This window comes from Camellia sinensis, chromosome 10, assembly GCF_055761805.1.
Source record: "Camellia sinensis isolate YWXY chromosome 10, ASM5576180v1, whole genome shotgun sequence".
NCBI classification, from domain to species: Eukaryota; Viridiplantae; Streptophyta; class Magnoliopsida; order Ericales; family Theaceae; genus Camellia; species Camellia sinensis.
The window spans coordinates 107,010,858-107,155,036 of record NC_138970.1 but is presented as its reverse complement, the minus strand read 5'-3'; the positions used below and the strand labels follow the sequence as shown (position 1 = coordinate 107,155,036).

General features: G+C 38.3%; 2 protein-coding genes across 9 annotated transcripts; both read right to left on the bottom strand.

Moving 5' to 3' along the window:
* Nucleotides 1-74,522: 74,522 nt before the first annotated feature.
* Nucleotides 74,523-139,510, bottom strand: LOC114317039 (protein TRANSPARENT TESTA 9). Of its 8 annotated transcripts, none has more exons than XM_028263730.2 (21): nucleotides 139,167-139,474; nucleotides 138,956-139,014; nucleotides 124,799-124,850; nucleotides 124,540-124,616; nucleotides 124,296-124,429; nucleotides 115,758-115,854; nucleotides 115,537-115,594; nucleotides 98,170-98,278; nucleotides 97,937-98,057; nucleotides 97,588-97,834; nucleotides 96,612-96,937; nucleotides 94,558-94,646; nucleotides 94,405-94,466; nucleotides 93,898-93,960; nucleotides 93,526-93,666; nucleotides 85,084-85,189; nucleotides 84,437-84,511; nucleotides 84,238-84,290; nucleotides 78,943-79,099; nucleotides 78,688-78,854; nucleotides 74,523-75,058 (listed from the first exon to the last, which is right to left on the bottom strand). In XM_028263730.2, exons 4-21 carry the CDS (start codon nucleotides 124,548-124,550, stop codon nucleotides 74,780-74,782), a joined length of 2,295 nt encoding a protein of 764 aa, XP_028119531.2. In that variant the 5' UTR covers nucleotides 124,551-124,616; nucleotides 124,799-124,850; nucleotides 138,956-139,014; nucleotides 139,167-139,474; the 3' UTR covers nucleotides 74,523-74,779. The 8 variants fall into 8 exon arrangements, with proteins under 8 accessions (XP_028119531.2, XP_082748176.1, XP_028119529.2 ...); XM_082892050.1 differs by lacking the exon at nucleotides 138,956-139,014 and adding an exon at nucleotides 106,268-106,372 and having other exon boundaries at nucleotides 97,648-97,834; nucleotides 139,167-139,342; XM_028263728.2 differs by lacking the exon at nucleotides 138,956-139,014 and having other exon boundaries at nucleotides 139,167-139,510.
* On the bottom strand, nucleotides 132,669-133,327 carry LOC114317036 (large ribosomal subunit protein uL16; the record flags this gene model as incomplete). Its single annotated transcript, XM_082892052.1, is given in 2 exon segments — nucleotides 132,669-133,029; nucleotides 133,031-133,327. Coding segments are annotated over 2 exon segments (513 nt in total), but the record flags the coding sequence as incomplete, so codon positions are not given.
* Nucleotides 139,511-144,179: the final 4,669 nt, after the last annotated feature.

Below are 144,179 nucleotides of genomic sequence, written 5' to 3'. Positions count from 1 at the left end.
ATATCTTCAAAAAAACACAATTGGTGGGCTCTCACCCAGAACAGTGTTTATCACCAGCACGGCCAGGCCCAAATGGCCATGGCCAGCTCTTAATGGGGCATAACCGGGCCCTAATATGCTACCCTATTCCCTTGTTTCAAACTCAATGTAAGGCGGCACAATGTTCAAAAATGAACCTCTGAGGTAAGAATAAGGCAAGTACAAAGGTTTTGGGATTATTTCGAGACTTGACCTTGGATTCCTTCGCCGAGAACTCGAATCATACAATGCAGTTTTCATCATTGAGTGCGCTGGACCAAGTGCCTAAGTCTTACGGGTGGTCAAAAATGGGGTGCCTACATACATGAATTCAACTAGTTATAGGCTTATCTATATGTAATTAAGAAAGATAAACTAGAGTTTCCATGAATTTTGAAAAAAATGAACAAATTATGTACATGCATGCATTATACATCTATTATAATTTTGAATTCCATGAAACCCTTTACATGTATGGAGTTGAATTCACTATTCTTGAAGAGTTTTTCATGGTTTCATGTTCTTCACAGCATTTGTTATGTTTTGGAAAAGAATAGAGTTTAATTCATCACATGCATGGGTTGAACATTGTTTGAGTTGAATTTGGCAATTGGTTCATGATTTTGAGCACTTGGTTCAAAGTGACTAAGTTTTCATGTTATATAATGTTTTTCCATGTTTTTGTACCAAACATGCAAGCTTTGAACTTTTGAATTCATATTTTGAGCTTCAAACTCAATTCTGGAAATTCCAGAATTTGTGCAGTTCACTCGAGCGGTGAACTTGTCGCTTGAGCACACTTCACAAGCATCCAGTAGTTTTGCAGATGATTACACGATGGCTTGAGTGACCGATCGTGCACTCGAGCGAACTCCATTTTACTCAGTACTTGGCTCAAGCAACCATCGAGTGCTAACCATTATAAACACTCCCTAGTTGGAGTAAACTTGGGCTTGAGTGGAGCCAAGCAAGTCAAAACCCCTTTTTTGATACGCTTATTTTGTAATTTTTTTTTTGTTTGTTATTTGGGGGTTATTTCAAATTTAACATTATGAATGTTTGGATATGTTTTATGAGCAAAGGATTTACTATGGTGTATGAATGTACATATGTAAGATGGGTTGCTTAGTTATTATATGAGGTTTTACATACATACATAACTCAATGGTTCGCCTTTATGTTTCATATTGCTTCCGTTAAACCTCGTAAATTAAATTGAGATTGATTTTGTTTATTGAGGCCGCAGGTAATCTCAGGATTACTGGCCGGTCATGATGCTAAACCTATAGGAGCGGGTTTGGGTTGTCACAGAGTGGTATCAGAGCACGAGTTACATCTCGCTCACTTGACCATTGAGCTATAAGGAGTCTAGAAAAGACTTAAGTATTTCATTCTTGTGCATTTAAATATTAGAGTGAGATAGCTTGTAAGAGTGAGATAACTTGCACATAATTGAGTATATGAATTTGTGTGTGAGTATATTGTGTTTGTTATAATACAAAGTTTCATAAAGAAAATGATGAGAACAAGAGTTGATAAGCTAGAGGAATCAACATCCTCAAGGTTGGACAAGATGGAAAGAATGATGCACAACATGGCCGCGGGCCTAAGGCAATAACAACAGTGGCAACAATAGCAATCGCCACCCCCACCGCCAATGCCTGTGCCACCTCCAGTACTGGGGTGTCAGACTGGTGATTGTACTATTGCATTGACTAAGGAATTCAAGAAGATGAAACCGCCCTTGTTTCATAGGGAATGGAACCACTTAAAGTTGAAGCTTGGGTACTCGAAATAGAAAAATTGTTTGAAGTGTTTCCTTGTACTGAGACTCAAAAAGTCTTGTTAGCTGCATTCACCTTAGAAGATGAAGCAAGACGTTGGTGGATGCTAGTGTGTGAAGAAAATAGAGATATCACATGGGCTCAATTCCTAGAAATTTTCTACGAGAAGTACTTTCCTCAATGCGTCAAAGACAGAAAAGTGTCGGAGTTCGAGCAGTTAAAGCAAGGAAAAAGTCAATTGCAGAGTATGAGGCCCAGTTTACAGAATTGGTTTGCTTTGCACCACACATGATAGACACCAACTACAAAAAGGCAAGGAAGTTTGAAGGAGGCCTATGTGATTCATTCCTGGAGAGAATTAATGTGCTTAAATTGCCAAAATATGTGGATGTACTAGATAGGGCATTGATGTCAAAAGAAAACATGGCCAACAGTAATCATAAGTTTGAATGGAGAGGCAAAAGGAAGAATTTTAATAAAGGAATAGCATCAACAAACAAGAAGTCAAAGTTTGGGGCTTCCAGTAATGCTGGGTCAAACCAAAGTGGCAATTCAATACCCACTTGCACCGTATGTGGAAAGAAGCACTAGGGTGTTTGCTATCGCACTACAGGGGCATGTTATCAGTGTGGAAAGGTTGGACACATGGCGAAAAATTGTACACTGCCACGTTAGGGTGGTAACCGAGGTGTTACTAGTTCTATCAGGTCAGTTCCAACAGCAAAACCAACCGTACCACCGTCCATGACAAGAATGATATGAGACAAGGAAGGGTTTTTGCTTTTGTACCAGGGAATACTCAGAACACGGAGGCAGTAGTGTTAGGTTCAAATTTTGTTTGTGATCAACCTGCTTATGTCTTAATTGATTCAGGGTCTACACATTCATTTGTTTCTATGGTACTGAAACTGTGAACAGACCTATGAAAGCATTGAGATATATATTCTGCTGCATCATCTACGAGGGGATCTATGTTATGTTCATCTATATATGTTACATGTGAATTACCACTCGAGAATGCTATTTTATATGCTGATTTAATACCTTTAGACATGAGACATTTTGATTTTATTTTGGGTATGGATTGGCTAGCTAAATACCATGCAACTATTGATTGTGCGATAAAACGAGTGATATTCCGACCTCCCAGACATAATGAATTTTATTTTGAAGGAAAGTGTGTAGTTCCACCACCATATTTGATATCTGCTATGAAAGCTCTAAAATTGATTAGTAAGGGTTGTCCAGGGTATTTGTGTAGTGTAATGATTGAACAAACCATGGAAATTATCCTAGACAATATACCATTGGTGAGGGACTTTCCTGATGTATTTCCGGATGCGTTACCCGGACAATTAGTCGATGGGGAGATTGAGTTTATAGTTGATGTAATATCGGGTACACAACCAATATCTAAAACTCCCTACCGCATGTCTACTACATAAATGAAAGAATTGAAAATTCAGTTGCAGGAACTACTTGATAAAGGGTTCATTAAACCAAGTACATAGCCGTGAGGTGCACCAGTTCTTTTTGTAAAGAAAAAAGATGGTACCCTCAGATTATGTATTGATTACCGGGAACTTAACATGGTAACAGTGAATAATAAATACCCATTGCCACGTATTAATGATTTGTTTGATCAGTTGTAGAAGGTTCAAACATTTGCAAAAATTGACTTGAGATCAGGATATCATCAGTTGAAGGTGAGGGATGAAGATATTGAAAAGACTTCCTTCCAAATCAGGTATGGAAACTACAAATTTTTAGTCATGCCTATCGAAGTCACAAATGCACCCGCAACATTCATGGATTTGATAAACATAATTTTTAAACCCTTTTTAGATGAATTTGTTGTTGTGTTTATTGATGACATCTTTATCTATTTGAAAAGTAGGAACGACCATGAAGATCACTTGAGAATGACCCTTCAAACACTAAGAGAAAAACAATTGTATGGGAAATTCAAAAAATGTGAATTCTGGTTAGATAAAATTGCATTTTTGGGACATGTCATTGATTAAAATGGTATTTCTATTGACCCTTATAAGATAAAAGCAATTATTGACTGGCCTACCCCGCCTAACGTGACCGAGGTCCATAGTTTTATGGGTCTGGTAGGTTATTATCATAGATTTGTTAAAGACTTCTCAAAAATTGCTATACCGTTAACCCAATTGACTCGAAAAGGGGAACCATTTGTGTGGACAGAATAGAGGGAATCAACTTTTCAGGAATTGAAAACAAGATTGACCACAGCCCCAATCCTTACTATACCCTCAGGTATTGAAGGATTTGTAATTTATATTGATGCATCTTATGAAGGTTTGGGTTATGTTTTAATGCAGAATGGCACAGTGATTGCATATGTCTCTCAACAGTTGAGATCACATGAGAAGAATTACCTAACGCATGACTTAGAATTGGCCGTGGTTGTGTTTGCACTAAAAATATGGCAACATTATCTAAATGTGAAATGCACATAGATCATAAAATCTTGAAGTACTTTTTCACATAGAAGGAATTAAACATGCGATAGAGGTGATGGCTTGAATTGATCAATGACTATGTTCTACAAATTCATTACCACCTGGGCAAGGCCAATACTAGTTTAGATGCACTTAGAAAAAAGAATGTGGGAGGTTTAGCCTGTTTGCTTACAGATCATAAAGATCTTCTATAAGAATTTGAAAAGCTTGAAATAGAAATGGTGCCTTTTGAACAAAATGATTTAATAGCCGCAATGTCCACATAACCGGCAATATTGAAGAGATCAAACAAAAGCAAATGAATGATGAGTTTCTGAAGAAGATTTGTGATGAGTTTGAAGCTAAATCTAAACCGCGATTCACAATTGAAGACTCAGTATTGAAATTTCAGGAGAGACCTTGTGTTCCTAATGACACAGAATTAAAAAAAACAATCCTAGAAGAAGCTTACAAGTCGATGTTTGCTATACACTTGGGGAATACCAAAATGTATCAAGATTTGAAGTTAGTGTATTGGTGGCCCAATATGAAAAGAGCGATTGTCGAATTCAACTCCAAATCCCTACAATGCCAACAAGTAAAAGCAGAGCATTAGAAACCAGCAGGCTTGCTTCAGTTCCTTCCTATTCCGAAATGGAAATGGGAACACATAACCATAGACTTCATCGTTGATCTATCTCGAACATCTAGAGGTATGAATGCTATTTGGGTTATAGTTGATAAATTGACAAAATTTGCTCATTTTCTTGCTGTGAAAACCTCATTTAATGCCTATAGACTTGCCACCATTTACATTGATGAGATTATTCGTTTACATGGGGTTCCAGTGTCTATTGTATCAGATAGGGATCCTAAATTTGTTTCTAAATTTTGGCATAGTCTACAAGATGCAATAGGAATAAAGTTAAGGTTCAACATAGCTTTTCATCAGCAATGTGAGACCCCTAACTTTTGTAAACCCTATTATATCCCTAAATTTTGATTTATTATAATAAAGCCCTTAGTTCTTTGCTTATTCATAAATTTAACTCTAGAATCAAAGAAGCATCACGAATGAACCCGTACAAACCCTAATCAGCTCCGATAGCTTCATAATCATTTCTACATGCTAATTAATTATTTAACTATGAGGCCGCTGACCTTTGTAATTTTATTTTGACCCTTACTTTTGAACTATTTCAATAGAGACTCTTGATTCCTTATTTGTTTTCAATTTTAGTTATAGAGTTGAACACGCACGCCAACTAAAAACTCGCAAATCTTGATTGAATCCAAGAACTCAGGAACCATTTCTAAAACCCTAATAATGATTAAATTAATTTTCTAAATATATTTTTTACACAGAAACCCTATGTTTCTGGTTCTCAGTACAATTCATCGTTTAATTCAAAACAAAGAAATTTTAACCGAATTAAATTCCCAAATTCTAAATAAATACTACACTTAGTTAAATATTCAAATTCATAATCTAAGGCTTTGGCCCTCATGTTTTTCTTGAATCACATTTTGACCCCAAATTGGTACTACTATATACATATATGCACCCTTAATCATATTCAATTCTTTTGTACACAAAATCTATAATAAATATATTCATTTGCACACAAAATATAAATAAAAATCCCCTCAAATCCTCCCCACGTGGCCGGCCACCCTAGAAGCTACATATATGTAATGTACTAAGTGGGATAAATTGCTAAAATCATGGGATATGTCTTTGACTTTGGTACCAATTTGTAGATATAAGATTTGTACTTGTAACTAGATTAAATTAAATTAGACCTAAGCCTAACTAGATCATATTTAAGTATATAATTAAGGTTCTAATCACCCCTCATTCCATTACATTGAAACTAAATCAAAGAACTATTCAATTGAATTGGAACCAAGGACAAAATAGGCTTTTTATCATTTTTCTCTTCTATAAATATACCACTCATCTCCAATTTTTGAACACACATACACACTCACACACTCAAACCACGGTGGAGAGAAGAAAAAGAAAGAAGGAGAGAGCTTGGTGGAGGATGAGAGGAAAGGAGAGGAAAAATTGTGCAATCAACCCTCTAAGCACCAAGTAAGCCACAACACAACTCTCTCTTTTATTTTCCTTTTTCAAATACATGTTATTAGAGGCTTAAATAATATTTTCAGATGTTTTGTAATGGTATTCATGTGTTCAAAGTTGATGAATTGGGCGTTAACCCTTCTTTTATTCGTATTTCCTCTTAATAGATGCAAAACTATCTTTTTATCCCATATCTCACATTATTTCCAAAGGCATACCATCACTCTAAAAATATGAGTTATTGATATATTATTTAGTATTTTTTATCACAAAAGAAGTGAAAATTTTCCCTTAGTTGGCCTCTTTTCTCACCAATCTTCTTATTTTGAGTATTGTGCATGAAAAATCTATTTTGCAACCAACTTTCAATAATACTAGAAAAATGTAGAAAAATCTTGTGGACTTCAATTTTATGTGAAAATTTTCCTTAAAGAGTTAGCTATCAATTAAATTTGGTTTCATCAAAAAAGAGCGAGCGGTTTATGAGAAAATTTGATTTTCATAACAGTCGACGAATCTGGACAAAACTGGAGTATTTCTTAAATAACTAAAAATCTAGAAAAGCTATCACATTTCTGAAACATGTTCTGAAAACTAGGTTAAATTATCGATGAACCATAGGAAGGCCGAGCTCAGAAAAATCTGAAATAGCCCTTTTGATTTCAATCTTTAAGTGGTACTGAATCTGGAAATTCTGTTTGGCATAGATATTTTATGCTCTTGTGTTCATGAATATACTTATTAATATATGATCATGTCTTGGTATGATATTACATATGTCATGGTTGTATACCTTTTATTTTAGTCTTCGATGATGCTCACATTTATGCAAATCTGTTCTTTTGTTACTTGCTTATACTAACTAACTTAAAACATTAACCTAAACGGAATTACAAGATTACTATAATGAGATAAATTTATTGTCAAATTGAGTTGATTAGCGGGATGTGTTTCCCTTGACAGTAAAGTCTTGCGCAAGTGGTTGTTTTGGAACCCTTGAACGGAGCAGTTGTATTCGGACCCTAGGTATTTTGGTGTAAGGAGGGATTTGGGCAAGGCTCATTATTACCATCTCTTTTGAGGCCCTGTGGTTGGCACTACGTGGTTGATAACGCTGGTAGGCATTTGAGGTAAGTTCTGCAACAAAGCAACAAAAGAGAGGGCATACCAAATAATCCGCGTCCGATTCTTGTGGTTGGAAGGATGAAACTTTCTGGGGGATTTCTAGTTTACTAACAACTAACCTTGTAACCCTTGTTATTTTCTTGAATATCATGTTTCTTTTCCTATTGTTGTAATTGCTATTGTGTATTGAATTGGGAAAAAAAGGGACAAGGTGTGTGTATGTTTACTGGGCATTCAAAACTCATGGCATTTCATGCCAGGTATCAAAGAAACATACGAGGCCGCCGAAGAGCAAGAGACATTTGAAGACTTGTGTCTGTTTTAGAGAAAGTTATAAGGCATTTTGCTTACGAGTATATTCGTGCTTTTATTTATTTATTTATTTTTGGATTGTAATAGTAATGGAACTTGTTTTGCAATTTAAGATTTGAAACACTAGAATTATTATTTCCTTTTGTAATCCTACGCCTATCTCGCGTTACTCATGAGACCTTGTGTTAATAACTCTTAAGATCAGTCAAAAAGATAGCTTGGTATCTAAGGTTGTTGAACTTAAAAGGGAGACTATATTGACTCCTTCGATCTTCTTGGGATCTTACTTGGCTATTGACTAAAGGACTCTTTAGTGACGTTACCCAAACCCTTAGAGTACAATTTGGGGCATCACAACTCGGTATCAGAGCCTAGGTTCAACCTTTAACCCACGTAACCTGATTAGCAACTCTAGTTACTTTTTTCCATACACTTGTGTATTGTTATAACACTATTATTTAAAATTAACTTAAAGGAAAACAAATAACTAATCCCCTTTCCTTGACATAGGATGGCCAGTGACCCATCAAATGTCTGGTACTATAACCACTGGAGCTATTACCGTTTCCAAGAAGAGCAATACATTAAACTCCTTGACCTACAAGTTTATGACCTATGGTATAAAAGGACAGGGAAGGAAAAATTGATCAAGGAAGTAAGGAAAGTGGAGGAAGCACATTGCTATCTCACCCCTAAACAAAATAGGGCCATAATTCGACGCCAACTCAAAAGTCAGTATCGAGCTCTCAAGCATGCACTTAAGCTTAAGAAGGATGGAGAAAAAATTCTAGAAGCAATTTTCGAGGCACTTCAGAATGGGCTTGGGTTTTTCTTACATTCCACAATTCGGGAGTGGAACTTTTTATCTAGAGTTAGTACTTAAACCAAAATCCCACCCAATTGGACCAACGGAGATCCCCCCGAGAGTCAAGAGCAGTAGGCGCGTCGGGGTCACCATTCCTCACACTAGGGGAAGAAGTTGGCTTATTCCAAGACCTAGGCCGATTTAGTAGCAACCAAGCTTGGAGTTGTAATTTGTAATCTCTAAGTGTTGTAAATGTATGTGTCAATATATGTGTAGTACGATCTAGTATAACTCTAAGAATAGTAGTAGGACGTGTGGCAGCCACACTTGAGCTATCAAGATGTTTTGTAATGAAGCCTACTACCTTTTGTAGTGGTACCTACTATTATATATGAAGTAGTATTGTGTTTTTCCCTAAATTTGTTATCTACTATTGATCTTATTGTTTCAAACGCCCTAGGATAATTCTAACTTAGATTAGTTGATTACCCTTTTGCATCTGTAATTAGACTCCAACTTATGCCTTACCACGGATAAACAGAGAAATGGTGGACTACACTCAAGCCCAATGCAATAGGAAAATGGTGCCGGGTACTCAAAATTCTAAGAATGGACTAATGCACACGATCGAAATTTCGCACCTCGTAGGTCAAATTTTAGAAGGATTAGGACACCTAAAAGGAAACAGACAGGACAGTAGGACTCACCTCTTTTTATAGTTTAGGAGATAAAAACCTCCAAAGTTTACAGGAGTATTAGATTCAATGATAGTAGAAAACTGGCTTTAGCAAATTGAGGAAATACAAGATACAATGGGAGTAACAGAGCATGCTGACAGAATTACTCTAGCTAAATATGAACTGGGAGGGGAAGCAGACCATTGGTGGACCTTTATCAAGGAATCTAGGGACATCACAATGATGACATGGGCGTAGTTTAGAAATCTATTCTTAAGAAAGTATCTCCTAGACATGATCAAACAAGAAAAGATCCAAGAATTTCAGAAGCTAGAGCAAGACAAGATAACCCAATATGTAGTAAATGCTGAGGAATATGAGCGAAGATTCGAGAGGGGCCTAGACCATGTAATTGGAGGAAGGGTCTTACCCTAACGACTCCAAACATATGCTGAAGTAGTAGACACTGTCTTAGAGAGAGAAGTAGCTGACGCAAGGAGGATTTGGAATAAGAGGAAAGAGAGTCAATCATTTGTAGGACCCCGGAGAAACCAAAAGGGAAATGCGGCACAAAAACCCTATTCCATGCCGCCACCACAACAACCACAACAACAAAATTTGAAGAAAAGTTTTCAGGAAAGACTAGTAGGGCCAATCCAGTGTTATCATTGTCAACAAATGGGACATAGGGGGTACTCCCTAGCAGGATAGAGATCAAGAAAAACACTTAAGACAACAACCATGGGTAATTATGCCAGAGATTGCTAAACAACGAAATTTCAAAGTGAAGGATATTAGGAACCAAGCCAAATTAGCGCTTTATGAGAAAGGAACACAACGACAACAAAGGCGTAGTGAAGAATGGAGGAATATAATGAGGAAATCTTACATGTGTGCCCAACCAAGACATTTTAAGAATAAGTGTCCTCGACTTGCTCAATCAGGATATCAGGTAAAAGGAACAGGAGCAAACACGCAAGGGATAAGCAGTCAAAAGCCATGGACAAATAGAACAAGCTAGTCGACTATATCAGTGGGAAGGAAACAACAGGAGGCCTAGACTCAACTGTAGTTAGAGGCCAATCGGCAGAGCATTCACACTACAAGCAGAAGAAGATCTCACTGCACCGCATCCAAAAGACAAGTAAGATGCCGCAAGTGACTTGAAGAACTGCAAAAAGAGCTTAGGAAAAATACAACCAGGATAATAGTTAGAACCCTCTTTGAAGGAATTTTTGTAATCCGAGCATAAGGTGTAAATTCTCTTTTATTAATCCAAGTCTTGGTACTTTTACATTCGTACATTACCAATCTTGAGTCCATGTTTTACATTCCTTCATAGTTGTTTTAGTTTCAGACCATTAAAACTTGTATGTGGACCCCTAGGAATACCCAACATTAACCGAAATAAATTCGTTACTTGTACATCAACTATTATCGATAGTTACTACTAGAAGGAGATGACTTATCCATCCAACAGAATGCCGTAAGGGGGATAGATTAGTTTCCATGATTCAACAAATCAACAAACACTACGGCATCAACAATTTACCAAAGGAAAGTGTAGAGCACCACATCAAGAATTTGGTAATACAAGCCCTCACACTGGATCAACAATGCCATTACCCATATGATGAACAGTTCAAAGCTTTCAAAGAACACGGAAGATTAACACATCTCCTGAGTCATTAATCGGGGAGGAATTTGATTCAAAAACACTACTATTAGAACAAGATTGAAGATAGAACGGAGAAAAACTTAAGCGGAGAAGATGATCTGAATGATTAAAAATACGATGGCGGCACTAGGATGCAGTTGCCCACAACATTTTGAGACATGAAGAATGGGAAAAATTTCGAGGATGAAAGGGGGATAGGTTGTGAGACCCCTAACTTTTGTAAACCCTATTAAGTCCCTAAATTTTGAGTTATTATAATAAAGCCCTTAGTCCTCTGTTTATTCACAAATTTAACCCTAGAATCGAAGAGGCATTGCGAATGAACCCGTACAAACCCTAATCGGCTCCGATAGCTTAGTAATAATTTCTACACACTAATATTAATTATTTAACTACGAAGCCCCTGACCTTTGTAATTTTATTTTGACCATTTTGAACTATTTCAATAGAGACACTTGATTCCTTATTTGTTTTCAATTTTAGCTATAGAGTCGAAAACGCGCACCAACTGAAACTTGCAAATCTTGATTCAATTTTAGCTATTTGTATTTCCTCTTAATAAATGCAAAACTATCTTTTTCTTTCCATATCTCACATTATTTCCAAAGGCATACCATCACTCTAAAAATCTGAGTTATTGATATATTATTTACCATTTTTTTTATCACAAAAGAAGTGAAATTTTTTCCTTAGTTAGCCTCTTTTCTCACCAATCTTCTTATTTTTAGCATTGTGCATGAAAAATCTATTTTACAGCCAACTTTCAAAACTTCGAGAAAAATGTAGAAAAATCTTATGGACTTCACTTTTATGTCAAAATCTTCCTTAAAGAGTTATCCTTCAAGTAAAATTGGTTTCATCGAAAAAAAAGCGAGCATTTTGTGAGAACATCTGATTTTCGTAACGGTCGATGAATCTGAACAACGCTGGAGTATTTCTTAAATAACTAAAAATCTAGAAAAGCTATCACATTTTTGAAACACATTCTAAAAATTAGGTTAAATTCTCTACAAACCATAGAAAGGCCGAGCTCGGGAAAAATCTGAAATAGCCCTTTTCATTTCAATCTTTAAGTGGTACTGAATCTGAAAATTCTGTTTGGCATAGATATTTTATGCTCTGGTGTTCATCAATATACTTATTAATATATGATTATAGATACCCCATTTTTGACAGCCTTAAGACTCAGACGTCGTCGATTGAGCGCTCGGTGATAGTGCATGTTGTGCTCGTTTCGAGCTTCGAAGTTTTGGCTGAGTGCCTTGCCTCCGAGTCTCCGAACTCGTTGTGGTTTGGCTCGGTTTGCGGACTGAACTTTGTTTCTATTCCTGGAGGGAGGGAGAGGTCTTGTAGACCACTTTTCGTGGTCGTAGACCACTTTTCCCGTTTGGAGATCAGTTTTCGATTTTCGGAGCCTTCGGTCGTGCGCCTTGTCTTGGGACCGCTTAACGTTCTCCGTTTGGCTTGGTTTTTGGACCACACCTTGTTTCCTCTGTCTAGAGGGACACTGTGGTCCGAGAGACCACTTTTGTGGTTGCATACCACTTTTGGTGCTCAACAGCCAGTTTTCGAGGCACCCGGCTGCGTGCATTGCCTCCCGAACTCTCGTTTTGCATCTGTGTTGGTTTGTTTTGGCACAAACCTTGTTTCCCTTGTTTGGAAGGTAGTACAAGGGTGGGAGACCAGTTTTTCTCCTTGGAGACCACTTTTCTTCCCGCCAGCCGGTTTTATGGTCGGGAAACTGGTTTTCTTGGTCTTTGGGCCACATTTGCGGGTCTCCCACCGCACCATTAGCTTGCTTTCAGTGTAGAGACTACCAATTCTCCCTGCCGACCACTTTTTTCCTGGGAGACCACTTGAAGTGGTCGGCTGACCACTGAAAGTAGCAGGCCGACCACTTTAATTTAAGTGGTCGGCAGCTTTCCCTCTGTTTTGTCAGACTGAATGGATGCCAGCTGTGCCAGCTGGAGGGCACAGACTGTATCCTCCATACACGTGTATGGAGGGATTGCATCCAAGTTTAGCTTCTCCAAGAAGCTTGAACCCTTTGTTTTTCTATAAGAGAGGCTCTCCCTCTCCATTCCAGAGGTTCTAAATTTTGCCTAAGGCACAAGTGTATATCTCCCTCTATATCTCTATATTTGGTGCCTAAAGTGTGTGTTGTTCTTCACCTTTACACCACAACTCTTAACCATACACCCCACCATTGAACTGAGGTATTTGGAGGACCTTTTTGGAGGTTGAAAAGCTGGTTTTGGGCTGAGAAACTTGCTGGTATTGCAGCGCTTCAAGGGTAATCTCTTTTCTCTCCTTTTAAGCTTTGTCTTGATCATTCTCTTAGCCATACTTGCATACTTATTTGAGCTTTGTTTTAAACTAAAAAAAGCTTCATTTTTGAGCACTTAACATGTTTGTTTAAGGCCTCTTGGGCGCTGAGGGTCTCCTACCCTTTTGCATGCCTTGTTTGGCCTTGTTTTGTGCCATGCTTTAGGGCCTTTGAGTTAATCCTTGCTTGGCCTTTTAGCCACTCAAATCCAGTAGATTTTCAGTGGTTGACATGTGGTTTTGAGGTCCTAAATCAGAGAGGGGTGACCCTCTCTCTTTTTGTCTTGTTTACTTGCATTTTGGCCTATCAAAGGAGCATACATTTTCATACTTTCAAGGCTTAGTTCAGGAACTTTTTGGTGACTTTTAGGGCCTGCCTAGACTCTGTCCATGGTTGGTTTGGTCACCCTTGGCATGCTTCTCATATGTGTAGTGTATTCCCATTTATGGCTTATCAAGGTAGCATGTCAATCTAGCATGTTTTAGCTCCATTTCAGTGTTTTTTTGGTCATCATTCGACATGTCATGGCTCTTTTTTTGGCTGGTTTGGTAACCTCTCACATGCTCCCTATGCTTGTAGTGTAAATCTTGTTTACTAGCTTGGTTCGCATGATGTTTTGGCTCTTTATTCTAGCACATTTTGGCTTTGCACCAACATGATTTTGTTCATATTTTGGGCTGCCTTAGCTTTGTTTTGAGGCCTCTTGGTCGAATGATACTTGCCATGCATGCTTGTTGTGTAGTAGCCTTGACTAGCTTTGAGTTTTGAGGTCTCTTGCATGCTTAACTCGAGATATTTGCATGTTTTGGCATCATTGGGAATGTTATTTCAGAGCATGTAGGGCTGCTATACTTCCATATTTTTCCACTCTTTAAGTGCTCTTTAGAGTTATGCTTTTATGCCCTATTTGTGAGCCATTGCGTGAGCCCCATTTTTATGCCTTTCAAAGCCATCATCCCAACTCATTTTGCTACTGTTTTTGGCCTGCATAGGGTCTGCTTGGGGTTGGTTTGGTCATTTGAACATCGCCTTGCATGTCTCTAGTGTAATGTGCTTCACTAGCTTTCGATACTTGAGCCTTTCAACATGCATTGCGTGAGTTGTTTGCATGATTCGAAGTCATTTTGTATGTCATTTCAGTGCTGGAACACATGCCATTGTACTCCATGTTTCATCTTTTCAATGCTCTTGGAGAGTTGTATTTTGTGCCTTAGGCTTGGACCATTGCATTATACATGTTTGTGTGTGTTTTGGTGCCTTGATTTCATCATCAATGGCCGCTGATTTGGACATGGCTGAGTCCTATTCATTTCGGTTAAAGTCCATTGCGCATTGAGTATGTCATGTAGTTCGTAGCATTGAGCATGCCATGTTGTTACATGATTGATCATTGCACTTGTGCATGCCATTTTCATTGCATTATGTATGTTGGTTACCACGTGCATTGTGTATGTTAGTGTCATGAGCGTTGTGTATGCCATATAGTTCATAGCATCGTGTATGCTAGTTTGCATGCTTGCATGATCATCCCTGGCATGCTTGCATGTCCAAGTTGTGTTGCATTAAGTTGCATGATTGGGTCGCATTGTGCATTCCATGTTTGTTGCGCTGTGTTTGGAATAGGCGTTAGTCCAAACACGGGAAACGAGGCACGTTTCATACTCGAAGTGATGAAATGTATCTCGATTCCCGGTCGCTGACACTCTTGACTATACATGACGGAGTTCTAGGCTTTAGGTGTTTGTATGTGCATTCATTCCATATTGAGTTGCGCAATTCGGCCCCTCGGCCATCATGCATTGAGATGCGTGATTGGTGGCCCAAGGGTCGAGACCTATACTCCCTTGAGCTTATGTAATGATAGGGAGGGTGGTCGTGTATACATGTGTTGCAAATACTTTGCCATGCCCCTTTTTTGCCCTCTGTTGTAGAAAATCAGAAACTAGCAGCAAAAACTGGTCGGCCGACCAGATAAAGTGGCTGGCCGACGACTTTTTCTGGTTTTCACCACAAAAAGTGGTCGGCAGGTGGTCTCTAAGGCCAATATCTGGTCAGCAGCATCCCTACAGATTCCCAAGGTGGAGTTTCATCTCTCTGGAGCTTGGTGCAAGTTTCTGAGATCAATTGCAAACAGAGGCAAATTGGGGCGTCGCGAGGGATTTCTGAACAAGGCGACTCGAGCATGTATGCATCCTTTGTCATCCGAAGTAGAGCTAGGGTAGCCTACATCATATAGTTTATATGCTTATTTAATTGCTAACTTAGTCAATTTGTTAATTAGTTAGAGTTGTGTAATAATTAGCTGTAGCTTGTTATTCATTCTGTTGTGTAATAACTACTTTAATTAGATTAGCTTAGATTAGCTAGTTGGTTCTGTATTATTCATTCGGACCCTTCGTCGAGAGGGCACAACTGTTGTAAATAAGTGTGCGTGTGTGTGATGCATGTCTTCCAACCCCCATTTCTTTCTCCTTTTTATTTACCAGCTTACGATGGTTAGTTTTTGGGCATGTTTCAATTAGCATCCTTATGCTCGCATGTTTGCATCCATTCATCTGTCTTGCATGCACCGGGCTCAGCGCATCATACTAACTGCATTGTATTTCAATTCCTGTTTGAATACATGTATCAAATTGCATTTCACATGACATTTTTAGAATAGCCGAGCCTATCTTAGTTGCATTTTGTATGTGTCGCATTAGGCATTCTTGACATAGCTAGGATCATACATTGATTTCTAACATAGCTTTTGTTTTGGCTCAGAGTATTCAGTAAGTGCTTACGCTTTAGCATCCTTGCATATGTGTGAGTGACTTCCATGATAGCATGCTTGCCATGAGGCTAACTGCTTATGTGATATAACTGTCTGAATGCATGTGGGTGAAGGTTGGATTACTTGAATTGGAACAATTCATTGATTGCGAGTTTTAAGCCCACTTGAAAGTGGCAAATCACCATGTTTTCTAAGCCCACTTGAAGGTGGCAAAATCAGCATTTTAGCCTATTTGCGAGTAGCAAACCGCTTTCAAAAACAAACATGAGATGTTTTGTTCCAACTTAGGCGATCCAGTCTATACTTGTATGCTATGGGCATCACATAGTAATTCTAGGTTAAATAACCGGAATAAGAGCACATGTGTTTTCAAAAACAAGATATCATGTTAGTAAAGGCCGATCTTTGATCGGGCGAGCGGGGATGCTCATTGCATGACCTTCCCCTCTTGTACCCAAGTTCCCGAGCCGAGGCAACTTTGGTGATGATGGACACGTGGTCTTAGGCATGAGTCAGGATTTCCTAAATTCCCCAAAATAAAATATTTAGGTGGCGACTCTGTATCTGGCAAAGCAGTCCATGTTTGGCACTTCTTTCTAAAAATTAGTTTTTCAAAACGATTTGCCGAATTTGGACTCTTTGGTGATTTATCAATCTCGCATTGCACTTTGCGAGATTAGATTCAAAACCGTGATATTTGAGTCCGAACTATAGTGAGCCCAAATGAACAAAACGGGATTCTCCCAGGACGTGTGGGCGCGTCTATAATTTCTGGCGACTCTGCTGGGAGTTAGAGAACTTGACTCGAACTCATGATATGTTGTTTTGATTGCACTTATGTGTTTCTTTGCATTGCATGTGCATTGGTGCGCCTAGGACACCGTGTTTGCCATCTGCTATTCCTGAATGGTCTGCCGGAGGCTCACTTTGAGAAGCGTGTCATAAGGCTGACCGGTTACGGGTTCTACCACGATGGAAACACAAACCCTGGTTTTTACCGGGGCACCCTTTTTGACCATTCGACCTAGTGTATATTCGAAATCCATAGTGACCATCCCAAACTAGGACAGGTTGCTTACCCGATTATAGGTTGTTTGAAACCACTGTGTGCGTAGTGAAACCCTAGTTCTTGACGAAACTAGGACAAGAAAACCCTACCCCTCTATAGGGGTGTTTTGGCTCTCACTTGTTTGCTATGTGCTTTTAGAGTGTGTCTCTACAGGTTGCATGTATCAGTTTGCAAGTCTGGGTATCAGGCCTGCGGGCATCAGTGTTTTAAGAATCAGTTATATCCACGGGTATCAGATTCAGATTTGGGGCAGTGATTTGGAAACAATGATCAGTAGTTGAGAATAGTATATTCAGCTTACAAATGCCAGCTGTGTGTTGTCATACCAACTATGTGTTGTGTTTATTTAAGCCGTTATGCTGCCCGTTTTTCTGGTTGTTTATTTCCTTATTATGCTTTATTTATCTTTTTGCTAGGTAGTTTAGCACAATTGCTTCCGACCAAGCAGATATTCCCCAAGTACTCTGGACTAGAGGTCGCAGACTCCATTGATCTGAGGATCTGATAGGCGGACAACCAGTGTTCCACTTTTTACCCCCGGTTGCCAGACGGAGGTCGGTAAGGCGCAGTGTATCGGTACCGCAGTTGCCAGATCAGTGGTCTTTGAGTAGTCAGGCTGAGATTTTTGAGTCTACTGCAGATATAGATATACCGGTAGTTCAGCTAGATCAGGGCAGTATGGCAGGAATGGAAGAGATGATGCGTCAGCTCCAAGAGAGTATGAAAACCATGCAGCAGGACGCTGCTCGTCAAGCAGAATTTGCCAAACAACAGGCCGAGATCATGGCCCAACAGGCGGAGTTAATTACCAGGCTACAACAGCAAACCAGAGCATCCGCTTCACACCATGCTCCTCTCCCGCCAAGAATGCCAATACTCGGAGAAACAGCTAATGTCCAGGAAGATACGAACATTCCAACAGGGCCGATTTCGCCCCCAATCCTACCCCAGCTATCCAAAGCAGAGACCAACCTACCGGATTCTCCCTTTGAGTTCGAGGTGGACCCCACGGCATTAAAAGTGAGCAAGCTTGAAAAGCTGTTCAAGAAATCTTAGGGTGTCAAGTCCATTCCAGATATTGAGGATGGGTACACCGACTCGGCCGTGACGTTGCCGGACCGGTTTAAGATGCCACACATTGACCGTTTTGATGGATCCGGCGATCCTATGGTGCATCTGCGATTATTTTCAGACATACTAAGGCCGATGGGCCTCACCAGACTACAGAAGCTTTCTCTGTTTGGCCGGACCCTGTCGGGTGTAGTGGCCATTTGGTATGTAAAATTGGAAGATTCCGTCAAGAAAAATTGGGAGGAGATGGCCGAGGCCTTCGTAGCTCAATACTCCTACAATACACAAATCGAGATTACAACTCGTGATCTCGAGACGACTAGATAGGAGCCGAAGGAGAGTTTCTCCGATTTTGTGACTCGCTGGAGGGCCAAGGCCTCGATGATGACCATTAGGCCGACTGACAAAGATCAAATACGGATGGTTGTGCGCAACCTCCAGGCCAAACTCATGCAAAAGATGATCGTCCTCCCTCTCACCATTTTTGGAGATCTACATGAGATTGGGGTGTAGATCGAGGACGCCTTGAAACAGGGTCTGATTGACAATGACAGAGAGCAGCCCAGGAGGACTTTCAACCGCAGTACGAATGCAGACACAAGCAGTGTTGCAGCTGCCAGAGCTTCAGATGTGAGCATGGTCACCACCACCACCCCAAGAACCCTTACAACTACACCATTCACCGGCGCGTCCGGAAGTAACTCACAAACAACCAAGTACCCACCTCGAGGCCAAAGAACCTTCACCCTACTATACATGTCTTTGTCTAAGGCTTTGGGGGTTTTGATCAGGAAAGGGCACTTGAAGCCCCTAGAGCCGCGGCTGTTGCCAAAAAAACTTCCCCCCTCCCACAACCCAGCTAAATATTGCGCGTTTCACCAACAACATGATCATGACACCGACCAGTGCTATAGATTGCGTCAAGAGATTCAGGATCTCATTGACAAAGGGTGATCGTGCCTCCGGAGAAACCGAATGTCACAACCAACGCTCTTCCACCACACAACCAAGCTCCACCTCCCAAACGCATCAACTCAATCCAAACTGGGGTTGTTTCATACGACCCTAGCATATACATCACCCCGTCTCACCTACCCAAGCCAGAGGTGTTCATTCCTGAAAACACTAACTTGTGCATGTTGGACATCTCCCAAACCCAACCTGAACCAATGGTGGTGACTATCGAAGATAGAACATGGATGACTTCGGAGGAAAGTGGGAGTAGTGATTCAGGGTCTGAGGAATTTGGGAGCTCTGCTGAGGAGGTATACAATCCGGGTGGCTACATTACGTTAGTGGGCCAGGTTAGGCCGAATGTGGAATTGCCAATTGGGGCAGAGATTTGCGTAGTACGGGAAGATGGACTTGATCAGAGGCTAGATGACTTAGCAGATCTGGAAGAGGACAGTGCTAACCTTCAGTTTTTCAACGAACAAGATCTAGGAGAGATGACAGTCAACTGGTTTGATTTTGATGGGTCAGCAGAGGTTACAGGGTGGCTTGATGACTAACCAGTTGTTGTTGAAGAATCTCAGCTAGAACAGGGCCAGTCAGGGACAAGGACATCAGTTGTGGCCGAAAGGACCGGAAATCAGAATGCATCGCCGGAGAGCGCCGGTGCCAAGAATTTTGCTCGGGATTTGGGTATTTTGAATACAAGAGATGTTGAACAGCAGGTTACACTGAAGTAGTTTGAACGGAAAGGGATCGAAGATTCTGAGAGAGCCAGAAAGGCCAAAGCCCCTGTGGGAACTGAACGTACTGTGTGCACAAGAACAGAGCCTGCTATGAGCACATGGACTGAAGGCAGTGTGAGTATAGGAATCGTTGTAACGGAGCCGGACAGTTGTTTGTCGGCTGCCGATGGCATGTGGTGGGAAGATGATGACCTATGTCTTGCCCACACCGATGAGGACTGGGGGAATAACCAGCCGGATGATACCTGGTATATTGGCAAAGTTGACCACATGACTAGGAGCTGGCGGTATTTCAAACCCCCACACCTAGATCAACCAAAGGCATCCGGAAAGGACAAGGAAGCGAAGAAGCAGAAAGAAAAGCTACTCGAAGAAGAGGCTGTGCTGAAACAGTTGAAAAAGATACAAGCAGACATCTCCATCTGGGGACTGCTTATGGCTTCACGAGTTCATAGACAAGCTGTCTTATCTACAATGGACAAGGCCAAACTCTCAATAGACACCACGCCTGAGCAGCTGGTAGGATTGGTTTTTCCAGGAGGGGCTTCCCTGATGTTGACCTTTTCCGACAAGGAACTACCGCCCGAAGGCGCAAACCATAACAAACCACTCTACATCTCTGGGAATGTAGAGACAAGTGGATACCGGTGGTTCTTGTCGACACAGGATCCGCTATTAACGTATGTCCGTCAAGGACAACATATGCAATTGGATTGAAGCCCGCGGACTTCGTACCTACTGCCTAGGTGATTCAGGCATATGACAACACTAGTAGAGAAGTGATGGGGACTGTGTAGATTCAAACTCAGGTTGGTCCAGGACAACACGATATTGACTTTCATGTCTTGGACGTTCCCACAACCTTTAATTTACTCCTAGGGCGGCCGTGGCTGCACCAGGTGAAGGCAGCCTCTTCCACCCTGCACCAGATGTTGAAATACCCCCACGGGAAGGGGGTGGCTATTGTTTTTGGAAATTCGTCAATCCATCCGCCGCCAGAAGTGTCTACACCGATTTTGGAAATCGAGCATGGCACAGAGGATGTGTTCCTATCGGGATTTACCCTAGCCGAGGCCTGAGTCGTACAGAACATCTTAGCTGTTGATGAGGGGTTGTACGTTAGCGCTAAGTCAGTATACCTCATGAACAAACTCCAGCACATCCTTGGGATGGGACTAGGAAGAAGTGGCCGGAAGGGCATTGCAGTATCGGCCGAAGTGCTGCACAACCCGCATACCTTTGGCTTAGGTTATCTACCTACCAAAGAGGACTGGATGAGGAAAGGCAAGGAGATGGCTGGGAGAGCCAGAGCAAAGAAGGCGGGGAAGCCTTATGAGTTAATGCTCCGACCCATCCAGGGTACCCTAAACGGACGCTTTGTTTGGGAGGGGGAGGATTTTCCATTCTGTGGCTTCCCAGAGCCATGGTTGAATGCAGAGAAGCGTCGCTTGCCAGGGTTTGAGATCTTCTTTGACCTGCAGTTATCCAGGGATGACGTTGCCGAGGAGCAGACAGACCCATTAGCTGAAGTTGAGCAGTATAAGGGAGTGGATTCCGAGAGCACCAAGATTGAAATGGGGGTAGCACTGGCTTGTCTACTTTCAGATCCTCCGATCGTACAGAAGTGCTTGGGGGATAACTTCTCGGTGTCCATGATTGGGAATGAAACGGCTGCGAGCCCACCTTCAAACATTTTGGATGCATCCATCGTACCCTCCCTCATCTGGCAGTACGAGGAGGGATTTTTATCAAGCAGCACCAGGTCAAGTAGTGAGCCGGAATCTGATTCCACCGAGTCTGTGGAGTCGGAATCAGGTTCCAGCTCGTCTGAGTCTGAGTCTGGTATTCCCGGGGGTAACAACCCGGATGCCACAGTCCTGTCTAGGTTGTCTTTTTCTTTCTCTTTTGAGTCTGTTGTAACAGAGGAATCAGACGATTTGAAAGTGATTAATGAGAATGGAATGGTTGTGGCTTCTGAGTTCTTTTCTGTGCCTTTGATTTATTGTATTAATCAGGACTTTCAAAATTTTGACGAAAACAATGAGGAAGAAATTCCTCTGATTTTACAACGTTTAATTGATCAAGAGCAGGAGAGATTTGTTAAACCTTTGGTTGATGAAATCACTACAGTTAATGTTGGTACTGAGAAGGACCCGCGACTGGTCCAGATCGGGTCCACGTTGCCTTCGGAGGAACGCGGGCGCTTAGTCGCTTTATTAAAAGATTTCAAAGATGTTTTCGCGTGGTCCTACGAAGACATGCCTGGAATCGATCATGAGATTGTACAGCACCAGATCCCTCTTGACCCAGAGGCCCGGCCCCGTTAAACAGAAACTCAGAAGGATCCGCCCGGACTGGACTCTCAAGATTAAAGAAGAAGTCACCAAGCAAATTGACGCAGGGTTCCTACTGGTATCTGAGTACCCAACTTGGCTAGCCAACATCGTTCCAGTGCCAAAGAAAGACGGCAGAATTCGGGTATGTGTGGACTTTAGGGATTTGAACAAAGCCAGTCCAAAGGACAACTTTCCTCTGTCGCATATCAACGAATTAGTGGACTTCACTGCTGGGCACGCATTGCTTTCATTCATGGATGGCTTGTCAGGCTACAATCAGATTGTGATGGCACCCGAAGATCGGGAGAAGACTGCTTTTACCACCCCGTGGGGGACCTACTGTTATAGGGTGATGTCGTTTGGGCTAAAGAATGTTGGAGCTACATATCAACAGGCCGTGACCACGATATTGCATGACATGATCCACAAAAAATTTGAGGTGTACGTGGACGACATGATTGTCAAGTCCAAAGAAAGAGAGGGCCACTACACTACCTTGCAAAAGTTCTTCCAAAGGATCAGAGAATTTCGGTTGCGATTGAATTCTCAGAAATGTACATTCGGTGTTACAGCAGGGAAACTGCTGGTGTTCTTGATTACACAGAGAGGTATCGAAGTCGACCCTTCCAAAATCAGGGCCATCTTAGAAATGCCACCACCGAGGACTAAAAAGGAGGTTCGAGGCTTTCTGGGTAAAGTGCAATTCATAAGACGGTTTATTGATAAATTAACCTTGACTTGTGAACCACTCTTTGGTCTCCTGAAGAAAGGAATGAAGTTCCAATGGGACGGCCGATGCCAAGCTGCTTTTGAACAGATCAAGCAATACTTACAGAACTCACCTGTGTTGTCACCACCTAAGCCGGGGAAACCGTTGATTTTGTACCTTTCAGTGATTGAAACTACAATAGGCTGCATTCTCGCATAGGAGTCCGACGACAAAGTGGAAAAAGCTATCTCTTACCTGAGCAAAAAGATGTTGGATTACGAGACCCGCTACACTCCACTCGAAAAGGCTTGTCTGGCCTTGGTATGGGCTACTAGGAAGCTGCGACCTTACCTGTTAGCTTACTCTGTAATGTTTGTTTCAAGATTAGATCCCATCAAATATCTCTTCGAGAAACCAGCACTTACGGGTATGCTAGCCCGTTGGTTGCTTCTGTTTTCTGAATTCGATCTGAAGTATGTGACTCGCAAGTCAATAAAGGGGAAAGCGGTAGCGGAGTTCCTAGCCGATCGCTCAGTTGAAGGGGATGAAGTAGTTGAGTACTTATTCCCAAACGAGGCTATTTTGCATATTGAAGACAAAACCTGGACGATGTACTTTGACGGAGCGTCAAACCAATACGAGTATGGGATAGGGGTGTTACTGATAGCACTTGACAATTTCCGTATCCCTCTAGCATTTAAACTCCGGTTCAAAGTCTCGAACAACAAAGCAGAGTATGAAGCATGCATTGCTAGTTTAGAAGCCGCCCTAGAACTAGGGGCAAAACGGTTGGACGTCATCGGGGACTCGAACTTGGTTGTATCTCAAGCTAAAGGAGACTGGAAAGTCAAAGAAGAAAAGATGAGAATCTACTATCAGACCTTGGACTTGTTGATTCCTCAGTTTGAGAAGCTGAACTTCGCTCATCTATTAAGAGAGAACAACAGGTTCACAGATTCACTAGCGATTCTATCTTCCATGATAGACATCCCTTTTGGAGTCCAGATGCGTCCGATCATCATTGACCAGAAATTTGTGCCGACTTACGAGCTGATTGCTGCCATAAATGAGGTTCAAGATGAGAATCCTTGGTATCACGATGTATGGAACTTCCTGGAGAAAGAAGCATATCCACCAGGGGCAAATGCCAAGGATAAAAGGGCAATCAGAAGAATGGCTGCTCAGTTCATCATCTGCGGAGGTAAACTGTGTAAGAGAGGTTATCTGGGAATGCATAAACTGTGTGTTGATGCTGAAGAATCGAAGTACCTGATGGAGGCCATCCATGGAGGAGAGTGCGGAGCGCACATGAACGGGGTGATGCTAGCCCGGAAGATCCTTAGACAAGGTTACTACTGCTCCACCATGGAGGAGGATTGTATCGGCTTTGTTCGGCGATGCCACAAATGTCAGATCCATGCAAACCACATGAACATCCCGCCGTCGAAACTGTACAATATGACTTCGCCATGGCCATTTTCAGTTTGGGGAATCGATGTGATCGGGGCTGTCACTCCGAAGGGGTCTAATGGGCATGAGTTCATTTTGGTCACGATAGACTATTTCACAAAGTGGGTTGAGGCCCAATCTTATGCGGTGTTGAAGGCTTCACATGTTGCGAAGTTTATCAGGAACAACATCATCTGTCGCTACGGGGTCCCGAACGAGATTATTTCAGATAACGGCTCCCACTTCAAGAAGGAAGTGATTGACTTGTTGGAAAAATACAACGCGTCTTTTCATAAGTCATCCACATATCGGCCACAGACCAACGGAGTAGTTGAGGCCGCCAACAAGAACATCAAACACATTTTGCAGAAGATGGTGGAAACCTATCAGGACTGGCCAGATAAGCTGCCATTTGCTCTGTGGGGCCACCGGACTTCAATTCAAACTTCTACTAGGGCGACTTAGTATTCTTTGGTTTATGGGATGGAGGTCGTTCTACCTATCGAAGTTGAGGTTCCATCATTACGGGTACTGGCTGAGTGTCAGATAGTTGAGGCAGATTGGCACCAGAGCAGGTTCGAAGAACTCATGCTGTTTGATGAAAGAAGGCTGAAAGCACTATACCATGTTCAAGGTTATCAACAAAGAATCACTAGGGCTTTCAACAAGAAGGTTAAGTCCATGAATTTGAAGGAAGGGGATCTAGTGCTCAAAGACAACCAAGCTCCCATTCACGACCCAAGGGGCAAGTTCAGACCCAATTGAACTAGTCCTTATATCATCAAGTCTATCTGGTCAGGTGGAGCTGTTGTTCTGATGGACCTAGATGGCCTAGAGTTCTCCCAACCGATCAACATGGACAAGTTGAAGAAATATTATCCCTGAGTGGCTCGCTTGGCCGAAAACCCGAAAAGGTGACCTAGGCAAAAGTTAGAGCACAGAAAATTTAAAATTATAAAAAATTGAGCTTGCAAGGTTGAAAACCCGCAAAGGGAAGCCTTGACAAAAGTTAGAGCGCAAAAGGAGAGTGTTAATACATGAGTGAACCCAAGCCGAACTACGTAAGGCTTGATTCCCATCTTTGGGATACGTAGGCAACTTCATCTTGAAGTCCAACCATAAACATTTGCCCAATCAACTTTGTCCATGTGATCATGTTTGGTCATCTTTGTCTGTTCTGCATTCAAGAGCTTCGGTTGTGATCTCTGGTACATCGCTATTCAGACTAGGGGCAACTTTCCAGTTGCCAGGATCCGGGGTTGTACATCCCAATAACAGATCTCAGGCTTGTCCAGTTCTGATCCATATTGAAAATGGTTTTGAAAAGTTTTAATAAAAGTTGATTTTGCTCAAATTAATCTTTTACAACTTAGACCATTTTTGGACCAAATAGGAAATATTCAGTACCCACAACTTTCAATTTTATTGATTTCAATACAGAGTTCTCCTGCTCTTGCATACAAATTGAAGTTCCTTTTTTATTACACTCATAAAGAAAACTTGAAAGTTCTGATTAAAGCAAATAAATCAGGGGCATAGTCAGGTGTTCCCGCGTCCCCTCCCAGAGCTGGTCAAAGCCTTTAATGCCAAGCTGGGCCCAATCTGTGCCTCTTCATTGAGCCAATCTATGCATTCATCAGAAAGGGTGTAACTGAAAGTGGGAGCGGGGGCCAGAAGCTCTCTCGTCCTCCATGCCGTGGCATACTGAGCTAGCTATGTGCCTCGGACCGGAAATACAACTGGGTACTTTATTCCCTCTACCAGGCAAACCTGATCATGGTCGAATTGGCGCTGGAACTGGAAAGGAAAGTAGAACACGTAGTGTGTCGGGCCAATCAACTAAATCCCGGTCTGCCGGGACATGCTGTAGCTCGTTGCCGGTGGATTGAGCCAAGGGCACCACCAAGCAATGCGGTCTGCGGACAAACTACACATCCAATCGAACCACCATCCCTCATCAAGGGCATCGATCAGATGTCCTCAGAAGAAATAGCCGCGAGCTGAATACGCTGGGCATGAGTCCATTACCTGCAACTTATCCATCAACCACACCTGGGGAGGGATGAAAAGTGATAGATTAAAGAATATAGAGATGTACGATGAGAGAAAAGTGAGAAAAGGGTTTTGAGAGAAAAATCGAGCCCGAGGGCCGAGTGATGTGAGCAATATATATGTGAGACAGGGTAGGAAACATTACCTACAGCAGTAGTGGACTCCTCGTAAATCTGGTCGTCTCCCGGCGATGGAAAGCGTCCAAGCACATCAATGTCTCGGCCAGTGTCATGGCAATGTAGCTCTTGCCCTCTTTTAAGCCTTGGGTAACTTCGATCAAACGAGTGCTAAACCCTCTCGAGCCTGGGGCAAGCAAGAAATGGAACAACATGCACAAGCAAAGAGCATGTCGCCGAAAGCCCTGCCAATGATGGTCACTACGGTCACCGGCATCGAAAAACTGATGAATCAAACTCGGAATGTCTAGCATTCCATCACAAATCAATGACCGAGCGTCATGCATAGTAAGCCCACACATTCGTCTTAAGGCTTGGATGTGGCCGAAGCGAAGCTGGGACAAGATTTCTTCGTTGCGCTCGGATTCCATCAAAACTTGGAAGTCTTCGAAGGTAGGACACATTTCTTGCCCGCCAAAGCTAAAGACATGTGTTACCGAATTCCAAAACCTTGCTGTGGCATGAATAAATGGAAAGTGCAGCGGGGTGCGACTCAACGTGAATAGTGCATTTATGCTGAAGCCCCGAAAGTTCAACTTTTCTGAGCCGTCTAAGGTGGCAATCCAAGTTGTGAGATTTTGGACGAGAAATGCCTTCATTTTGATGCAAAACTAAGATGGAATGAGAGAATCGCGAAGCTGGAACCTTTATGGAGGATAAGGCACTGTTGGGAGGACAAGTGTCAAAAATCTGGAGATCACCAAGCCAACTGGTCGGCCGACCACTTTTTCTGGTCGGCCAGCCATATAACTAGTTTGCAGAACAAAAACTGGTCGGCCAGCCACTTTTGGTGGTCGGCCATGGAGAAAAACTGGTTTTCAGCCTTTTCCTAGCCTCTAGAAGAGAGCTCCTAGCCTTTCCATATGTTGGAAGTGCTAAAGGTCCGAGTTTACCTCTGTTTAGGATGTGTTCCCTCGCTCCGCTTGTCCAAAATGCGTTTGTTTATCGAGTTATTGCTATTAGTTTATCGAGTTGTCGCTCTTTATTTATTGAGTTGTTAAGTTTTGCTTATCGAGTCGTTGAGTTTGCTTATCGAGTTGTTGCTCTCCGTTTATCATTTTTGTCAAGTTTTGCTTATCGAGTTGTAAACTTGCTGAGTTTTTGTTGTTTCTTAGTGAGTTAAGTTGTTTAGTTTGTTATGTTGGTTCACTACCTGACTTGGCAATACATGAATGATCAATTTCCATTCAATCTCATTTTTGTGCAAAATGATGCGATGCGATGCTAAGAGTACACAATACAACACTTTTTTGAGCAAAAAGCTGTTTCATTCCATCATAGCTTCTTTTTACAACATTTTACAACAGGGTACAAGTTTTAAAAAAAATAAAACTGCCTAACGCTGTACAATGTGCTACAACTACATGCAAAAAGGAAAATAAAGCAGGAACATCTGCATCAGTGCTGTCAAGCTCAAGATCGGGAGGCTCTCTTCATCCTCTTCGGCTGAGCAGCCTCTGCGCCACCCCCACCAGCACCACCATCCGAATCAGAGCTGCCGTCCTCGGAATCCTCCTCGGCATCACCTCCGCTCTCAGAACCGGAACCAGAGTCATCCTCTCTGCCTGCGGATGTCTCTGACTAAGGATGCGCAGACTCCTCCTCCTCGCTGGACTCCTCATCATCTTTGATAGGCGCTCTATGTCTGCCTCGGCTGCGAGTCGAGTCCCCTCTCCCAGCTTCTCGAGAAGGCCTGGATGGCCCAGTCCGCAGAGGCGGGACCTGAAAAGGACAGTTTGAATGCGTCAGCCAGTATGTATATCAGATACAGATACGAGAATGCTGCATAGAGTGTGTGCATGCAGATACATGATGTGAATGCGGTGCGTCAGATGTGCTCTACACATGCAGTCAATCAATGTAGTGAAATGTTCAATTTCAATATATCACTAGAAGTATGATAAATGCAAGGGAATTGAAAAGTACCCGAATGCCAGAGGCACAAAGCATCATCTCCCTCCGCAGAACCATGCCCTCAAGTGAGGCCACCACTCCAAGTAACCCCTCAGTATACTTCCTGGGAGGTTGCACACACAAGTTCAAGTCATCAGTGAATAAATGAATGTCTAAATATCTGAATGATAAATGAAAATTGTGAAGCATATCGGTGGTGAGTCAGGGTCACAGACGTATCGGTGATCCGGCCGCGGAGGCTCTAGCGGGATCTGGTATGGTGTCCCATACTCCCAACCTGTCAGCTCGGTCGGAAGATCTGGCCACCCAGCATACTGGTAAGTCGGGGGGATCTCTCTAGCCCCCACCCCTCGATGTGCCGGCTCTACTGGTCGAAAGAATGTCTCTAGCTCGAGCGCGACTCGATGACGGAACGTCAACAGCTCTCCTCGTAGGGGTACGGACACCTGTCAAAGGAGGCATCAAGTACGTAGGGCGGTAGGTCGTATAGTCCCCCTCCTCCAGCAACAGAACTACATCAGTACCTAACATAAGGACCTCGACCTCCTGGGAAGTAAGTCTCTTAGTGGACCGCATGTCCTCTGGAGGTGTTGAGAGGATATCCTGAACAGGGTTGCCCATCGTCTGACGCAAGAAGCGATCCTCCAGAAACTAGGCCTTGCCAGCTGGCCCCTCAAATAAAACCCTGTATCAAGAAGCGGCCCACGCCCTAGAGAACCGGAACCGAGCATCTCTTGACAAGGGTGCCCATGGCTGCCAAGTAACCTGCGGATGGCAAGTACATAAACGGATTAGATGTCATAAATATGCAAGATGAATCAAAGCTGAAAGCATGAAGAACTGAGAGTTCTTGATTACCTCTGTCGCCCGTATCGTGTCGAAGAACTGTCGGAGGTATAGCAGAGTCTCCCGAGGCCTGGGCCGGCATCGACCCTCAAGTCTGTGCGAGAAAGGGATCTCCAGAGGTACCTCAACCTCGAGCTCAGGGGCCAGAGTCGGGAAGTATGCATAAACCCATAGCTATGAAAGGCAAGACAGTGACTATCAAAACACAGAATATATTCAAAATACTGAATGCCGAGTGTAGAATGTGAATACAGAAAATACTGAATGCCGAGTGCAGAATGTGAATACAGAAAATATAGAATGCTGAGTGCAGAATGCAGAGTACAGAATGTAATGTGTGTCATGTGCAGTGTACAGGTAATGAAAAGTAGAAATGTAAATCAAAGAGGGCAGAACGTATCTCCCAGGCTCGCCAGTAGCCACCTACTATGTTCCTCCGCCCGCGGGAGGTCGTGCTCATGTAGCAATAAAGGGTAGCGAGGCTAGAGCCACCCCAATCATACTGGCTGACCTGTGATAGGTCCACCAAAGCACTGAGCAGATAAAGCCCAACTGTGTTCCCCTTGTCAGAGATCAGAGTGGTCCCAAGGAGGAACATCAAAAATCCCTGGGCATACTAATGTATGGCCTCAATGGTCTGGGGCGAAGTCCTCCTAAACCGCTCAGAGAACCAGGTGTACCTAACCCTACCTGATGATCTGTTGATCGGCGGGCGGGCTCCCAGCAGATAAATCCAAGCGGCCTCCCGCTCGCCCATATCTGCATCATAGGGGATTGATCGGCCTGCCACGTCAAGGCCTGTCAGCTTGGAGAAGTCATATGGGGTCATCGTCATGTCCCCAGTAACTGAAAAATGAAACGAGTTGGTGGTGTCCCACCATCTCTCCACAAGTGCCCCCATGAGGGTCCTACTCGCTGGATGACGCGATAAGCCCACATAGAAAGGTCCAAACCCTGCCTCATCCACGATATGGCGAATAGTATCTGGGAGCTCCATATACTACTCCCTAGCAATGATCGATCCATAGCCCCGTATGGAACGGGAAGATACCTGCATTCAGAATGAACAGATGTATTTAGTTTCAAAATAGAATGTATGAACTGTGTGCAAATGAAGTGAATGAGCTGTGTGTTCAGCAATGAAGATTTGTGAGCAGCGTGTTCAGAATAAGAACGAGCTGCGTGCAAATGAAAGTGTATGAACTGCGTGTTTAGAATTGAAATGTGTGAGCTGTGTGTTCAAAGTAGAATGTATGAGCTGCGTTCAAATGAAGTAAATAAGCTGTGTGTTCACAAATGAAAGTGTATGAGCTGTGTGTTCAGAATCAAAGAATGAGCTGTGTGCCCGAAAAGTGAGCTGCGTGCCCAAAGAACGAGCTGTGTGCCTGAAAAATGAGCTGTGTGCCCAAAGAATGAGCTGCGTGCCCAAAAAATGAGCTGCGTGCCCAAAGAATGAGCTGTGTGCCCGAAAATGTGCTGTGTGCCCGAGATAAACTGTGTGGTCAGGATGAACCATGTGTTCAGAGTGAGCTGTATGCCAAATTAACAGAATATTGTGCTGTGAGCTGTGTGCCAAGTCAGCATCATATCCTACATAAGCTGCGTTCCAAATCAATATTGTGCTATGTGCGAGCTGTATGCCAGAATAAGCAGAAGTACTGTGCATATGAATGTGTTCAGAACGAGCAGATAAAATACATTGCGAAGGCATGAAATGTGCAGGAAATGCAGAATACATTGCAGAGAATGTAAAAGGAAGTACATACCTCTCGCGCCTAGTGAGATAGATGAGACTCTGGCTCCTGTAGCAGTAGGTCCGCGGGTGCTCGCCGCGCGAAGTCGATAAAGTAATAGAAGGTGTTAGGAGGAAGAATATGCTCCTCCGGGTGGTATGCCGTAGGATCAAACGGTCGTATCCTCGGAGGCAATGACATAATGTCTGGCTCATCCTCAACATGTGAAGAACCTCCCTCGTGATGAAAATGATCCGCCATCCGAAGAAATCTGCAAAAATGAGCAAAATGAGCCAAAATCACAAAAAGTCAACAAAACTCAACTCTCGAGAAAGAAAAAAGTCAACAAAAGTCAATGCCTGAGAAAATGTGCCAAATTTCGAGACAAACATACCTCAAGTGGCGAAAATGGAGAAAGAAGCTCCGAAATCAAATTTTAATCAGTTCAAAACGAAGAGAACCGAAAGTTTTCGCGAAACAACTTTGCGTGGGGCGTTGGAAAACGCATATAAAGTGCAGATCTGAGAGAGAAAAGGGTCTAGGGAGCAAGAGAAGTTTTTTTCGGCCTTGGAGGTGTGAGCAAAAGTGATTTGGATGAGTGAACTTAAAGATCTGAACCTTAAAAGACAAAACTACCCCGAATTATGTAAACTGGTCGACCGACCACTTGGTGTTAAATAACTGGTCGGTGGCTGTTCTAGGTGGTCGGTGGCCCTCATGGGTGGTCTCCAAAGTCCTTTTGTTCTCCCTGTGTATTTTGGTGATGATTGGAGTCCTCGGTTCTCGAGAAAGTACAAGAAAAGTACACTTTCCGGCGCGAAATTGTCTCCGCGGGAACTTCAAATTCAACACTTCGATGCGTGGCTCATCGTTACTCGTCAAAAGAAAGGTGTATCCTTTTTGAATACGTTGTGACCCCTCCGGAAGGTAAATCAGAGGTTCCAATTAAATCGCTCGCGTTAAGGCTTGTATTTCCTTATTCGGCATTATGTTTCAAACATACTATTGAAGTTGCACTTCTCTCGCATTGTCATGCACCCTTTCCTCTCTGGCATATGTTATGCACACTTTAAGCATGTAGTTATGCACATCTCATTGCATTGTTATGCACACCACTCGTCGCACTGTTATGCATGTTTCTCTTGTATTGATAGACACACTTTGTTTGTGTTGTCACGCACATTGTCCCACATTGTTATGCGTCACACTTAGGTTGCATTGTTATGCATCCCTTCCCGCATTGTTATGCGTCACACTTAGGTTGCATTGTTATGCACCCCTTTTGCATTGTTATGCGTCACACTTAGGTTGCATTGTTATGCACCGCTTCCCGCATTGTTATGCGTCCCACTTAGGTTACATTGTTATGCACCCCTTCCCGCATTGTTATGCGTCACACTTAGGTTGCATTGTCATGCATCCCTTCCCGCATTATTATGCATCACACTTAGGTTGCATTGTCATACACCCCTTCTCGCATTGTTATGCGTCACACTTAGGTTGCATCGTCATGCATCCCTCCCGCATTGTTATGCGTCACACTTAGGTTACATCGTCATGCACCCACACTGTGCTTGCGTCGTCACGCACTTTTCATTTGCATTGCCATGCATATCTCTAACGATATTGTACCTGTTGAGTTTCTTTCTTTTGCAGGCACGATATTGTATGTACGGTTCATTTGAAGCTAGTGCGACCAGAAGAACCGAACGGTATTGTATTCTCCGTGTGAGACGTAGCGAGAATTGCGTAATTCTCTTACATTCTTTATGCATGTAATGTAGTTCGATTTGTTTTCGTTCACTTAAACTGTCGCATTTATTGTGTATAATTGCTTCATTACAGCACTCTTTGCATGATCATAAGTTATGTTCGGCCTCGTGCATGTCTTTTGCATTTTACCCCTGCATGTGGGCATGTCTCTTTGTTATCTCTCCTGTTTGTCTAAGTCTTCGGCTTTGTTAAAAATGGGTCGTCTTTGGGCTTTGACATTCACTCCCGTCACTTACGACTTTTGAGTTCTGTCAAAGAGGGACAACTGTAGACACCCCATTTTTGACAGCCTTAAGACTCAGACGTCATCGATTGAGCGCTCGGTGATAGTGCATGTTGTGCTCGTTTCGAGCTTCGGAGTTTTGGCTGAGAGCCTTGCCTCCAGATCTCCGAACTCGTTGTGCTTTGGCTCGGTTTGCGGAATGAACTTTGTTTCTCTTCCTGGAGGGAGGGAGAGGTCTCGTAGACCATCTCTTTGTGGTTGTAGACCACTCTTCACGATCGTAGACCGCTTTTCCCATTTGGAGATCAGTTTCTGGTTTTCGGAGCCTTCGGCCGTGTGCCTTGTCTCGGGACCACTTAACGTTCTCCGTTTGGCTTGGTTTTTGGATCACACCTTGTTTCCTCTGTCTAGAGGGACACTGTGGTCTAGGAGACCACTTTTGTGGTTGCATACCACTTTTGGTGCTTAACAGCTAGTTTTCGAGGCTCCCGGCTGCGTGCTTTGCCTCTCGAACTCTCGTTTTGCATCCGTGTTGGTTTGTTTTGGCACAAACCTTGTTTCCCTTGTTTGGAAGGTAGTACAAGGGTGGGAGACCAGTTTTTCTCCTTGGAGATCATTTTTCTTACCGCCAGTCAGTTTTATGGTCGAGAAACTGGTTTTCTTGGTCTTTGGGCCACATTTGCTGGTCTCCCACCACACCATTGGCTTGCTTTCAGTGTAGAGACTACCAATTCTCCCTGCCGACCACTTTTTTCCTGGGAGACCACTTAAAGTGGTTGGCTGACCACTGAAAGTAGCAGGCCAACCACTTTAATTTAAGTGGTCGGCAGCTTTTCCCCTATTTGGTTAGACTGAATGGATGCCAACTGTGCCAGCTGGAGGGCACAGGCTGTATCCTCCATACACGTGTATGGAGGGATTGCATCCAAGTTTAGCTTCTGCAAGAAGCTTGAACCCTTTGTTTTTCTATAAGAGATGCTCTCCCTCTCCATTCCAGAGGTTTTGAATTTGGCCTAAGGCACAAGTGTATATCTCCCTCTATATCTCTATATTTGGTGCCTAAAGTGTGTGTTGTTCTTCACCTTTACACCACAACTCTTAACCATACACCCCACCATTGAACTGAGGTTCTTGGAGGACCTTTTGGAGGTTGAAAAGCTGGTTTTTGGCTGAGAAACTTGCTGGTATTGTAGTGCTTCAAGGGTAACCTCTTTTCTCCCCTTTTAAGCTTTGTCTTGATCATTCTCTTAGCCATACTTGCATGCTTATTTGAGCTTTGTTTTCCACTAAAAAAAGCTTCATTTTTGAGCACTTAACATGTTTGTTTAAGGCCTCTTGGATGCTGAGGGTCTCCTACCCTCTTGCATGCCTTGTTTGGCCTTGTTTTGTGCCATGCCTTAGGGCCTTTGAGCTAATCCTTGCTTGGCCTTTTAGCCACTCAAATCCAGTGGATTTTCAGTGGTTGACATGTGGTTTTGAGGTCCTAAATCAGAGAGGGGTGATCCTCTCTCTTTTTGTCTTGTTTACTTGCATTTTGGCCTATCAAAGGAGCATACATTTTCATACTTTCAAGGTTGGTTCAGGCACTTTTTGGTGACTTTTAGGGCCTGTCTAGACTCTGTCCATGGTTGGTTTGGTCACCCTTGGCATGCTTCTAATATGTGTAGTGTATTCCCATTTATGGCTTATCAAGGTAGCATGTCAATCTAGCATGTTTTAGCTCCATTTCAGTGTTTTTTTGGTCATCATTCAACATGTCATGGCTCTGTTTTTGGCTGGTTTGGTAACCTCTCACATGCTCCATATGCTTGTAGTGTAAATCTTGTTTACTAGCTTGGCTCGCATGATGTTTTGGCTCTTTATTCTAGCACATTTTGGCTTTGCTCCAACATGATTTTGTTCATATTTTGGGCTGCCTTAGCTCTGTTTTGAGGCCTCTTGGTCGAATGATGCTTGTTGTGTAGTAGCCTTGACTAGCTTTGAGTTTTGAGGTCTCTTGCATGCTTAACCCGAGATATTTGCATGTTTTGGCATCATTGGGAATGTTATTTCAGAGCATGTAGGGCTGCTATACTTCCATATTTTCCCACTCTTTAAGTGCTCTTTAGAGTTATGTTTTTATGCCCTATTTGTGAGCCATTGCGTGAGCCCCATTTTTGTGCCTTTCAAAGCCATCATCCCAACTCATTTTGCTACTGTTTTGGCCTGTATAGGGTCTGTTTGGGGTTGGTTTGGTCATTTGAGCATCACCTTGCATGTCTCTAGTGTAATGTGCTTCAGTAGCTTTCGATACTTTAGCCTTTCAACATGCATTGCGTGAGTTGTTTGCATGATTCGAAGTCATTTTGTATGCCATTTCAGTGCTGGAACACATGTCATTGTACTGCATGTTTCATCTTTTCAATGCTCTTGGAGAGTTGTATTTTGTGCCTTAGGCTTGGACTATTGCATTATACATGTTTGTGTGTGTTTTGGTGCCTTGATTTCATCATCAATGGCCGCTGATTTGGACATGGCTGAGGCCTATTCATTTCAGTTTAAGTCCATTGCGCATTGAGTATGTCATGTAGTTCGTAGCATTGAGCATGCCATGTTGTTACATGATTAATCATTGCACTTGTGCATGCCATTTTCATTGCATTATGTATGTTGGTTACCACGTGCATTGTGTATATTAGTGTCATGAGCGTTGTGTATGCATAGCATCGTGTATGCTAGTTTGCATGCTTGCATGATCATGCATGTCCAAGTTGTGTTGCATTAAGTTGCATGATTGAGTCGCATTGTGCATGCCATGTTTGTTGCGTTGTGTTTGGAATAGGCGTTAGTCCAAACACGGGAAATGAGGCACGTTTCATACTCGAAGTGATGAAACGTACCTCGATTTTCGGTCGCCGACACTCTTGAGTTGCGCAATTTGGCCCCTCGACCATCATGCATCGAGATGCATGATTGGTGGCCCAAGGGTCGAGACCTACACTCCCTTGAGCTTATGTAATGATAGGGAGGGTGGTCGCGTACACTCCCTTGAGCTTATGTAATGATAGGGAGGGTGGTCGCGTATACATGTGGTGCAAATACTTTGCCATGCCCCTTTTTTGCCCTATGTTGTAGAAAATCAGAAACCAACAGCAAAAACTAGTCGGCTGACCAGATAAAGTGGCTGGCTAACCACTTTTTCTGGTTTTCACCACAAAACTGGTTTTCACCACAAAAAGTGGTCGGCAGGTGGTCTCTAAGGGCAATATCTAGTCGGCAGCATCCCTACAGATTCCCAAGGTGGAGTTTCATCTCTCTGGAGCATGGTGCAAGTTTCTGAGATCAATTGCTAACAGAGGCAAATTGGGGCGTCGCGAGGGATTTCCGAACAAGGTGACTCGAGCATGCATGCATCCTTTGTCATCCAAAGTAGAGCTGGGGTAGCCTACATCATATAGTTTATATGCTTATTTAATTGCTAACTAAGTTAATTTGTTAATTAGTTAGAGTTGTGTAATAATTAGCTGTAGCTTGTTATTCATTCTGTTGTGTAATAACTACTTTAATTAGATTAGCTTAGATTAGCTAGTTGGTTCTGTATTATTCATTCAGAGCCTCCGTCGAGAGGGCACAACTGTTGTAAATAAGTGTGCATGTGTGTGATGCATGTCTTCCAACCCCCATTTCTTTCTCCCTTTTATTTACCAGCTTACGATGGTTAGTTTTAAGGCATGTTTCAATTACGATCCTTATGCTCGCATGTTTGCATCCATTCATCTGTCTTGTATGCACCGGACTCAGCGCATCATGCTAACTACATTATATTTCAATTCCTGTTTGAATACATGTATCAAATTGCATTTCACATGACATTTTTAGAATAGCCGTGCCTATCTTAGTTGTATTTTGTATGTGTTGCATTAGGCATTCTTGACATAGCTAGGATCATACATTGATTTCTAACATAGCTTTTGTTTTGGCTCGGAGTATTCGGTAAGTGTTTATGCTTTAGCATCCTTGCATATGTGTGAGTGACTTCCATGATAGCATGCTTGCCATGAGGTTACTTATGTGATATAACTGCCTGAATGCCTGTGGGTGAAGGTTGGATTACTTGAATTGGAACAATTCATTGATTGCGAGTTTTAAGCCCACTTGAAAGTAGCAAATCACCATGTTTTCCAAACCCACTTGAAGGTGGCAAAATCCGCATTTTAGCCTACTTGCGAGTAGCAAACCGCTTTAAAAAACAAACATGAGATGTTTTGTTCTAACTTAGGCGATCCAGTCTATACTTATATGTTGTGCACATCACATAGTAATTCTAGGTTAAATAACCGGAATAAGAGCACATGTGTTTTCAAAAATAAGATATCATGTTAGTAATGGCCGATCTTTGATCGGGTGAGCGGGGGTGCTCATTGCATGACCTTCTCCCCTCGTACCCAAGTTCCCGAGCCGAGGCAACTTTGGTGATGACGGACACGTGGCCTTAGGCACGAGTCAAGATTTCCTAAATTCCCCAAAATAAAATATTTAGGTGGTAACTCTGTATCTGGTAAAGCAGTCCATGTTTAACACTTCTTTCTAAAAATCAGTTTTTCAAAACGATTTTCCAGATTTGGACTCTTTGGTGATTTATCAATCTCGCATTGCACTTTGTGAGATTAGATTTAGAACCGTGACATTTGAGTCCGAATGTAGTGAGCCCAAATGAACAAAACGGGATTCTCTCGGGACGTTCGGCGCGCGTCTACAATGATCATGTCTTAGTATAATATTACATATGTCATGGTTGTACCTTTTATTTTAATCCTTCGATGATGCCCACATTTATGCAAATTTGTTCTTTTGTTACTTGCTTTTACTAACTAATTTAAAACATTAATCTAAATAGAAAACTTAATGGGGTGGCTAATGGGGTTTCAATTACAAGAGTACTGTTATGATATAAAGTTATGTTTAAACTGAATTGATTAGTGGGACGTGTTTCTCTTGAAAGTAAAGTCTTGCGCAAACGATTGTTTCGAAACCCTTGAACGGGGCGGTTGTATTCGGACCCTAAGTTTTTTGGTGTAAGGAGGGATTTGGGCAAGGCCAATTATTACTGTCTCTTTTGAGGCCCTACGGTTGGTACTATGCGGTAGATAACCGTTGGTAGGCATCCGAGGTAAGTTCTATAACAAAGCAGCAAAAGAGGAGCATACTGAATAATCCGCGTTCAATTCTTGTGGTTGGGAGGATGAGATCTCTTTGGGGGATTTCTAGTTTACTAACAACTAACCTTATAACCCTTGTGTAAACACCCCATTTTGACCGCTTCTAAGACTTGGGCACCTCAATCCAAACACTCGATGATGAAAGTTACATTATGAAATGGTTCGAGTCTTCAGCAAAAGAATTCGGTTTCGAGCTTTAAACCCAAGCCTTCGATCTCATTAGGACCAAAACCCTTTTTTTAGCCTAACCACTCAGTGAGCAGCGGGGCCAATTAATGAGCAGTGGGACCAATTAAATTGGCAGGCCAGGTAATTAATGGGTAATTCATACAAAATATTGGTAGGCCGGCCATGTTCAGCGACAACAGATATTTTGAGATAGCCAGCTATCCCTATAACCATGCCTTGGACCAGCTGCCTCATTACAGATATTTCCGACATGAAGGTATTTTTCTATAAATACATGACCACCCCTCATGATTTCGGGTTAGAAATTTTTGCCAAGTGTCTATAGCTTGCCAAACACACTACATCTCTCTCTTGCAATATACATACATTATCCATACACTTCTGAAGCCAAAACTTGAGGCCTCTTGCTGAGATTCTTGAACACAAATTTCAGCTCTTGAGTGTTTTCAACTTGTGGTTTGTGAACTAGAAGATCATCCTCTCTTTAAATGGTAATCTTGAGATTTTGTACCCTTTTTTTCTATCTCTTTTCTTTGCTTTTACACACTAGTTTTCAGAGTGTTTTTAAGCTTCAAAATGTGATTTAAAGTCACAAAAAAGAGGAGGGTTTGCCACCCCTCCTTAGGCTTGTCCACCCCTCCTTAGGCTTGTTGGTTGTTTGAAACCCCTTGACTTTAGACCATTTTCCTCACTTTTTCCACCTAAAAAACTCAATTTTCAGCACTATTTTTTGTGTTGTTTCCGTGCTGTTTTATGTGTTAAATTATGCTTTCAATATTATAGATGTGTTGTTGTAAGTCCTCATGGATATAGCCTTCAATCCATTTGAGTTGATAGTCTTTTCTTGCACCTTTTTATAACTTTCATACATGTTCATACTATTGTAATCACCTTTGCATAATCATCTCTACAACCACCCTCCATTCTTTGTTTATTTTGATAAAGAGTTGAGTCAAACAAAATATTGTCGTTCAAAGCATAAGAAAGAGACCTTCCATACTTAATGGTTTAATCTATTTGGAGGTTCGTTTCCAAGACATTACATCTCTCTTATGCTATGCCCAATCTCATGTTCGATACTCTTTATCGCTTTTTGGACTTAGTGGACGTAATCTACACTTTTGGACAAAAATGAAGAAAAATAAGAAATGAAAAGGTAATATAAAAAGGGCTAATAAAATTGGAATAAAAGAGGAAAAAGAGGTAATAAAATTAGGTTGGGTTCAATCAAACGTTATATTGAACCTATTGCGTCTTGACTCATTACATACTCTTTAGTGATGTTCAATGATTCAACAAGCAATGTCCACCCCTCCCTTGAGGTAACTCCATGATTAGGAGAAGGTGTTGTTGGTCTTTCATTTCATTTTATTAAGCTTTTGTCCTATCGGTTCTAAGATCATCATGCAACAAACGTGTGAAAATTGATGATTTTTTAATCAAATCAATTCCTCCCTTAATCATCTTCATGATAAGAAAGGGTAGAAAGGATAAACATCTCCTGAAAACACTTTGTTTTTGCTCTGTTTCAACTCTGTGACAGCAGGGCATTTTTCAAAACAGTGGCCGGCCAGCCACCATTCTATACGGTCGACCACCTTTCAAGACTGGACAACCACCCATTTTTGTACAAGCAGTGGCATTTTTGTGGCAAAACAGAGCAGAACCTGAGGACAAAACAGAATAATTTTTTGACTGCGAACATAGAAGATTCTGGCAGCAAACAAAGAGGTTTCCAGGAGGATGTTCTCGGTTACGCGTATATGGCTCCTCGCCTCCTATTCTAGTCCGTTAAATTAATGCTTTAATATTAGTATGTTGTAATTAATTAGTTAGCTTCATTTGAATTTGTAATAGCTAGTTAATTTAGTTAATTAATTCAATTGTGTTGTAATAAGTAGTTAATTAGGACATTCATTCGGACCCTCTTGTGCGACAGCCGATCTGTAAGACTTGTAATATTTTGTATGTCTTCTAACCCCTATTTCTTTCTTCCTTTTATTTACTTGCTTACTATGGTTGCACGTAATATCATATTTTTGGTATCATATCATTACCATGACTTGCACCCATTTTTGCATACATTAGGATTTGGCTCATCATACTTGCTAAACGTCAATTATTTCTTGCTTGAATGCATGGGCTACCATATGCCTTGAATTAATCCATATGTCATATTAAGAAGTCAAATCCGATAGTTGCATTTTGTATGTGTTGCATTAGTCACTTTGCATATTAAAGCATGCATTTTTCTAATTATTTCTTTTTCTTTGGCTTACCTCGGAGTACTAGGTGAGCATTTTTTGCTTTAGCATATTCATGTGTGTGATTGTTGCCATACTTAGCATAATACAATGAGGCTATGTGCTTACTTGAAATAAATTGTTTGAATGCTTGTGGATAAAGGCTATTTCGCTTAAATTAGGATGACTTTGACAAATGTACATACGAGCTTACTTTTTTAGTAGCATGTATTCAAAACTCTTTTCAAACAAACATGAAATCAAAGCATTCCAAAGTGGGTGACTTAGTCTATACTTGTGTGCCTCACATAGTAAGTAGCATTAATAATCAGAACAAGAGCATATACTGTACATAAAAATCACATCATGATTAGTAGAGGTCGATATTTGATTGGGTGAGGGGGGGTGCTCAATTCATGACCTTCCCCTCTCATACCTAAGTTCCCGAGCCAAGACACTTTGGTTATGACGAACAAGTGGCCTTCGGCACGAGAGCATTCCAAAGTGGGTGACTTAGTCTAAACTTGTGTGTCTCACATAGTAAGTAGCATTAATAATTAGAATAAGAGCATATACTATACATAAAAATTGCATCATGATTAGTAAAGGCCGATCTTTAATCGGGTGAGGGAGGTGCTCAATTCATGACCTTCCCCTCTCATACCTAAGTTCCCGAGCCAAGACACTTTTGTTATGACGGACAAGTGGCCTTTGGCACGAGTCACGAGTTTCCTAAATTTTTCAAAAATATTTAGGTGGCGACTCTGAAATCTGGCAATACAGTCCACTTTTGGCATTTCTGATTGTAAATAGATTTTCCAAAGATTATTGGATTTGAACTTTCCTTTGTTTAATCTATTTCACATTGCACTTGTGAAATCAGATTCAGAACCACGGGAGTCCGAACTGTAGGGCTATCGTATTCGAGGAGACTAAACCCCTCTGAGGAGCACGAACAAGTAAGGTCTCTCTGACCTCAGCTTCGGAAAAGTAAGGTCTTTTTAACCTTGGCTAGGAGAGGCGACACTTGGCCTAGGTGTGACACATCTCGACCTAGGTTGTACAAGTCAAGGAACAAGATTGTTAGGTGTTGGTTAAGGTGCACAACAAGGTTGCAAGGTTCAAGAATCAAAGATCTTGGATGCCGAGATGATAAATATCTCAGCCTAGATGATACACATCTCGGCCTAGATGGTGTATATCTTGGCCAAGATGCTAGGGTAAAAGTGGAGGTCAACCAAGATGGTTCCAAGATGATCCTAGGTGTTGCTGCACAACAGCCTAGGTGTAAGAGGTTCAAAAGTGTGACCTAGGTGTGAGGTAGCAAGGATAGAGGCCTAGATTCAACACACAAAGCAAGGAACAAAACATGAATTTAACACTTAGGCAAAACACAATAGCGCAAAACATCACAGGAACCTTTACTTAGACAAAACGAATCAAAGTCTGCAAATGCAAGCTTAACAAGACAAAATCATGTAAATTCTCATGAATATGACTAAGGCAAAATCAGGGTTGTTATAGTTTACCCCCCTTAAAGAAGTTCGGTCCCCAAACTCAAGTTACTTTGCTCCAAAAACAACTCTGGATGTCGGATTTTCATCTCCTCTTCTATTTCCTATGTAGCATCCTTGCCATAATGCTTCTTCTATTCAATTTTCATCATCGGTATCGACTTATTCCTTAATTGTTTCACTTGCCTATCAATAATTCGTATCGGTTTCTCCTCGTAGCCTAAATCTCCATTAACCACAATCCCTAAATGATCAATCACATGCACTGGATCCCTAATATGCTTCCTCAACATTGAAACATGAAACACATTGTGTACTTGACTTAATTTCGGTGGCAAAGCAAGTCGGTAGGCTATGGGGTTAACTCCCTCAGGAATTTCAAATGGCCCAATGTATCGAGGCACTAACTTACCTTTCTTCCCAAACCTTGAAACTCCTTTCATTGGTGAAACTTTTAAAAATACATGATCCCCAACTTCAAACTTAACTCTCCTCTTCTCTAGTCGGCATAACTCTTTTATTGGCTCTGCACAGTTTTGATTCTTTGCTGAATAAGCTTAATCTTCTCGGTTGTCACTTGAACTATCTCGGGACCAATCAAAGCTTTATCTCTTACTTCAGTCCAACATATCGATGATCTACACTTTCTCCTATACAAAGCTTTATATGGCGCCATGCCAATGGTAGTTTGGAAACTATTGTTGTAAGCAAATTCTACTAATGGAAAATGTAATTTCCAACTTCCCTTGAAGTCCAATACACATAACTTGAGCATATCTTCAAGTATCAGAATCATTCTCTGCATTTTCCTATCGGTCTAAGGATGAAAAGATGTGTTAAATCTCAACTCAGTTCCCAAAGCTCTTTGTAAACTCTGCCAAAATCTAGAAACAAATTTCGGATCTCGATCTAAAACAATAGACATCAGCACCCGATGAAGTCTAACAATCTCATTCATATATAACAAAGCAAGTCGGTTGGCATTAAATGTAGTCTTAATTGGCAAAAAGTGTGCTGACTTAGTTAATCTATCAACAATAATCCAAATCGAATCCATACCTTTTTGTGTCCTCAGCAAACACACAATAAAATCCATGGAGATGTGTTTCCATTTCCACTCGGGAGTTGACAAAGGTTAAAGAAGTCCTACTGGCCTCTGATATTCTGCTTTCACTTGTTAACAATACAAACACTGTGATATAAACTCAACTATTTCTCTTTTCACATTCGGCCACCAAAAAGCTTGCTTCACATCTTGGTACATCTTGGTATTCCCTGGATGAACGACAAATCTAGAACTATGAGCTTCTTGCAAAATTCTTCTTTTCAACTCTGGAATGTCGGCCACGCACAATCTTCCCTCAAACTTTAATACTTGATTATCAATGGTATATCCTGATCTCAACTCCGTGATAATCTCATCAACTACCTTCTTGAAAAATTCATCCTCTATCTATCTTGTCTTTACTTCGTCAATAATAGTTGGCTCTACTGAAATCATTGCTAAAATCCCATCATATCGGCGAAGTACAACATCCATATCCAAGTCTTGCAAATCTTGAAGTATGCTCTTTTGCTCGGTGAGTAAACATGCCAAACTCCCAATGGATTTTCTGCTCAACGTGTTGGCCACTAAGGTAGCTTTACCTGGGTGATACTGAATTTGCATGTCGTAGTCTGTCAATAATTCAAGCCATTTTCTTTGTCTCATATTCAATTCTTTTTGGGTGAACAAATACTTCAAACTCTTGTGATCTGTGAAAACTTGACAAGAAGCTTCATATAAGTAATGATGCCAAATTTTCAAAGCAAATACCATAACTGCTAATTCTAAATCATGGGTAGGATAATTCTTTTCATGAGGTTTCAACTGACGAGATACATATGCTATGATTTTACCCCCTTGTATCAACACATAACCCGAACCCTTATGTGAAGCATCACTATAAGTCTAAAATTCCTTATTACCTAACGGTAGTACGAGAATTGGTGCTGAGACTAACCTCGTCTTTAGCTCCTGGAAAATGGATTCTCTATCCTCGGTCCATTCATATGCCATCCCCTTCTAAGTCAACTGTGATAATGGTATTGTAATCTTTGAGAAGTCCTTCACAAACTTTCTTTAGTAACCTGCCAAACCCAGAAAACTACGAACCTCAGACACATTAGTTGGTCTCGGCCAACTCACAACAACTTCAATTTTGCTAGGATCAACAAAAATACCCTCTTCATTAATCACAGGACCTAGAAATGAAATGCTTGAAAGCCAAAACTCACACTTGCTACGCTTAGCATACAATTTTCTATCTCTCAAAATTTGTAAGGCAAGCCTCAAATGATTTTCATGCTTAACTCTACTCTTGGAATAGATCAATATATCATCAATAAAAACAACTACAAACTCATCTAAGTATGGCTTAAAGACTCTGTTCATCAAATCCATAAATGCTACAGGAGCATTGGTTACTCCAAAAGGCATTACCAAAAATTCGTAATGGCCATACCTTGTACAAAAAGCATTCTTCTCAACATCCTCAGCTTTAACCTTGAGTTGATGGTAGCTCGACCTGAGATCAATTTTAGAAAAGACTTGTGCTCCCTGTAACTGATCAAACAAATCATCAATCCTCAGTAATAGATATTTATTCTTAATGGTTACCTTATTTAGTTCTCGGTAATCAATACAAAGATGAAGCGTGCCATCCTTTTTCTTAACAAATAAAACTGGCGCTCCCTAAAGTAAAATGCTTGGCCTAATAAAACCTTTATCCAACAACTCTTGTAATTGAACTTTTAGCTCCTTAAGCTCGGCTGGGGCTATCTTATAGGGTGTTTTGGAAATAGGTTGTGTTCCCAGTATAGCATCAACAGTAAATTCTATCTCCCTATCCACTAAATGGCCAGGCAAATCGTTTGAAAAGACGCCGGGGAATTCATTAACAACTAGAATATCATGCAATTCAACACTTCTATTCAGATTACCTAGAAAACTACACAAATAATCTTGACAACCTTTTCGGATCAACTTATAAGCTTTCATGAATGCAATCAAGTAAGGTGGGGATATTACTCATTTACCCTAAAATGTAACCTCGGCTTGGTGCGAGGGTTTAAAAGTGACACTTTTGGAAACACAACTAATGGATGCATGATTTGCCACTAACCAATCCATTCCCAATATAACATCGAAATGAGTTATGTTAAACGGCATCAAATCAACTAATAATTCAACATTTTCAATCACAACAACACATGCTTTATAAATGGATGCAACAGTCATAATTCTTCCAGATGGAGTAGACACAAATAGTAAATAACCAAGGGGTTCTAGTTCTCTATTTAACTTCTCGACAAATTTAGTAGATACAAATGAATGTATAGAACCCGAATCAATCAATATATATGCATCTTGAGCGCAAATAGGAAGTATACCTGACACTACTGTCTCAACGCTTTGGGTGTCTCCTGGCACTAATGCAAAGACTCTACCTTGCCTCATCTGTCCTTTCCTAACATTGCCTTTCTGTGTAAAACCTGAGGTACTCCCATTTTTCTTACCATCCTTAGCCTTTGCCTAGAGACAGTCCTTAACATGATGGCCCATCTCACCACATTCAAAACATGCTCCCAATGCCTGATGGCTAACTCCTTAATGTTTCTTTCCGTAACTTGTACATGTCGGCCTAGTACCACTTTCCTAATTTGAGTTGCTTGAACTGCCCACATTCACCTTCTTTTTGGCATCAAATGGTACTCGGCAATTGTCATAATTTTGCCTCTTTCTCTGATTCTCTCATGAACTCTGATATTTGTTCAAGTTAGCTTCCGTCAAGATGGTTTTGTCCAATACCCCGGCGTAAGTTGGCATGTTGACCATATTAACCCAGTCTTGTATTGGTCCACGACGCCCACTCTCAAACTTTCTAGCTTTTATGTATTCGGCATTGACAGTGTGAGGTGCATACCTAGCCAATTCGGTGAAAATATGATCATATTTAGTTATTGTTCTGCTACCCTGTGTCAAAGTCTGGAATTTTGTGGTCTTGCAATCTTTGACACTAAGGGGAAAATGTTTGTCATAAAATAACTCCAAAAATCTAGCCCAAGTTAAACCCAGATTACCTTCTCGGATCATCATCCACCACCTACGAGCGTCGTCATCCAGTGTGAATGCTGCCAATGACACCTTCTGGGTGTCGGTACTAGGAAAGATTTCAAATAACTTCTCCATTCAAGAACCCATGCTTCTGCCTTCAACGGTTCTATACCCCCATGGAATCTCGGCGAATTCATTTTCTTAAATTCTTTGATCAAAGTTAACGTGTCGTCCCCATATAAAGCTATTGTGGAGGGCATTTGCGGTACTGCAGGAGGTGGAGGTGGAACTGTATTTCGATTGTTTGTCTGCTCGGCCTGAGTAGAGGTGGTACGAGTGTTCTGTTACCTTGCTTGCCTCAACTCACAAGTCAAACCCTCTACCAACCTTTCTAATCTGTCCAACCTGTCCTCAGAATGATCTCATGTAATTGGAGGTCTTCCCCTTCTCATGATGCTAAGAGTATGCAAAATGTGACTTTAAAACAAGATGAACAAATAGGCAAGTAGACAAATAAAACATAAACATACCAAAATAATGTACACCTTGTCAAATAGCAAGCAATATGATGTAATCCTAACATCATTCTAAGGGAAATCCTATGCTCTTTATGACCAAGAGTGTGTGAATAAATGTACTATAAGGAACTTGTGCTCTGATACCAATCTGTCACGACCCCATTCTACCCCTAATAGAATGATGCCGTGATGGCCAGTAATCCGAGATTATCGAAGGCCAACTTACAAAGATTCACACAAACAGAGTATATATATGGGACATACATGTGCGGAAGCAACAAATTTAAATCTAATTAGTCTATAAGCGCTTTGCATATACAAAATGAAATGACATACATATTAACGTGATTTTATAACTTGGATACAAAATAAAATAAAATAAAGTTCATATTACATCTTGATCAAAAGGATTCTCATGCCAAAACATACAAAAGAAATGAACTACGAAGCTAAGAAGCATAATCTTCAAGATGAATACAAAAACATAAAGCAAAACACATCTTCCAACAAAGCTTAGGCAACACCGCCTTCTTGCTCATCACCTACATATATATAAAGGCGAGGGGTGAGATGATAGCTCAGTGAATGATATAAGCAATAAAGGTTTGAATGAATGATATCCGAGATTTTATCAAAACAATGCATATCATAGCTTGTAACAAAACAAAAGATGAACCGAGTTCATTAATCAAAGGCTTTCAAAGCTTCTTGGGATGTTTACTAACATCTACATAATACAAAGGATGACACTCATTGACAAAACAAAGGAATAACCGACCCAGAATCAATTATACACACCTATCCGTCGGTGGCAAATGAGATATCTCAAATAAAGGTACTAGTTGCATTAAAGCCCCCTAGCACTAAAGACCTTTCAAGAATGTCACCAAAATAAACATAATACTTAATACAAAAACTAAAGGATAACCATTCATGCTTGATCAAATACTTTTCCAAAATTTTTATCAAAACATTATAACATAACTTTATTAAAAATACCACTCACAATAGCTCTTCGGATGTAGGGATTAAGGCAAAGATCTAAGACCTATAATCACATAGCAAAGTCCACTAAATGCATTTTAAGAAGACAAGAAGAGATGCTCAAACATGGGTACGCAATGCACTCTCAAAACAAGCTTCAAATGAGTAAAATAGATTCCGACATTTCTTTCCAAAACCAAGTCAAGACAAAGCAAAACATGTATTGGGAGTTAAATCAATGTTTTTCTTCTTGGAAAAGCATGTTGGGTACAAACCAGGTCTCGAAATGGATGTATAGAGATGAGCTGGGCCAAAATGGCCTAACTAGGTGAACTCAGGAAGTCTTGGCCGAGGTGTGGTCTCCTTGGCCAAGATGTGGGATGCCCACCCGAGATGTAACAAGGTGTCGGCAATGGTGCATTGTGGTCGGCCTAGGTATGCAATGGTTGGCCTAGGTGTGCATGCAAGGTAGATTAGGGTGTAAGTGATCATCCAAGGTAGACCAAGGTGAGATACAATACTTGGTCTAGGTGTGAGGTCTGGACAAGAGTGGGTCTTGGTGACCACACTTACGGAAATAGTGAAGTCTAGAAATTTGGGTTTCCTCTTGAAGAACATGAACATGAATGCTAAAATCATAATTTCTTAATCAAAATGTGGGATTTCATTATATGAGTTCAAAAACATGGACCTGGGTACCCATACTTGAAGATTACTAGAAAACAAACACAAAAACATTGAACTTGATACAAACTTTTAGATCAAATCAAAGTTTTTCTTGAAGAACACAAGAACAACACTTTCTTTTTCTAAAACAAAACTTTAAATCAATGCATTACTCATGAATCATGCTAGATCATGCAATGTGATTAGATTAACATAAAGAACAATAAAAGTAGATCAAGAATCTAACCTCAAAACACAAATCCACGGTTCAAGGTACGAAAATCAAGCTTGAAAATCTAGTTCTCACTCTAAGAACTTCTTTTTCTTCTTCCTAGAGCTTCCCTCTCTTCTTAGACAAGGATATGGCAATTGATGTAGGTTTCTCAACAACTAACTGACTTAAACCCACTACTGGGACACATGGCATCACCGGATCAAATCTCCTAAAAAAGGAGCCAGAATGAAAATACAAGAGTAGGTCAAAGTGTGAATAACAAGTAAGGTGGCATGGGCACTCTGACAAGGCAATGATCCTAGGTCAAACATAGGCTTCGGGCAAGTAAGGTCTCTCTGACCTCGGCTAAGAGAGGTGACGCTTGGCCTAGGTGTGACACACCTCAGCCTAGGTTGTACAAGTCAAGGAACAAGATTGTTATGTGTTGGCTAAGGCGCATAACAAGGTTGCAAGGTTCAAGGATCAAAGATCTCGGATGCCTAGATGATACACATCTCGGCCTAGGTGATGTACATCTCGGCCAAGATGCCAGGGTGAAGGTGGAGGTCAACCAAGATGGTTCCAAGATGATCCTAGGTGTTGACACACAACGGCTTAAGTGTAAAAGGTTAAAAGGTGTGACCTAGGTGTGAGGTAGCAAGGATAGATGGCCTAGGTTCAAAACACATAGCAAGGAACAAAACATGAATTTAACACTTCGGCAAAACACAATAGCACAAAACAAGATAGGAACCTTTACTTAGACAAAACGAATCAAAGTCTGCAGATGCAAGTTTAACAAGACAAAATCATGTAAATTCTCATGAATATGACTAAGGCAAAATGAGGGTTGTTATATACATGCAATGAACTGAAACATATATGTTATATCTCACATCATACCATAATATTTACAAACATCATCTTATAGATATAAAGCCCGTGTTCAAAAACTTATAACATAATAACTGTACAAAACCAAAGCTTCTTGAGCTTGGCTAAAACAAAAACTAAGGCCTCAACGCGGAGGCATAACCTAGGTGGCTTCACAAAAGGCTAAGTCCAAAGCAGTCTGTAATGTGGAACTTCTTATTGCTCACCTACATACATATATATATATATATATATATAAACGGAGAGAGCTGGAAGCCTAATGTGTAATCTCAAGGTAAAGGGGTTAAATGAATGAGTTTCATAACTTATTAAAGCAATATCAAGTGCTTGCTGTAATTGAAGCTTTTTTCCGAAAACACACAATAACAAATACAATTTATCAAACCATTCCTGGTTTAATATATATTGAAGTGCCCTGAAGGTCTTATTTTACTTATCAAAATACCATATGAAACATTCATATTGAATAAGTTCATTCGGAACATCCATATTGGTGACTCATACGGAACGTCACATTTGATGACTTATATAGAACATCACATTAATGGCTCATACAGAACATCACATCTAATGGCTAATACAGAACATCACATCTGATGGCTTATACAGAATGGAGAACATCATACTTGATGGCGTATACAGAACATCACATTGATGACTTATACTTGATGAGCTCATACAGAACGTCTTATACGTATAGATTCCATATAGAATGATTACCATCAAAGTCATACAGAACAATCATCAAGATCGGCATCATACAGAACGTTTACAATGATTCATTAACTTTTACAGAACGCCATTTGTGGATCATAGACAAAATAGTGGTTACCGAATGGTTAAAACACATTTTCACTTCATCATTCAAAAGGAAACTCATTCATTCTTAGCAAATCGCATTTTCGGAAAACTTATCTCATTTTACACAACTCAGAGTTTCAAAGCATAGCTTAGTGTCTCAAAGTGCTTTTTCAAAAATCTTGAATTGTATCTCATTCTTATACAAAGTATAGGTTTCATATTTCACTGCATAATAAAACTACTTTCAAAGTAATTCATACTATAATAACGTTACAGAGATATTACTCACCTTGAGTAGGTTGATGTTCTTCCACAACATTCAAACCTACACATTACATATAAGCATACATATATGAACGCATTGTTTAAACTGAATGAATCTTTCTTCTCTTTTCTTATCATTTACTTATGTTGTTTCTTATCTTATTAATCCTTAATAGGTCATAATTCATGCCTAAGATTGTCCGGAAAGAGATGAGAACGAAGATATGAACTCAAAACATCTTTTGAAAACATGTTGAAAATGAGCTGATGGCTAGAGCCCACTTTTGGTCGTTAGAGCCATCTGAAGACAAAAACTGAGTTCGCTTGAGCCACCATTTGGTCGCTCAAGCCAACTTTTGCGGAGTGAAAAATACTGGGCGCTCGCAATGTTAACTCGAGCCATCCCTTGGTCGCTCGAGCGGTTTGTGAAATTCTAGGCACCAAGCTCAACAAAAACGGCTTCCAAACAACTTTTCAAAACTTGGGGTCTTGCATGGTTTGTTCAAATACATGAAATAGCTTTAGAAAATTCCAATGCAAGCCCCTTAAAAAATCTTTTATTCAAAACCTCATCAATTCTTGAAAGATTTAAACCAAAATCTATTTATGCAATATTTTCAACTTTTTTTTATGATTTCTTTAAAACATGCAAACGGTGGTTATGAACCCATGAATTTTGAAAACATTATGCAAGATATGAACTCACATGCATGCAAGGGCTTCAAAACTCAAACTCAAAATTGGGGAACCAAAGGTTAAACTCCAAGAATGTACATGCAAGTCATCTACAAGCTCAAAGACCTATTTCTCTTACTAATTTCATGAAATTAGGTCAAAGACATGTTGAAACCATGATGCACGGAAGGTTAGCTATAGAAAATCGGCTCAAGATTCTTACCTAGAGCTTTGATTCCAAGGAGATGAGATGATCCTCCCTAGCTTCTACAATCTCTCGTACAAAACGGGTCTCTCTCTCTAGAGCTAGCCTTCAACTGTCACCCTCTCTCTCTCTCTCTCTCTCTCTCTCTAGCAAGACTCTCAACTCAATGAAGAAAACAATGAGCCAAGTAATGGTGCCTACATTCCCTCATATCTAAGCAGAAAATACACAACACACACTCTTACATTTTAAATGAACAACATGTGCAAACACATGCACTACTCCGGCACACTCATAAGAATTTATCGTCTACACTCAATACCATCAAATGTTCTATCACACACTACACTTAATTAAGTCTTGAATCATGAGTAGGATTGATTAGGTACAAATTATGCATCATCTTAATCAAACACAAGTAGCCTTAACTAATCAAGGTTAGCACAAAACTCAATTAATCCAAAATAGTTCTAATTAAGGCTCAATTTAATTACATACGATTTTACTAAATTGAATTAATTTTTAACAAAACTTCTCAGATGGTTCCAAAAATTCTAATTAGTCTATCCATGTACTCAATTTCGGTTTCTGAAACCATTTAGGTAATCAATTTCAGATTCAAAGCAAAAATCATGACAAATAATTTCCAAATTAGACAGATATGCACAAATTAATCACAACGCACATATCACAATTAATAATAACACATAATTAAAATAATATAATTATGATATGCATGTTGGGGTTATTACACATCACGTGGGTGTGCTTTACATACAATTAAAATATTAAAAGATGTAAAACAAATTTGAATTCAGTACAACATGTATCAAAAAGATATAATACATTTTTATATTTTGTGTCAAATTGTTATAACATATGTATATTAAAAAATCACAATTAATTAAATAATATTTTAGACGTCATCAAAATTAAGCATCATGATTGAAAATATCCTAAGTTTCAAATCCAATTGGATTCACTCGATTTTCTTATCAAAAGAATTAGTTACAATTAATTATATCCAAACAAGTCATTTTTTGAAGCGTTTTAAAGAAATTAATGGTTCTCTTAGTATACACGAGCAATCAATGCAAGGCCAAAAATGTATGAAACTAGACTCATAACCGGTTCTATTGATGATGATTTGATAATTTTCAGATTTATACCCAAAGAGAACGGCACTTTCGAAGTTTCTATTTTGTACTAGTTTCCTAGGCAGATTTGAATGCATCAGTTTATATGGATTTTGACTCCCAAAAATTAGGTATGAAATTCAACATGTAATTAAGTTTATGTAAAAATTTAAGCTTAAAATTCATTCGTTTAATGTGGTTTCGTAATTTCTAAAGTTTGTGGTTTTGGGCAAAATTTTCGGACTAAGAATTACACCTATTATTTACACATGAATTTATCTCCTCATATTTTTAACAGTATATATATATACAAAATACATATACCTACAACCTCTCCATCAATGGATTAAATAATAATAAAATAAGGATAAAGAACAAAAGTAAAAGGAAGAAGAAAGCTAGAGATCTACCACACACCCAAAAATTCTTCCTTGGTTGCAACCTTTTTCTTTTTTTTTTTTTTGTCTCAGCCTCTCTCACGTTGTTGCTACTGCTATAATATTGTTAGGAACCCTAGGGTTGTTTTATATATCTAATCAAAACTCTAAATAATTATCCTTTGTTTTATATATAGAAAATTTATCTATAAATCCCATTTTGATGAATGGTGACCTGTTTAATCCCAATGATTTTTTTTTTTTTATAAACCAATTAGTCTCATTGATTTTCGAAAGGTAGATTTAATATATTATTTGGAAATTAAATTTATGGTTATACCCTTATTTTTATTATGTTTCCTTCTTCTTTTTTTCTTTTATGCTAGAAAGGTAAGATACACAATCTATGGGAACTAAATTTGGGATGAATTTTCATATAAGAATATTTTTTATTTTGAAAACATTTCAAAATGATTACAGAAACCCTTCAGTAAGTTTTAGACAAATGTATAATTTCAAACTATAATACTCTAATGTAACACTTCAAAAAAACCCCTTAGTATTTTTTTTTCCCAAACATAACACTCCAATATAACACACATACCAAAAAAAAAAACCTTCGTAATGCAACACTCCAATGTAACACACAAAAAAAATCCTTAGTATACTTTTTCTAAATGTAACACTCTAAAAAAATGATGTAAGATTCTTCAAATCATTCCAAAAGGAGTACAAAAATTCTTTAGTAAGTTTTGGGCAAATGTATAATTTTAAACTATGAGTGTTATGTTTGAAAAAATTACATTATGGAATTTTTTTAGTATTTTTGTGTGTTACATTAGAATATTACGTTTGTGATTATATTGATTGGAGTGTTATGTTTGAAAAAAAATACACTAAGCAATTTTGTGTGTGTGACATTGGAATGTTAAGTTTAAGAAAAGCACACTAATTTTTTTTTTTTGGAGTGTAACGTTATTACATTTAGAAAAAATACAATAATCCTGTGTTTGGTTGGAGAATTTGTGAAGGAATTTAGAAAAAGAAAGAGAAAATGTGTGTGAAACTAGGTGAAATATAGGTATATTTTATTCACATTTCACCTATCTTTTCCCTTTCACTTTCCAAATCTCTTCCCAAACTCCTCAATCAAACACAACGTAAGGAATTTTTTAGTGTGTTATATTATCGTGTTACGTTATTGGAGTGTTACATTGAAGTGTTACGTTTTTATTTGTAATGTGAGATTTGTTCTAGAATGAGGTAAAATGCAAAACCTTTATAGTGCAGATTGTCCAAATGTGTAATTTCACATTAGGAGAAACCCACTTTTATCCCTCAAAAATTAAACTCAAATGTGCAAGTGACTATCCTTTTGTGTAGTTTTTACTTTAATGGGACCTTTGAGTTCATAAAAAAAAAAAAAAAAAAAAAGAAAAAGGATTAAACAGTTCACAAGATCACATTTTAGGATTTGTTGGTGCTTCACTCTATTTTTTTTTCTCCCCATTAACTTAATATAATACAACTATTATTAGATCAAAATATAATTACTAATTTGTCTCCTAAATCTTGCCTTAAAACTAAAGACTTTCATTATAAATTTATTTTAGGTTTAAAATTAATTAAAAAGGTTGTCTAATAATATTTAATTTGCATTTTAAGATTCACAAGAAAAATATTTGAGGTTTGTAAAATTATTATTATTTAACTATTTATTTTTATTTTTATATTGGGGTTCTCACATTCTTCCCCCCTTAAAAGAAAAGTTTTATCATTGAAACTAACTTAGTAAATCATGAGAATAAGTATGGGTACTTTTCACACGTCTCGTCCTCATGTTTCCAAGTTGCTTCTTCAACTAGGTGATTACATCAAAGTACCTTAACCAATTTAACAACTTTTGAATGCAACATCTTCTCTTTCGAATCCAATAACTAAATAGGCATTTCCTCATACGAAAATTCCTTTCTAATCTGAAGCGGTAAATTTTAGCAATTAATTGAGAAGAAAATTGCTTTGAGTACTGAAATTTCATTAATTTAACATAGTAAAATTTCACTTCGCTGGAAAATTGTGACGACCCCAAGCCATATCTTATTTTTATATATTATTGTGTGTGAGTTTAATTGCTTAAATATGTGATTATTAGTGTGCATATTTGTTAATGCATGGAATATCTGTTTGGAAACCGACATATAATCAAAAATTGAAAGCCCAAACGACTTCTGAAACTGAAATTGACTGGCTCAATAGGCTAATTAGAATATTTAGAACTTTATAGCATTTTTAATTGAAAATTGTTTCGGATTTAAATAATTAGAATAAACTGATTGGAATTAATTAGAGTTGACCATAATTAACTAACCTTAATTACATTTGATTAGGCTAAGCTAATCACATGTATATATAAGTGATATAACCCTTAATTGAACTCAAAAACATAACTTGGCTGAGATTTTGAGAGGGGGAGAGGAAGAACTCAACACCTCTAGAGAGAGAAAGGAGAAATTGAAGGGAATCGGGAGAAGACTTGAAGAATCAAGCTAGGATACACTTAAATTCACATTCTAGGTATGGAATTCTCCCTTAATCTTTGTAGATAAAGCATATAGAAGTTGAATTCATTTAGTTCTTAAGTTCATTTTGCATGTAAGTGTGTAATGGAGGCTAGAATTACCATGAATTAGAAGAGTTGAGTTGAATTATGTACATGCATGCATGATTCTTCATTTTTGAGTTAAGATTTCTTGAATTTAATACATGCATGAGATCTAGAAGACAAGAACTTGAAGGTATTTCATGGTTTTATACATTTCATGCCATCTTGTTATGTTTTGGAAAGAAGAGAACTCAAGTTAAGACATGCCGCAGTACATGCCACAGCCAGGTAGCAGTATAAGCCGCAGCATAAGCTGCAGTCAGGTAGCAGTACATACCACAACCAAGGCAGCAACACTAGCCGCAGCTCATGCCGCAGCCTAGGCCGCAGTGCAGGCATGGCTTATAGCTAAGAGTTTAAGTTCAAATTTGAGAAATCGACCATGTTTTGGACAATTGGTTTCAAATTAATTATATTTTGATATTTTACAATGTTTATCTATGTTTTTGGAACAAGCCAAGCAAGTCTCACGCTTGAAAACATGAGTTTTGAATTTCAAACGCAATTTTGGAAATTCCATAATTTGAGCATTTCGCTCGAGCGATAGAAGTGTCACTCGAGCGTACATTTCAAGCTCCTAGTAGTTTTGCAGACAGTTGCACAGTGGCTCGAGCGACTGATTGTGCGCTCAAGTGAACATCCTTTTTCTCAGTACTTGGCTCGAGTGACTGTCGAGTGACCGTTGAGCGTGAAAATCGAGCATATAGTACTTTTGCAGTCATTACAAATGGCTCGAGCGACCCCTTTGTAAATTGATGGACCGCTCGAGCGATAAAGTGTGCGCTCAAGCGAAGACCCTATTTTTAGCAATTTTTGGCTAACTCTTTCAAGTGCATACTTGCATCCTCATATTATTTTAGATGCTTTATGACATCAATTGGACACACCTAATCAGGGAATAAGTTAGGAACACATAAAAAAAATTGAATTTAGATGAAATGGTTCATTGAGGTGGTGCTTCAATTGTGTATTGTTATGTGCTTTGCATAGGTGGGCATCCGAGACATAGAATCCATCCAACCCACTGTGAGTAGTGACTTAATAAAGATATGTTCACATTATGTTTATTTTCGAAATTGTTATTGTTCTCAAAGTCGATATATGATTGATTTAATGGTTCATTGAAACGTTATTTTCTCATAATGAATGAAGTTCTGTTTTGAAATTGTAATCGTGGCATCCTTTAGTGAGGTCCTTGCCTAAGGGAAATAATACCATGGCCTATTGGTTTAATAGGCCCTTGCCTGGAGAAAACAATACCAAGGCCCATTGGATAATCGAAACATAGAGATCTCTGATGTTAGACCCATGTGGCCACATTGAATATGAAATATCGAATGACTCATCGTAGTCCCATTGATTGATCCTTGTGGTCCCATTGTCATTAATGCATTGTTACTCTACTGGATATATCACGTATATTGATTGAATGGCTATTGATATAGAGATTCAAATAAAATTGGAATTGATATTTGAAATGTTACCGAACTTCATTCATATAATCGCTTTATTCTGTTATTACTCATTAGGCCCTAGCTCACTATTTATAGGTATATGTAGGTAAGCAAGCCGAGCATCAAGGTTAGAGAAAGCCCCGGAGTGTACCCTTTTGTTGAGCTTCTGGAATGAAGCAATCTGTGGCTCGAGCGGAGCCAAGCAAGTCAAAACCCTTTTTTGTTATGATCTTTGTTTTATACTTTTGTTTTGCTACTGGGGGTTGTTTTAAATTTTAAAGCTATGGATATTTGAAATGTGTATTAAACGTTAAAAGTCTATTGTGATGAATGAATGCACATATGTAAAGAATGGATGTATCATTATGCTATGAGGATGTTTTCATATATGCACAACTCAATGGATTATCTTTATACCCTAAATTGCTTCTACTAAGCCCCATAAATTATAATGAGATTGATTTGTTATTGAGGCCATAGGTAATTTCAAGATTACTAACTAGTCATGATGCTAAACCTGTAGGAATGGGTTTGAGTCGTGACAAAAATGATCATTGGAAACCAACGATAGTCATCAAAAAGTTAGTGGTGACATTAGTCATCAGAAAGTTGCGACTGATGGGCGCCAATGGTCACTGGCTGCCGGAGGTGCTAGTAGCAGTCAGAAGTGATAGAATAATGAAACTAAAATAAAGATAGTTTTGTCTAGAAAAAAGATAGTGTCATTAAACTAATAAACATATTTCAGTTGTTCTTAAACTAATATAAAATATTTTTTAAAAAGTTGAATAAAATAAAATAAAATAAAAAACTAATTTCTATTAGTATACATGGCTTAGCTTGGCGTGGATGTCACAAAAATTCAATTTCTCAAGAGTAGTTTTGTACTCCCTCCGTCCCAAAATATTAGTCCCTTATTCTATTTTTCATTATCCTAAAATATTAGTCCCTCTTAAAAAATCAAGTACAAAAATAATATAAATTTCTTATTTTGCCATTCTTTTAAATTCATAAACAATATAAAAAGTACAATTGTAATATTGATATTCTCCAAAAAAATGTACTATTAAAGGGTAATTTTAAAAAATTAATTTTTTTTAAAATACAATAATTGTACTATCAATAAAAATTAAATTTTCCAAAATGGACCATTATTTTGGGACGGAGAAAGTACTAACTTGCAATCTCATGATCTAAACCTCTAACTGCACGCCCAAATGGATGCGCACACCTTCTAGTTTAATTATACAGAAAACTTCATGGTTTTCCTCCTTGTAGTTGTACTCCAAGGCCTGTTGCTTACTGCCTCAAATCCATGTTCACTAATAAAGGCATATCTCCATGTAGCTAAGGTTGTGTTTGCCTGCAGAGATTGGTGTTTGAAATTGTCGATTAGCATCTCCTTATTGGGTTTCTAATTACAAGATGTTAAATCTCATTTATGTGTTTTATAGAATATTTGATATTTTTTTTTTAAGTATCTTGGCATTGCTCTTCTTATTTGTGTTTTCTTTTTTCTGTTTATTTTCCAAAAAAAAGTACAATAAATTTATTTGACAAATTATATTTGTAAGCAAACCAACTTCTTAAGAAATATCAAAAACTTAATTTCAATTTTTTTTATAAATAATTTCATAGACAAAAATAATACACTACAAAATAATAGGTATTTTCAAACTTTTTGTTGCTTTTGTTTATAAAAATATGAAAAATGAAAACAAAGAGACAAAAATGATTAAAACAAAACACAATCAAGTTTTGATATATATATATATATATATATATCCAATCAAGGTGTCAAACATGAAATAAACTGAATTTAGCATGGACCTCCTTGGACAGAAATAAATGGGATATCATTACAATGAAAAAATTATGATGAAAACGTATTTTATAAATACGTTTTGACCCATTATAGAAATTAAATTTCAAAGCAACCTAATGGCCCGGTTTCATCATCTTTTGTATTGAACATTTGGAGCTGTAGTAATTGTTTTCAAAATATTTGAAATTGTGCAATTATCAATAGACTTTTCTGTACTTTTAATCAGAGAAAATGAGGTTATTCATTCTCCATTAAAAGGATTTAACTGTATGCTGCTGATCATTTTCTTTTCTGAAATCATTTCTATCAGGGAGGGAAAGAAAAAAAAAAGAAAGAGGGTCCAGAAAATTGAAAATAAAAAATATATTGGAGGTGGAGCTGAAAGCTATGAAGCACGGGTACTCCAAAAATGTTGCCGTACAAGTACCGGGTACTTCCCGGGTACGGGTACGCGTACCGGTACGGCTGCACGCGTACCGGGTACGCCAAAAACGTACCGGGTATGTTTTATACGGTTGGTATACGGCTGGGTACGCCACGGGTACGCCATGGGTACGTTTTGGGTACTCCGGGATAAAAAATGAGATTTTTTAATAAATTAAAGGGTACCAGAGCAATTTTTTATGTCTATTTTAAAGAATTATAAAAATCTGGGGTTCTTTTGTAATAAATAAAACATAAATAAAACATCAAAACAAATAAAATTAGGGTTCTTTATTCATTCGATCGTCTCAGCTCCTTCCATATCTCATTCCAAAATACTCCAAGGCTGAAGAACTTCGAAGGTGCTTGCTAGGGTTCCATGTCTATTCGATCATCTCCTTCCAGAAATACTCCCAAGAGAGTCTGAAGAACACATCGAAGGTGCGATTGAAAGGTTTAATCGAAGGTGCTACTGATTGATTCTCTCATTCAAAGGTGCGATTGAAGAGGTAAGTTCATCTTCGATTCTTTCCCCTTTTCTTCTTCGATTCTTTATCCTCTTTCTTTCATTTTTTTTTTCAGATTTTTGTGCTCTTTCTTCGCTGCAAACGATTGATTCTTCTTTTCTCTTTGGTTTTCTCTTTCTTTGATCCTTCATCTTCTTCTCCATTTTTCTTGAACTCTCTTTTTTTTTTCGTGATATATGTCCAGATTTTTGAACTAAAATATGTCCAGATTTTTGAACTAAAATCTGTCCAGATTTGTTGAACTAAGATCTGTCCTTATTTATTTTTATTTTTTTCTGATGTATGTCTAGATTTTTGAACTAAAATCTGTCCAGATTTTTAACTAAAATCTGTCCAGATTTGTTGAACTAAGATCTGTCCTTATTTATTTATTTATTTTTTCTGATGTATGTCCAGATTTTTGAACTAAAATCTGTCCAGATTTGTTGAACTAAGATCTGTCCTAATTTATTTATTTATTTTCTGATATATGTCCAGATTTTTGAACTAAAATCTGTCCAGATTTGTTTAACTAAGATCTGTCCTTAATTTTTTTTCTGATATATGTCATATATATATGCAATATGATATTGGTTGTAAAGCTTGATGACAAATTAAAATCCCTTGACACCTTAAATTCTCTTTGGTAGCTGTTTATTTTGAGGGGGGGTGATGAGGATTTTGTAACTGAAAAACAGAGCATTAATTTGTGATGCATAACCATTGGTTTTGAGTTAAGTTAAGTTATCTGTCTGTTTTAACATTAAGTTAACTTCCCTTTGGTGATGGCGTTGTTGAATTGAAATATATTAATATTAATTTGTCTTTTAGTTTTGTAATTCTCTTTTTAGTTTTGATATTTAATTTTAATTTGTAGGTTGGATCCCTCAACCATAATTATAAAAAAAAATAAAATATCGGCGTACCGCAGCCATACCCGTATCATACTTTTTTTGGGTTTTGCCGTATCGGCGTACCCGCACTCGTACCCGTACCGTACTCGTACCCGCACCCGTGCTTCCTAGGCTGAAAGAGAGTCGAACGACAGCGGGTGAGACGAGGATTAAAAAATGTTAGAAATTGGGCACTCATGTGGCATGACGTTTTGAATCTTAATCTCTTGAACCTTATCCATGTAAGTTTGAATTTTAATTCAGAACTTATTTGGATAACCATTCATGATATCTATATATATCATATCAATAGATATGGATAGATGGATAGATAGATATTGGTGGATATATATCTGAATATATATTTTAGATAATATATTGATATATCAGATACGTATATCAGATACGTTATGTGATTTTTACCCGTAACATTTTTTTTCCCAGATTCTCTCTCTGACTCTCTCCCATTAAAACAACGATCAAGCCATTTTGCACTGTGACTTGTGTGGGTGATACTCATTTTGTAGTATCACTCCACTACTGAGTTCGTTGTTCGGATTCTGGAAGCACGTAATTTACCCACGAGGTTCTATCACCTAAAGGTATGATCTAAATGTTTTTCCCGCTGCGTTATAATACTTTATTATTTACATTGGTATCAGAGCCAATATGGGTTTTTTCGTGCTTATTTTTATGCATTAAAATATTTGTATATTTTTATATAAATATATATACATGATATATGTATGAATATTAATAAATGAGGAAGATGTCCACTCTCATTAGATGAAGAGCGTAAAATACCTCATTTTTATGTTCAATAAATGTCTTTTTTAATGCCATAAATGTATTTATTTTGGAAAATGGAATCTGACAGTACCAAAATTAGACCAGAAAACACCCTCGAAGGCGATGTGTGTGACACACGCGCTATATGACGCCGCCTAGCGGCTCCATGCGCATCAGACGTGCCACCACGCGCCACCACACGTTGAGAGGCGCTGACACGCGCTTCCATGCGCGCGTTGCGCATGCACGCGCCGGGCGTTGAGCCACGCGCTGAGCTGCGTGCTACGTTGTGCGCTGAGCCGCTCGCCAAGCCGAGCCACGTCGTTTTCCGCGCCGGCTTGGCTGGTTTGACGGTTGGGAATAAGGGTCTGTTTGTTTTCTTTAAAATTTAGAATTACGTTAAATGATCATAAGTAATTCGTTATAGCTTTGTTTTAAGCGTGGTTTGTACTATTAGACTCAAAATTAAATTTTCTATCTTCTGTAAAATTTTCAAAATTTATGAAAATAAAAAAAAATTCTTGAAATAATAATTCATTATTTCTGCTTTAAAATGCATCTGGTGTTGCATAATTAAGTTTATGGGGCTGAATTTTTTATTGTAGACTATTGTTATAGTTTATTATTTACTGGTATGGTTATTTCATTTTACTAGATTCTGGAATATTTATTTCTAATTTTATGTGTGTTTATTAGTTATTTAAAATTTCAGAAAATACCAAAAAATTTCAGAAGTGATATACTTTCTGTTATGGCATAATTTGAATATCAAATACAGTATATTGTTATTTTTTGCCTAGAGTTTCTAATATGTTGTAATTAGAATAGCATGATTAATTGTTATTTGTTTAAATTTCATTATTAATTGTGACATAGCATGAGTTGGTTGTGAATCTACATTATGATGCTATTGTATGGAATTAAAAAATTTTATCATGCTTTTATACATGCCATAGTTAATGGGAGGTTATTCGGTTGAGAGAAATCTTTGTAGATTAACTCCCGAAAACCAATATTTTGCGCATAAATTAAATTAAATTTTGGATAATTGTCACCTGTGGCGCAAGAGATGATTGCGAGCATAGCGGATTTTCAATCTTGCGACTTGTGTAATATTGTCACTATTTAATTTAGATTTTTGTGGCAAAATTATATTATGCTAATCAAATTAATCCCGATGCGAATATCTCTCTAAATTGACTTAGCTTATGGAAGTTAATTGGTTGACCTAGACTTAGTAGAGATGTTCAAATGTGAACAATGCAATCCTATTCTTTAGATGAGCAAAAGTTTTGGAGACTTTAGGTCAGACCTTAATTGAGCCAAAGTAACGAAACATGATTCAAAGTTGCCGTGGTTTTGTTGCCTTATTTGGAACAATAAAAACTAATGTGTGCGCTATGGTTAGCGGCATGCTACGTTGTTTTGGTCGGCGAGTTTTGGAGTTATGAAATTATTAAGCCCTCAGTAGAATGGTGCCGTGATGGCCAGTAATCCGAGATTACAGAAGGCCAACTTTCAAAATTCACACACAATCAGAGTATTACATATGGGGCTAATATGTGCGGAAGCAATATATACAAATCTAATTAGTCCATAAGAGCTGTACATAAGTCAAATGAAATGACATACATAATATGGTTTTACAATCGATCGATTGAAAAACAGAATACATCTTGACCAAAAGGCTTCTCAAGCCATCATATACAAAACACAAAGAGATGCAAGCTAAGAAGCATGATCTTCAAGATGCCACAAAATGCGAATCCAAAACAAGTTGCAAGGCACATCTAAGCGTCACCGCCGTCCTGCTCATCACCTACATATATATAGAGAGGGTGAGCTTGGATACTCAGTGAATGGTACAAGTAATAAATGGTTTGCATGAATAATATCCGAGATCTTTATCAAAGCAATACACATTATATCTTGCACAGAATCAAAGACAAAACAAGTTCAGCTAACAAGTCTTTCAAGCTTCATCAATCAAAGTCTTTCAAGGCTTTCAAGTTTCAAGGGGTGACGTTAACAAAGGTTGTGCTACAAATGCTTATAGTCCCCTAGCACGTATGGACTTTCAAGGGTTGTGCTACAAATGCTTATAGTCCCCTAGCACGTACGGACTTTCAAGGGTTGTGCTATAAATGCTTATAGTCCCCTAGCACGTATGGACTTTCAAGGGTTGTTATCCAAAACAAGACTAACACGTGGTACACAAAATAGGGATAATCATTCATGCTTAACCAATACTTTTAAAACAAAGCAAAGCTTTATCAAAACTTTATAACATAACTTTATTAAAAATACCACTCACATAGTTCTTCAAACGTCGGGGTCAAGCGAGAGTCCAAGTCCTACAAACACATGGCAAAGTCTATTGAATGCATTTTCAAACAAACTTTACATGGATGCAAATGATCTCGGCATTTCTTCAAAATTAAGTCAAGCCGAAACAAAACACTGTTTCTCATCTCGGGAAAACTTGCTGGGCACCAACCAGGTCTTGGCCGAGGTCCCACACCTCCTTGCCGAGGTGTGGCCCCCGATGGCCACATTCAAGGAAATGAAGTCGAGAAAATCTGGGTTTCCCTTTCTTGAAGAACATAAAGAACATGAGCATGAAGAACATGGATGCAAAGATCATAACTTATCATTACAAAATCTGATATTTCATGCTATGAATTCAAAAACATGGACCTGGGTACCCATACACGAAGATTTTATGAAAACAAACACAAAACATGAATCTTGATGCAAGCTTTCGGATCGAACAAGGCTTTTATTCAAGAACACATGAATAACACTTTCTCTTTCTAGAACCAAACTTTAAATCGATGCATGGCTTGCAAATCAGGTTCAATCATGCAATGCAACTAGATGATCAATAAGAACAACAAGAGTAGATTAAGATTCTAACCTCCAAACACGAATCAAACGGTTTGAACTCTAAGGATCAAGCTTGGAAATCTATTCCTCCTCTAAGAACTTTTTCTTCTTCTTCTAGAGCTTCTCTCTCCTCACAAGCAAAGACACATAGCAAATGATACATTTCTAGGTCTGCTGGCTGACTTAACACTCAGCTCGGACACGTGGCAATGGTTGGTTGGTCCTCCTCAAAAAGGTGATAGATTGACAAGACATGTGCAAGACAAAGCATATCTAACAAGCTACCCGACAAGGCACTCCGGCAAGTGATGACATCGGGCTAAGGACAAAGTTTCGGCAACTAAGGTGGCAATGACCTCGGCTAGGAAGGACAACACTTGACTAAGCTGTGCCACACCTTGGCCTAGATGTGCCACACCTCGGTCTAGGTCATACCACTCCAGGACAAGATCACTTAGGTGCAAAGGTAACATCTCGGCCTAGATAATACACATCTCGGCCTTGGTGATGAACACCTCGGCCTAGATAATGACATCTCGGCCAATATGTCAGGGCGAGGGTGGAGGTCAAACAAAGTGGTTCCAAGATAATTCTAGACTGAAGATGACCTCGGCTAAACTCACACCAAGCAAGGCACAAAACATGCAAGAAACACTTAAGCAAAACAAATCAAGGTTTGCAAAATGCAACATATCAAGACAAGATCATGTAATATATGCAAGCATGACTAGAGTAGAGTGAGGGTTATTACAGGTGCCATGATGGCCAGTAATCTGAGATTACCAAAGGCCAACTTGGAAAGATTCACACACAAACAGAGTATACATATGGGGCTTACATGTGCGGAAGTAATAATTTAATTCTAATTAGTCCATAAGAGCTGTGCATAAATCAAATGAAATGACATACATCATATTGAGGTCTTACAATCTTGAATACAAATGAATAAGTACATAATACCTCTTAATCAAAAGGCTTCTCAAGCCGACATATGCAAAATACAATGAATCACAAGCCAAGAAGCATAGTGTTCAAGACGCTATTAAAAGTATGAATCCAAAACATCATGCCAAACGCATCTAGGCATCACCGCCGTCCTGCTCATCACCTACATATATATATATAGAGGGTGAGCTTGGATACTCAATGAATGATATAATCAATAAAGGGGTTTGCATGAATGATATCCGAGATCTTTATCAAACCAAAACACATCATATCTTCTACGGAATCAAAGGGCAAATCAAGTTCATCTACCAAATCTTTCAAGTCTCAAGGGATGCTTACTAGCATCAATAATACAAGGGATGACATAATCAAAGGTGCTACAAAAGTTTAAAGTCCCCTAGCACGTACGAACTTGTGCTACAAATGCTTATAGTCCCCTAGCACGTACGGACTTATGCTACAAATGCTTATAGTCCCCTAGCGCGTACGGACTTGTGCTACAAATGCTTATAGTCCCTTAGCACGTACGGACTTGTACTACAAATGCTTATAGTCCCTTAGCACGTACGGACTTGTACTACAAATGCTTATAGTCCCTTAGCACATACGGACTTGTACTACAAATGCTTATAGTCCCTTAGCACGTATGGACTTGTGCTACAAATGCTTATAGTCCCTTAACATGTATGGACTTGTGCTACAAATGCTTATAGTCCCTTAGCATGTACGGATTGGTCAAGAATGTTATCAAAATCAAAACTAATACTTGATACACAAAGTAGGGATAGTCATTCATGTTTAACAAATACTTTTCCAAAACAAGCAAGGCAAAGCTTTATCAAATGTCATAACATAACTTTATTAAAAATACCACTCACTTAGTTCTTCAAACGTCGGGGTCAAAGCAAGAGTCCAAGTCCTACAAACACATGGCAAAGTCTATTGAGTGCACTCTCAAACAAACTTTACATGAATGCAAATGATCTCGGCGTTCCTTCAAAATTAAGTCGGACCAAAACAAAACACTGTTTCTCATCTCGGGAAAACATAATGGGCACCAACCAGGTCTTGGCCGAGGTCCCACACCTCCTTGCCGAGGTGTGGTCCCGATGGCCACATTCAAGGAAATGAAGTCGGGAAAATCTGGGTTTCCCTTTGCTGAAGAACATGACGAACATGAACATGAAGAACATGAAAAACATGAATGCTCAATGTCACAACTTGTTATTACGAAATCTGGGATCTCATGAGATGAGTTCGAAAACATGGTCCTGGGTACCCATACTTGAAGGTCTTATGAAGACAAACACGAAAACATGAATCTTGATGCAAGCTTTCGGATCAAACAAGGTTTTTATTCAAGAACACATGAACATCACTTTCTTTTTCTAAAACCAAACTTTAAATCAATGCATGGCTTACAAATCGTGCTCGATCATGCAATACAGCTAGATGAACAATAAGAACAACAAGAGTAGATCAAGATTCTAACCTCAAGACATGAATCTAACGGCTCATGGTGTGAAGATCAAGCTTGGAAATCTATTCTCTCCCTAAGAACTCCTCCTTCTTTTTCCTAAAGCCTCTCTCTCTAAAAGACAAGGATATGATACAAAAATGATGTGTTTCTTAACAGCTCACTGACTTAACCCTCTGCTGGGACACGTGGCATCGGCTGGTTGGCTCTTCTCAAAAAGGTGACTGAGTGGAAAGACAAGACTATGACAAAGTGTGCTCAACAAGCAAAATGGCATAGGCACTCCGGCAGGTAATGATCTCGGCTAAGGACAAGGCTTCGGCAAGGAAGGTCTCAATGATCTCCTCTAGGAAGGACAACACTTGACTTAGCTGTGCCACACCTCGGTCTAGGTCATACCAATCTAGGAACAAGATCACTAGGTGCAAGGGTAACATCTCGGCCTAGATAAAACACATCTCGACCAATATGCCACGGTACGAGTGGAGGTTAACCAAAAGATTCCAAGATAGTCCTAGGTATAAAAGATTCAAAAGTGCGACCCAGGCTTAAGATGACCTCGGCAAAACTCACACCAAGCAAGGAACAAAGCATGCAGTAACACTTAGTCAAAGCAAAGACAAGATTTGAAATGCAAGCTTAACAAGACAAAATCATATAAATGCTTGAGAGCATGACTAAGATGAAGTGAGGGTTGTTATACACGTTATCCAAGAAATGCGAGCTTAAATGAGTTAGTCATTAAGTGTAAGACGACTAGACAGTATGAGCAGTGTTTTGCTCTCTATCCAACTGTTGGGAGTGAATGGAGCAAAATTTCACGCATTATAATAGTGTGCATTGAAGTATCACCTGAAGTTAAAAGATTAGCTCTTAGTAGCGGAAAAATCTATTAACACTAAGTGAAGAAATTAGCGCCAAGTGGCTGCAAAATCTATTAGCATTGCCAACTTGTCTTAGTCTGGACACTTACTGTTTCTACACTTGAGTGTGAGACATGAGAAGGTGCTTCTTTGTATAATTCCTTAGCTAGGCTAACGTTTTGAATAACGTTTACCACTAAGCGCAAACGTTGCAGCATAGTAATGAAAAGGTCAAGGCCGACAAGGTTGTTATGACTCTAAGAATTTGACGCATCGCTTGTGAAAGCATTGTGTTGAATTAGACTCTTTAGCCTAATTCGCGCTTAAGTTACTTCAAGAGCTGTCATAGATTGATAGCTTATTCTCTCATTCTTGTGGATAGTAGAATTAATTGCAAGTAACTGTGAAGCGAGAAACAGAGATGGCAAGAGGAGTATCGTCATCTTTCAATTAGATGCAGTAAAGTGTATAGAGAATAAAATTAACTTGAAAGTACAGGGGATTAGCACTTACTAGTTAAATTTGCGACTTAGGTACACTTAGTATCTCCATGACATCCTTCCATGATCTAGTGAACATGAATTAGTCATGAGTCATTACCTAGTTGGGCCTAAACCTTTAAACTTGTCTTCGAGAACTCACACATTAGGATGATTGGAATTAGTTTATGACATTGGACATAAACTGGTGGCTTGTTGTACTTAATCACATTAATGAGAAGATGACATGGATCGTTTGAGTAGGCCCTTTCGGGCGCACTCGCTTGTGACATCTTGCTCTCATATGAATGCGTACCTTTGTTCGCAATGGTTGCGCACAAGTAAGTAGGAAAGCCATAGAAAGTCATTTGTATTGGCACATTTAGTCCACTGTGATATTTGTGACTAGATATGTGTAAGGGTATGATAGCTAAGCCTCAATCTCGACACATTTATAGATTACGATATGTATCTGAGTCAAGACTATTTGATCTCCCATAAGTCAAAAGTTTTGAGATTATTTTTGACATTGCACATATGAGGTTGAGATCAATTAGACAACAACTTTCGTGCTTTTAGTTTTGACCAAGGTGGCGAGTATCTATTTGAGTTATTTTTTTAGAAAGCTCTGTGAAGAGAAATGGATGCTTAGAAAATTGATTATTCCTAGTACTCAACAACACAATTGTGTAGTAGAGATAAGGAATTAAATATTGTTAATGTTAGGTGGATAATGGCGCAAAATGTTTTCCAATTGGGAATTGCACTAGTTTTTGCCAATATCCCTAACTAGGTGCCCTCCATATCAGATTTTACACTCCATTTGAGTAATGGGTTAGCGAAGAGTCATCTATGGGCGATCTGTAACCGTTAAGCAGCTTATCTTTTTTTTACTTCTCATAAGATTGCGAAGTTAAGACCTAGGGTTCTATAGCGCATTATTGTATGCTGTCTTGTAAACACATAGGGTCATGTGCATATAGGTAAGCAGCTTTGTGGTAGTGTAACTAAGTCATATAAAGTTTTCTTAGTAAAGGTGACGTGAATAGAGTTTTGGAACTCTACAAGATAGAGAATTCTAAGCATAGCGCTTTATGTAGCCTAGTTGAGAATGAAAAGAAATTTCCAATATCCTAGGGACAGTGGAAGTGATGTGCCTACTAATGGATTACTCCATTAGAGAAGAATATTCTACATTCTTAGTTGCGTGGTAGCGAATATGAAAATTTTCCACGTCATCACTGGGTGATTGAGAAGGAAACATTCATGATTGCTCCGCAAGATGATAAAGAGCCTAGGATAATGCCAAAGGCTCTAGTCCCCTATTTTTAGAAAATGGATCAATGTTGCGCAATTTAAGACAAAGTCTTTGAGGATTAATCATTTCTATAATTTGGTTGACTTTCCATTATGACGCAAAACTGTTCTAAAGTTATGCGTAATTTGGATAGTCATTGTTGAGGCATAAGGCTTGCTAGATACCGAAAAGTCGCACCATTGAGGAAGGTGTAGACCATGAGAAGACTTCCTCCTGGGGAGTGAAGTTATTTCGACTTAGGCTATGATTGACATAAGTTCGGAACATTGATTTATGGACGTTGTGGCCTAACTTCTCGTTGGAGAATTGGATAAGTAGATCCGTAAGGATTTACCTTCTGTTTTTATGGGGAAAAGTTAGGAGCGCAAAAAGGTTGCTAGTTCCAATAAATCTTTTACAGTCTAAAACAATTATCCAAATAGTGGTTCTTAGATTTCGTCAAGCCATGATAGGCCAATGATGATCGATGAAGACCACTGAGGCATGATCAATGGTCCAAAAGAAGTTTTTCCTTACTTAGTCATTATGAGCCAGGAATTTATAGGGTTGTCGCCACCTAGGGTGGGCAGTCTTTTGTTTTAGATATGATGGACATGGGTGATGTAATTTATATGCTCGGATGTACGATCCTTAGGGATTGTTTTGGGAGAATTCCTGTTTTGTCTTCAATGACTTACATAAGGAATATCCTAGAGCGATTCTAGATGCAAAATTGCAAATCCATTGACTTACCTATCGGTAAAAGCCAGAGTCTTAGCTATTGAGTGAATCCTCGGATTGTCTGTGGGAGAAACTGATGACCTATATTCCTTGATCTTTTCTTTGTTGTGGGAGCCTAAAGTATGCTATGTGGGCGTATTCGGCATGATATGTGTTATCTTTGGTAAATGGTCAACTAAGTTGTTTAGACATTAACCTTGCTCATTAGACTGTGGATAGAATGCTTTACTAGTAATATATTAATTTGCTCCTTGTAAGATTCAATGCGCTAGTTGGGCGCATCAAGAATAAACTCAAATTGGTCATCAAAATATCTTTAGAGATTAGCGCAAGAAGTAGTGATCTTGAACCACTTCATATGAGGCGCAAATGGTGGATTCCGTTGTATATGCTTATCGCAAGAGGTGCTGATAAGGCTTATGCTTGGAATTTAGAATTGCACAGGCTGTGGTCATGTTTTTATATCGATCACTTATTTGTTGTGAGATGATGGGATGTTGACACTATTATGGTTTGTGTCATAATGATTAGCAGATGATGATGTCAGCAGGCAAGATTGGCTCACTCATGTCGCCTTGGTTACAACCAAGATGAGGTCATGTTAAGGACCAAACATGGATGTTAGTACCCACTTTCCATGTTGTGCCTGTTATGATTAGCCAGATGCGAGATCTCATTTGGCGCCTGGAAGGCGAGCAAATAGAGAATTCGGGTTAGGCGCTAGAAAGTGACTAGACTAATATATGTACGGTGTATCGAGTATGACGTCACTCTTTTTGAAGAGTTACTCCACCGTAGCATGTATTCATACTACATGTGCTTGGCGACTGAGTAATGAGGTGAGAGAATGGATCCCTGTTTCCTCACCGTGTGAGTCTTACGTGTCATTATTGATATGACTTTCATTTATGTGCCATTTTGTAATTTTTACTATGTCATAAGGTAAGGGGTTGATGTTCTGCTACTTTGGTATGTTGCTTGCGGTCATGTATGATTCGACTTTAAGGGACATCACTGGGAAATCGGTCAATCCTAAACTAAATGGCATGAGGGCAAAGGGAAGATCATCTAGTATTACACCATTGTTGTATATTCACTGCCGGCAACTCGCATCCCTCTGTATGAGAGGCGGATTGAGTGTGAATATATTGCAAGAATTGAGAGGGTCAAACATGCTCTTTTTCAGGGATTAGAGATGTTTTTTGGACCGGTATAATTAGATGGGTCTGGGGTATATGAGACACTATTTCTGTTCTTTTTTGGGTTGATATCTCTATGCTGGCTCATTTTTGAGTTTCTAGTATAGAGCTCCCACATGTAGGTGTTCTCAGCAGTCGCACGGTACATTGGCTAGTATGAGATTGTTCACTTTTTGGGAGATTGAAATAGAGATGTGGCAGTGTCATACCAACTCATGTGCGAGTGGGGGATGTTAGAAATTGGGTGCCCATGTGGCATGACCGTTTGAATCTTTCGAACCTGAACCTCTTGAACCTTATCCATGTAAGTTTGAATTTTAATTCAAAACTTATTTGAATAACCATTTGGGATATCTATATCTATCATATCAATAGCTATGGATAGATAGATATTGGTGGATATATATCTAAATATGTATTTTCTATAATATATTGATATATCAGATACGTTATATGGTTTTTACCCATAACATTTTTTTCCCAGACTCTCTCTCTGACTCTCTCCTATTAAAACAACGATCAAGCCATTTTGCACTGTGACTTATGTGGGTGATACTCATTTTGTAATATCACTCCACTGCTGGGTTCGTTGTTCGAATTCTGGAAGCACGTGATTTACCCACGAGGTTCTATCACCTAAAGGTATGATCTAAATGTTTTTCCCGCTGCGTTATAATACTTTATTATTTACAAAAAAAAAAAAAACGCATAACAATAATAAAATGCCAAGCGTAAAAAAAAAAAAAAAAAAGCATGTTTTTAATATAAATAAATAAATAAAAATTACTTTAAAAGAAAACCCAGAGAAATTCTATTTCCACACACCAAGTTTCCTTACTCCGCACGCTTAATGAATTTTTTTTCAGAGTCACAATTTTATCCTTTAACAAAATTACCATCTCACCCACCACCATGTCATCCACCCATCTCACAATTTCTCCATACACATCTCACTCACATAATCTGATGAGGGTGTGCACACACTCGTTTTGTGGCTTTTCGTGTTTTTTCTTCATTGATGGTGGTTCAACTGCTAACTCCACAATAGTCCACATAATCTGTATTTATTAAACTATATTGTGGGAGCCGAATAATTTTGGATCAACAGGAGCGGACCAATCCGGTCCAGAACATAACTTCTATTCGGCATTGACCCTATCCAATTTTGGGGCCGAATAAAAGAGCCGGCATTCCTGCCAGTGAAACAAGGGCCATGTAGAAGTACATGGCAAGGACTAGGAGTGGACCAGGCCCCAAGGCCCCAAGAGAATACTATAAATACAAGATCTTCAGTCCTAAAGAGGTATGTGAGAATTACTATGCTTAGCTTAGAATACAAGCCTCCTCGAATGTAGATACTAACTTGCCCGTCGGAGTGCTAATTCCGGCACCCCCAACCGGAGTGTTTATTCTTTTTCAGGTGACCAGAAGAGGATCATGAGCGTTTCCCAGGATCCTGAAGAGTATTTCTAAACCACTTACCCACATATATGTTTCTTTGGTTTTTTTTTTTAGTTTGTATGTATTATTTGTTAGTGTCTACTACATAATTTCATTGAAGTTGTTTGCTGGGGAAAATGTTTTCAATAATGGGTCATTTTTTAATCTTCCTAATTTGGGGTTAAATAAGGTTTCCATGAGATTTTGAGGAGACCCATCATGGATCTAGAAACTGGGTTTTATCATAATCGTGTTAAGGTGAGATGGGTAATTCTTTAATTTGTGTTTTTTGAGAAATGGGTTTGCTTTTAATCTGTGTTTTGGAACAAACCCATGTGTGTTTTTTGGTCAAATTGTTTTTGTTTTGTTTTTTTTGTTTTTGTTTTTGTTTTTTTTTTTTTGTTGCAGAAAGAATCTTGGAGGACAGTATTAATTTTGGCTTATCAGAGCCTTGGAGTTGTCTATGAATTTTGTCTAACGTAATCTGATGAGGGTGTACACATTTTTTATTAAATGGGTATATTTAGAATGTGGGGTGTGTGGACTGAGATGTATATTTTTAATGTGGGGTGTGTGGACTGAGATAAATACCTAAGAATCAAAATACTAATGTGTGGAGTGACAAAGGATGTACACAGAGATAATGTGGTATGTGAAAATAGAATTTTCCGAAAACACGCTTAATTTTATATATATATATTGAAAGCTTATGTCATAAATAAAATATATATACTTACAAAATGAACTTTCTATTTCAACACTATTAAATATTTTTTTTAAAAAAAGTGTATTTTTTCTATTAATTATTTAAAAATTATAATGAAAATACATTTTCTATTTCAACAGGATTTCTATTAATTACTATTTTTTTTTTTTTTAAAAAATGATGAAAACGTTCTTAGTTTTCTGTTATTTGTTTTTTTTTTTTAAATTATGATAAAAATGGATTTCATAAAATACAATTTTTGTTGAAATTTTTTTAAAAAAAATTAATGCAAAGCGTATTAGAAAATGTATTTACAAAAAACGTTTTGATGAAAACGTATTTACAAAATATTTTTGAATTAAATTTCAAAACAATCTACGTATTTATGGTTCATCTTTTTCTCAGTTTGATTTTTCAAATTCATTTGGAACTGGGTATCTGAACAAACTTCATATGTTTGAAGGAACCAATTTTCTTGTGTTAAAGAGTATCCAAACAAACTTCATATGTTTGTAATTAAGTATCCGGATAAATATATTTTGTTTAGCACTAAGTATCCCTATGAAGCAATTGAAATCGATTTTCTCGTGCTCCGCATTGAGTATTCAAAAACCAATAGACACCAGTGGATGTAGAGTGAGAAGAGATCTTCGTCGCTTGAACCCCTCTTTATCTCGGATGAACCATCTTCGTCGCTTGAAATTCTATGATCATGATGTTCCTCTGTTTATGGATAATGGAGTGTACAAAGTAGATTTGTATAGGGTCCTAGAGGTTTTAGGGTTACGATAGGTATTATTTGGAATGTCCCAATAAATAAATAAAATTTTAAATTTATAATTGGAATGATTAAAATATGGTGTCCAACTTAATTCTTGGAGTGCATTTAAGGCTTCCCAATTATTTAATTTGTAAATAAAAAAAGCCCAAAAGGGTTAATGGTCTGATGAAACCCCTCTAGTAAATTGTACTTACTAGTACAACGATAACAGTCTTAAATTTGGAACAGAATCTATGTGGGTACACACTCAATAAGCAACTGAACTACCTTACCTATTTTCTCACTTTTAAGAGAAATTATACAATTATATAAATTTGGAACAGAATCTAGGGTTCACTCTCCTTGAACATCTATTAAATTTTGAGATCTGGTCTGGAGCAGTGGAGCAAGTAAGCTCTCTACAGAAGATCTCTGCTTATTTGTTTCCTCGAGGATAAGCAATTTAGCAGCAAGACAAGCATCTGCATCTGGAAAACCAAGTGTCCATCTGCCATTTTCCTCGTGATTGGAAGTGTTCAAGTGGTGGCTTCTGGTTTTACTTTCATCGAACTTCGGATCAAACTCCCTAATCTGGAGATGCAACCATGTTGGATGCTTCTCGTCTACATTTGGCTGTTACAAAATGCAATATCAGCTAAATTATAAGATCCCAGAGACACAAATATAATAACAGGAACAGGAATATTTTTAAGTGAATGATTTTAAAGACAAAGCAATCAAATTTCATTACTTTTTTTTGATAAATAAAGAACAAACATTATTAAGAAAGCATAAAGATGATGCAAAGAACCAAGAATTACAATCAATGAAGAAATAAAGACTCAATGAAATCCAAAAAAGTAAATAAATCCGGATCCACAGTCCTTGACACCCAAACCAAATCAAACCAAATTAAGCCTTAGGTCTCATCAAACGGGGATCGGTTACATGAATCCTTCTTCTCCATTCATCTCTATCAAGGGCTACTTAGTCAAGGGACCGAGGCTGCTAACCCCTCATACGTCCATCTATTCCTCCCCAACCACACCAACCACATTAGGCATAAAGGAGCCAACAACCAAGCCCTCCGCCGCCTCTTCCCTACCCTACCCGCTCTCCAACTAGCCAACACCTCCTTTACCGTCCCCTGTTGCACCCAAACTAAATTAAACACACCAAAAACCAATCCCCATAACTGAAACGTCATTGGACAATGAAGAAGATGCGACACATATTTGCTTAGAGAAAGAATGAAATGTTCATCATTGAAGAGAGAATGAAATGTAAGAGTTTGAAGTTTGTAACAGGTTTAAACAAGAATGACCCAAATCCGTCCAGTGATATGAAATGCTAAGTACAAAAACAAGGGTCAACATCCAACAAGAATGTGATAAGTTGGGAAATAATTAACCTGATGTTCAAAATAATACTTATTTGTAGAATTTGAAATCAGCCTATTAGTGTCACTAAATCTATGGAATGTAGAATGTGTAAAGAGAAAACTGATGTTCAAAATAAATGTTATGAGCCTCAAAAAAGGCTGAAAGAAGTCCACAGCATCTAATACTCAATGCCACAACATCTCAGAAACATGCACCAACATCTATTATATGTCACAAGCAGTGGCACAGCTACTGTAAAAGCAGGTAAATTTGATGATGGTGGCTCTACAAATCTTTTTTTCCAGATGGGGACATCTATCTCTAGATCAAAGGTCATCATATTACTAGTGCCTGAAAGCGATTTCTTTTTCCCAGCATTCTAATTGACCTGAGAACTAAATAACTTCCATATGGTATACACATTGAATCTTTGTTGCAAATGACTAAACTATCTTAAGGTCCTATATCGATTAACAAACAATAATGTGTAACTGCTTTTCATTATATTAATCCATTTATCTCAACACTTTCAGCTTCCTACAATTGTAATACCAAAGGGTGTGAGGTCTTGTTCTCCACATCCTATCTCTAATTTATTTCCTATTCTAGTTTGTTTTCCTCATATAGAGCATTTGTGTCACAGATTTCCTCTGTCAGTATACCTAATCATTTTTAGGATGATCTTGCCACCACTAAGTGGAAACTTTCCATGATCGAATAGATGAAAGCACTTTATAAGGATTAGTACTTGGGAAATGACACAGTTACCTAAGGGCAAACGAAATGTGAAATATAAGTGGGTGTATACCGTGAAGCACAGGGTGGACGGTTCGATTGAGCGTTGTAAAGCTTGGCTTGCGGAAAAGGGCTTTACTCAAACCTATGGAGTTGACTATTAAGAGACATTTGCTCTGGTTGCAAAGATGAATTCAGTCAGGATACGTCTCTCTTTTGTAGCTAATTTGGATTGGCCTCTTCACCAATTTGATGTGAAGAATGCTTTTTTACATGCTGATCTAGACGAAGAGGTGTATATGGACATTCCTCCTGGCTTTGAAGATCTTCAGACAAAAGGTAAGGTGCACAAGCTTCAAAAATGATTGTATGATCTCAAACAGTCCCCAAGAGCTTGGTTTGAGAGATTTACTTAGGCAATGCTTAAAGATGGCTTCGAACAAAGTCAGACTTATCACACTTTGTTTATTAAACATTCCTCACATGGTAAGACTACAGTTTTCATTGTATATGTGGATGACATAGTACTTACAGGAGATGATGTTGAGGAAATGCCTCAATTGAAGAAATATTTGTCAAACGAGTTTGAAATAAAAGACTTGTGAAACCTGAAGCATTTCCTGGGTTATTGAGGTTGTCGGATCCAAGGACAACATTTTTGTCTATCAAAGGAAATACGTTCTTGACCTATTAAAAGAAAGTGGAATGCTTGAAAGTAAAGCTTGTAACACACTGTTAGAACCAAATCAGAAACTTAGTGATGATAATGGGGAGCTATTGTTGATAAGGGGAGATATTAGAGACTAGTGGGTAAACCCATTTATTTATATCATTCTCATCCCAACATTGTTGTTGCTGTCAGTGTGGTTAGCCAGTTCATGCATGCTCCTCACGAGGCATGCAATTATGCGAACCGTTAGGTACTTGAAATCTTCGCCTGGAAAGGATCTATATTTTTCTAAACATGATCATCTCAGGGTGGAAGCTTATATAGATGCTGATTAGGCATGATCAATAACTGCTATAAGGCCTACATCAGGATATTCTACCTTTGTTGGGGGCAATTTGATTACTTGGAGAAGTAAGAAATAGCATGTGATAGCAAGGTCTAGTGTAGAGGCAGAATTTAGAGCCATGACACACAGTGTGTGTGAACTCTTATGGATCAAATTGTTGTTGAATGATCTAGGAATTGATCAAATAGACTCCATACGACTATATTGTGACAATAAAGCTGCTATTAACATAGTTCACAATCCAATTCAACATGACCGGACGAAACATGTTGAAATTGATCGTCACTTCATTAAGGAGAAACTCACTAGTGGCACCATATGTACTCCTTTTGTGAAGTCTGGCGAACAACTTGCGGATATTCTCACCAAGGGAATAAACAATTTCATGATGCTCTTGGCAAGCTGGAAATGAGAGATATTTTTGTACTAGATTGAGGAGGAGTTTTAGAATTGTTAGCATTATATCTTTATTATTGTCTTTCCTTATCAATTGTCACTAGCTGTCACTAGCTATAGATTCTTTATTTTGCCTAAAGGCTTCTATTGTAAGTTTCAAGTCTTTAATATAAAAAGGGGTGATAACCTAATCATTACACCCTCAGTTTGATTTCTCTCTTAAACAAACATATGCCATTGAGATTAAAGCCCACAAAACTCTAAGAGCACTTCTACAATACAATACTCCTGCTCTAATTCAGTGGGCAATGTGTTCATATATTCATGAAAGGATGGCTGTATATATGTGCATGTATATCAAGATTTTATTGTTATTTTTTCTTAAAACAAAGCTCGAAAAATAATCACAGCATCAAAAGGATGCATTTCTACATCAATTCTAATATTAGGGAACAAGGCCTCAATTGAGGATTCATGAGCAGGAATTTAGCCAAGTTTCAGATCAGAAGCTAACTTAAAGCAATTTAGCCAAGTTTCAGACCAGAAGCTAACCTAAAGCAATTTTTGCACAATGTGGGAACATTAGTTTTAATTTTTTGAGCTTTTGATAGAGTCACAGTGCACATGATACTAATGAATTTACATTCAATACACACTAATATCTAAATTCAATACAATCACAGAAAATGCTTTTAAGCAGTAGAAAGCAATGTGCACCAGCTATTGGACTTACATTCAACCCAGCCAGTGGAGCCATAGCAATTACAACTCCTCGCTTGAAATGTAAGGGATGTTTCTCCAGTAGGAGAAACTTCCCAGATTTTCCTGTTGCTATGGGTATCACATAGATATCCCTTGTCCCAACTTTGGAAAATGCAATTTTACAAGGGATACCAGAGACTGCAAAAAATTTATAATTAAAACAAGCAAGAAACGTAACTTGAGATTTTGTGGAGAGTCAATAGGATTCACAGGACAGATAACCAACCTAAAGATATCTCTGAGCCAAAGCTTGCAGATGAAAGATCTGAAACATACTTTCTTCCCGAAACAGCAAAAGAACTGCTTTTCAAGTTCATCAAGGGATTTTCAAAAGGATCCCCATTGAAAACAAAGGGCTTCAAATGAAGATGTAGGACGAAAACCTAAAATGGAACTTTTATAAGAACTTCTACATCCCAAAACAGTATGGTCATATGACCAACGGCAGAAAAAAAAAATACACATGCTATGAAGCACAGACATGGACATGGACACAGACACAGTGATTTAAAAAAACTGGGGGCACGGACACCAAGGGGGACATGGCAATTTTTTTACTATTATATATGTTAAAATCCACCTACTCTCCACCTACTTCACCCACTTAAACCTACTCCACTAAACCTAACCCACTACACCACTACCACCTCACCTACTCCACTAAACCTAACCCACTACACCACTACCACCTCACCTACTCCACTAAACCTAACCCACTACACCACTACCACCTCCACTTCACCTACTCCTTACCTACTACACACTCACCCTCTTCTATATATAGGAATCATGAATCATTGTAATTTAAATCAATATATATCAATCAATAATACAATTCTCTCTATTTCTCTATACATAATTAATTCTCTCTATTTCTCTTTATACATTAAATTTCTACATGGTATCAGAGCAGGTTTAGAACCTAATATTTTCGCTTCACCGGCGGGCGGCAACATTACCTTAGCCGTCCGCCGGACCTCAACCAATTCCGCTAAAATTTTCTACACATACCTTCACTCCGCTGCCACAAATTTCACATCTACTCTCTCTCTCAATTTCTTTTACACTCTCCTGGAGTTGAAGCCGAACCGGGGGCCTCCTTCATTGGTACAGATAGATCAGATACGATCTTCGCTTCACCTCTCAAGATCTGTTACGATGTACACTTCAAGGAAGAAGATACACAAAGATCAGGATGCGGCACCCACTGAATTTGAGGAGACAGTTGCACAGACATTATTTGATTTGGAAAACTCCAACCAAGGAGACCCACGGCTCTCTCTCACTCTCGGCATCAACCTCTCTCTCTATCTCTCACAGAGCTTCATACACTTCAACCCCACCACACACACATGGATTATTATAAGCTCCCTTGGTCAAGCTTCCATCCCACTCTGTTGGGCACATGGCCACCGCTGCTGCATCTGCTTCATCATCATCCACCTCTTGAAGCAAAGCTTTTTCACCTTTGCAGCTTTTGAACATGGATTCCAAAGAGCAACAGCCAGTCTTTGTCTGGTCAAAGGACTAGCCTAAACCTCACAGCCAGTCTTTGTTCCCAACTTTTGTTTTTTTTTTTATTTATTTTATATATATATATATATCTCTATCTCTTTTTATTCTATTATCTTATTCAAACCCATTTTCCTTTTCTTCTTTTATTTCTTTATTTTTTCTTTTCATCCATTTTACACTACCAAACACTTTACACCCACTCTCTCTCCTCACTTTGCATCCACCGCCCAAACTTTTTTTTTATTCTAAAGCTTAATTGGTGCACTCCTTGTTCCCCACTTTCTTTATTTTATATATATATATATATATCTCTTTTTATTATATATTAAAAAAAAAATAATAAATAAATAAATAAAAAAAAAACATCATCTCTCCTCCGTTTGATTTCAAACTCCATTATTTTTATTTATTTTCTCCAAACCACTTTCCTTATTTCCCCCATCTTTCATTTTTTATTTCAAATATATTTTTATTATTTCTTTCTTTATTTTTCTTTCACCTTATTTTTAATCTTTTTCCAATTCCATTCATACCCATCTAGCTTTGCACACCAAACCATATTTTATTCATCTCAGGGATCAACCCCGATCACAATTTTACACCAAAAAAAAAAAAAAAAAAAAATACAAACAAACAACCACATTCACAGGTGGGATTTTTTCTTCTCTACTCTGCCGCCGGTCTTTTCTTCTTGCCTCCGTCCTGGGCGGCCCTTGCCGGTGTTGCCTCCGTGTTTCCCACTCCACTGGGCATGATCACTACTCCCTGCTCCTCCACTGCAGCATATGGCGGCCCTCCAAATCGGAACATCACGGTGGCCTTCCGTTTCAGCTCCTTGTTTTCCGCTTTTAGCACACTTATCTCTGCTCGCGCATCCTTATACATGCGTTGGAGCAGAGCCAGCTGGGAGTTTAACTGTTGCACCTCATTTGTCCTGCTCTGCAGCCGGTGCGACAAGTTTGTGACCGCAGTCATGGTTTCCACACATGACTTCAGAGTATACTGATTGGCCTCAATATCAGTTTGCACCGCCATTTTTTGCTCCACCGACCGCATCGGAAAGTTCAACGGAGCAAACACAGAGGTGTTTGGTTGAGGTTCACTGGCCACCGCACCAGTTCTCTCTCTTGTTGACTCATTGAGGTCTGGAAAGAGAGTGAGCAGACTACGGGACGAAGAGGCCATTTTCTGGGCAACCGAGTATTACATAGTGTTTCAAGATTTGCAGCTCTTAGAGACACTCTCTCAGCAAAAGGAACTATCTCTCTCAGCAACACGAAGAGTTTTTTTTAGAGTTTTTTAGCGGGTTTTCTGCCTCAGCCTCAGTCTCCGCTTCGATTTATAAAGACCTTGACAAAGAGGCAGACACGCGCATCATGAGCCGCTCGGCGCTCGCCGACAACTTGGCACGCCTTTTGATGGCACGTCTTTTTATGGATTGGGCACGCCTTTTGATGGCACGCCTTTTTATGGATTGGGCACGCCTTTTGATGGCACGCCTTTTGAAAGATTGGGCACACCTTTTGAGGGTGTGACTTTTTAGGGGTCCGACAAGACTCTGTAAACTGTCCCGACATTGATTCCGGTTAGCTCCTTTATGGGTCCGATAAGACTCTGTAAATTGTCCCGACATTAATTCCAGTTAGCTCCTTCATGGGTCCGACAAGACTCTGTAAACTGTCTCGACATTGATTCCGGTTAGTTCCTTCATGGGTCCGACAAGACTCAGTAAACTGTCCCGACATTGATTTCGGTTAGCTCCTTCATGGGTCCGACAAGACTCTGTAAACTGTCCCGACATTGATTCCGGTTAGTTTCTACAAGGGTCCAGCAAGACTCCGTAAACTGTCACAACAACTGTCACAGCATTGTCTGCTACAACGGTCCGACATGACCCCATAAACTGTCTTCTACATCGGTCTGACACCGCCATCCAGTGTCCTCTACACCGTTATGACACCACCATACAGTGTCCTCTACAACGTTATGACACCCCCATACAGTGTCCTCTACAACGTTATGACACCACCATCCAGTGTCTTCACCAATGGTCTGACACGACCATACAGTGTCACCTATCCTCTTTTATTTTTATGTATTTTCTTGTTTTGTCACTCTCTCCAAACTCAAGTTGGTTAGTTCCTATCCCCCTTGAGTTTGCGGGGGGCTGTTAAAATCCACCTACTCTCCACCTACTTCACCCACTTAAACCTACTCCACTAAACCTAACCCACTACACCACTACCACCTCACCTACTCCACTAAACCTAACCCACTACACCACTACCACCTCCACTTCACCTACTCCTTACCTACTACACACTCACCCTCTTCTATATATAGGAATCATGAATCATTGTAATTGAAATCAATATATATCAATCAATAATACAATTCTCTCTATTTCTCTATACATAATTAATTCTCTCTATTTCTCTTTATACATTAAATTTCTACAATATATATATATATATATATATATTGTATTTGCAATGTAGATTAATATTATGTTATCAAACAATCAAAATTAATAAAAACTAATATTAATTCAATGTCTATATGAAAGCCACTACATTTAAATAAATAAACAGATCATTATAAATTAATTTTATTCAAGAAATCCATAATGAATAAAATTTATTGTACAATATATAAATTTATAAAGAAAACAAATAAATAAAAATATATAATATATGTTTATTATACAGAAATAAAGTATAATCAGAAAAAGAAAAGAAAAAAGGAAGACGACCGTGCGCGCGCGCGCGAGAGAGAGAGACGAGAGGCTTACCAAGTCGAGAGGTGATGGAGATCGACTGGAGATGAAGCTCGATGGAGAGATTGATTGAATGCCTTCCTCGATGAACAGGTTCATCGTTTCTCTTCCCACTTTTTTTCTTCTCATTTAGGATTTAGGTCTCTTCTCCTCTTTCTATTTCGAATTAGGGATTTTTTTATTTTTTTTAACTTTATTAAATTTACATTTTGACCCCAAAAGATATATAAAAACTAAAAGAGGACCCCATCGTGTCCCATTGCCATGTCTCGCTGTGTCCCATACCAAAAAATAAATAAATAAATAAATAAATAAAATAAAATAAAAATAAATTAAAGGGGCACACCGGCATCTCCCCTTGTCCGACACTGCTACGGTGCCTATTTTGACGTGTCCGTGCTTCATAAGCACATATGTATATATTTGTAAATAAATATGCAAAAAAAGGTTTAGAGAAAGAATTTATATACACAAATTGCATAAAAAATAATGTTACTGGTACTTTGGAAATTAAACGGCTGTACATAAACTCAAACTAGAACCAAAAATAAAAAATAAAATCAGCAAATGTCTATTATAAAAAAGAGCAGAATTAACAGATACAGACAAAAGAAATTCATTCCATGGAAGTTAAAAGAAAGAAAAGCAAAAGAGAAGAATCAAAGAAATTGCACAAGTTCCTCAGTTCTTAATATGAAAGGAGGGGAAGATATATAACACATAACACAAGATAGAAAAAAACATCACGCTATAAATACAGTGTGGCTATGGACATTATGTATCATGAATTTTGAAAAATATATAGCGATCCAAGACATGCAATACATATTACTGTGTTTGTGTGTCTCATTGGGTTGTGTTCTATGTTGCACTTCAAGCAATATAAGTGAATTGAATTACAATATCTATATCAAATCAACGATGGGTGTGCCTCTGATATATTTATCCAGTTCAACAAGTCAATATTAATTCTCAAAAGCTAAGCGCTTATGACACTCCATTTTTAACAATTTTTGCAGGCCAGACATTATTTTGGGTAGTAACACCAGTGTACATGTTCATTTTGGTATTGCACAATCCTCTTGGAAACTTCAACCCATGTTAAACCCATCCATATCTGAGTTTCCTCGTTTAATAGCTTGGAAACATCCAAACTAAAGAATAGCATTCTTTCACTACAAATAATAATAATAATAATAATAAAATAAATTTATCCAGAGTGATATAAACCTTGACTGCATCAACCATCCTTTGCCAAGCCAGTGCAGAAGCAGTAGGACCTCCTAAAATAAGAAAAAAAAAATATTTTTTTAATTGTCTGATAAAGAGTGAGGTGCAAAACAACAATTTCCCAGTACCATGCATGCAACAAAAGCTTGAATAACACGATGAACGTAAACTAATAATTTTTAACAAAAATTTATATTACCACATGAAGTATGTTGGTGGTAAGCAAGCTCAAGTGCAAAAAAGGGATCCTTAGACTGGGAAGATTCCTCAAGAACTGCAATGTCGCAACAAAATGAAGTAATGAGTTCCATGCAGATTGTCTTATGCAGCATACAAATTTTATCTAAAAAGCAGTGGGAACGAACAACTACCACCACCTGTGTTACATGAACTCTTCTAAATGTACTACCCATGTCGGACACTCAACACAGCTAAGGGTATGGGATATTTGTCTAACATATGCAGTTGGATATTTACCTAGCTGACATTTAGTAATTCAAGTAGTTTACCATAAAGCTATGCATAGTATTATCATACTATGCATGACGTGCTCTATGGCACCTTGTGATCATCCTTTACCTTGGAAAATAGAAGAAGTATACTAAAAATACACACATATCTCGCCATGCCCTTGTGTCCTGGACATGGGAATTAGATGAATCAAACACTTGTACACATATTTGCACCTGATACCCCTAATCGAGTCCATGTAACATTAACATAGACCACCACAAAAGAAATCCCTTCAGGTTCTAACCCCACCCACCACCCTCAAAAGAGGGCATGCTACCACCTTCCAAACAGCTATTTCAGAACATCAATGAAGTTGAATAAAATAGCATATACCTCTTTTACAGTTTGCCCATTCATTTCTCAAAGTATCTGGCATGTAATCAAACCAGCATCCATCAAGTTCTTTCCGAAGACATTCACAAGACTGCTCATACGACGTCTGTCAATGGGAACTAGGAAAAAGTAGAACTTTAGATGAAGGTCAACTTTCTTAAAAATAATGTTTCCGGGAAAGGTAGTTTTGTCTTTCATTATTTGGGAACATAAATAAATTCCAGTACAGATAAGATGTACAATGCTTCTTGTCATTTCTGTGGTTCATGATACTCCACAATGTCTTTTAAGGCTAACTGCTTTAAGCTACTCACTGCTGAAAATGCAAGAGCTAAATTAGCCATATCAAAGCATCGGAAGTGATTAGATAAGCATAGATTCTGATTTTCCTTTTGTAGGATAAGCAAGTAGAGGAGTTAGTGATCATGCAGATTCCATAGGAAATCAGGAAATGCATGCTCTGTTCAACAAAAATCACACAACAAATTTGATTATTGTTCAATAATAAGTGAGAACACTTCAACTTTCTTGTCATCACAACCACACCGTTGAAATTAAGATAAAATAGTACCCATATGATGTCGAAGCATCAAGATGAAATTATATGCTACGCTAATGGTTCAATCTGAAGCATAACTGCTATCTGCTGAGGATGTGGCTACCTGCTAACAATGAATTAAAGGGTTCAATGTACATGAGAGTCAACCAAAGACCCTCCTAGTTTTGATGGTACATCAGGTCTTGAAATATTCTTGAAATGGTTTGATGATTAGGAAGATTGTTTTGTTGGGTTCTGTCACCATTGCATTACCCCCTCACTAGGTTGAAATTATAGTGTTTTGCCAAACAATATTGGAGGGGAATCTAGAGAAGCCTACATTACTTAGAAAAGCAACCGCACCACATAGGCTGAAATGAATAAAAAATTGAAAGATATGTATTTGCCAGCTTTTTATAGGCAACAAATGCTTAACCAATGCATCAATCTTCAACAACATTATTATAGTGTCTTAGATTAGTTTGTTGAATTCAAGTACTCTTAAAATTATCTGACACTAATGACGATCGATACACTATTATCAGTCAGCTTATAATTTCGGATTGAGACTAGAAATTTGTAAGGAGATAATACTAAGGAGTGTGGCAAAAAAATAAATAAATGAAAAAATGCAAACCAGCCAATCCATACTGGCCCAGACCGACCAAACCCATGTGGTTTGAAAGGTGAGTAGTGTTAAAATCCACTCACTACACCACTACCACCTCACCTACTCCACTAAACCTAACCCACTACACCACTACCACCTCACCTACTCCACTAAACCTAACCCACTACACCACTACCACCTCCACTTCACCTACTCCTTACCTACTACACACTCACCCTCTTCTATATATAGGAATCATGAATCATTGTAATAAATAGATCAATATACAATCAATCAATAATACAATTCTCTATTTCTCTTTATACATTAAATTTCTTCATGGTATCAGAGCCATAAGATTTAGGCCCGTATTTTGTTTTTTCACCGGCGGGCAGCCGGCCGGCAACCTTGCCTTCGCTGCCCGCTGGCGGCGCCGCACCTGCGCTGAAGGTTGCCCAATTTAGGCGGAAAGTTTGCTCGGTATTTGGCATTGTAGTACCATTAAAACTCTGCAGAACTTTCTCTCTTCTTCACTCCCAGTTTTCCTCTGCGCTACTCCACACCCCCACCCATTTCATATTTGCCCTTATCCACCGCCACAGTTAACAAATCATCTGATTCAAGCTACTTCTTCTTCATAATCTGCTTCTTTATTGTGCACCTTGTTCCAGGTGATAATACTGTAGATGGCAGCATCATCAGCTTGCCTAGTGGGAAGTGGTTTATCTACCCATAGTACTAAACCAAGTTTGGGCAAAGAGATCTATGGCAGGCGCCTTTTTTCTTCCTCTAGCCTTCTGTCATTGGGTAAGTTATTAAAAAGAAATTATGTAACAGCATCTCTGGACCAAAGGCACCATGAAGGAAGAAGAGGTTTTTTGAAGTTGTTACTCGGAAATGCAGGACTTAGTGTACCTGCCTTACTTGGTGGTGGGAATGCATATGCTGATGACCAAGGGTTTTCTTCCTCCAGGATGTCTTATTCTAGGTTCTTGGAGTACTTGGACAAGGACAGAGTGAAAAAGGTAGATTTATTTGAGAATGGAACCATAGCTATTGTTGAGGTTGTTTCTCCAGAATTGGGGAATCGGGTGCAACGAGTTTGGGTCCAACTCCCTGGACTCAGCCAGGAGCTCCTTCAGAAGTTCAGGGAGAAGAACATTGACTTTGCTGCGCACAATGCTCAAGAGGACTCAGGTTCTCTATTGTTCAACTTAATTGGAAATTTGGCCTTCCCACCAATCTTAATTGGGGGTCTGTTCCTTCTCTCAAGGCGGTCATCTCGAGGAATAGGAGGTCCTGGTGGACCTGGATTTCCTTTTGCCTTTGGCCAGTCAAAAGCCAAGTTTCAGATGGAACCTAATACTGGAGTGACATTTGATGATGTTGCTGGTGGAGATGAAGCAAAGCAAGATTTCATGGAGGTGGTGGAGTTTCTGAAGAAGCCTGAGAGGTTCACCGCAGTTGGGGCTCGTATCCCTAAAGGAGTGCTTCTTGTTAGTCCTCCACTTTACACCTCACATGCCTTCTCTCTGTCTAAACAATAATTTTTCACCACCCAACTTTCTTTTTATTTTCTTTTCTTTTCTTTTATTTTATCACCCACTCACTTCTTATGATGAAAACACAATGGACCCAACTTCATGCCAGCCACATGGGCCTGTCCCTCCGCCAATGCTCTCATCCTTTTCCTTTTTTCATATATATATTTATTTCGCCAACCAATACCACTTTTTTTAATTCCTTAATTTATTTTAATAACATGAGTGGCCTCTCTTTTCCACCATCTCCCTCTTTTTCTACACAATATTTTTGTACCACCGCCCACTCCATGATTTCCATATTAATATTATTATTATTATTATTATTATTATTATTATTATTATTATTATTTTCACAAAAAAAAAAAAAAAAAAAATCATTCCAGTTGATTTTTCTGCCTTACCACACCTACCATTCGAGTTTTCCAAACACACTTATTTTATTCATGTCAGGATCAACCCCGATCATAATTTTACACGAAAAAAAAAAAAAAAAAAAAAAAACCACCATAACACACCCAACACCCACAGTGGGATTTTTCTTCTCTACTCTGCTGCAGGTCTCTTCTTCTTGCCTCCGTCCTGGGCGGCCCTTGACGGTGTTGCCTCCGTGTTTCCCACTCCACTGGGCACGATCACTCCACCCTGCTCCTCCACTACAGCATATGGCGGACCTCCAAATCGGAACATAACGGTGGCCTTCCGCTTCAGCTCCTTATTTTCTACCTTTAGCACACTTATCTCTGCTCGCGCATCCTTATACATGCGTTGGAGCAGAGCCAGCTGGGCATTTAACTGCTGCACCTCATTTGTCCTGCTCTGCAGCCGGTGCGACAAGTTTGTGACCGCAGTCATGGTTTCCACACATGACTTCAAAGTATACTGATTGGCCTCCACATCCGACTGCACTGCCATTCTTTGCTCCACAGACCGCATCGGAAAGTTCAACGGAGCAAACTCCGGGGCGCTTGGTTGAGGTTCCAGTGCCACCGCACCAGTTATCTCTCTTGTTGACTCGTTGAGGTCGGCAAAGAGAGTGAGCAGACCACGGGACGAAGAGGCCACATTCTGGGTAGCTGAACGGGAAGACGAGGCCATGTTATGGGTTGCTGAGTGTTTCAGAGAATGGTTGGTTACAGAATGGCAACAGAGTGTTCCAGAATCTCTTTCTCAGAAACGGAAGAGTTTTTTCAAAGGATTTTCGGCGGTTTCAGACTGGTTTGCACAGCCTCCGCCTCAACCTTGGTTAAATAGTCGAGGCAGACACGCGCATCATGCGCTTCTCGGCGCTCGCCGACAACATGGGCGCTCCTTTTGATAGGCACGCCTTTTGATGGCACGCCTTTTTATGGATTGGGCACGCCTTTTGATGGCACGCCTTTTTTGACAGATTGGGCACACCTTTTGAGGGCTCACTATATATATCCATATATATATATATTTGGGCAGCCTATATACACCATCATACAGTGTATTTTTTAAGGGTCCGACAAGACTCTGTAAACTGTCCCGACATTGATTCCGGTTAGCTCCTTCAAGGGTCCGACAAGACTCTGTAAACTGTCCCGACATTGATTCCGGTTAGCTCCTTCATAGGTCCGACAAGACTCTGTAAACTGTCCCGATATTGATTTCGGTTAGTTTCTACAAGGGTCTAGCAAGACTCCGTAAACTGTCTCAACAACTGTCAGAACATTGTCTGCTACAACGGTCCGACATGACCCCATAAACTATCTTCTACATCGGTCTGACACCGCCATCCAGTGTCCTCTACACCGTTATGACACCACCATACAGTGTCCTCTACAACGTTATGACACCCCCATACAGTGTCCTCTACAACGTTATGACACCACCATCCAGTGTCTTCACCAATGGTCTGACACGACCATACAGTGTCTCCTATCCTTTTTTATTTTTATGTATTTTCTTGTTTTGTTACTATCTCCAAACTCAAGTTGGTTAGTTCCTATCCCCCTTGAGTTTGCGGGGGGCTGTTAAAATCCACTCACTACACCACTACCACCTCACCTACTCCACTAAACCTAACCCACTACACCACTACCACCTCCACTTCACCTACTCCTTACCTACTACACACTCACCCTCTTCTATATATAGGAATCATGAATCATTGTAATAAATAGATCAATATACAATCAATCAATAATACAATTCTCTATTTCTCTTTATACATTAAATTTCTTCAAGTAGGTTGGGTTGAGTGGGGAGGGTTAGTTGGTAAAAATTGGCGGCTCAGCTAATATGTGGTTTGAAAAATGTCTACCCGCCTACAAACCAACCCAACCTACTTATATGTACACACAAATCACCTTGCACTATCCCACAAACAAACCCTCACCAACCTTAATACCATTCATAAGAAGACACCTACCCTATGACACCCCGAAGAATGCCACGTACTATAATTATATCATCATCCATCTTTGAATACCTTAGGTTAAAATAACTATTCTATTGACTGTTTCATATCACAAGGCATCCTAATTTAATTACCTTCCAATACTCTAGAGATAAAAATATGAATTGTTAGGATAACAACTTAGGAGATGAATACATTAGCTAGAAAACTTAGGAATGTCTATGCTTGATAGAGAACCTAAGGAGCCTAGGAGAATTTGAACATGCCCAAGAGATTTAGTAAGTATTGAAGAGTTAGGGAGCTCTTTTTTGAACTTGAGTATGGAACATTTAGACAATTCAAGAAACTCTAAGTGAGGAGCTTAATGATCTTAATTTAATGAGTACCTTGCTAGCAATTAAGTGGGATTAGCAAAGGTTAAGTAGGATTAGCTAAAGCCTAAGTAGGATTAATTAAAACTAAGCTTGATTAATTAAGCTAATCAAGTAATCAGTGAAACACTTAAGCTAATTAGTCATCCTACATCGAATAAAAGAAAAACAAAAGAGAAGAATTGAGAAAGATGGAGAAGAATTGAGAGGGAGCTTGAGTTCTTGAGTTCTTGAGTTCTTGAGAGAGGAGGGAAAAAGGAAGCAGTTCAAAGAAAAACAAATCCTATGTTAGGAAGATTAGGAGAAATTCACAAAAAGGTAAGAAATTCAACCCTCTTTCTTATGTTATTGATTTGATCTAGCTGGAAAATCACTTGGGATGAGTTTAGAAGGATCTAAGTTGGAGTTTCGATGGAAGTTTTGGAAAAAGGAAATTAAGACTGAAGATTTCTAAGAAAAACTATGTTTTGATTTGTTTTCACCTTGAATTCATAGTGTATAAATGCTTTTCTACAAAACACACAACATCTATTTTCAATTTGAAGTCTTTAAACATCATGCTTTGAAGGATTGAAACAAAGGAAATGAAGAAGGGTTTGAAAAGAAACTAAGTTGAGAAGTTCTTGAATTAAAACATGTTTTTGGTTAGATTAACCTTGAAATCATGCATTCAAATGAGTTTTCAAGGATCATACATCATTTATTTATGTTTTGGTACATCAAACATCAAGTTTTGAGGCTTTAGAATGAAGAAAAATGAGTTAGAACACCAAGAACATGCACCAGCCCAGAATTCTGCTTGATGGGCACACAAGCGGCCACCATCGACCGCACGAGCACGCAGAGTCGAATCTTCCCTAACTTGAGCCACCGCTCCTGCGGCCAACCTTGAGTTGTGCATTGCCTTGTTCTCCGCTCGTGCGGCTAGACTTCAGCGCACATGTGGCCAGTCAGGGCATTTTTCTGTTTTGAGTCTTTTTCGTTTCTTTTGACCTACTAGACTTCCTCAAGCATGTCTTAGGCCTAAAACAAAATTAAACACATATAGAAACCGACTTAAAACACGGCTGATTAGAGTAGAGTTAGTTTAAGTTACCTTGCTTTCATTTCATCAATGTTTGGATGTTTATTCATGTAGGTTATGTCTTCGGAAGTCTTCCCCTTTCCTAAGAGCCATTGGTGAGTAATATTATTGTGAAGTTATGTTTGAAAACTAGTTTTGGAAGCTCAACAGTATAACATGATTTATAAAATTCCTATTTTGATTTTGAATGAATGAATATCCTGTATTTTGTTTAAACCTATCAATGGCATCCTTAGATAGTCCTAACCATTGGGGGGTAGTCTAAATGCACCATGCCCATATTCGAGCTCCATCGCCACCGAAATGTGGATTGTCTAATTCGTACCCAAGTCGAATATTCTATTAAGAGATTCTAATAGATGTACCGTGTTATCATGTTTTGATTATGAAATATTCTAATGAGAAATGTTCAAATGCTTTTGGAAATGTGATATGATATTATGCTTTGCAAATGAGATTGGAATTCATTCATTTACCACTTTACTATAATATTATTCACTGGGCAATGGCTCATCCCTCAACTCCTATATGTATGTAGGTGCAAGAGAAGCATCAAGAAGTTAGCTCCGTGAAGTTCATGTTTATATGCTAGAGTCAAGGGAGTTGTAATTGGCCTTGTACATATTGTATTCCTACTAAAAGATTATGTAATCAAGAATGATGTATGTTTCATTTCATATAGCTAAGCATTACTCTGAATGGATATTTTATTAAATTTAATTGACTCAACTAAAGCAACTAAAAGGCTTCTGCAACTTAAAATGAGATTTGCCCCAATTATCATAAGAGCCCAACTTTATTTTTGTTCAGTTAGGCCTTTGGTAGTTAGGGACTACTGGCCAGTCACTACACCATCCTGTTTGGGGCGGGTTGAGGTTGTGACATATCCCTCATTTTTATCGCTTGAATATTGATTTGTAAAAAAAAAAAAAAACTAGAATAACATCATTAACTTGATTAATTTATGGGTTGTGTTAGGATTTAGAATTAATAATAATTTTTTTTGTTGTTGAAATTGTGAAAAAAAAAATATGGTTGTACGTTCATTGATGTTTGTCATTTTGTATTTTTAACCTGTTGTACCCACAAATTTGAAACTGCCAAAATATTCAACCAACCCGCTCAATCAATTAGGGCGGTTTCACAGATGATTTTCCTGAAAACCAACACAACCGACCTGTGCATAGTTTAGTGGATGCCAATGAAGATGCTTAACCATTGAACAGTTTCTAGCTAAAGAGATTCATGATTTTTCTTCCAAGATGCCTATTAAGGTTACACAGTAAGTTGTTTCTACATATTTTCCTCATTCAGAAGTGACCATAAAATCTGAGTCATCACTTATGGGAGAAACGGTGATTCAAGAATCCTTAAATGAGTCATTGGAGGAACAACTCGTTGGGTCAGCTTAGGGCAAGATGTTAAATTCGATTGGCAGGATATTTCATTGCCTTTTGATTCTACTCCTAGCCATTATGTCATTGATCCCATTAATGGAATCACTTTTGAGTATCTCGATCCTCATGAGCCTTTTTCTTCTTCCTAAAAAAAAAAAAAAATCAACAACAAAAGATTCTCAGGAGTCTGCTGATCTAAGTTTATTTTTCCTATACCTAATGTTAGTTGTAATCTAATGATTATATGTTAACCATCAAGGCATTGTTGTTACTTCAGTTCCTAATGAAATATTTCACATTAACATCTCGTGAACAGGTTCGAGTCATTCTTTAATGTGGACCACATCCACATTTTACTAATTTTTCTTCAGTTTTAATAGAACGGTATGCCCACTTGATGAAGGCAGTACAGGGCCTTTTGTTTTGTTTACTGGTGTTGATATTTCTAAAATTCTTTAAACAATAAAATATGTGTACTATATATTTACTAAACATCATTAAATCAGTTGAACTCTTACATTGAACAGGTGAACATCATGATTGTCAAGCTTCTTTTCCTGAATAACTAGTAACTTTCGCAAGAACCATGCTGTATGCCACTGTATCAGTACTGTGAATGGTGGTTGGCTCGCTAAAACCTTCAATAATGCATGCAAAATCTGTAAAATTGAACAGGAAGTTTATCATGACACTGACAACTAAACTGAGATGGAAACTGGGACACAAGAGGTTGTACTTTAAGATAAAGCAAGAGTTACATGCAAATGGTCAAGATGTGTACTAATGAAACAGGTAGAGAATAATCAATTGAGGCAACAACGACAATGCTCTGTAACAAAAAAAATAATGACAATGCAACTTAACCAAGATATAACCCGTAGTACATATACCTGAGGCAAGTGTCTCACAAAAATTCTACCATCAAAGACCTGTGAAGCTGATAAGTCATATGTCTGCAAATGAATAGATGATTAAGGTCATATCAAGAGAGTTAATGTTAGAAACTTCACGAAGTTATCATTTCCCCGTCCCAGGAAGAAACTACGGACACATTTTTATTCTTCAAATAAAGATATACCATGTAATTTTGACATGCAGGAGAACAAAACAATCAAAATTTAGAGAATAAGCCATGTCGGCAAAACAATGTCAGAATCACAGTTCAATGCCCATATAGGTGATAACTTTTTTATTTTTTATTTTTTGAACGAATATAGGTGATAACTTAGAACTGTTATTAATATTATGTTTCAGAATCATGGTACAATGCCAAAATCTGAAGACAACATCAAAGAGTTCATACATGTAGATAACTATGGATCCTCAACTGAAATTATATAGGGACGAGATAATCCACTAAACGATCATTTATTATAAGTACTGGTATGCACCGTCACCTTCTGCATCCTGGTTTTAGTTTGACAGAATCCTATTAATCCAGCCAGCTGATAATCAAGATCTACAAACAAGAAAACATGGAAATAAACCATAATTAAAATACATCAGGAAGTTGTATAGACATACTAAACAAAAGTAGAAACATCAAATACCTTCACTTTCAGCTAAAACAAGCAATAACATGAGAGATGCCAGCATTAGACTTTGATTATCTGAGAAAATGTATGAAAGTATTCCAGCCCTGCACAGAAGGGACTACTGACAAGTTCAATGGACACAGAAATCATTGTCATACCCATGATTAGGATAAAGGCAAAGACACTAGGCATATACTTCTTTAAGATGCTACAAATATCTCACACCATCTCACACCAGTTGCCTCATATTAAATAGAATTAGAATTTAACCATTTACCAACCAGAACACCAAAAAATAATAAATAAGTATTTCATTACTAATAGTAGGTGATAGCAAGAACGTGTACATGTATACCGAAATGCATGCCTTTCATGTCCCACCACATCCAACACAATTTCAACCAAAAAAGGAAAAAGAGAAATAAATCAATATATAAATTTATTAAACAAAATAACTTCCATGCTTTACTATTTCAAAAGTAAATATTGTATTTGGAATGAACTTTAGGTTTAAACAACTAGAGTACAGTCTGTAATAGTATATAAGAATTTGCCTATTTCTGTATGCCATGCGATAATGGAGTGTACATCTTTAATTTCTGCATGGGTAGTTGGTTAGGATGTATTCCTAAATCAGCTCTCTTTGTCACTACCCAACTTCGCTCCGTTACCCACTTAGATATATATATATATATATATATTAATGGATCCATGAATTTGATTTGAGCATCAAAAGGAAAATATCTTGTTTTTATTGGATCATTGAAAAGATTTTCAAGGGAAACAAACGAACAAACAAACAAACATCAGGATCGATCCCAAAGGAATGTGATCGATCACCAAAGCGGAACAAGGTGATCGATCCCTCCATTTAAGCGCTCGATTAGTAACACTGAGAACATTGATTTGTGTGTCAAGGCAAAAAAGTGAGTTCTAAATTCCAGTAGCCAGCGATCTCGCCTTGCTAATAAAGGCTTTAGCGACATTGCTAATAAAGGCTTTAGCGACATTTTGTAGCTGCGATAGATCGCTCCATTCTAGGGATCGATCTCTAACACGAAAATTGCTTAATTATTTTCCTAAACGGGGTTTTGATGCCCTTTTTGATATATAATGCTTTCTTGATAAGTTTAAGGGTATCCCAACAACCATTGTGTTCATATACAGCCATTTTTAATTACAGTCTAGAAAAATTCAAAGATCACATCTCTATACAAGTGAGATTTTTCTGGATGTTGATCTTTATCCATTTTAAAACCCTCAATCTATTGCATTGTTCTCACTTCCGTGGCCGGTTGGATAATCGGAGTCGTAGGTGTACAAAGAACAAGGTGAGAAGCTTCATGGTGTTAGGCTACCGCATCAGGCCACACTCATGGAGCATCTTCAAGAAAACAGAGATAGGTTAATCAGGGTTTGGTTCTAAGTCCTTCGTCTAAGTCTCGTGAACTTGATTTATTATAGTGGATTTTTGTTGGGTGTTTGGGACCGGGGTTTTTCCCCTCTTGGATAGTTTTCCATGTTAGCTGTTGTATCCTCTCTATTATATTTGTGCTCAGTTTAATTTTATCATAGCAAGTTTAAAATTGGTAATTCAGTTTAACTTCATCCAAAATAATTTGAGAATTGTCCTATTCACCACCCTCTAGGCACAATATTTCTGGACTCTAATATTTCAATTGACTACGTATTACATTGACTACATGTCAGAACTCTGTGCGTTTCATGAGGTATTCTGTTTGAGTATGCTGCAAGTTATTTAGTTTTTTCCTGCAGTGGTTATTTCAAAAGCAAGTACTCATGATGGGTTTTGTGTTTGTGAGTGGCATACGCCTGTGTTATTGGCATTCTTGTCTTTATAATTTGTTTTTATCGAATTGCAACTGTTTTGTCACAGAAATACCAAAGGGTATCACTCTACTCTATACTAAATATAGAAACGATGTATATGTGCAGAAAGACAGAAGAAAGATCATCCGAACATGGAAAATATGATGAACCAATCAGATGACACCATCTAAGCCTTCGAAAAGAGCAATTACAAAATCAACATGGGAGCAGCCACAAACCTTTTGTTTACCGTATCATTACAAGGGAAACTTGCAAAATGAGGATCACATGGCAGGTACTCTGATAAATGCCCAAGCAGATAGTTTGTTTTGAAGTTTTCTGCACCCTCTGGCTCAAGACAAACCATTTCATGCAAAGGGTTGAATATAGAATTCACGTGATTAGTACCATCATCTGTGACTCCTTCAATAGTATGTTTCATGCTTGAAAACATCTCAGCATACAGAATAGCACTAGCCACAAAGTTGACCATGTTTTCTCCCTGAACAACCTGAAGGAGACGGGTAACTACAAACAGAGAAGTGACTGCAGAAATATATGTGCCCTGAAAAAGGAAATGAAAATATTAAAAACTATTTCATGTCTGTAAATTTAACAATCAATTCCATGTTTGAGTTCAGAAATAACTGGAGCAATAAGCTTATGGATCAATCATGGACTAGGATTTCCCAGCACCAGCTGGGGAAATCTTACAACCAAATTACTGGACTGCCATTTATTTCCACCAAAATGAATTCATAGATTTAATAAGGTTGAAACCTTTTGGGGGAAAAGAGAGAACAGTGTAAATAGTGAGGGGACGAGGAAAGATGGTAAACGCAGGACGAAATTTCTGAGATATATGTCCAGGGAGAGGATCATTTTAGGCTGCCTTCAGCTGAATGCTGCCGTAACTTGCTACTAAACAAATTACAAAGCAAACACAAATCTAAAATGGATACTTGCTTAGTATTCTACCTCTAAGGTGACATAGTACAATTCTGCAAACAATCACTAAGAAGGGCATGCCTTCGTATAATAAACTATTGCACCAACTTCAACTTCAAAGGAATATCCGTAGACTTTTTTTTTTTTTGGTCAGAAGGTAAAAATTCCTCATGTCAGGCAGGAGTAGATTGCAGTATCTCAAAAAATTTGCTGATCATACAGTTGACGTCAAAGAACAAATGACATACACGAAGTAATAATAACAACCTTATGAAGTTTCAATAATTTTGCAGAGAGAGAGAACAGTTCAGATGAAGAATATCTCACATTACTCTGGCCCAACTGCAGCAACGGGAGCAACATGGGAAAGATCAATAAGCTAACAAGATTTTGAGTGACCATTTTTCTCAAACGAGGCTCGTCAATACAAAGTAGGTCCTCAAGGTAGTAGAGCTCATCGACAATTTTATCAGTTTCCAGAAGATCTCTTGTCCTTCCGCGGGGGAAACTCTCCCTGCATCAAATTCAACCAGTTTACCAAAATGAGATGCTAGTGCATACCACCACCAGATTACAACTCACCAAAATGACAAACTTTTCATCTGAAAGTGCGTACTCCGTAGCATGGACAAGGGCATCTAAATGTGTGCATTGCTTTTTTATGCTCAGAACTATGTCCGAGAAATACTGCGAGACTGGAGGAGTTGTTACAAATCGATAGACCATGTCATCACTAACTGCATAACCAAAGAGGATACCATTGCAAAATCCCAAAAGTTGAAGTTCATAATCCACAATACAATTATATCTTTTACTTGGAAAGTGATATAAAAGATTAAAAAATAATACCATTATATATGTTCAGAGTTAATGCTCGTATAGCCGTTTGAATCATCTTTTCCCCGTGGTGAGCAAATTTAAGTGCCTCACTGTATAGTGGAAATGAGACTACAGCATCCTGTTGATATGACAATTTATGAAAAGTATGTAAAGCCATGCCCCAAATATTTTGCAAATCAATATGATGTGAACCAAAAAAAAATTAAAAAAAATTATATTCAAGGGGACATATGCAAGAGCCTTCTCATGTACTTCCGCATATTTCATATTCCAATAAGTTCTGGTTCTCCATATAGAAATATCACAGTTCTGCCATAATATATACGCCTTACACATCCTTTACTGCTATAAACATTGGATGTAGTCATAATCCAAACATGTTCAACTATATTTCATCATTAATCCTACACATATAGACAACTTCCAAGCCCCCTTTAAGTTCTGTACCAAATGCACTCCCATCTCCTGAGAAGTCTTTCTTGTGGATCTAATGCTCAAGTCTTAAAAATAAAACAGAATGAAGTAATGAATGTGAGGCAGAATTATTAAAATTAGGGGTGTTCAAATAACTGAACCACCTGACGAATCCGACCCAATCTGACCGATGGCCATGGATGGTTTCGAATTTTGTACGGTAGGAATCGAGTTCAATTTAGCAAACCCATTGAAATCATGGTCGAGTCTCGGGTGTGACATGTGAGAATCCGACGGTCCCGACCCAACCTGACCCGTCTTCAATGTTAGCTGCTATTTTTCCACGTGTAGCACTTGATTGGCTCACTATCTTTACATATATGTTTCCAAGACTAATAAACTTTGACCCATGCCCTTCTCCCACATTTCAATGTGTTGGCATATTATAATCACCGAAAGTCACTTAGCATATTATATTAGCCGAAAGAGTCTGTAATCATTTTTTTATGCACTCAGGGATTGTAATTGTCTACCTTGTAAACCCTAATCTTTATTTATAAATAAGGGATGATATCTCATCATACCCTAAGCTGTTACTCAAGCTTCATGGTATCAGAGCCGAACCTATAGGGTTTCGGTTCACCCTCGTTGGTAGACCTTCTTCACCAACAACACTCTAGGGTTCGAAGCTTACCTGGGTGGATCGTCTTCCTCAGCCGTCTTCCTCAGTCGATCTCCGCAACTCAGTCGATCTCCTCAGCCGTCTTCCTCAGTCGACCTCCTCGCCTTCCTCTGTCGATCATCACTCAGCCGTCATCTCCTCCAGCCATCTCGGCGATCTCCTCCAGCCATTTCGTCCCTCGTCTTCTTCGTCACTCGTCTTCCTCAGACTCTGATCTCACTGTGGTATATATAAATATATATATATATATACATATATATCCTAATATTTATATAAATATAGCCTGATATAGAGATATTTATATATATAAAGACATGTATCCATAAATAACTCAATTTAAAAAAAAAAAATAAAAATAAAAAAAAAAAAATTAATTAATTAATTAATTAATTAATTAATTAATTCAAAAAAAAAAAACAACAACAAAAAAAAAAAAAAAAAAATTAATTAATTAAATGGTTTCGTAATTTTGTTATGTCTTTATAGTGGTCATTGTACCTGATATCTCACTTCCACCTTCTGGGTTTGTGATTTCCACTAGTTTGTTGCGGGTTTTGTAGTATTGTATCCATGACAGATTCCACTAGTGTGTCCTCTTCGTCTCAAACACCAAAAAGTAAGAGTCTCATTCTACCTACTACCATGACTGAGAACTCCAACCCATAGTCTGAAAATCACCACCCCTCTATTTAATGGTCAGAACTACCTAGCATGGTCTCAAAGTTTGACTTTATTTTTGAAAAGCAGAGGGAAGATGGGGTATGTTGATGGCAGGATACAGGCACCTAGTACCACTGACTCAGGTTATGACCAATGGGAGATTACTAACTCTTTGATTATGAGTTGGCTTATCCATTCGATGGTTCCAGAACTTGGTGAGGGCTACTTGTCTATGGAGACTGCCCAGGACATTTGGGAGGCTGTGGCTGTTACCTATTCCTGCAAAGGAAATTTTTCACAGGCATTTGAGTTGCGTCGCTCTATTGAAAGCACACTTCAGGGGGAGCAGACTGTTCTTCAGTACTTCACTTTCCTCACCAACGGCTGGAAACGCCTTGACCACCTGGAAGACTATAAGCCCGTTTGCCCTACTGATTCTGTCGGGTACAAGAAGTTCATCGCACGGGAACGGGTCTTTAAATTTTTGGCCGGCCTAAATATGGAGTATGATCCAGTTAGGGGTCGAGTTCTGAGTATGGACACTCTTCCTTCACTACAGGAGGCATTTGCCTATGTACAAAATGAGGAGAGTCGTCGGTCTGCTATGATGTCCCCTGTCTCTACTGACCGTTTCGCATTACTGTCTACTTCTCGAGATGGCCTCAGCCTGCCTCCTCCATCTGCTGCTAAGGAGTCTGTATTCTGTGATTATTGCAAGAAGCCGCGGCATACTCGTGAGACATGTTGGAAGCTTCATGGGACTCCATCTGGGAGTCGAGGTGATCGGTCTGGTTCGCGAGGAGGTCGGTCAGGCCACTCTCGAGGACGTGGTTCCTATTCCCGGGCTCATCAGTCTAGTGCCGTTGATACCCTTGATTCTAATTCCACTTCTGTTACCCAGGCTTCTGATACTGAGCTGGAGGATGCTTTGCGCCAATTGTTGGACCGCCGATCTTCTACTACTCTCAGTACCGCTTCCTCGTCCTTTGCCCGCTCAGGTAACTTAGCATCTTCTCCTTGTACTTTCCTGTGTCATACATCTTTGCCTTGGATTATTGATTCTGGTGCCTCAGATCATATGTCTGGCTCCTCTGATCTTTTCTCTGCCTATAAGCCCTCTTCAGGTCAGGACAAAGTTAGGATTGCCGATGGAACTGTTTCTTCCATTTCTGGAAAAGGTTTAGTCCAAGTCACTCCTACCATGCATCTATCTTCTGTTCTCCATGTTCCCAAGTTTTCTGTTAATCTGTTATCCTTAAGTCGTCTTACCCAGGATTTGAATTGTTGTGTGACGTTTTTTCCTGATCATTGTCTTTTTCAGGACCTTGTCACGGGGAGGACGATTGGCAGTGGTAGTGCAGAAAATGGTCTCTACTTCCTAGATCAACCGGACAAACTTGCTTATTCTTCCACCACGTCTTCTACTACCCCCGCTGATGTATGGCTGTGGCATCGGCGTCTTGGGCATCCCTCATTTCATTTACTTAAGCATTTATTTCCTTCTAGTTTTGCAAATCATCATGTGTCTGACTTTCTTTGTGAGTCTTGTCAACTTGGAAAACAACATAGAGCTTCTTTTGCTCCCAGTTTGAATAAAAGCTTAGTTCCTTTTTCATTAATACATTCTGATGTTTGGGGTCCCTCTCGTGTTCTGTCTGTGAAAGGTCATCGCTGGTTTGTTACATTTATTGATGATTTTTCTCGTGCTACTTGGGTGTATCTCATGAAAGATAAGAGTGAAGTTTTCTCTGTGTTTCGCACTTTTCATAAGATGATTTGTACTCAGTTTGGGGCCACTATCAAAATATTTCGTTCTGATAATGGCGGGGAATACATAGATTCTGGGTTAGGGCAATATTTCTCTACTCATGGCATTATCCATCAGACCTCTTGTACCAATACCCCTCAACAAAATGGGGTGGCTGAAGGCAAGAATCGGCATCTTCTTGATATAGCTCGGTGCATGTGTTTTTTTATGAACGTGCCTCGACCCTATTGGGGCGATGCCGTTCTCACCGCTGCCCATCTTATTAATCGTCTCCCTACCCAGGTCTTGGACAAACAGGCTCCACTTCACGTCCTCCTCGGTTCTCAGTCCATGTTTTCTATTCCTCCCAAAATATTTGGTTGTGTCTGTTTTGTCCATAATCACTCTCCCTCTCGTGGTAAGTTGGACCCTCGCTCCCTCAAGTGTGTTTTCCTTGGTTATTCTCCTACTCAAAAGGGGTATAAATGTTACCACCCTCCTTCTCGTAAGTGGTTTGTGTCCATGGATGTCACTTTCTTTGAGTCCCAGTCCTATTTCTTGTCTTCTCCGGTGTCACCGTCCTCATTTCCGGGGGAGCCTTGGTGTGAAGTGAGTCCTGTGCCTCCTATGGTAGAAGTGAGTCCTGTGCCTCCTATGATAGAACCAGTTGTTCTTGCACCCCCCTCTTCTACTGGAACTCCCTCTTCTACTGGAACTATAGAACCCACTGTCACCAAGAATAAGGATGGCCATGTTTATGTCCGGGACATCGACAGAAAACAAGTTAACTGGATACACGGGACCATTTCTGCTACTCCACTGCCATCTCCTGCTTCTGATGAGAGTCTAGGTAACTTTGAATCTCGTGAGTCCATTGACCTTGATGTTCCTATTGCCAAAAGGAAGGGTGTGAGATCTTGTACTCAACATCCTATCTCCCAGTTTGTATCATACTCTCATTTGTCATCCTCATATAGAGCGTTTGTGTCCAATATTTCCTCTGTTAGCATTCCTAACCATTTTCAGGATGCTCTTGCTATCTCTGAGTGGAAACTAGCCATGATTGAGGAAATGAAAGCACTTAGGAAGAATGGCACTTGGGAATTGACTGAGTTACCTACGGGCAAACGACCTGTGGGCTGTAAATGGGTATGTACTGTGAAACACAAAGCAGATGGGTCTATTGAGCGTTACAAGGCAAGACTTGTGGCAAAAGGGTTTACTCAGACATATGGCATTGATTATCAGGAGACCTTCGCACCCGTGGCTAAAATGAATTCAGTCAGAGTACTTCTCTCTCTAGCAGCTAATCTAGATTGGCCGCTTTATCAGTTTGATGTCAAGAATGCTTTTCTCCATGGTGACCTCGAAGAAGAAGTATATATGGACATTCCTCCGGGTTTTGAGGATCATCAAACAGAAGGGAAAGTATGCAAACTTCGGAAGTCATTATATGGTCTCAAACAGTCTCCAAGGGCTTGGTTCGAGAGATTCACTCAGGCTATGTTTAAATATGGCTTCAAACAAAGTCAGGCAGATCACACATTATTTGTGAAACATTCCTCATGCAGTAAGACTACAGCACTTATTGTATATGTAGATGACATAGTTCTTACAGGCAATGATAGTGGGGAAATACCTCTGTTGAAGAAATATTTAGCCAAAGAATTTGAAATCAAAGACTTGGGAAGCTTGAAGTATTTTCTGGGAATTGAAGTTGCTCGCTCTAAGGATGGGATATTTATCTCACAGAGAAAATATGTGCTTGACCTGTTGAAGGAAACTGGGATGCTTGGCTGCAAGGCATGTGCCACCCCACTGGAACCTAATCAGAAATTGGGGGATGATGAAGGAGGCGAAGTTGTGGATAGGGGGAGCTATCAACGTTTAGTGGGTAAGCTCATTTACCTATCTCACTCCCGTCCTGATATTGCTGTTGCTGTCAGTGTAGTTAGTCAGTTTATGCATGCTCCTCATCAGATTCACCTTGAGGCTGTCATGAGAATCTTGAGGTATTTGAAGTCTGCTCCTGGTAAGGGTCTGTATTTTTCAAAGTATGATCATCTTCGTGTAGAAGCCTATACAGATGCTGACTGGGCTGGGTCAGTAACTGATAGGAGATCAACTTCAAGGTATTGTACATTTGTCGGCGGCAACCTAGTTACTTGGAGGAGTAAGAAACAGAATGTGGTTGCCAGGTCAAGTGCAGAAGCTGAGTTTAAAGCTATGGCACAAGGTGTGTGTGAACTTTTATGGATCAAATTATTGTTGAGTGATCTAGGTATTGCTCAGACGGACTCCATGCGGTTATACTGTGATAATAAGGCCGCCATCAACATTGCTCACAATCCAGTTCAACATGACAGGACAAAACATGTTGAGATTGATCGCCACTTCATTAAGGAGAAACTCACTAGTGGTACCATTTGTACTCCTTTTGTTCAGTCTGGTGACCAACTTGCTGACATTCTCACCAAGGGAGTTGGGAATAAACCGTTTCACGACATATTAGGCAAGCTAGGCATGAGAGATATCTTCGCACCAGCTTGAGGGGGAGTGTTGGCATATTATAATCACCGAAAGTCACTTAGCATATTATATTAGCCGAAAGAGTCTGTAATCATTTTTTTATGCACTCAGGGATTGTAATTGTCTACCTTGTAAACCCTAATCTTTATTTATAAATAAGGGATGATATCTCATCATACCCTAAGCTGTTACTCAAGCTTCACAATGTTCTTTTTCTCTCTCTAGAACCCAACAGTTTCCTTCTCTCTAGAAACTCAACAATCTCCCTCATACTCTCACTCTCTCAACTGTCTCTCTTTCTCTCTGACGTTTATCTCTCTTTCACTTCCCAATACACTCTCTCTCTCTCTCTCTCTTCCTGTAAACCCATGAGACCCCTCATCTTTGTTCTCCCTATGCACAAACCCAATCTTTGATTGCCTTCCACAAACCCTATTTTCCTTTTCAATCTCCCTCTCATAGAAACCTAATGGCCATATAGCAGAGCGATGATGGCAAAGCAATGGCGATCGATGGTGATAAAGTTTAGCAGATTACTGGAGCATGAGCAATTGTGATGATGACGGAGTAGATTGATTGTTGTAGTGGTGCTAAATGGCAGAATTTTTTTTTTTTTAGTTTGTCTTCACTCTATTTCTATCTCTCAACTCATTCATGTTTGAATTCGTTCATTATTTTAATTGAATCATATGTTTAAATCTTTGAATCAATTTGTTTATATACATGTTTGAATCTGAGACTTGTTTTATATGAGGGAGTTGTCTTCCCAACACACCACCGAACCTAGCCGACCATCAAACTGAATGGTTTGTTGCAGTCGATTTCGAATACTAGATCAGTCGACAATAGATGATCAAGCTTCTAACTTGATGCATTTAGTCGATTTCGAATACTAGATCGGTTGACAACAGATGATCAACCTTCTAACCCAATGCATTCGGTTCGGCTGACGGATTGAGGGTACACCAGACCCAATCCGACCCTTACACACCCCTCCTCTCTAGAAACCCAATAATCTCTCTCATACTCTCACTCTCTCGTCTCCCTCGCTATAACCCCCATTACCCTCTTAATCTCCCTCTCAGAGTGGTGAATCTAGCGACAGTGCTATCGATGGTACGATGGCGTGCTTAGATCTTAGATCTGTGAGATGGTGATGATAGTGCTCAGATTTGAAGTATGGTGATGATGGTTCTTAGATTTGGGACAACGATGACAATAGTGAACATGGCAATGAAACCCCCTCCCTCTATCTGATTTGATCTCTCCCACTAACTTAGATTTGGAATGTTTGTGATCTCTACAATTTCTCTTTTGCTCTTTTTTTTTTTTTGGATCATTATTTGGTTTCTCACTCGATCCGACTACCGAACTGATCAACTCGATTTTTGCAGTTTTGAAAAAGACAACGGTCAGAATCAGATTGGTTTCTTTCAACCCAATGTGGTCAGGTCGAGTGGCAAGTCAATGGTAAAACCGATCCAACTCAACCCACGTGCAGCCTTACTTAAAATACTGACACATCGTTCTGAATTGTGAAGTTACAAATTACAAGAAAAGGACCATTGAACATCTCTTCTTAGCAAAAAAATTCTTACGTGCGTTCTGTTTAAACTTTTCTTGGATGGTATTCACTGCAAATTAACATAACAGCTAGTGTCTAATCTAATCTAATAAATTAACATATTAGTTTAAAATCATGTTTTGGAAGAAAGAAAAAGAGAGGTTTTAAAAGGAAGTTGAGTTCATGAATTCTTCAAGAAAAGCTCATGTTTTGATCCTTGAATCATAAAGATGAATCATGTTTTGATTTTACTGTTTTGAAAAGAATTATGATTCCATGTTTTCTTATAAATTATAAGTGTTTTTCAATGATTTATCAAGGTCACAAGCTAAGGAAATGAAAAGAAGTGAATTAGAACAAGAGGAGAAGTATGAACAGCCTGCTCCAGCCATTTCTGTACGTGCAGAAGTGACTCCCGCAAGTGCGGCCCAACCCTCCAAAACCCATTTTGCATTCTAAAATAACCACACGTGCGGCCAGATTTCCGGCACGTGCCCCAACCTTCCTGCACCTTGTCCCGCATGTGCCCCGGCAGGTGCAGCAACCAGTACATTTGCCCAATTCCACCCCTTTTCGCTTGTTTTGATGCACCGCATCTCATAGTACTTGTTTAGACCTAAAATGGAATTGAATAGAGTTTAAAAACAGACTTTCAATAAGAAAAATTAAAGAATAAAGTTTAGGAAAACACTAAGGTTAAGCACTCGGTTTGTTATGTCATGCAAGTCAAGTTACGTATTTCAATGCTTTGTTCTTGTTTGTGTATGTTAAGCTTTGGAAGGAGTTTACCCTTTGCTCAAGGAGCCATTTGTGAGTAGTAGTACAGTAAAGCTATGTTTGATAAATTATGATTGAAAATGCAAAACTTATTTATGCTTAGGAAAGCTATGCTATTGCTTGTTAGAAAGCTATGCTATTGCTTGTTAGGAATGAACATCCTATATTCTTATATTATGTATTAAGTTGACATTCTTGGATCGTGTCCTAGTTATTGGGTGATTATACCAATAACGTCTTTATGGCCAAGCTCACCTTACCACCTTCGAGTGGGTTGTTTAGTCGGTATCCGGGCCGGTTACGCACCTTGCAATCCTTGATATGTTCATCATTATGTAAATGTTTACAACTCAAGTCTTGTATTATCTTGCTCAAGCTAAGTCATGTTCAAACTATGATTTTACGCTATGTTTATAAAGCTCGTCGGTGTTCATTCATTCACCTCTTTACTTTATTATAAACAACAAGGAATTGGGAAAGAATTGATCTCTTTTCTATATTTTTTAGAATGATAAACAAGTACACTATTTATAGTCTATACAAGGCACTAAAATCAGGAACTAAATAACCATACATCTGTCATATAGCTAGGCAATCCCTAGAGATCAGCAATAAATCTTAGCTGAATATTCTCCTTTCCAACACTCCCCCTCAAGCTAGTTTGAAAATATCTTCCATAGCCAACTTGCCCATTAATTTCTCAAATTGTTTTCTGGAGAGTCCCTTTGTAAGAACATTTGCAATCTGCTTATCAGTTAGTATATAGGTCATGCAAATTTGCCCGTTCTCTATTTTCTCCTTGATGAAGTGCTTGTCTACCTCAACATGCTTGGTTCTGTCATGAAGAACAAGGTTATGTGCTATTGAGATTGCTACTTTGTTATCACAGTATGCCTTTATTGGAGAGGGACTTGAGACCTTAAGTTCATCTAAGACTCTCTTAATCCATAACACCTCAAAAATTTCGTTGATCTAAATTCGGCTTCAGCATTGCTTCTTGCCACCACGTTTTGCTTTTTACTACGCCAAGTAACAAGGTTTTCTCCAACAAAAGTACAATAGCTAGAGGTTGACCTTTTGTCAGTTATACTCCCAGCCTAGTCTGCATCTGTGTATACTTCAATTTGTAGGTGACCATGCTTTTCAAACAGCAGGCTCTTCCCTGGTGATCCCTTTAGGTACCTTAGGATTCTGTACACCGCTATGTTGGACCTGGTTAGTGCATAAATTGACTTGCCATGCTCACTGCAAAAGTTGTATTTGGGTAAGTATGAGATAGATAAATCAGTCTACCAACCAGCCTCTGGAATTGTTCCCTGTTCTTCACATCTTCAGGTTTAGCAGATTGGAGCTTTAAATTAGGTTCAACTGGGGTCTCTGTTGCCTTGCAACCTAGTAGACCTGTCTCTCCAAGAAGATCCAACAAATAGTGTCGTTGAGACATGAAGATGCCCTTTTTAGACTTGGCAAACTCCAGTCCAAGAAAATATTTTAGGACTCCCAAGTCCTTGATCTCAAGGTCATCAGCAAGGCCTTGATCTCAAAGTCATCAACAAGGACTCTCTTGAGTCTCTTGAGCTCAACATGATCATCACCTGTTAATACCAAGGTTTTAAAAAGCGGCCGCAACCGTTACGTAACGGTTTTGGTGGTTATCGCTACCCGTTATGGCCGCTTTTGCAGTGTGAATGAGATTCACAGGTGTGTCGGTCGTAGCGGCTACCGTAACGGTCGTAACGGCATGTTACGGCACCATTACGTAATGGTTCCAAACTGTTTCTTTCAAAAAAACACACAAAAAAAAAACTGAAAATGGGGGAAGAGGGATGGAGAGAAGAGGGAAGATAAAGAGAGAAAATGAAAGAGCAAGAGATAGAGAGAGAGAAAAGGGAAGATGAAAAACATGTTATTGATTTGTTGAAACTGTAAGACCTATGCTATTCTATTCAGCTGCTATCACTAAACCATTTTGTTTGTGTGTGTCTATCTATATATTGTTTGAAAATAATAATAATAATAAGTGTGGTCATTATCTATTTGGCTTGGTAAAATATACATATATATATATACATATATTTAGGCTCTTATTTATTCTCTTACTTTTGTCATTGTTTATCTTATATATAATAGTTAGTGATTGATTTTTTGTATAATATAGTTATTAATTATTAAAATAAAATGTAAAAAACTCAGTTTATAGTGATTTAAAAATATAAAATATATTGAATCATACTTAAAAATTTACAAAAATTGATCAATATTTATTTTTAACCCAATAAATATGATCATGGAAGAAAATATGCATCGGTAAGTTTTTTTCAAATTGTGCGAAAAATAAAAAAATTTACGGTTTCGGTTACCGCAACCGTTACACTACGGCCTTTACACCCCACAACCGCAACCACGTCACCGCCACCGCCACCGTTACGGCGACCGCAACCGGTTTTCAGAACCTTGGTTAATACTATATCATCAACATAAACAATTAAAATAGCAATCTTTCCTTTTGTTGAGTGTTTATAGAACATAGTGTGATCTGTCTGAATTTGAGTATATCCATAGGCCTTTACAACTTTCCCAAATCGCTCAAACCATGCTCTAGGAGATAGTTTGAGGCCATACAGGGATTTTCTTACTCTACACACTTTCCCTTCACCAAAATGTTCTTTAAACCCCGATGGTAGGCTCATAAAGACTTCCTCTTCCAAATCCCCGTTTAAGAATGCGGTTTTTACATCTAGCTAGTGTAAGGGCCAGTCAAGACTAATGGCTAAGGATAGTAAAACACGGGTTGAATTAATCTTTGCAACTAGAGCAAAAGTTTCCTGGTAATTAATTTCGTATGTTTGTGTACAACATTTTGCCACTAAACGTGCCTTGTACCTTTCTATACTTCCATCAGCTCTACACTTAACCGTAAACACCCATTTGAATCCTACTGTTTTCTTGTCCCTCGGTAAGTTAACAATTTCACAAGTCCTATTCTTTTTCAGAGCGTTCATCTCTTCCAAAACTGCTAATTCCCAATCTGGATTATCCATGGCTTCCTGAATGAATAATGCTATATGTACCAATTAATATACTAACTAATATACTAACAGATGATATGGCATAATTTTAGAGGTTTTGAGTATTTGTAATTTGTATAATAGGTGGGATCAGTAATAATGGCATAAAACTAGTTGGTACACTAGTGTGTATATAAATTGGTGCATGTAGCACCACCATTCCTGAATGGTTCTTGGGATAAATAGGTGGGAGATTTTTGAGGTAAAAGCTTTATGAGACTTAGAAAGCTTATGGTAAGACACATATTTAGTAATAGGATGTTCTGTACAGGTTCGAACTCCCTCTCTAAGTGCTATAGGTACATCAAGATCGAAAGCAGTAGGAGTGGGATTTGACAAAGAAGGATTAGAGTTACCTTGAGTAATAGATGGATTGTCGCTTGAAGACAGTGATCTGTTTTGTGCTAGAGTTGTAGGCAAGTCTTTACTTGTTTGATGAGTACCCCTTCGAGTGTAAACACGAGGCTCTGAGGTAGGGTTGATGATATCCTGCCTTAGTATTTTTCCCCCTGTTTGTGAGTCATCTATGTTTGGCAATGGTAGGCTAGTATTTCCCTTATTTTCATTACTGTGACAAACAATTTCCTGACTACTAGGTGTGGAAGGATCACGAACAGGTATAGAAAAGAAAGTAGTCGGCAGAGGAATGGTAGTTGGATAGCGCATATAATTAGAGGCAATGTCTTCATCCATGGAATTAACAAGCCAGGGCATAACCATGGAATTTTCTGCATCCCAAGTGGCATAAGTCGTATCCGTCAAATCAGGCGCTTTTGTATCACCAGTCAGGTACCCAATCTTTCCTCGCCCTCGAATATACATGCGCACTAAATGAGACCAGCGCAGAAAATTATCTCCATTAAGGCGTATAGTGGTTATCTAAATAGAGTGTGAGTCAGAATTGAGACCACGATTTTTAGTAGACTTGGATCTAGACATCATGAGAGGCGAAGGTTTCAATTACCAAGAATAAGTCCCAATAATTGTTTGTAAGAAATACAAAAAAGAGTCAGAAATAAAGTTCCAGCTTTGATACCAAGTAAACAACAAGGAATTGGGAGAGAATTGCTTTCTCTTCTATATTTTTTAGAATGATAAACAAGTACACTATTTATAGTCTATACAAGGCACTAAATCAAGAATTAAATAATCATACAGCTATCACACAACTAATTTTCCTTATTTACAAAGTTGTCATATAGCTAGGCAATCCCTAGAGATCAGTAATAAATCTCAGCTAAATATTCTCCTTTTCAACAATTACTATTCACTGGCAATGGCTCACCCCTCTCCCCTATATGTATGTAGGTACAAGAGAAGCATCATGAAGAAGTTAGTTCCTTGAAGTTTGTGCATATATATGCTAGAGACGAGGGTTGTAATTAGTCTTCTAGGTGTTGTATCCTTTGTAAATATGTATGTAATCAAGAACGATGTATGTTTCATTACATATAGATGAGCATTGCCCTGGATGTTCAAATGGATTTAATGGACTCAACTAAAGTGAATGATGGCTTCCGCAATTTAAAACAAGATATGCCCCAATTATTATAAGAGTTCAACTTGCTTTTCGTTTAATTAGGCCTTTGGTAGTCAAGGAATACTGGCCGATCACTGCACCATCCTGTTTGGGGCAAGTTGGGGTCGTGACGGTTTTGGTTTGTTTTTACAGCAACAATATATATATATATATATATATTTTTTTTTTCTTTTACCAAGCTAGAATTTAACTATAAGTGAAAGAAGAGAAGAACTAAAGAAAAGAAGAGACAATGTACTGTAAAAGATAAAGAGAAACTAGAATTGGGGTTCTCCCTCTTATTCCCATATATATTTATACTAATATGGCTCAAAGTACAAAAATAGCCCTCAGCCTATGATGCAAAGTGTTTGGCCATAGAGTTCCTGGTACTTATGGACAAAGCAAGCAGAGGCAAAAGGCACTAATAGAGGCAAGAAGGCACATGCTCAAAATGGTGTAAAGTTTGGTCGACATAAAAATGTTATGATGATCAAATCCATTGTTGGGCCATGGACCCCGATGGTTGTTAGGCAAATTCCAACGTTTAGGCCTTCAATTTCATGATTTTGCCATTTTTTGAAATATTTGAACCATCAATGACTTAGTCTAGATGATTTCGATTTGGGCTAGGTTTTTATTGGTTATGATTATTTTTCTTTCTAGTATCCAAGTTTGAACCTTAGTGAAATTAGCCATTTTTTGTTATTTTCTTATTTCTTTGATGTTGCTGAGTCAATTAAGGAACTGCGTTTATTCGGTTGTTTCCTAGTTAAGTTAGGGTTCCATGATTATAAATAATGGTCGTAAGCCTGATGAAGATCATGGAAAGAAGAAAAAAAGTAAATCTAAATTTTCACATGAAGCACATTTAGGGCATCAAGAATTAAATATTTAGAATAATTTTGAGTCTTCATGTCATTATAGTAGGTTTTAGAAATTAAGGGTACAATGGTAATTCCAATAATTCTTTGACATGGGTTATAGGGGTCACCCATGGGTTTTATTTTGGGTCAAGTTATCAAATGGGTCACTGTATATGGGTTTTATTATATCTAAAATAATCTTAGTAGTCAAAAGTCCAAGTTTCCTATTTTGATATTGAAGTAGAGTTAGAAGTCATTATAGTTTCCTATTATGATTGAAATAGAATTGGAAGTCATAGTTGGTCTAGAATATTAGTAGTTGCTAAATATTTTCAGTTTCTAAATTTGAGTTATACTCCTTGTAAAATTAGGAAAGTCTTTAGTCTATAAATATATGTGTAATTTCAATGATTCAGGGGAAGAGTTAATATTATGAAAATTTGAGATTGTGTTCGTGCGATTAGCCTATCCCTTGTGAAGGTGAAGTTGTGACAACCAACCTATCATGCATAATGCATATCATGACATTCATGTACTTTAATCTTATGTTAAATGCTACTTGCTTGAGCTAGAGCTAACTTTAGAAAAAGCTAAGTTTAGAAAGTCATGCTTATGACTTGTTAGTTTTGTGCCTTGAGTAAAGGGATGACTTAGAACTCAATTTGAAAACCATAGGATGGACCTATGCCTTGAGTGAGGAGCTTAAAGACCTTCGTCTAATGTGCTTGTCCATTTCATTCTATTTGCTATTTTGCTAATTAAGATTAGTGATAATTAAGTATGATTAGTGAACTTAATTAGGATTAAATAAGTTAAGTATACTTAGGATAAGATTAGATTTCTTAGTCTTAAACCTAGTTAATTAAGCCAAAGCAAGCAGATTAACCAATTAATGAACCTTACAACTTTTGCCCCACCTTACTCAATAAAACCTTAGGTAATCAAACAAACAAAAGGAAATCTGCTGGAGAATTTGAGAACAAGCTAGAGAGAAAGGAGAAAGAAAGAAAGAGCGAAAGAAGACAGGCTCAAGATTTGTGCCCAAACCTCAACCTTTAACCAATCTAAGGTAAGATTTCTACCCAAAATCTTGTAGTAATCATCCCTAACATCAAAAATCAAAAAGAAACTAGGATTGATTTGGTTTAGAAATGGACAAGTTAGGAAAAGAATAGGAAATGATGAACTTGGTTGAGGAAATGGATAGCAAGTTTAGGGAATTGTCTTTTTGAACTTGCATGTGGTGTTTTTGATGCATTTTGACCTTAATATTTAGATGTTCCTTTGATTTTCATTAGTTCCATGGGTTGAATTCATGTTAAGGATGGAAGAAAAGGGGTAGATTTCATGAAAAGATAGGTTTTTCTTAAATCTTGTTAAATCTCAAAAGTTTGATCTTTGGTTCTTGAATTTAAAACAAGTTTTGATGTTTTGATTTAGAAAACAATCTTACTTTCATGTTTACCATCAAATATACATGCTTTAGGTCAAGTTCCATAAGACTTAGCTCAAGAAAAATAGAAGAGAAATACTTAGGCCTTGTTTGGTTTGTTTTTCAGAAAAATTTTTGGAAAAAATTCTCTACAAACAAATTTTCAAGAGTAATCAAACCAAACAAATTTTTCCAAAAAAAATCTCAAAATTTTGTTTGGTTTCCTATTTTTCAAAATCACTCTCTCTCTCATACATATCCAATCAATCACTTTTTTTAAAATTCCCTCCCCAAAACAGTTTTCCAAAACCATTTCTGAAAAAAGGCAAACCAAACAAGTTTTCGTACTTTTTATCTCAAAAATTACTCTACAAACACAAACCAAACACACCCTTAGAATTTGCAGATTTTTCGAACAGCACCAGATTTCCTAGAACCACACATGCAGCGGGAGTTCCCGCACATGCAGCCAGCTTGCTCTGTTCACAATTTGAGTTATAGAAAAATTGCACCTGCGGCCACACCTGCCCCAGCCTTCCCACACGTGCGGTTTTGGTCCTGCACGTGCGAAAATGCCCTGTTTTGTGTAGTGTTTTGTTTCGCAACCCTCTTTCACTTGGGACATTTCTTGTACGCATTTGACACTTAGTTAAAGCTTGAACTAGACCTAGAACAATGCTAAACACTTAGAAAAGTTTAAAGAAAACATTAAGCAAAGTTAAGCATTCGGTTTGTTAAGCTTGTTCTAATTAGTCAAGTACTTAATTGTTTTGTTATTGTTTGATGTAAGTCAAGCATCGGAAGAAGGAAACCCCTTATCTAACCGAGCCATCTGTGAGTGGTGATTTAGTAATGCTATGTTTAATCAAATATGTTTTCAATGCAAACGTTGATTATGTTTATAAACTCTGTTATGTTTTGCTACGAATGAACATTCTATATTCTTTTATCATGTATTTAGATGACATTCATGGATCATGGCTCACAATTGGGGGAATATCCAATCATGTATGATGGCCGAGCTCACCTTTTTTACATTTAGCCAGTATCCAGGCCGGTTAAGAACACCTTGTAATCCTTGAAATGCTCATCACTATGAATTTTGTTTGCAAGTCAAGTTATGTTTTGTCTTGTAAAAGTTAATGAACATCACAATGTTCATTCATTTACCGCCTCACTTTATTACTATTCATTGGGCAATGGCTCACCCCTCTCCCTTATATGTTTATAGGCGAAGAAGAAGAACAAGGACACGAAGAAGAGTTGCACTAGAGTTTTGCCTTTCTTTTATTTTGTTTTCTTTTTGGAAAGTTGTAACCTTGAGACGAGAGTTTTATTTATATGTTTTTTTTTTTTTAAGGACGTCTTTTGATGTTGTACTCTTTTCTTTTGTTGCTTGAACATGTAATTATCAAGGCAAATAAATAAAAAGTATGCTTGCTTTGTTATCATCGTACTTACGCACTTGCTCTGAATGGATTTTGGTTTAATATAATGAACAGGTTATTTCGCTTAAGCCCCAAGATTATAGTTTAGCGTTGTCTTGTCTTGCCAGGCCTTTGGTAGTTAGACACTACTAACTGGTCATAGCCACTATCCTGTTTGGGGCGGGATGGGGTCATGACAAAAGCACCTCTCTCTCTCCCCCCAGCAAGGTCACTGTTCCACAATGCTTAGAACAGCCACCCAACAGCCCCCCCTAAACACTTGTGTTTTCATTTCCAAAACCTTACCTTTTTACAAACCCTTAAAACACCTATTTTATAGATACTTTTACAGTCACAAAATCCACCAAATCCAGCCCTATAAATCTGTTGTTGCAGCTTCCAGTACACCAATCCCGGGCTCACTACTTGTGGGAAAGTAGTCCCTACTAGTCCTGCATCAAAGCCTCGACGGCTCTTCAGTTGATTAATAATGCACAGTTCTGTTTGAGAAAATTCTCTTGTTTTCCCTATAATTCTGTAATCTTTTCGATTCAACATATTTGTACGAGAGTTGTGACGTTCTTCAACATATTTGCCTCATGATCATTTAAACCAACATATTATAGCATTTAAACCTAAAGCATTCAGCAAAAATTGACAATTTTTCCTACATCTATGAGTGTCAATTTACCTCGTGAACCTTCACAAGAAGACAGAGAGTATCTCTGTTCAATTTGCTGCTCACTGCTCTGAATCAAATTTGAGATGGTAAGGCAAAGAAACAAGAAAAAAAGTAAGAAAAAACAATAGAAGCTAATAAACCCAACCAGAAACTAGGCAATGTAAATGTGTCATCATCATTAACATAAAGGAAAACAGAGCAGGGATAAAGAGGAAGCAAGGTAATCTAACCTTAAAAATGATACATAATAAGGAGCTAGATCTCCCCCATCAAATTCGTACTGATGGGTTATTATGCTGTTGATATAGTCATTGCTTAAACAGTAATCTGCAGCATTCAAATATGAACATTAAATCAGAAAAAAGTACAAACAACCATTGGAGATTAAACAAATAAATAAACTCTTTTAAAGGGGACAACATAGTAAAGAACATAATACAGCCTCATTGCTCATGCAGGCAGTGGCCTATCTTTTGTGAGGTGCTGAAAGCTTCATGTAGAAACAATTCTTGGATCAAAGCTCCACAAACCCTCCCCCAGCCCAAACTCCAGAAGAAAGATACAAGTGTGCATGCACACGCTTGGACACAATTAAATAGCATGAGTGATGGCAAAATGAACACTCAAGGAGTTTGCTCATGTTATGGTGCATAAGCCCTAATGAGATGCATGCAAACTTGAGAAAATGTGAACCTTCAAGGAGATAACAAACATGATCACAAACAAGGATCGCAATTTCATTTATGTATGTTGTTTCAGTTAGCTAGGAAATGGATGTTTCGGAAAAGGAAAATGAAAAAAAAAAAAAAATTGGAAAAGTGTGAAAATGTTAATGTTAATACATCCTCAATAATTAAGTCATCGGACATGTTAAGGTCTATCAATATTAGAAGCTCATAAACAAAAGGTTTAAAAGCTTAGTTGGAGAAGGAAGTTTCCAATTCTAAGAAAAATATATTTAAAAAATGTAAAACTCTGCTGGTTAAGATTAAAAAGAAAAAAGAAAAATCAACGAATATATATATATATATAAAAGATACTCTGCACTAACAAATAAAAAGAATAAGTGACTTAATCATGCAAATTTTATTTTCTCCTTTATATCTCTGCTCTTCTCCTTTCTATTTTCTCAGATTCTTTAATAAATTCAATATTTTTCTTTGTTTTCTCAAATCTTTCCTTTTGACAAAAAGAGGCAAATATAAATGATCATAGTTGGATATTCCTTATCAGTGTCAAATCGATTCTTTGTTTCTGATGGAGAACAAGAATTTAAAAGTTTCTATATATATATATATATATTAGAATTTTTTAAATTAGCATTTTATTAGGAATCTTATAAATTGGTATGAATATCCTAGAATTATTAGGTTTCTTAATTTGTATTGAATTTGTTTTCTTAATTTTTAGATTACTTGCTTTTCAATAATTGGCTGTTTCCTAATTTCTAGATTGCTTGATTTAGGTTGTTTCCTAATTTTTAAATTGTTTGGTTTCCAAGATTACTTGGTCTCTTGGACTTGGTTTAGCATAAGTACCTATGTAAACTTAAAGGAAAATCAACTTTTTATCATGATATTCAGAATTACTCTTTCTTGTGAATTCAAGGTTCTATTTTTCTCGTGGATTCAAGAGCCCTTTTCATCCACTAGAGCAATATCTAGTTATCGTGTGTATTCCATTGCATCAAGTCAAGGATTCTCCTAGCTCAATGTCATTCATTGGAGTAGGAAGAGCAAACCTTATTGACAAAGATCGTGGGGAATGATATAACAGGATTTGTGCCAAGGGATTTGCCCAAGGCCAACTTGATAGTCACAATGTTACTAGGAATTACGCTAATGGATTTGGCCGAAGCCAACCTATTAGCCAAACCATCTTGAAATGTTCTTATTATGAAATCAATAGTGAGGACAAATATGAAGATGAGTTATTTGAGGATTATGGCTAATATAAGTCGGCAAGGAGGCAAAGAAAATTTGGTGACATGTTCAATAGGCATAAACGCATGAATCATGACTTTTCAGATTATCAGGTAAACTAGAAATTTCCACATTTAATGCTTCTTTCTATGTCGAGGAATTTGTATATTGGTTTCACAAAGTTGACAAATTCTTAGTGTAAATTTTCTAAAGAAAAGCAAGCCAAATATATTGCACCCTGTGAAGCACATGTACGGGTACTAGTACGTCAATATGGTAAAATAAAAAAAAAGTAGGGTATGGGTACGGGTAAGGTAGGGTATGTTTGTAAAAAAATATTAATTTTTAATTTGGAGTAAAGTAAAAATTAGTTAAATGGTTTAGTTTGTTAAGATTCAACCTACAATTCCTATTTAATGACAAAAAGTAAAGATATAAACCAAAATTAAATGTCATTATATTAAGTAACTTACAAAATAAATAAAATAACAAATAAATAGAGTCTAACGAAACTAATTTCACCTATGTATTAGAAGAAAATATTGTTCCAACTAAGGAATGGTATGGCTTGGTTATATGCTAGGGACGTTTGAGGTATGGCAAAAATTAAGAAGCAAAAATTTGGTACATGTTTCTTACAAAAGGTGCGTATGCAAAAATACAAGTGTCCGGTACGGGTATGGCATGTTTGTCAAAGTCCCATGCTTCATAGGTTGCACCTAAGTTCCAAAGTTGTGTCTCTAAGGACAGAAGGCGGCTTTGCTATCCATCCTACTATACCACCGAAGGGCGGTAGGCAAAATTCCAAGGAGATAGTGCGGCTTTCTTTGTTCTCATGGTAGAGTGAGGGGTGCTATCCATTCACCAATAGAGCCAGCTTTTAGTGAAGATCCACTCATTTGCTGCATGAGAGGCGGCAAAAGACAACTTTGTTCATGAGTTAGCGGTCAAGTAGAAAAGGTTCTGTTTGCTTCTCTTCTTTCCGAAGCATAGCTTCCTTATTGAAATTGAAGGCGATTGTACAAACAATCTATTATGACGTGGTATAAGATGAAGTTGATGATCGCCAGATGCCTTCAACCAAATCATAGACAAATGTATCAACAATGTCATAGAACACTTGAGTTGAAACAATTGTTCCAAGGTAATTTTGATTCACTACTTTTCACTATTTTATAACTATTATGCAACTGTGGATACAAATTATTCAAGGAACAAGTCAACGGGTTTGTCGGGTATAGGTTGGTCGTGTTCCACAAGCCAACAAACTTGTTATGATCAACCAAGCATTAAAAAAAAAAAAAAAAGGATTTTGAGATAATTTTGAAAAGACCCAAACAAAGATTCAATAGAAGTAGAAGACTGATTTGAATGCAACAACAGTGAGAAAATTGAAATTGATGAAGGAAAGGTCACCGAATTTACTGTGGCAAAGAGGTTTGCGGAAGACTATGAAGAGGTAAAGCAAGGGAAAAATGATCTAGTTGAGTTCATGATCGATTCTTTAAGTGTGACAACCCCATCACGTATTATGCCTTTAATCTTTTAATTTTGTATGTGTTTATGTGCTTAGGGTGAATTTGAATGCTAATTATATGTTTGATGCGATTTTTGGATTCATGTTGGTTAACCGTAGGAATGTTTGTTGAGATTTCTGTTATTATCTGAAATTGAAGACTTAATGGCGTCAGAAACTAAAATTGGTTAGTTTATTGTGAATGACATAATTTTTAGAGCCTTATGGGAAATTTGATTAAAATTTGATTCAGAATAAATTAATTAGATTAAATCAATTAAATTAAGCTTTTGATCAATTACCTTAACCTCAATTAACTAGCTTAATCCTTGATTGGTGTATTAAGTTAATTAAGCTATATATATGTTAAGAATGAGATTAAGCTCATTGTTTTGAGCTCAAAATCTGCTGGAGGAGAGTTCTAGAGAGAGGGAGAGTTCATTTTAGAGAGAGAAGAGCTCAACTTGAAGAATTTTGCTTAAGGATTGAAGAATTGAGGAAGACAACTCAAGTTTTCCTAGAATTGGTATCATTGAAGGCCTTAGGTAAAAGTTTGAACAATAATTCAAGAGTTTAAGTCATCAAAGATGTGAATTCAAGAAGATATATGATTACATACAAGTAATAAGCTTAAAGATGATGAATTGGAAGTTTAGACATACATGCATGCATGATTTTGTTAAGATTCTTCATATTTGATCATGAATTTATTATCCATGTTGAGTTTTGAAACTATCTCATACATGCATCATTGATTTCTATGGTTTCGAAGGTTGAATTTTATGAATATATGAATTAAAGAGCATGTGTTTGAAAAGCAAGAAAAGGAGTTGAGGTTCATACATGCATGAAGAAACAAGGTTTAATTTTGGTAAATTCATGAAGTTTTCAGCATAAGATTTGTAAATCATCAAGTGTTTATGTTTAATTACATGTTTTCAAGTATATGGACAAGTCTCGCATGAATCCATAATCTAAACATGTGTTTTGAAGTTCAACCTCTGTTATGGAAATTCTAGAATTCTGCCTCACCGCTCGACCAAACAATCTGTCGCTCGAGCGCACATTTCATGCATCCAGTATTTTTGCAGACATTTGTAGTTGGCTCGAGCGACCAAGTCACCGCTCGAGCGACCGCCTTTTATTTTGCACCTTGGCTCGACCAAGTCCTTGCTCTCTCCTTTTTCGTTTCTTCTGTATTTATGGCTATTTCGTTTCTTCTGTATTTAGGAATCGATAAGATTCGCGTTTCTCTCGCATCAAACTCGCGATTCTTTTACAAATCTAAGTCAGAAGAGCAAAATCACGCTTTTGAGGAAGAATCGTGAGCAAGTTGAACTATTCCTACTACTAAGATCTGATATATCACAAGATTTTAAGAGTTTCAGTATTTTTACTTTATTTTATTAAGAATCTTATAATTTGGTATGACTATCCTAGGATTATTAAGTTTCTTACTTGGTTTAGGAAGTCTCCTACTTTTATATAAAGCCATGTAATGCTTATAATTTAATAGAGCTAATATTTTAGAGAATTTTCATAGCTTTTGAAGCTTCTTATGGATTGTATGATGCAATCAAACTCTATGTGTGATGCCTAAGGAACTCTAGAAATGACTCCTAGATCTATCTTCTTCTGCTCCTTCTTTCCCTCTAGTATTTTTTGCACTTTTTAACAGCCCAAACACTGTTCACAGACACCGTTCACAGCCCCTAAAACAATTTCAAAATCCCATCTTTTCATGCTTAAACTCTTACCCATTTTTTACCCTAAACAAACCCTTCTTGTCCCCTATACTTTTATTGCAATTTCAGCCATAAAATCCAATTAAAATCAGCCCCAAAAGCCCAGATTTGCCGCTGCCCTAATTGTCCTACATCAGTTTGGTATCAGAACTTAAGTTTCCACCATGATGTTTTCACATTGTGGGAGATCCTATACAAATGGATTGACTTGGGAAGAGGGTAAAGCACTGCTTAGAGAAAAAATTTGTCTAAGGGATCTTCAAGATGATTTTCTTGATCAACTGTATACTCTTGAGCAAGGTAACATGTTTGTGATTGATTATGCAAGAAAATATAAGGAGTTATTTATCAAGCCTAGAGTTGTCGAATGCTAAGTCACCTAGATCGCGAATCGTTGTGGTACGCAGAACAGGAACGGGAATGGGAACGTAGTATTGCATGCCTTGCGGAACGTCATACCGTAGGGGTAGGCTTCTTCAGATCGCTTAGTCAAAACGAAATACATTTGTTCGGAATGTGGAACAATTTTTTGGATCATTTAGTAATATTTATAGAAATGTATGATTGTGTACATATAAGAATTTTTATATATAGTTTTAATCAAATGAGATTTTTTCTTCACAATGGAATTATAGAAATTAAACTACTTGAACTAATTTCCATACTTGCAAAAAGTCTATTCCAAAAAGTCTGTTCCAGTTCAAAAAGTCAAACCCTTTCATCTTTGACAATCGCAATTAGAGACAAAGAAGCACCAACCAGTTTCGTCAATCAGTCTATTGTCTTGATTTGGTGGTTGACGATGCAAAAGCAACAAATGATGACAGCAACGCATAGGGAAAGCAGCGATGATGAATCGGAAAATCCCACCATCATTAACCTATAAGTTTCATAGCAAGTATTGTTCTCTTCTTCGTTCTTTCGATTTTTCATTGGAACGCCCAAATCTGCAATCTAGTTTGCAAACAACCCGCGATTGGGATCATATGATCCAAATCGCAAATTGCCTCCTCCTTAGCAATTTCTGGTAACTTAAGCCAAAACTAAACTGATGACTCTTGCTCGTTTCAAAAGTGGATTGAGATTTGGAATTAAAATAGAGATGCTCATGCATATTGGAAGATCTCAAAGATGCTATTGAAACAGCTATACAATTTGAGTTTTTTGTAAAATTTAAGGAGAAATCTATAGTTTTGAAGCCTGCACATAATGGAAAGATTTTCCAACAACAGACGCCAACAAAAACTCCTAAACAAAAAGCTAAAGTGACACAAGATGTAGAAAAGCCACAAGAAAATGCACCAAAACCAAATATTGTTTTTAGGGATGAAAACTGTACACGATTGAAGTTGCAAGCCAATGAATATGTTCGAAACCAGATTTTGAAGGATAACAAGGCACTTATTGATGATCCAAAAGCACCTCAAGAAGATCTAGTTATTACTCAAGTACAGGCTAGAGTCCAAAGTGAGGAATTGGATGCTATAGAAGCTGTAGGGACTGAAGAATTGACGCAACCAGCTGCTAGTTCTGAGCAAAATATGGCTTTACAGGCCACCAATTTGCTGCCTAAATTCTCTTTGACAGATCCTGATATTTTTCAAAGGGATGGCAATGTTGAATTGCATGATTAAACATTGGTTGAAAAGGAGGATGAGTTTGGAATCCAGAATTAATGTTGTGGGTGGAAGTATTCAACTTGACTACAAACAATGCCTTGTAAAGCCAAATGAGAACATAATGCACGGAATGAATTTTGAAGCCCTAGATTTGAATCCATTCAATGATGTTTCAATTCCTTCTATTGATTTGTCATTCCTGACATATTTAGTATCATGAAGAACAAGATCAATTTCTCAAAATATTTTTGTTCCTATCTCCAACAAAGAAAAGGCGGCGACAACTTAAAGATTTTAATATGAACCCATGGATGCAATTTCAAAGTTGTGGATTCTAATACTTCAACACTTCAAAACTCAAGGTCGAGTTTTTTCCAACCAAGGGAGAATGATACAGAGTATAAGAAACTCAAGAAAGACTAAATTCAAAGTAGTAGCGATATTTGAAACTTGGCATGATTTTAAAGAGAAACCAATAGTAACTAAGTATAATTATATTTCTAGTATTATTAGAGTCTTATTTTATTATTATTTTTATGTTTTTCTAGAATTTTTAAGGTCAAGGGTATTTTGGAAATTTTCATTATTGTTGTCATCGGCTGTAGGGGTCGCCCATGGTCATCTTGTGGGTCAAATAATTTAATTACTATTTGTTTTGTTTCTTATTTAGTCTTAGATTAGTTTTTTAAGTCAAAAGATATTATAGTAGTTTCTTTTTTTGGTTATAGTTGGTTTAGGAAGTCTCTTAGTTCTATATAAAGCTATATAACACATAATTTAATAGAGCTAATATTTTAGAGAATTTTCAGAGCTCTTGAAGCTTCTTATGGATTGTGTGATGCAATCAAACCTTAGGTGCGATGCCTAAGGAATTCTAGGAGTGATTCCTATATCTATCTTCTTCTCCTTCTTTCCCTCTTGTATTCTGTACTTGTTAACAGCCCAAACAATGTACACGGATACTGTTCACAGCCCCAAAATAGTGTCAAAATCCCTTCTTTACATGCTTAAACTCTTACCCTAACAAACCCTACTTGTCCCCTATACTTTTATTGCAATTTCAGTCATAAAATCCAATTAAAATCAGCCCCAAAAACCCAGATTTGTGGCTGCCCTAATCATCATGCATTAGTATGGTTTTTAGCTAAAAAGCCAAAAAGCCACTACAAGTTATCATATAACTCTCTCAACTTTCATATACGTCTTTTTGTGAAAAGCCAAAACCCAACTAAAATAGCCAATTCCCAAACAAGTAGGTTACTTGTTCTACAAGAAGTAAGCTCGTTGGTTGTTTCCTAATTTTTAGATTGCTTGAGTTAGGTTGTTTCCTAATTTTTAGATTGTTGGTCTTCAAGACTTGGTTTAGTATAAATACCTATGTAAGCCTAAGGGCAAATCAACCTTTTATCAATAATATTAAGAGTTTCTCTTCTTTGAGGATTCAAGATTCTATTTTTTCATGGTTCAAGATCCCCTTTCGTCTACTAAACGATATCTAGTTCCTGTGTATGTTCCGCTACGTCAATTTCGGTATGTTTCATACTGTTTCAGTGCATTTTGGTGGAAACATTGTAATTTTGGTATTCCATTAATGTTTCATTTTGGTTTCCAAGGAAAGGAAGACGTTTCAGCCATTTTGATGGAAGTGAAACAAACTTTTGTTCCTTGTTAACGAAACTAACATTTCACAAATTTCATGCTTACATCCACGTTTTAAACAAAAAATCTGCCTAGTACTGTGACAGTCACCAAAACAACACACAGAGGAGAAAGAATGTGTATATTAAGGAGATTACACATGACACTTTACGTGTTCACCCATGTTCTAGTCATTATGCTGAAAAAGCAAAGAAAAAGTAATAATCAAGCAAGTGCTAGCATTACACATGCACGTGAATGAACACCACAGCCACAGAAACGAGAGAAAGAGGGAGGAAAGAAGATCATCTAATATCATTTGTCTTACAAATTGCATGTTCGGTATCCATATTTTGAATCATTATGCTGAGATATTGAAGCAATGGTGCCTCAATTCTTGAATTTTTACTGATCTTTAGCACACGAACAAACTCTCCTAATACTTGATATTCCATGAAGCATCTGTGAAGTTTAGAAAAAGGAAGAGGGGAAAAAACTCAACTCTCAAAAAATCATGAAGGTACAGAAATATATGAATCCCAAATAACAAGTTGTAGAGTAAGAATGTGTACTCAAAAATCATCGGGTCGTGTCTATCACCATATGTGACTATTTCCACTAAGGATTGCAGTAAATCTACAACTAATTCCTGGAACGATAAAAACATGAATTATGAGATCAGAAAGAGGACAAAAAAGGGTACCTTGTTAAGCTTGATATGTCTGGGTTTATCGAGAACTGTTTTTTTTCTTTTTCTTTTTCTTGTCCTTTTTTTTTTTATATAGAGGAAAAGTTATAGTGGATAATATTTTATAACTCCAACTGCAGTACCTTGTTAAGTTTGTCCACTACTTTGATCACCCGCAATTCATTAATTATATATCTGTAACCAAATGTAGATAAAATGAGCTCTCAATTACAAACAATATTTAGAGAAAAACCAGAGAACAAACAGACCCTTCACAAATAAACTAATAAAAAAAACAATGACATTTCTGGTGAAATATCTAATTAATTAAAACTATTGTCAATGATGTTAGTTACACCATTTATGAAAGATCTATAAAGCATCGGTACTCCAAAAATATTGTCGCATGAGTATAGAGTAGTTACCTAGTACGAATAAGCATACCAGTACAGCTACAAGCATACTGGGTATGAGAAATACATATCTGGTACTTTTTGAATGTTGGGTACGGCTCAAGTATGGGATACGTACGGCTCTGGTACTTTTGTGGGTACATTGGGGCATAAATTTTTTATTTTTTTTTAAATGTAAGGGTACTACACCAACTATATTGTGCCTATTTTTAAAGGGTATATTTTTGCAATTATCAAAAAATTTAAAAATACTTCCTGTTCCTTGTTGGCTTCCCCTTCTCTCCAACTATCCCTCTCCATCTTCTATGTTTTTTACAACAACCCTCTCACTCGGTTGGAGTACCCATCTTCATCTTTGTTTTTCCTACCATCTCCATCCATTGTTAACTGTTTCTTTAATTGCTACTCCAATTATATTTTGCATTTGATTTTCTAGTTGTTATTATATCATGCATTATTTGCTACAAATAATAAAAATATATTTTTTATGGGCATACCCCATCCGTACTCATATCCTATCTTTTTTTAGGTTTTGCCATATCGGCGTACCTGTAATGTAACCAAACCCACATCCGTGCTTCCTAGTGAATGATTTTAGATGTACAGAAAAATGAAAAATAAAAAAGAGTGACTCTACATTGAAATTATGAAACCAAAAAGTAAAAGGCATGTAACAATTTTTAAACTTCTTTTTTTTATTTCCATTATCTAGATAAATGAATTGCAGTATCACCATGGCTACTTTCTTATTGCATTATTGTGACACCCCAAATAATGCCACGTACCATATCCTTGAATGTCTCAAGTCAGGTTAGTTATCTCACCATACAGAATACTTTAAGTAAAAGCATAGAAGTGAGTAGTTAAAAAGACTTGAGGAAGAGGGCCTAAGAAGAAGGGATTTAAGGATACTTGTGATTGATGAAAAACCTAAGACAATTTAGAAATAGAACCTTGGTGTGCGAATTGATAAGTAACATGGAGTTAGGAGATGAATTTTGATATGGATATTGAATGCTTAGATCACCTAAGAAACTTTAATTAAGGAGTTTAAAGACCTTAGATTAATGTGCTTCTTATTTTAATGTTATATTATTTTGTTAATCCGGATTAGTGTTATTTAAGTAAGATTAGTGAGTCTTAATCGTGATTAATTAAGTTAAGCAAGATTAAGTTAAACCTTGATTAATTAGAGGCTAACCTTGATTAATAATAACTAAGATTGATTAATTAAATTAATGAATTAAGGAATTTGGTGAAGCAAACAAGTAGGTGATGCATACACCTCCCTTTTTGTCTCAACTCAACTCTACTCTTGTCCTACCTTGCCTTATAAAGCCAAACAAGAAGAGAAAAATCTGCTAGAGAAAGAAGGAGAAGAGGAGAAAGAAGAAGAGAAAAGGAGAAGGCATGAAGAACCTTGTCAAAAATCACCCTTAATCATTCTAAGGTAAGATTTGAGCCCTAATTCTTACGGAAATTCTTCCTCCCATCTAAGATTAAAGAAAAGATAGGATTAATTTGGGTTATTATTGGAGATATGTTGGAGATATGAAGAAAAGGAATGGAAAGATAAAAATAGGTTGAAGAAAAAGCTAGGTGGTTTAGATTCATACCATTATGATCTTGTTTTGATGTTCTTGTTTTAAAAGAAGCTTTATCCTCTTGTGTTCATATGATTTTCAAGAGTTTGGCAAGTTTGATTCCATGTTTTCAAAGATATAAAGGAGGGCTTTGAATTGAAAGAAGAGTTCATGAAGTTCTTGACAAAACATATGTTTTAATCTTTATGCCTTGAAATAAAACATTTTTTGATGATGTTGCATTGAAAAGGATGATCTTTTCATGACAATTTCAAGAGTTTTATGCGCGTAAAATCATGCTTTGGAATCTTAAAAAGAAGGGGAAAAAGATGAGAAAAGAGTGAGGTTTTCGGACCAAAACAAGAAATTTCGAACAGCCACTTCCGCATGTGCGGCCCTGAGCCCCACACGTGCAGCTAGACCTTTCAGAAACCAATTTTTGGGACTGCAAAAACCGCACATGCAGCCCTGATCCCCGCACGTGTGGCATCCTTGTTTTAACCCAATTTCAAATAGGGATATCTCTCTCATCTGGACTCAGTTTTAAATGATTTTTGAGTCTAAATTTAAGTCCTGGAAGTCTAGTTTCCAATGGTGATACTTTCACATCCAAATTCTAAATATACAGAAAGATATGTTTAAATTAGTGAAGGCTTCTCCCTTTCATCCTAACCATTTCATGCTAATTCCTTTCCTAACTTATTTCTCTTTCATTTCTTCCTATTTCCTTAAACCTTAAACATCTAAACATGATATTTTTCAATGCAAAGCATATGACATTGTTGTGGAATACTTAGGGCCCTTCAACATACGTCTTTAGCACACTTCAATATTCATCAAGCCTTAATCACCTAGGATGCTTCTAGGCATCTATTTGATACATATTTGACACTTGACTTAGACTTGAATTAGGCTTAGAAAAATCTTGGATAATCTAAGTAAAGATTAAGAAACACTAAGCTAAGTTAAAACACTTGAAATGAATTTAGAAGCTTGCTAGTTTAAGTGTTTTCAATGCCTTGCTTATGCTTTGTGTAGGTCAAGCACTCGGAGGAGTAATCCCTTGTTCAAGGAGCCATTTGCTAGTAATTTAGTAACGCTATGTTTGATAAACTATGTTTCAAATGCAAGGCTTATTATGTTTATGAAAGCTATGTTATTGTTTGCTATGAATGAACATCCTATATTTTCGTATCATGTATAAAGATGACACCCTTGGAAGTCCTAGTTATTGGGGGACTTGTGCCAATAACGTCTTCATGGCTGAGTTCACCTTGCCACCCTCGTGGTGGGTTGTTTAACCGGTACCCAGGCTGGTTAAACACCTTGTTCCTTGGAGTGTTCATCATTATGTGCAAGTCAAGTTTTGTATCATCTTACTTAAGTTAAGCTATGTTCAAGCTATGTTTTGATGTTATGTTTATAAAGCTCATCGGTGTTCATTCATTTACCGCTTTACTTTATTATTATTCATTGGGCAATGACTCACCCCTCTCCCCTATATGTTTGTAGGTACAAAAGAAGCATCATAAAGAAGTTAGTTCCTTGAAATATGTGCATATATGGTAGAGAGAAGAGGGTTGTAATTAGTCTTGTAGGTGTTGTATCCTTTATAAATATGTATGTAATCAAGAACGATGTATGTTTCATTACAAATAGCTAAGCACCGCTCTAAATGGATGTTCAATTGGATTTAATAGACTCTAACTAAAGTGACTAATGGCTTCCAAAATTTAAAACAACATTTTCCCCAATTATTATAAGAGTCCAACTTGCTTTTTGTTTAATTAGGTCTTTGGTAGTCAAGGACTACTAGCTGATCACTACACTATCCTGTTTGGGGCGGGTTGAGATCGTGACAGAGTGGTATCAGAGCACAGCCTTATTTTCACACACTTAGTCCTTTAGGCCCTATATGGGCCGGATATAATATGAGGTGGGTCCCACATGTTTTCTTGTCTCCCTATATCCCGTGTTTGGTTGCTCTGGATATAGGAAGTCTGGATAATATATGATACAAAAAGGGGGATATGCAATACCACCGCTCCCCCCCAACATAGTATTGTATATCCCCCAACATTGGATATAGGGAATCTTTTATCCAAATGTAAAAAATAATCACCCTCCTCTTATCACATCCTATATCCTATCTTAACCAAACATAGTAACCTCACAGTATATATTATCCATTTCATATCCTACAATATATTATATCCCATTTTTATCCTTAGGTATTACATATCCTCCTCAAACTCTTATATCTAATGTGGACAATCAAACGGGGCCTCAGAGCAATAGGTTTCCTTAGAATGAAACTTTAGGAATGCATTCATGCTATGTATGTGTTTGTATCTAGGTGTATTTAGGCATGTGTATAGCTATAGCGTAGAGGTATAAAAGTTTGGAAGCATCATTGGATCTTGATCTTACAAGAAAATCATAAGATTTGATTGGAGTTTGTTGATTGTGAAATATAATGAGTGTCAGGTGTATAGAATATTTGTTGTTCAATGGATAACCTATAACTTGAGGTATTGAACCCTAGAGTCCCATGCCCTTGCTGAATGACCTTGAAAATTTGATTGGAATCACATTCGGCGCCAACATAGCTTCAAATCAGAAATTCTGGGTAAATTTCATGGGAATGAATAGGTTGTCCTACCAATGTGTTCTAGGTATATGTATATAGTGCAACCTTCTAACTGTGTAAACTATATGTGCTATGTGTTACATGCTAGACTAGACATTATTTGATATATGTGTATATTACCTTAAGCATCATTAATCCCCTTTCTTGTGTTCTTAGAAAATACGGTGGGAAGCAAGGATGTAAAAGGAGTTGAATTTTTGTCAAAACAAGTAGGGAAGGTAGAAGAAGTGCTTAAGGATGTAATGAAAGTTATGCAACAATATTGTAACAAACCCCAAGGTCAAAAACAAAAGCCAAGTATTAGGTTAAGGAAAGTACCAATTGAAGTTTTTCCCTCTTTCTAATTTTTAGTTTTTATTTTCCCTTCCTTTTCTTTCTTTTCACCTTCCTTCTTGCTCCTAGTCTCCTCCTTCCTTTCAATGCCACAAAACTTTTCCCTCTCATCTTTCTTTTGTTCTCTCTCACTTCTTCCAATAACCCAAGGCCACCACTGCTATAACCACGGCCTTCCATGGAAGCCTCCCACATTCATTCTCTCTCCCTCTACACACACACGTGTGTGTGTTTGTGTGTATGCATGGCATAGAATATAAACAAAATAGATAATGGAATTTGTGTGACATTTTGACTTAGAATTTTCAATGCTTAATTTGGAGAACTTCACCTTAATCTATATATACATGTGTGTATTGGTCTCTTTACATGAATATATTTATATTTACTCCTTGCTTTGGAAGGTATCCTTGTGCTAGTCGATCCTTTCATCTTTTGTCACATTCTTCACCCTTGCTTTGGAAGGTATCCTTTTGCTAGTATATTGGTCTCATTCCAATTGAATGAGTATGTCTCTGCACCAGTGTGCCAATCAGAGATGAAGGCTCAAGAAATGGAGGTTTCTCCGAGCTTTAGAAAGAGTGTATGGAGGGCATGATGGGGGTTGTCAGTCTGCACCTATGGTTGTTTAGCTAAGGATGTAATTACATGTATTCAAGGAAGAATGAATTGAGATTGCTATGTTTGTGTTGAGCATGGAGATGTAGCACCTATTCCTCGCCTCAGATTCAATGCATGGTGTTACATTGAGCACACTCAGTTGCTATTTAAACTTGAGGGCAAGTTTCTTAGAGAGGGGAAGTAGGATGTAGTAGAATAAATAGATTAGGTGTCTGTTAAATAGCTTGTTTGTTGTAGTCTATAAATAGGTGATGTAATAATACCCATTGTACTTAGTTTTGGAATAAAGAATATACATTGTGAATAGAGTTAGCTTGGTTTCTCTCTGTTAAAATTGATGTATTATTGATTGATGTATGTTATTATGTTTACAATGATTCCTATATATAGAAGAGAAGAATAGGTAGTAGGTGGAGTAGGTGAAGTGGAGTAGGTGAAGTGGGTGGAGTAGGTGTAGTGGAGTAGGTGAAGTGGGTAAAGTAGGTGATAGGTTTAACAGCCCCCCGCAAACTCAAGGGGGATAAGAACTAACCAACTTGAGTTTGGAGATAGTAACAAAATAAGAAAATACATAAAAATAAAAGAGGATAGGAGACACTGTATGGTCATGTCAGACCGTTGGTGAAGGCACTGTATGGTGGTGTCATAACGTTGTAGAGGACACTGTATGGTTGTGGCAGACCGTTGTAGTAGATAAAGTCTGGACATGTGACGAGGTCACACCGGACCGATGGAGAAGCTAACCGGAATCAAATGTCGGGACAGTTTATGGGGTCATGTCGGACCGTTGTAGATGCTAACCGGAATCAATGTCGGGACAGTTTATGGGGTCATGTCGGACCGTTGGAAAAGCTAACCGGAATCAAATGTCGGGACAGATTAGGGGGTCATGTCAGACCGTTGGAAAAGCTAACCGAAATCAAATGTCGGGACAGTTTTATGTGGTCATGCCGGATCGTTGAAAAAGCTAACCGGAATCAAATGTCGGGACAGTTTAGGGGGTCATGCCGGACCGTTGGAAAAGCTAACCGGAATCAATGTCGGGACAGTTTAGGGGGTCATGTCGGACCGTTGGAAAAGCTAACCGGAATCAATGTCGGGACAGTTTTATGTGGTCATGCCGGACCGTTGTAAAAGTCGCACCCTCAAAAAGTGTGCCCAATCTTTCAAAAGGCGTGCCATCAAAAGGCGTGCCCAATCCATAAAAAGGCGTGCCATCAAAAGGCGCGCTCATGTTGTCGTTGAGCGCCGAGCGGCGCATGATGCGCGTGTCTGCCTTAGCTATTTAACCAAGACGGAGGCTGAGGCTGAGGCTGAGACAAAAACCGACTAAAAAACCTCTGAAAAACTCTTCGTTTTCTGAGAGAGATACTCTGTAACACTCTGTTGCCCAGAAAATGGCTTCGTCTTCCCGTGGTCTGCTCACTCTCTTTCCAGACCTTAACGAGACCACAAGAGAGATAACTGGTGCGGTTGCCCTGGAACCTCAACTAAGCGCCTCTGGTTTTGCTCCGTTGAACTTTCCGATGCGGTCTGTGGAGCAAAGAATGGCAGTGCAATCGGATGTTGAGGCCAATCGGATGTTGAGGTCACAAACTTGTCGCAACGGCTTCAGAGTAGGACAAATAAGGTGCAGCAGTTAAACGCCCAACTGGCTCTGCTCCAGCGCATGTATAAGGATGCGCGAGCAGAGATAAGTGTGCTAAAGGCGGAAAATAAGTAGCTGAAGCGGAAGGCCACCGTGATGTTCCGATTTGGAGGTCCACCATATGCTGCAGTGGAAGAGTAAGGGGGTGTGAATGTGCTTAGTGGCGTGGGAAACACAGAGGCAGCACTGTCAAGGGCCGCCCAGGACGGAGGCAAGAAGAAAAGACCGGCGGAAGAGGCGAAGAAGTGAGGTCGGTGGGTGGCCATCTGCAGAAAAGAAAACAAATCTTTTGGTATTGTGTTTTGGTTTGTTGTTTTTTTTTTTTTTTTTTTGTTGTGTGTAAAATTGTGATCGGGGTTGATCCCTGAGATGAATAAAATATGGTTTGGTGTGCAAAGCTATATGGTATGAATGAAATTTGAAAAAGATTAAAAATAATGTGAAAGAAAAATAAATAAAGAAATAATAAGAATATATTTGAAATCAAAATGAAAGATGGGGGAAATAAGGAAAGTGGTTAGGAGAAAATAAATAAAAATAATGGATTTTGAAATCAAACGGAGGAGAGAGAGGGGACAAGCCCATGTGAGGGAAAGAGGGGTTTAAAGAAAGTGAGGGAGTGGGTTGATTAAAAAAAGGATTGTGAGTTTGAAAGTGGAAAGATGAGAGAGAGAGAGTGGGGTACATGATGAAGAGAGAGGGATGTCGTGCATGTGTGTGTATGTGGCAGTGTGAATGGTGTGTAGCTTTATGTGTGGTGTAGTCTGTCTGTGCCGTGTGTGAGTGTATCTGGGTTGTGTGTTGAGTGTGTGCCCATGTGCATAGGTCTGCCGAGAGGGAGAGATTAAATGCATGTCATGTGTGCCGTGTGTTTCTCTCTGAAAAACCAAACATGCTGCCTTGTTTGTTTTCATGCACCACCGAGAAGAGAGAGCCCAGGTGTAGAGAGAGAGAGGAACTTGAATCCCCACCTAAGATAATCAGTACGGTTGTACTTGGTGAATCCCCACTTCCTGCTGACAATGATCTTTTGACGACCAGGGAACTTGAACTTTGCACGACGCAGAGCTTCCTGGGCATGATGACTGTTTCCATCTTTGCAGCGGACAAACAGGACGACCTGACCATGTGGCCACACGTGCACATGTTCCTTGAGGCTTACCAAAAGCTTCTCGCATACCAGTCTGGAGCCTATCAGCTCCGGCACAGGAAAGCATCTTATTAATACGCAGAACATGGAATGGGTGTACCCTCACTCTCAAGTGAAATGCATCCTTTCCAGCAAACTTGGTCTTGTATTTGTTGCACGCAATACGTGCAGCTTCCAGTGCCTCACTGGAGACATTCTCCTTCTCCCAGCTGACCAAATGCACACAAAAGGGAAACTCATCGACTCGAAGGAGTTGGGCGTGAAGGTGGTGGACTTAAAGAAATTTCAAGGTATGTGTAGAAAATTCTAGCGGACTAGGTTGAGGTCCGGCGGGCGGCCAAGGCGAGGTTGCCGCCCGCTGGTGAAGCGAAAAATACTAAGTGCTTAACCTTGCTCTGATACCATGTTAAAATTGATGTATTATTGATTGATGTATGTTGTTATGTTTACAATGATTCCTATATATAGAAGAGAAGAATAGGTAGTAGGTGGAGTAGGTGAAGTGGGTGGAGTAGGTGTAGTGGAGTAGGTGAAGTGGGTGAAGTAGGTGATAGGTTTAACAGCCCCCCGCAAACTCAGGGGGGATAGGAACTAACCAACTTGAATTTGGAGAGAGTAACAAAACAAGAAAATACATAAAAATAAAAGAGGATAGGAGACACTGTATGGTCGTGTCAGACCGTTGGTGAAGGCACTGTATGGTGGTGTCATAACGTTGTAGAGGACACTGTATGGTTGTGGCAGACCGTTGTAGCAGATAAAGTCTGGACAGGTGACGAGGTCACACCGGACCGATGGAGAAGCTAACCGGAATCAAATGTCGGGACAGTTTATGGGGTCATGTCGGACCGTTGTAGATGCTAACCGGAATCAATGTCGGGACAGTTTATGGGGTCATGTCGGACCGTTTGAAAAGCTAACCGGAATCAAATGTCGGGACAGTTTAGGGGGTCATGTCGGATCGTTGGAAAAGCTAACCGAAATCAAATGTCGGGACAGTTTTATGTGGTCATGCCGGACCGTTGAAAAAGCTAACCGGAATCAAATGTCGGGACAGTTTAGGGAGTCATGCCGGACCGTTGGAAAAGCTAACCGGAATCAATGTCGGGACAGTTTAGGGGGTCATGTCAGCGGACGACACGACGCTCTGTCAATCACGTGCATCGCCGCGTGTCCGGCGCCTCTTTTGATGGTTCGACGCTTTCTGTCGGGCACGACTTTTGATGACGTGAGCGCGCCTTTTGAGCGCGCGACTTTTGAGGGCTCGATATATATATATCCATGTATATATATTTGGGCAGCCTATATACACCATAATCCAGTGTATTTTCCAACAGTCCGACATGAAAACAACAAACCAAAACACAACACCAAAAGATTTGTTTTCTTTTCTGCAGACGGCCACCCACCGACCTCACTTCTTCGCCTCTTCCGCCGGTCTTTTCTTCTTGCCTCCGTCCTGGGCGGCTCTTGACAGTGTTGCCTCTGTGTTTCCCACGCCACTAAGCACATTCACACCCCCCTACTCCTCCACTGCAGCATATGGTGGACCTCCAAATCGGAACATCACGGTGGCCTTCCGCTTCAGCTCCTTATTTTCCGCCTTTAGCACACTTATCTCTGCTCGCGCATCCTTATACATGCGCTGGAGCAGAGCCAGTTGGGCGTTTAACTGCTGCACCTCATTTGTCCTACTCTGAAGCCGTTGCGACAAGTTTGTGACCGCCGTCATGGTCTCCACACATGACTTCAATGTATACTGATTGGCCTCAACATCCGATTGCACTGCCATTCTTTGCTCCACAGACCGCATCGGAAAGTTCAACGGAGCAAAACCAGAGGCGCTTGGTTGAGGTTCCAGGGCAACTGCACCAGTTATCTCTCTTGTGGCCTCGTTAAGGTCTGGAAAGAGAGTGAGCAGACCACGGGAAGACGAAGCCATTTTCTGGGCAACAAAGTGTTACAAAGTATCTCTCTCAGAAAACGAAGAGTTTTTCGGAGGTTTTTTAGTCGGTTTTTGTCTCAGCCTCAGCCTCAGCCTCCGTCTTGGTTAAATAGCCAAGGCAGACACGCGCATCATGCGCCGCTCGGCGCTCAACGACAACATGGGCGCGCCTTTTGATGGCACGCCTTTTTATGGATTGGGCACGCCTTTTGATGGCACGCCTTTTGAAAGATTGGGCACACCTTTTGAGGGTGCGACTTTTACAACGGTCCGGCATGACCACATAAAACTGTCCCGACATTGATTCCGGTTAGGCTTTCCAACGGTCCGACATAACCCCCTAAACTGTCCCGACATTGATTCCGGTTAGCTTTTCCAACGGTCCGGCATGACCCCCTAAACTGTCCCGACATTTGATTCCGGTTAGCTTTTTCAACGGTCCGGCATGACCACATAAAACTGTCCCGACATTTGATTTCGGTTAGCTTTTCCAACGGTCTGACATGACCCCCTAAACTGTCCCGACATTTGATTCCGGTTAGCTTTTCCAACGGTCCGACATGACCCCATAAACTGTCCCGACATTGATTCCGGTTAGCATCTACAACGGTCCGACATGACCCTATAAACTGTCCCGATATTTGATTCCGGTTAGCTTCTCCATCGGTCCGGTGTGACCTCGTCACCTATCCAGACTTTATCTGCTACAACGGTCTGCCACAACCATACAGTGTCCTCTACAACGTTATGACACCACCATACAGTGCCTTCACCAACGGTCTGACACGACCATACAGTGTCTCCTATCCTCTTTTATTTTTATGTATTTTCTTGTTTTGTTACTCTCTCCAAACTCAAGTTGGTTAGTTCCTATCCCCCTTGAGTTTGCGGGGGGCTGTTAAAACCTATCACCTACTTCACCCACTTCACTTACTCCACTACACCTACTCCACCCACTTCACCTACTCCACTTCACCTACTCCACCTACTACCTATTCTTCTCTTCTATATATAGGAATCATTGTAAACATAACAACATACATCAATCAATAATACATCAATTTTAACATTTTTTTTTTTTTGGTTAAAATGGATGTATTATTGATTGATGTATGTTGTTATGTTTACAATGATTCCTATATATAGAAGAGAAGAATAGGTAGTAGGTGGAGTAGGTGAAGTGGAGTAGGTGAAGTGGGTGGAGTAGGTGAAGTGGGTGAAGTAGGTGATAGGACTCTCTCTAGCCCTTGGGGGTTTTACCCCTAATTGGGGCATTTGTCTTCTCTCTCTCAATTTGATCCTTGATTTGCATATGGATTGCTTCAGGGTAATTGCCCTATTGGTCGTTATTATGTTTAAGATTTATTTATTTAAGTTAATCAATATGAGTTAATTAAATAAATTGGACCTAAGGCCCTATTGGCAAGTATTGAAGCCCTGTTGGCAATTATTGTAGTTGCTTTATTATTTAAATTAATTGACATGAGTTAATTGAATAAAATGTAATTGAGGCCCTGTTAACAGTCTTCTCTTATTTTGTTTGATTATTTATTTAACTAGTGGGGTTAATTAAATATATCGGACGTAAAGGATTAAGTAATTAAACAAGGATATTTGGCATGGCATGATGTTATGTATACATCTAGTATCACTATACTCGCATGTCTTTTAAAGGAATGCTATGAGATTATTTGGTGAGTGTGTGGTTTGACCCTACCAAACAGTTGCAAGTGGGTGTCCTCAGGCTTGAGGATCAGACATATTGTTTTGTCACATTATTGTTGTAACATGGTGACAAGCCATAATGCTCCTATTTTTTTTATGTTTGACTCTGGGCCTTTATTTGTTTTATTTGGCTGAGCACCTTTCTTTTAGTAAAGGGCAACACCCTCGTTATTATTGTAATCTCGTAGGGCATTTTGTTTGTAAAGAACATGTCATATTGAATGCAATACACGGAGAGTGAGTTTATGGTTTCCATCCGTAGTATTATTATTTTCTTGTGTGGACTTTCAATATAAGTAAAGAAAATTGTTAACTAAAAGGATTTTTGATAATTAAATGAATGAGAATGAAGTTTCTTTCAAAAGTCTCACACTTAGGTTAATCAGTTTCCGCCTAATTAAATCTTTGAAAATCGGGGTGTGACAATCCACAAACTCCCAAAAGTGTAGAACCAAGAACTTGAAAATGGCACAACAACACTAGGTTTCATAAATATATTTTCTCTCAATAATAATTCATTCAAAGGTACTTGATCCATTGCACAATCCCTTTTTTTTTCTTTTTTTTGGGTGAATACCATTGCACAATCTCATCTACATAAGAAAACAACTTTCCATAACCAAAAAAGGAAATTAGAAAAAAGAGAAACGAAAATAAATAAAAAGGGAAACTAAATTCTATTAAATCCCCAAAAAATTCTAGTTTCCTATTCTCCTGGTCCACGTTTCTTGCTCCTCACTCACATGTGTCTTCAATCTCCTCTTTCCTTGGTTCCCATCACCTTATTCTGTCACTCTTTTACTTACTTTTTATGTTTACCTCAGAATATAACAGATGTTTGTCTTGGCCAAAGTGAACAATTGAGGGGATTAAGGTACTTCAGAAATAAAAATTTTAAATAGTAATAATAGCACTTGGATGACTCACAAAAGGGAACCAGTTGAGTGCATATGATAAGTAGTGGAAGTAGACATAAGGAGAGACTAATAACTTTTATGGAAAGTCATAGCTAAAGGATTCACAAATACAAATGACGTAGATAATAACAGTAACATAAGATGCATTTCATAGGCTACGAAGAATAACATTACCGCTTTATTAAGCAAACCAACAATGGAAATCGTGTAAAACTAAATATTTTAATTAGTGGCCCACATTATATCATATGGCACATGTCTTACGGGTTTATTGGGATAATCTAACTGTAGTCCATGTCTAATTGGTTAGAGCAGTGGTTTTCCTAAAACTCCTACTTTAATGGACGAGTGTATGAAGAAACATCTCTAAACATAAAAGGACATTCATATTGTCCATCTAGCTCAGTCAGATAACGCATCTATTAAGTTTGAATTTAACATATTCTAAACTAGCGTTAAAAAAGAAACATTTTCCAATCAAGATTAAGGTTGTCTTTGATAACTGCTTGAATCTCTCAAAAAATTTCCACAATAGTGGCCAAGGACATTGATTTTGTTTAATCAATGCAACAATACTAGTGACACTAACATTCTTACTAGCAATCTTATTAACACACTCACAAGCCTTGGTAAGGCCCAAGGCTTGAATTGAATGATAATCTTGGATTGAATGCAGTTGTTAATCATATAATGCCATGAAAGTTTTTACAAATGGAGCATTCCTTGAGAACAATTCTTAATTTGACAGGGCACTCCTTTCTAGGTCTTGGGAACCCCATTTGCAAAGTGGATCGATAAAATTAATGGCAAATTTCACATTACCCTTTTATGGTTTGTCCAATGTGTAGATTACCACCGTATCATTTGGCAAAAAGCACATAACCCCAATGTGATTTGTGGACTAAAGTGCACCGTCAGCCATTATGTCCAATTTAACAAGTTAACAGCAAGTGTGAAACACAAGCCAAGACATAAGGGGATTATGTGCTCATTTCCTAATATCAAGGGGTCAATTGCACATGGAGTAAAGCACATTGCCTTCCAATAAAATAAAATGATGGAAAATGTCTGTGGTTTGCAAAATAAGGTTACTAATATACAAATGTGCTTTAGTCTTCCACTTAAGCCGTCAATGGGCCTTGCAATGCATTTAAGTCCACAAACCACAATTAGAGTTATGGGCTTATTTTCAAATGATAGTAGGGATAACCGGCATAAGAGCCAAACCACAAGGGTAAAATGAAATTTGCCCTAAGAATAATCCCCACTACTAGGATATTTCACAGCAAGACTTGAAATTGAAGTACAAGCATACCAGGTGTAAAATCAACCAATCCCACGTGAAGATCCAAAACTACAGAGCCCAAAACAACTCTGCAAGCGCACTCAAACTCAAAACTATATCAAGCACTTGTAATTTCCAAAAAGATCAACAATTTTTCATTCACTACATTACATTTGTACGTGCATATATCTGGCAAGATAAAAGAGCTACAAAAACAAGCGCATAAATTGAGAGAACTCACTTGAAATGCTGGAGAGAGAAGCGATCGATAGATCGCCAGAGTGCGCGCCACATAATGAATGAATTCAATGGAGGGATAGGCAGAGAGAAGAGAAGAAGACGTTGAATTTGGTTGAGAGATGTGAAACCCTAGTAGGATGGAGTGAAAGGGGGAGTTGAAGCAGTAATGTGCGAGAGAGAGAGAGAGAGAGAGAGTGGCTATGCTTAGAAAAGCCCGCGCGCAAGGGGACGTAAGTTTGGCTGTTTGGTGGTTATTGATTTGGTTGGAAAATTCGGCAACCAACTGTCAACGTTTCTAACGAGTCTACTACTCCACACATCTTTGAACCTCCGTTGGATTTATCTACATCTTGGGAAATTATAATGTACACAACGCGGCATATCATTTACCTTTTTAATTGTATTATTATTATTTTTAATTATGATAAAAAAATTAATTATAATATTATTTTAATTATAATTCATGAGATTTTTAATTATATCTCATATTCTATTTAGTTATGATTTTTTTTTTTCATTATGACCTAAAAATTATGAAATTATATTATTTACTTTTTTAGTTATAAAGCGCATATAATAAATATTTTTTGAGTTATGTGTACAATAGTGTTTCCCTTACATCGGGATAGTCTACCTAATTATATGTAAATTATAAATGTATTTCTTGGGTTTTACTTAAAATAAGGATTGTTTTTGATGATTTAAAAAATGGCGCTCGGTCTGTAAATTCAAATTTATATTTTGTTTAGTCAAAAATTCAGGCATTCAAATACTTTGTTCAAAAGGATAAGTTTAAGCAAAATGAAAAAAAAAAAAAAATTCTCTATGTATACCAAACCAAACCCTAACCACACAAATCGTGGATAAGTTTAGGCAAAATGGGGGGAAAAAAAAGAGGGATTTGGTCATAGCCCCCTCACTATTTAATTATCTTTCAAAAGGACAAGAATTATATAAGTACTTTCAAAACCCCCTGATAGTTAGTGTAATTCATTTTTTTCAATTCCAATGCACTAGGCATATGATTAGGCATTTTGGCTCAACTCATATTCACTAGCCACATGTAGCTAGCCTTCAACGCTAGGCAAAATGTATTCAATCATTAGGATCATTTCCCTCCATCTTTGTTGTTGACGTGGCATTCTATAAAATTAATAGTATTTGGATAAATACCTAAAATAAAGAGCATGGTTGGAGTAAAAACATAAAATAGTTGATAGGCAAAATAAAATATATACTTTATAGTAATATTTAGATAGGTAAAATGCCTACTACCGTTGGAGATGCTTACCTTCATATCTATCAGCTCTCCTATTAAGACATTTTCACTATATATTTCAGAGTAAAATTTTTCTCTATATGAAAGTAAAATTTTACTCTGTATAAAAGTAAAATTTTGCTATGAATGAGAGTAAAATTTTACACTCTGAAACTAAAAGTAAAATTTTACTCTGAAAAATAAGTAAACTGTAAGACTCTGAAGCTAAAAGTAAAATTTTACTCTGTATAAAAATAAAATTTTACTATGTATAAAAGTAAAATTTTACTCTGGTTCTATCAAATGAAAAAAACAGAGTAATAGAACCAGAGTAAAATTTTACTCTGGTTCTATCAAATGAAATTTGATGTTTATTCTGAAAAATCGATGGAACTTTGAGTTTTGAGTTTTGAATCAGGCCTATAATCCTTGAATCAATCGATGTTTACTTTGAAAAACATTGAATCATGCCTATAATCCTTGAATCAGGCCTATAATCTGAAAATTTTAGAGAAATCTCAATTTTTCATACCCCGGTTCTTCAGATTTTTCAGATTTTTCAGAATTTTAAAACTTTGAGCTTTCAAAAATCTATATATTCGAATTCAAATCTCAAAACACACAAACACACACATATATATAGATATATATATATATATATGTATCAGCGCGATTTGCAAGTTCTCCACAGCTCCAAGCCATGGAAGAAGCTAGGATTAGAAGAGAGAGACGAGATAGAAGATGAACAGTTGAAGGAGAGTTGAAGGAGGAGAGTTGAGAAGATGCAGAGAGAGATCGTCGGAGCTTAGGAATGACACAGCTCCAGCCATGGAGGAAGCTAGGGTTAGAAGTGAGAGGCGAGAGAGAAGATAAATTTTGTATCTGGATTGTGTATATGTAAGGGTATAATAGTCTGATAAAATATTTAAATAATAAATTTTGTCCTTTATGCAAGATTTTATAATTATGAGGGGGTTTAGAAAGTATAATTTTTTTCTTAGTCCTTCTAACAATGAAAGGAAGGTAAAAGGGGTATATAGCCAAATTTCCCCCAAAAAAAAAAGAATCTCTATGTATACCAAACCAAACCCTATCCACATAAATCCTCTCTCTCTCTCTCTTCCCCTGACCAATTTCCCTGACTATGCCATTCTTAGAAATTTATTCCCATTCTAGGGTTTTTTTTTTTTTTCTTTATTCCCATGATAGGGTAAAATGGCTTTACCAAAGTCGATTTTTGTGAATAAAAAATAGCTCGAAAAATAGACTTTTCAAAAACCGTTTTTACTTGACGTGTAATTAAATCTGACTTAATTAAAAATGGTTTTTATAAAACCGTTTTTTAGTAAAAAAAAAATTCAATTTATATTTTGAACATAAATATTGTTTGTCAAAAATATTTTTAATAAATAAAACGGTTTTAGAAAAGCCGTTTTATAATACGGCTTTACAAAGCCTTTTTCTAATAAACATTTTCTACTTCATTTTTCATTTGTCTTTAGAAAAGTCGTTTTTATTATACACTCCAACACAGTTCACATTCATAAGTCACAAGGAAGACCGACGACAAGAGCAAGCCAACGAAGAACGGGGTAACGCGAGACCATCGGCAAAACGAGAAAGGCCTTTAGCAAACATTCACATTCAGGTTTGTATTGCATAAATGGGGGTTTTCATTTCAAATTAGGGGTTTTCAATTTCGAAATTAGGGATTGCTGAAACTAGGGTTTTGAAAATGTACAAATTTTGTTATTCGTAAGATATGTTTTGCAGGTAAGATCTAGTTTGATCAATGTTCAACAAATTTTTTTGTGAAAAATATTTTACAAATTATTTGTTCATATTTTGTATTTTATTTTAAATGGTTGTCATTATCTTATTTGATGTCAAAATAAATTTATTTCCATTTTGATGATATTCGTTTGTCAAAGATGTATAGATTTTTTGTTTCCCAAAAATGTTACGAATTTTTTTTATTTCATTTTTTGTATTTTATTTGAAATGTGGGCATTAATTTATTTTGTTTCAAATGATTTTATTTCTATTTTCATTCTAATCAAAGTAAAAAGTGAAATTAAATTTGTTGTGTTTATGTTTCGAGAAGGCAAAATAATTTTTATTGTTCATGGAAAAACTTATTGGTGTTGGAATTTGAATATTTTATACTATTGTTTCAAATTGATAAATTGTAGCCATGCTAGTTTAGAATTTGAACTTGTGAACAATTTAGGATTTTGCTGTTGGAAGTTTTTAGGTTCTTATAGTATGAGATATTAGGGCTTGTAAAATTAGGTTCTTATAGTATGACAAATTAGGTTATTAGATTTTGCTATATCAAAGCCCTATTGCTTATAATGTCATAGATAGATGGAATTAGGTTGTATGAACAAGCTTGAGAACCCAATGGTGGTTGTATACATGAACATGAAATGAGAAATTATGATGTGCAAAGTACAGTATGTGCCTTTACGCCTAATGTCAAAAAAATTGTTGAGTGGTGTAAGCTTGCTCATGCAAGTAGTAATGGTAAAAAAATTCTACGACGATAAAAGACTACAGACACAAGGATTAGCTAACCTTTTAAGTTCTATGGGATCCATGTTACATCATGATATTAAATCTGATTAAAATATGAAATAACGAACGAGGCATGGGATCACTAAATTGTTGGTAATATGTGACACATTCATACACAAGAATTAGCCAACCCTATCAAGTGTTAGATGCTTGTAGCATGCTCTAAAATTGCATTGTAAAAAGATCTAACACAGTCCATAGGGACCTCAAATAGGTGATATTGAATCATTTTAAGAGTAATAGTCCAAAAATAGATGTCTTCATATTGTATGTTTCATCCATAAATTGATTCATCTCCCCAAAATGTATGGTTTCTTTAACGTATGACATGTTTTTGCATTTTTACAAGGGAATTGTAAAACGAACTTGTGAGCATTTATTATATTGAGTTTGCATATGTATAGGTTTGAATATATAGAGTTGGTATAGTGTCATAAACCTATCATGTGTATGTATAAGTTTGAATATGTATGTTGAAGATTATATAAAGTTATATAATTTTGGATTTCTATCAGGCATTATAATCAAATGTCATATACTAACAGTTCAACCATGGAAATCAGTTTCCTAAATGTGCTTACTTTATTATTTTCAAATAATTGAGTTGGTTTGAATGCAAAGTTTAGGTATGGAAGTTGTGAGCATTATGTTCTATTGGAGGGGAAACATTTTGTGAAATCGTAAGAAAGGTGTGTCGTGCGACACCGAAGCATAGGGGTTGTATAATGTGCATCGGGGTGGGGGAGGAATAATGCGATTAAAGTTTAAATGTAAACTCCCATGTCAGGAGAAGTATAGGTTTTTGCCAATCAACGATAGTGAGTCTTTAACTAATGTATTAGATCTCCCATAGAAACTAGGTCCTGATTTTTTTTTGGAAATCTATGTGGAGAATGAGAGCAACTTTGGTGGCACACAGATGCCAATTCCGGTGGGAGGGACATTCACTCAAATGTTGACACAATCACAATTCCCTGCCAATACACTTATACAGTCTGCACACATGTTCTCTCAAGATTACCCTTTATTCAATTATTCTCAGAATTGCACTCAATTCATTACATTAGAGAACCTAGATGGTTATTATAGTGGCGGAGCAAGTCCAAGTGCTCCGACAATATATAATCCGATGGTTTGTACAACCTTATCTCCCATGTGGACTGAAGAATGTCCACCGAT

Coding starts and splice junctions, on each gene's coding strand:
- LOC114317039 (XM_028263728.2), bottom strand. CDS start 139,219: ATGTGGCGCGCACTCTGGCGATCTATCGATCGCTTCTCTCTCCAGCAT. Junction 124,851..139,166: donor TTCTCTCTCCAGCATTTCAA/GTGAGTTCTCTC, acceptor ATTTGGTTACAG/ATATATAATTAATGAATTGC. Junction 98,279..115,536: donor TTCTTGTGAAGGTTCACGAG/GTAAATTGACAC, acceptor TCATATCAACAG/GATGCTGTAGTCTCATTTCC.